Below are 113,471 nucleotides of genomic sequence, written 5' to 3'. Positions count from 1 at the left end.
GAAAAATAGGAAGGTAAGAGAGTGGAAGAGTTCAAGAAAAGTGTTTCAGGATAAGGGAGAACTGAATGTGGTGATAAAGCCAACAAAGTGGCCGTAGAAAAGACAGAAGATTCAGGAATAGATCAGGGGCACCTGGGTGGCTCAGTCAGGCGATTTTTTTTTTTTAGAAGAAATTTTTTTTTTTTTTTAAATTTATGATAGTCACACAGAGAGAGAGAGAGAGCGAGAGGCAGAGACATAGGCAGAGGGAGAAGCAGGCTCCATGCACCGGGAGCCCGACGTGGGATTCGATCCGGGGTCTCCAGGATCACGCCCTAGGCCAAAGGCAGGCGCCAAACCGCTGCGCCACCCAGGGATCCCTCAGTCAGGCAATTGACTCTTGTTTCAGCTCCCTGATGATCTTGAGGGTCATGGGATGAGCCCTGAGGCAGTCCGCCCCCCCTCAAAGGGGAGTCCGCTTGAGATTCTCTCCCTCTGCCCACTCCCCTCCTCCACTGGCTTGCTCTTTAAATAAATCCTAAAAAAAAAAAAAGAGAGAGAGACCAATAATTAGAATGGGCACCTGAAAGAAGGAACAGGACTTCTGTTGCTGATTTTTTACTTCAGCCTATAATAACACCCTTTCTTGTCTGCAGTCCTGTTCAATAAATTCCTTGGCTCCCCTCCCCTCATGGGAATTTGATATACCTGCCCTGTTACCACCTGTTTCCTTAATTTCTGAATCAGGACAACTTTAATAATTGTACACAGTTAAGGGCTTGCAGCATATATCCATCATAAACACCTTCAACTTTCATAACACTCTGAGATTAGATTACTTATATTCCTTTTTTTTAAGGTTTTATTTATTCATAAGAGACAGAGAGAGAGAGAGAGAGAGAGAGAGAGGCAGAGACACAGGCAGAGGGAGAAGCAGGCTCCATGCAGGGAGCCCAATGTGGGACTCCACCCCAGACCTCCAGGATCACAACCGGAGGGAAGGTAGGCACTAAACCGCTGAGCCACCCAGGGATCCCCAGATTACTTTTATTCCTATGTTGTAGGTGAGAAAACTGGTGCTCAGAAAGACTGACTTGCCTAGAGTCCTAGGATCATTTTGTAATAAAATGGGAGCCAAACCCAGGCCTTTTGACTCCTACTTCAGTATTATTTTAAGATAAAATATAGCCTTGATTAATACTCTTGGGCAGCTTGGGTGGTTCAGCGGTTTAGCGCTGCCTTCAGTCCAGGGCCTGATCCTGGAGACCCGGGGATGGAGTCCCACATCAGGCTCCCTGCATGGAGCCTGCTTCTCCCTCTGTGTCTCTGCCAATCTCTCTCTCTCTCCCTCATAAATAAATAAATAAAATCTTAAAAAAAAAATACTCTTAAATCCTACCTTCTTCTAACCTAAGGCAATAACTATTAATCTCACTTAACATTTTTTACTTTCCCAGCCTATCCCCTAAAATTTCCTTCTCCTTACTTCTGAAACACAGCTTTTCACAGGGTTTTCCTTAAGGGTTTTTTTTTTTTTTTAAGATTTTTTTATTTATTCATGAGAGAGAGGCAGAGATATAGGCTGAGGGAGAAGCAGGCTCCCGGTGGGGAGCCTGATGCAGGACTCAATCGCAGGACCCCAGGAACAGATCTGATCTGAAGGCAGATGCTCAACCACTGAGCGACCCAGATGCCCCTCCCCTAATGTATTGAAAATCTCCTTCTTTTGAATTCAATTGTGGTCCAGCTCCCAAAATCTTTCCTCAATTTGTTGCTTTTGTCTGTATACTTTGTACTTCTGCTTTACTGGTTTCAATGATCAGCTCAAGGCTGACAACTAACCTTCTAATTCCTGAGAGAGTGGGTAAGATTTGTCTAAACACACATGAGATGGAGTTCAAGGCAATTTCATCTGATTGAAAGGAAAGAGATCTAACATCTGGCCCTATATTTGTTAATATAAGTGCACTGGTGCATCTATTTCCTGACACATTTGCCATCATGCAGGCCTTCCCTGAGTGGCTATTCAAAGCTTTGTTCACTCATTTTTATTTAAGGGCCTATTAAATGTCTCCTGGGTACTAGAAACATTTCCAGGAGCTGTACAGCAATGAATAAAACAAGATCCCTGTTGATACAGTTCTTACATTTTGGGAGTTAAGACAAGTAAGCATGTGTAGGAGGGTGTGTGTGAGGAGTACTCTGCAAAATATTAGAATAGAGTGGTGTAAGAGTAACTGGGTAGTTAACTTTAGACTGGGTAGTCAGGTATCTGAGGAAGTGACTAATATTTAAGCTGAGAAGTAAATGTCAAACAGCCAGCTAGCCCAGGGGAAGATAGTTGTAGGGGAGGAAAATTTTTCTCCTACCCTATTAGATTCTTTTGTCTGGTCTATTTATTAAATTGACATGACAGATTAACAGGAGAAACATAAATTTACTTACCTAATTAAATATGGGAGTCCCACAGAGTCAGTGAGAGGCTCAGCTCAGTCAGGCAATTGAGGCTTATATACCATTCTAAGCTAAGAAGGGAAGGAAAACAATTCACAGGAAGATAAGAAGAGCAAATATTTGGTAAACAAATGTTTGCCATGCCATCCAAAGACAGAGAGAGACTGGGAGAACTTCTAACAAACAGGTCCCCAAAATTCTCCCCCATTTACCACCACACCTAGTCCTTAATCTCTGTAATTGTTTCTGGTGATAGCTCTCTTCTTAGCCTAGGCCCTCTATGTAAATTCTTTTAAGCAGTTGAGGGGGGAGGTAAAACAACAACTTATTCCTGACTCTTGGGCCTTAATTGTCTTTAGCTTAAAATAATCAGCATGCCAAAATTGGTGTGCTCTGGGGAAACTTGTTCTGAACCACTTGTCTGAAACTTTCCTGGAAGTTGCACATATTAAAAGCTAAGCTAAAAAAAAAAAAAAAAAAAAAAGCTGAGCTAGTGGCCATGGACTGAAGAATCAGGTGAGTAGCTGAGTGGTAAGACATCTGCAAAGGGAGAAAAAAAAAACAAAGAGTGAAGATGAACAAACAGAAAAGAACAAATCAAAGCACATTTCCCTACAACCCGTTCAACCAGTCTCTCAACCTTGGGACTACATCAGTCCAATAAAATGGCTGTGCTTCATTTATCTGATGGAAAGTGTTAATCTTCTCTCCCTTCTTAAAACATTTTTTTAAAAGATTTATTTATTTATGATAGACATAGAGACAGAGAGAGGCAGAGACACAGGAGGAGGGAGAAGCAGGACCATGCCGGGAGCCTGACGTGGGACTTGATCCCAGGATTCCAGGATCACACACTGGGCTGAAGGCAGGCACTAAACCTCTGAGCCACCCAGGAATCCCCTTCTCTTCCTTTTTTTTAACATAAACTCAAGATTTTATTATTTTCAGGGGTGCCTGGGGGTGTTCAGTCAAACATCTGACGTGTGAGTCCCCCATCCAGCTCTTCACTGAGTGCAGCTCTGCACTCAGTTCAGTTCTGTTCCTCTCCCTCTCACCCCCAACCCCTACACACATGCATACATGTATGTGAGTACTCTCTCTCAAATAAAGAATATCTTTTTTAAAAAAAAAATATGTCCTCATAATAAAACAAGATATGAAGCTTAGAACTGTATCCCATGGCCTTTGCTCTTCCTGTCAGGTCAAATGTTTGCTTATTAGCCAGCATTCTCTTAGATCTGAGGTTGGGCTCAACACATTCAAGCCTCAGTACAACCTTTTTTGTAGTTTTAATCTTTTTTTCTAGAAAATTGGCTTAGTCTGTCCACCACAGCGACTCTGCTTCTTGTCATGCTGCTGCTTTCCCTGAGCATATAGAGAATCTTTGTCCTTCTTGTACTGTGTTACTTTGTGGGGTTGGTGCTTGCCACACTTCTTACAGAAAGTCCAGTGGGTTTTAGGAATGTTTACCAAGTTTGTAAGAGCACTATTGACATGGAAAGAAAGGAATCAGGCAAGAAATAAAAGTATTAATATTTTAATAGATATAAGTCAGTCACTATTTGTCCTGTCTCATTTACACAGAAGCAGCATTTTTCTTTTTTTTTTTTTTTTTTTGAGATTTTATTTATTTATTCATAGAGACATAGAGAGGCAGAGAGAGAAGCAGGCCCCATGCAGGGAACCCGATGTGGGACTCAATCCCGGGTCTCCAGGATCACACCCCGGGCTGCAGGCAGCACTAAACCGCTGTGCCACCAGGGCTGCCCAGAAGCAGCATTTTTCACCAAAGACTACATAAGCTCCTCTTCGTCGAGAGTCCTTGTGTCCAGAGCACATCAATTTTGGAGTACCACAGAGGCTAAGCTATTAACTTCTGATTGGAGTATTTTCAAAGTTTGCATAGTATATTGAACTCTTGTTCTATTACCATAGGGAGATTTAAGATCACCTTTTTCAAGTCATAAATGACAAAACTTGGGAATAAGGTCTTCAACATTGAAAAGAACTCGGGAGTGCCAATACATGAGTGGGTTCCCTGTGACTTCTTGCTTAGTATGTTTATGTGGCATACCCTTATGAACAAAGGAGCCCAAGTTTGCAATTTGGTTGGCATTTAAGATGGAGTATCTGGTGACAAAGGATGACAATGGTCCTGAGCATTTAAGTAGGAACCCTTTATAAATTTTGTTCCCACGTAAGATAAAAAGGCCAGTGTGGTTCATAGACAAGGTCAGAGTGGAATATGTGATCTTCCAGATTTGGGACATCTTCTGCCCTTTACTGCTAGTACTGTTAGCATTCATACATCCTTACTTTCCATGTACTCCTGCCAGTTTGTAAGAGCAGAATAGGTTGCAAACTATCTGCTATAGGAGCCTGCAGTCTGGCTTTGGCAACTATAAAGCTTGGTGGTGTCACCTGGCCAAGAGTTCAGCTTTTTGATCCACCTATACATAGTTTGGAACATTGGCCAGTCTAGTCAGGGGAGCAGCTAAGATACCCTGAGTTGTACAAGGATGGTCTGTGAACCATCCAAAACATTTGTCAAACATCTGTGCTGTAGAAGATAGTGCCAGAGTCACTTTTAATCTCGACAGGTTTGAAGATACCATTTTTTATAGGTTTGAGAGAGAGAGGAGGAGTTCGAGCAGAGCAGAGGGAGGAGCAGAGAGGGAGAGAGAATGAGGGGGAACAAATCCCAAGCAGACCCTGCACTGAGCATAGTGCCTAATATGGAACTCAATCTCATGACCCAGAGATCATGACCTGAGGTGAAACCAAGAGTCAGACACTTAACCAACTGAGCCACTCAGGCACTCCAGTCCTTGAACTTCTATAGAGATTTTCCTGGGTCCAAATAACTCCCCAGAAGAGGCAAAGTGATGTTTTTCTAGTCATGGATACCTTACCCTGTCATACATCCATCTTCCATATTTAGTCCACCACATATTCACAGTGACAGGAATGAAAAATATTCAGGTTCTTTTGCACTATGTAGATGTTGGACATAATCAGCAAACTGTTTAGTTAACGTGGCCATGGTTTGGTAAACTGGCATAAGACTGTGTTTGGTCTGCCACCTACCTTTTTGGAAAAGTGAGTTTTATGAGACTATTGATCTTGGGGTCTTGAGTTCAAGTCCCACATTGGGTATAGAGCCTACTTAAATAATTGTTGGGGCACCTGGCTGGCTCAGTCAGTAAAGCATTTGACTCTTGATCTCAGGGTCATGAGTTTGAGCCCCACATTGAGGACAGAGATTACATTAATTCTTTTACAAAAATAAAATCATTTAAAAAATTGTTACAATGACATAAGATGATAAAAGGGTTGGCCAAAGGAGCCTATTCATAAGTAGTTGTCATCATGTAGAGAGATGCTATGTCTTATGAACTTATAAGAGGGCAGACACAGTATGACATAGAGGTGAATGAGGTAGCCTAATGTAAGCCTACTGGCTTTATCAGTCAGCTGTTGCACACAAACATGGGGGCATACATGATGCCACAAGGTCTAACTGGCATGAGAAATATGCAATAGGATGTATCTGGAAGGCAAAAGATTGTTCTAGGACACCTGCAGCAATCTTGTTATTTTCATGGCAGTATAGATAAAAAAGTTTGTCAATATTAGGTAAACCAAGAACTAGGGGTATCGACAATGTTAATTTTAAAGCTTTAAAGGATGGGATCCCTGGGTGGCACAGCGGTTTGGCGCCTGCCTTTGGCCCAGGGCGCGATCCTGGAGACCCGGGATCGAATCCCACATTGGGCTCCCGGTGCATGGAGCCTGCTTCTCCCTCTGCCTGTGTCTCTGCCTCTCTCTCTCTCTCTCTGTGACTATCCTAAGTAAATAAAAATAAAAAATAAAATAAAAAAATAAAGCTTTAAAGGAGATTAGTGCTTCTGAAGGCTAGGACATGGTCTCTAGAGTGGTATGTGGGAAGAAAAGCAAGGGCAGCAAAATTAGGCAGCAGTAATCAGCTGGCCCGAGAACTTTACATCGCTTTTTTCATTTTCGGAAAAAGGATGGACAAAATTGACTCAAAGCATTTTGGGGTGATTTTTTAAGTCTTATTTAAATAATCTCTACACCCAACATGGGGCTTAGACTCATGACCTGGAGCTCAAGAGGTAGATGCTCCTCTCACCAGCCAGGTGCCCCTTGGATTGAGCTTTTGAGTGCCCTGACATATCTCACGTCCTAAGTAGGTAACAGTTGTTTGTACCCATTGAAATTTAGTTCTGGAGGCTCTATGACCTCGTTCAGCTAGTGCCTTTAAGGAATGAGAGTTCTCTATAAGAGCTCCCTGCCTTATTTGATTACAAAGTATAAGGTCATCAACATACTGAACAAGAGTGGAACCTTGAGTGAAGGCTACAGAATCCAAGTCAGCTTTAAGGACTTGGAAAACCACAGAGGGAGATTCACAATATCCCTGAGGTATGGAAGTCCACATTAACTCTCTCCCTCTAAAAGTAAAAGCCAAGAGAAGTTGTGAGTCAGTATGCATTGGGATTGAAAGGAAATCTGAGGAGAGGCCAATTACTAGAAACCAGCCTGCAGGAATTGAGGTAAAGAATAGTAGCTGGATTATGGACTAGAGGGTTGTGAAGAATTATAAAAGTTTTTATGGCTCTTAAGTCTTCTACAAAATGATGTTTGCTTCCTAAGTCAAATTTACCTTCTTTCTTTACTGGCAAGATAGGAGTCTTATGGGGTGAGGAAGTAAAAACAAGTATACCCTGCTGCAAAATAGAGTCTATTATAGGTCCAGTTCCTCACTCTGCATCTCTGGGAAGAGGATGTTGGGCTAGTACTGATGGAAATGGTTTGTTTTCCAAGTAAGGTGCACAGGCTCTGTACTCAGTAAAAAGCAACTTCATTTGCATGTGTAGCCCAGAGATTAATTTGGACTGTACAGATGTATGTACGTACATATGTATGTATATATTTACTCAAACTCACAACCGCAAGATCGAGAGTCACATGCTCCACCAACTGAGCCAGCCAAACACCCCAACTGGGACATCTTTTAAACATTTATCCTCTTCAGAGGAACTTTAAATCGAGATTAAGTAGGAAATTCAGGGTTTGGTTTGAGGATAGGGGGGAAAAAACACCTTTCTTATTATATTTTATAGTGGCATTAAATTTATATAACAAACTTCCACCTAAAAGGTTTGCTGGTGAGGAGTTGAACACTAGAAGAGCATAATTGGGGGCACATGGTTGGCTCAGTCAGTTAAGCATCTGCCTTCAGCTCAGGTCATGATCTCAGGGTCCTGGGATCGAGTCCCAAGTTGGGCTCCCTTCTCAGCAGGGAATCTGCTTCTCTCTCTCTTTTACCTTCCCCCCTCCCCATTGCTCGTGCTCTCTCCCCACCCATCTCAAATAAATAATTAGAAAGAAAGAAAAGAGAGAAAGAGAGAGGGAGAGAGAAAGACAAAGAAAGAAAAAGAAAGGAAAAAAGAAAGAAAAAAAGAAAAAGGAAAGAAAGGGAAAGAAAGAAAGAAGAAAGAAAGGAAAGAAAAAGAAAGAGAAAGAAAGAAAGAAAGAAAGAAAGAAAGAAAGAAAGAAAAAGAAAGAAGGAAGAAAAGCAAACAGGCAAGCAAACAAGCAAGCAAGCAAACAAGCAAGCAAGTGTGATGGCTGTTAAGAGGGCCTATGGATATTGGGTTGAGCTGGGATATGGGCAATGAAATATGTTGCCCAGGGACTACTACAGCTTGAAAAGAATCAGAGGTGACAGGGCTCCCTGGGTGGCTCAGCGGTTTGGTGCCTGCCTTTGGCCCAGGGCATGATCCTGGAGTCCTGGGATCAAGTCCCATATGGGGCTCCTTGCATGGAGCCTGCATCTCCCTCTGCCTATGTTTCTGCCCCCCCACCCCACCTCTCTCTGTGACTCTCATGAATAAATAAATAAATAAAATCTTCTAAAAAATCTTTTTAAAAATAAACTGCTTAAAAAAAAAAAGAATCAGAGGTGGCAGAGATAAATTTTCTGAGCAGAGTGTGGAGAAAGTTACACCAGTGTCAATTAAATCCAATTCCCAATCCTCTATTTTAGGCTTAATGGCAGACTCTGGGGTGCCAGTCTCACTTGCCCCTGTCATTTGAGGGGGAACTGTCCCACAGGAGGAGGAAAAACCTTCTGGAGGTTGATAGAGTCTAGGGAGATTGTTTATGTTCCTTAAATTTTCCTTTCTCTTACATGCAGGAGAATTTTTCTTCCAAAATTTCTGATTTTTTCAGTATCTGCAACTGTCTCGAGGCAAATGGGGAGGGCTCTAAGTAGATTCTGAGTTACTCTCAACACCATGCTTTTGCTTTTATAAAGATTCAAATTGCAAAGTAAGAATTATTATTTTTAACTTGTTTCCTCTTGGTTTTTTTTTTTGTTGTTGTTGTTGTTTGTTTTTTTAAGTTAGCTCTAGGGCAGCCCAGGTGGCTCAGTGGTTTAACGCCGCCTTCAGGCCAGGGTGTGATCTTGGAGACCCGGGATGGAGTCCCACGTCGGGCTCCCTGCATGGAGCCTGCTTCTCCCTCTGCCTGTGTCTCTGCCTCTCTCTCTGTCTCTCATGAATAAATAAAATCTACAAAAAATTTAAAAATAAATAAAGTTAGCTCTATACCCAACGTGGGGCTTAAACTCACAACCCCAAGACCAAGAGTCACATGGTCTACCAACTGAGCCAGCCAGGCACCCCTCCTCTTGTAATCCAGTAAGCTATTTTCAAAGAATTGAGTAGCTGCCTGCCTGCCTGCCTTATGATGCTCAGATTTGCAGAACCACCATACTTTTTTTATGCTAGGGAGAAAATTTCCCACCAAAGCAAAATTAAAAGACTATGTCCTGGGTTTTCTGGGTTCAATGCAGTATGCTATTGGAAAGTCTGTATTATATTAGTAAATATATAAAAATATTATTTATATTACAAAACATTCAAGAAAGATCTTTGCTCTCCTTTCTGAGGGCAAAATTCAGTGTTAGACCAGTTTACTTTGGGGTGAGGGGGCAGTCTCCAATATTGCTCCTATCAAACCTTGAATATGAGCCTCCAGCTGAGCCATTTCCTAGTCATTTATAGGTGGGTCTGGGAGAAATTCTGGCCATCTGTTTCCTCTGTGTGTGGGGTTTTCCCTTGGCGACTCTGTAGCTTGTCTGATAATTACAGTACAATCATGGGCAGGAAGAACACCCCTTAGTAGCCAATATAGCCATATAACAGCCATATAACCTGTGAGTGGGGTTGTTAATGACCACTAATATTTCCAACTCTTCTCTAAATTTGTTGAGACCTTCTGAAAGTAGAGGTAAAAAGCCTTTAAAATTCAGAAGATCTGCTGCTGTCCAGGGGACATGAATTCTTTGCGGTAGGGGTCCAGGATACATCTACAAAGTACACTTCATTTGAATGCCTGAAGCTGGCAGAGACTGGTTACAGAGACCTGGAAAATAGGAGGAGCTATTAAGAACAGCAAAGAGAGCCCTACTACCCTTCTTGGGTGCTTATGCTAAGCTCACTTCCTGGCTTTTAGTATTTATGTGAGTAACCTATATACCCCTGGGCCTAGAGATCAGGCCAGAGCGCTCTTTGTAAACCTTGCAAATAAGGGGAAGGGAAAACAGGCAGTTGGCTATTTAAGGGACTTTCTGGAGAAACTGGAGAAGTTTTAGGATCTAAGAGAATTGGCTGAGGAAGTGGTGTAGGGCTTTAAGAGAAGGGGCTTGGACCCAGGGCCCAGAGATCCAGAAGATCTGAAGGACCAAGGACAGAAAATCAGATATAAAAGTGTGTAAGAGGAAGGAGAAGAGGGTAGCCTGGGTGGCTCAGTGGTTTAGCGCTGACTTTGGCCCAGGGCCTGATCCTGGAGACTGGCAATTGAGTCCCACATCAGGCTCCCTGCATGGAGCCTGCTTCTCCCTCTGCCTGTGTCTCTGCCTGTCTCTCTCTCTTTCTGTGTGTCTCTCATGAATAAATAAATAAAATCTTAAAAAAAAAAAAGAGGAAGGAGAAGGGAGGACTTACATAAGAGGTGGTTTATAATTTTTGTTCTGTTTGATTTCTGTTCTTTTCCTCTTATTAAGGGAATCCCTAAGGCTAGCCATTTACTTCTTTGTGTCTTCTTTTGGTCTTCTCATAGGCACCAGTGAAACAGTTGTTTAGGATAAGGGTTTTCTTTTTTTAAATATTTTATTTATTTATTTGACAGAGAGAAAGAGCACACATGCACACACTAGCAAGGGGAGCAGTAGAGGGAGAGGGAGAAACAGGCTCACCACCAAGCAGGGAGCCCAATGCAAGGTTCAATCCCAGGACTCTGGGATCGTGACCTGAGCCAAAGGCAGATGCTTAATCAACAGAGCCACCCAGGTGCCCCTGGATGACAGCTTTCTAAAAACTTTTCAAATGTAAAAGTTTTTGCAGTTTGAGAAATCTATCATCTGGCCATTGATGAGTAAGACTTTCAATAGTATGTTTATTCTAAAGCAACTCAATTCAATAAACCTTTTTGTGGAAAGACCCAGAGATAACTTTTGGGATCAAAATAAATCTTTACTATAAAACAACAGGCATCCCTGGAGTGGGTGCAGAAGATGCAGCCCCATGATCCAAAAAGTTCACTGCAAAGATAGTCTAGGAAAGGAAAGCCCCTCATCACAGGGTTATAGGCGTTAAGATGTAGTGAAAACAATCCCTAGGTGTCCCACAAGATGTGCCTCCAGTAATAGACCCACTAATGGAATGTGTTTTTTTTTTCGTTATTTTTTTTCCAGCACCAACAATAACAATGAAGATTGATTGAGATGACAAAAGCCCCCTATGATAAGCTCCCCTGAAGCTGGCACAGTCAGATGAAGAGAATGCTGCTTGTGACTTTGTGACTGGGAAATGCAGTCTATTCAACTGGCTATCAAAATGCACACTGGTACACATACCTTCCAGTTGTCTAAGACCAGATATAATATTCTCACTAGTCATAAAGCCAAGCTTTTAAGGCCTAGAACAAGACAAAAGGAAAACTTCCATCTGGTTTTTCTCATATGCACATTACCAGCTTTATTCTTGGTTTCTTTTTTTTTTTTATTTATTTATTTTTTTATTTATTTATGATAGTCACAGAGAGAGAGAGAGAGAGGCAGAGACATAGGCAGAGGGAGAAGCAGGCTCCATGCACCAGGAGCCCGACGTGGGATTCGATCCCGGGTCTCCAGGATCGCGCCCCGGGCCAAAGGCAGGCGCCAAACCGCTGCGCCACCCAGGGATCCCACATTACCAGCTTTAGCTAATCCTTGGGTCTCTTGGAGCCAAACTAGTACCTCAGCAGGATGTGCTGCTGGGTTGGGGTTTGTGTGGTGTTTTATTTTTTATTTATTTTATTTTTTATTTATTTATGATAGTCACACAGAGAGAGAGAGAGAGGCAGAGACACAGGCAGAGGGAGAGGCAGGCTCCATGCACCGGGAGCCCGACGTGGGATTCGATCCCGGGTCTCCAGGATCGCGCCCTGGGCCAAAGGCAGGAGCCAAACCGCTGTGCCACCCAGGGATCCCTGTGTGGTGTTTTACAGTGTACCTTGTTGCATGGGTATTTTCTTGAGGTTGGCAGGTGACCTTGGTGTCAATGCAACCCATTCAGTGACCGACTTATCCTAACACATGTGTCTTTGAGTTAAGTGGTAAGCTTCTAACAGCTCTTAAGTGCTCAATCCATGTGCACCAATTTTGTAGCTCTGGCTTCAAAGACGTCCCTTAGCAAGAATATTTACCTCATGTGCCCATTAGCCTACAACAGTTTGTCTACACGGATGCTGGTCTTGTGAGAACTGTGAACTCACTAGTCTATACGGCTGGCTTGAACAGCTGGCTTATAGGGCCTATGCCAGAAACAGATGGAGACAAAGAAAAACAGTGACTATTTCTGGGAGGAAAAGGATCAATAAAATCAAGAATAGTTATAGTAAATCTTTTTTTTTTTTTTAAGATTTATTTATTCATTCAGAGAGAGCGAAGAGAGAGGCAGAGATACAGGCAGAGGGAGAAGCAGGCTCCACGCAGGAAGCCTGATGTGGGACTCGATCCCGGGTCTCCAGGATCACGCCCCAGGCTGCAGGCAGCGCTAAACCGCTGCGCCACTGGGGCTGCCCGTGAATAGTCATAGTAAATCTTTACCAGAGTTGCTATACCCAGGAACTAGTTCCACAAATATCTCTTCCTACTAATCTAAATTTAGAAAAGGAAAAGGACACTTGCTTCCACCAGACCCCGCAGGCAAAGACCCGGGAGATTGATGTAAGAATTCTTACCTTCTGCCAGCTTTTTTTCAGAGGTCCCAGGATCTCTCACCCGTAGCAGCCTCAGAGTGAGCACTGTACGTAGCCAGTGAAGTTCTTCCCTTTGTGGCAGCCAACTGTAGAGGAAGAAAAATTTTTCCTCTACCACTCTAGGTTCTTTCATCTGGTCTATTAATCAAATTAACTTATGACAGATTAACAAAAGAAAAATTTAATTACTTTCATACATATAGGAGCCCCACAATGAAAAGGAGAGATTCCGTGATAGGCACTTGAGGCTTATATGCCATTTGAGCTACAAAGGAGGGGATGGGATCTGGAGCTTCAAAGAGAAGGAAGACAATTCACAAGTAGATGTGAAGAACAAACATTTGGTAAACAAATGTTCACCATGCCATGCACAGGGAAAGGGACACAGAGAGAACTTTGAACAAACAGGCCCTTCCCAGCCTCCCATATCTAGTCCATACTCTTTGTAACTATCTTTGGTGATTCTCTTCCTAGACTGGGCTCTCTATCTAAATTTTTAGTCAATTGAGGGGGGACCTAAAAAACTCTTCTTTTGGGCCTTAAATGTTCTTCAGCTCAAAATAATCAGCATGCAAAATTGGCATTCTGGGGAGACTTGTTTTGAACCCCTCATTGAAGTCTAAGCAGAAGCTATAGCTAGTGCAAAAAGACTAAAGCAAGAATAAGCTTGGGAATGTTTGAGTATTAGAAGGCGGCCAGTATGAATGAAGCAGAGTTGGCTTCAAGGTGGGATACAAAAGTCAGAGGTAGACTATCCAGATGAGGCACTAATATTTACTTCTAAGATGTTGTAAGTCATTATTTTTCCCTACCCACATAAAATGTCTTCCTCTCCTAGAAATCCCTTTCATATTAATGGTTTCACCCATCTACCCAATCATAGAAGTGGGAACGAGAAAAACTCAAATAAAAAAAACAAAACCACGTTCCTTCTTGCTATACTAGATGGCCCCACTTCCTGCCTACCTCCCAAAGTAAACAATAGCTACAGAAAGAACTCCCCTTTCAGGTTCTCAACACATTTACAAACCTACCTTCATCTAAACACCTTTTCCAATTTCCCTAATGTCATGCTTTGCATCCATTTCCCTAGTTTATTCAGGAATCTTAGATTACATATTATCCCATTCTCTCACTCTTTCTTAAACCTCTACTGAATATCTTCTATTAATATTTAAATAACTCAATCCCATCTTAAAAAAAGGAAAGGGGCAACCTCCTTTTTTCCTGCCAGCTATTTACTTTCTGCATTCTCTTCCTCTTTACAGGTAACTTCAGAATTATCTATACTAGCAATCTTATTTTCTTGCTTCCCACTGATTCTTCAACCATTTGTCTAGATGCTAAAGGCAAAATACACCAAACTAGAGAAATCAATAAGTTACACACTGCTAAATTTAATGGGCATGTCTCAGTCCTCATCTCAACCTCACCACCACCTGACACTATCATTCATTCCTTTATGGAAATATGCTTATCTCTTTTTTTCCTGACCCCAACACACTCCTGATATTCCTATTTCTGATATCTCTTAGTTCACTCTCTTCTACTCAACCTTTAATTGCTGAACCTTCTTTCTGAATGAACCAGAAATATGACTTGGGCTTCTGGCTACATGCATCATCTAACAGATACATTTGAAATGAAAGGTAAGTTCACTGAGGACTGGCCTAAAATAAAAACAATCTATCCATCCATACCTATCATCACTAGTGCCAAGCACTACTTTTTTGGGTACTACCAATTCAGTGGTAAACAATGACAATGTTTCTGACCTCAGAGTTTACACTGTAGTGGAGATAACAAACATATAAAACAACGTCAAGTAGTGATAAGTGGCAGACACTAGAGATACAAAACAGAGTAAGGTCATGAGAATGATACAGGATGGATATTTACAGGAAGGTCTGTAACTCTGAGGAGGTGACATGAAGCAGGGACCTGAATCAAAAGAGTATATAAGCCATACAAAGACCCAGGTTAAGAGCATTTCAGAGGGAACAGCAAGAGTAAAAGCCCTTAGGAGATAGGAGGCTGGCAGATTGAGAAATGGCAAGAGATCTACTGGGTCTGCAGTAGAGTTGAGGTTAAGTGGTAGTTGGAATTGTAGAGATAAGCAGGGAGAACAGTTCAGATAGGACCTTGTAGAGCAAACAGTTTGGACTTTTGTTATTAAGAATGCCACTAGAGGGTCTTGAGCAAGGAAATGGTAGGATTTGATTTACATTTTTTTTTTTTTTTTAATTTGAGAGACAACAAGAGAGAGAAAGGGAGAGCAAAGCCAGCATGAACATAGGGGAGGGCCAGAGGGAGATGGAGAAGCAGACTCCTCAGTGAGCGGGGAGCCCGAAGCAAAGCAAAATGCCATCCTAGGATCTGGGGGTTAAGGACCTCAGCTGAAGGCAGTGGCTTAACTGACTGAGCCACCTAGGCCCAACTGATTTGCATTTTTAAAAGAGTGTAAAACATTATTAAAACTTTGATGAGCACTGTTTACTTTTCAAGGGCTCATATGAGTGGCTTTAAAAATCAAATCAGAAGAAATATTACAACAAAATAAAGAGAAATTCCCTTTCTACACTAAAATTTAGTTAAAAAATCACTTAGTAGGGGCAGCCCCAGTGGCTCAGCGGTTTGGCTCGGCCTTCAGCCCGGGGCGTGATCCTGGAGACCTGGGATCGAATCCCACATCGGGCTCCCTGCATGGAGCCTGCTTCTCCCTCTGCCTGTGTCTCTGCCTCTCTCTCTCTCTCTCTCTCTCATGAATAAATAAATAAAATATTAGAAAAAAAATCACTTAGTATACTTTTAGGACAGAACAAACCCTATCATTCAAAACTTTCCAATTTGTTTTCTCACTTTCAAAGTCCAAACACAGGCACCCTACATATAATCTACAAGATTTTATTTTATTTTTTTTTAAATATATATATTTTTTAAATTTTTATTTATTTATGATAGTCACAGAGAGAGAGAGAGGCAGAGACACAGGCAGAGGGAGAAGCAGGCTCCATGCACCGGAAGCCCGACGTGGGATTCAATCCCGGGTCTCCAGGATCGCGCCCTGGGCCAAAGGCAGGCGCCAAACCGCTGCGCCACCCAGGGATCCCATAATCTACAAGATTTTAATTCAGTCAATACTTCCCTTTCAAAGTTTCTTAATAATTTAGATATTAAAATAAAAGCCTTGGGATTTATGTAATAATCAAAATACATCATTTACTTACAATATTGATTATCAATTTTGCCTAGACTGGGAAAAAACAGGCTTCACTTTCTGCTTTTATAATAACATTATGTATAGTATTCTACCTGAAGATGAAAAATGAGAACATATATACGCCATTGTTGTCAATTTTACATACTTTTTCAAATCTGTATTAGTTTACATATTTATTACAAAAATGATTTTCCAAATACAATGCAATAGTACAAAAGTCATTTTACTTTACATAAAATCGTGCAAGTACTGTTTATTTAAATGTTCAACAAATGCAACACGTTGTAATGCAATTATTTTGAAAGTCAAAACTTCTTTCTGGTACTTATTAGAAAATAAACCTTTCCCACAGAATGAAATGCAAATAGTAAAACCTTATTAACTGAAACAGAGGGAAGATAAATATGAATGGTTAGAATGTTTGGAAAGAAATGCAATTTTAGCCTATCAAAATATTAAGAGGCAGTGTTTAGCAGGGCTTAGCAAACATTCCTACTTTCATTCAAAATACCAAGTAGTTCACTTCTGCAATCACACTGTTTGTTTACTAACAATATTTTTAAACGGCCAGGCTTTCTACTCTCTCTGAAGTGTAGTTTCCCTAAAATCTTCTATTTTAATTTCTGTTTTTACATGTTGTGAAACAGCGAAGTTCTAATTAATGAAATTTTACTACATTTGGGATTTGGGCACTGCTTTGACAACATCAAAATAATGAATTCATTCAGTACAAAAATCACTTTTCCCCGGAGGTAAGACTTTTGTTTTCTGACACTATATATGTCAACTAGTCATGGCAAATGAAAAGCTGATTTCCCAATGCTGTTTTGTCACATATTTTTTTGCCTCTTTTACACCTATCTCTATCTTAATGTGCTCATGGAATACAAAATAGTTTTATCCAACCAAAAATAAGAAAAATCAAAAAACCATATGGCATTATGAATGTAAATTATTCCATGATTATATACTTTAGAATTTATATCCTCCAACAGTATAGTCTCTAAAACATTGACTGCTTTAGGTAAAAAATAGCATTAATTCCTAAGATACAATGAAAACTGTTATTTTTTTTCAATATTTATTTATTTGAGAGAGAGAGACAGACTTGAGCTGGGGCAGGTGAGGGAGGGGGTAAGCAGGCAGAGGGAAAGGGAGAAGATGCTATCTAACTTTCGTAAAGTCAAACAAATACACCCAGACCAGTAATATTATATGAAGATCATCACTGCAAAAGAAATCAGCAAAAACTATGATTATATTCTATGACTTTTAGAAAAAGTCATACTAGGATCTTCTAAGTAGCATTTAAATAATACAATCTGTACCTGGGCTGAAAGGACAATGAAGTGAGAAATTATCTATATATATTTATGTAAAAGAATAGACAAAGGAAACATTATACATATTAAATTTCACATAATCTTAAAGATTTTAGGAAAACTTTTTAATTGAAAATCAACTTTAACCAAAACGAAACAAAATTGTCATACACTGACCGTGTTGAATAACCCTATACTTCCTGTATAGGAGGTTCAAAGGAAGATACAGGATAATATTTCAGCTGCCAGTACTGAGTCTCAAGAGGCTGAAGGACCAAAATATCCCTTCGAAGAGAAATTTGTCCAAAAAAAAAAAGAAAAAATTTCCTTTTCCCTCCAAATGTGGTTAAATAAACCAGTTATCCCCAAAGTAATGAAGACTCATTTCAAGTAATTACTCTGCTTACAAGTTTTATTTACACAGTAGTTATTAATAGTGGTATTTAGTGAATTCCTTGTATTTACATTTTATATACACATTTATACTTGAAAGGTAAAGAAACTGTACAATAATAAAAATGAGAAAGAGAAATACTGGGAACAAATACACAAACGTAAGATTAAATTTAGGCAGGTAGTATAACTTCAATGAGATTACTGCCAGGGGTTACATTCCCTCTTATAAGGTCACCAATATCGAGGAAGTAGTTACCAGAGTTAAAATATCATTCTGAAACCTATTAAGACCCTGGGTACTCCCTCAATATTTATTACAATACTAGTTTCCACTAAGCTCCTAAGATAGGAGTTAACTTCTGAGGGTTCCACTAGTGGTCCCTAGGCTAGAATGACCCATGGGGTAAAAATATACGGACATCATCTGGTCCCATACTCCTGAAAAGGCAGTCACTGAACTAACAAGGTTCACAGGCTTGTTAGTTTGAAGACTATATACCACTAACAGAAATGGTATGCTCAAGTGTTGTTTTAAACTAAACTGCAAACATAAAAGCACACTGTAACATCTAATTATTAACCAAAGAGTATGTTATACAGATACCACTTATAATACTCAAGTGATTTATTTTAGGTTCAAGGATTAAACATCTAATAATAAATTTCATGTTGATTTACCAATAATTAATTTCTTTATCCACTATATTATCAAAGTTAGACTCATTAGAAAAAAGTTAATTTTATCTTTTTCTTTTACTCTTATTTCCATTGATTAGAAAATTATGCACAGTGTTTTACAAGTCATAGACTTGGCTACATATTAAGATTTCAAATTTAAAACTGGAATTAAATTTTGTTTCTATAGACAGTGAAGGAATTTTAACTAAAAAATTTAAAGTCTTGCCAAGTAGCATGCTATTTCAGCTCTCAGAATTCCTATGTTTTACTTTTACCAGTGGAAAAATCTCATTTATATTTATGGACTTACTTCCAAAATCAAGTCTTCAGTCCACTAAAGTGCAAAGAACTTTCCTTCTACCAGTTAGCTCTCTTAAATTACTAGAATAACTCCTTAGACTAGAAACAGAAAAGCTAGAATTCTTTGACAGGAATTCTTTAAGAAACAATTTCCCTTCAAAAACAGACATGATACTGTGGAAAAACACCTAAACAAATATGAAACAAGCTCCCACCAGTATTTCCAGTTCCCAGAAAACCCAAATTTGCCCTGACCTGTGAATGAAGGTAACAACTTCAGTGACTTAAATACTTTACAATCAAAGTTGCTTTCTCGTGGTCTCTAATATCTTCAAAAGGTCAGAACTGAAGATAATATTTGTATTAAGGTGTTTATTTCAAATAGTATTTTGGAAGTTAAAGTAATATTCAACAATTCTGCTCTGACTTCCAAAGTGCTTTTATGGTAATTGTTAAAAAAGAAAAGATGTAAAAATCTGAATAATCTCCAAAGCTGTTAAAAAAGTTTATTGCATTAAATTGTTCACTCCAAATTATGGAGTACTAACTAGCCATTTAAACTTTTCCTTTTATAAAATGGCTCTCCCTACAAAATACTTTTTTATTAATACTGTCAATCAGTTACTCATTTCATTTACTTCAGCCATGGAATTCAAAATCAGCAGTTTCTTTTAAGTCTCTCCATGTCTTGATTCTTTTAAGTTTCTCCAACATTTTCTTCCATGTTTTTTACATAGGAAACAAAAAACTTTTATCAAAACAACATTATTTATGTTTCAATTAGTCTGTTAATTCTGAAGATTAGCTTTTCAGAGCAGGACTATTATTCTTGTCTCCTTCTTTAATATCCTTCATTACAGATGCAAAGACCTGGAAATTATATAAAGGAAAGATTAATCCTCAAAATTAACTACTGCATAAAGAGATTTAAGTAACTATAGTTCATTAATATGAAAAACTAGTATATTTACCTCTGCCCCTGGAAGACTGCCATTCTCAAATCCTCTTGTTCATTTCAACCCAATTTTATGGTATATAATTAGATTCCAGTTTTCACTTGCCAAATATTCTGAAATTACTATTGGTAACAGAACATCTTCTGGACCCATATTCTTACATTTCTTTTTCATAAGCAATAAAACTGTGAGCTTATGATGCCTATTGTCTATCATTCAAGGAACAAGTGATTATGGTATCTTTTATGGTACTTAACTTAGATTGCCAATGTTTGCTTCCCTAACAGGACTAACCATCTAAAAAGCCAGTATCATACATTATATTCTTTCTATTGCAAATCCTTAGTATAAGGTAGGTGGTTTGTTTTTTAAGTATGTGCCACGCCCAGTGTAGAGCCCAACATAGGGCCTGAACTCATCACCCTGAGATCAAGACCTGAACTGAGACCAAGAGTCAGACTCCTAACGGACTGAGCTACCCAGGGGTCCTGGGTCCCTAGAGTAGGTGTTTGATACACTGTTGTCTATTTGAAATTTGAAGAAAGAAAGAAATGTGAAGAAAGAAATACCAAAGTTACATAAAAAGAAAAAAAAAGCCACAGATTTGGAAAGAGAAGCAATCTGCTTTAAATTCTTGCCTTTTCAAAGTGAAAAAATTATTTTTTAAAAAACTTTTTAAATTATGCACTAACATTTGAGAAATAAATAGCTCTTTTTTTAAAAAAAAAGATTTTATTTATTTATTCATAGGCACAGAGAGAGAGGGGCAGAGACACAGACAGAGGGAGAAGCAGGCTCCATGCAGGGAGCCCGACTTGGGACTCGATCCCGAGTCTCTAGGATCACACCCTAGGCTGCAGGCGGTGCCAAACTGCTGCGCCACCGGGGCTGCCCCGAGAAATAAACAGCTTTTATAAGAAGGCAACTAATTGTCTTAACACATCTTTTAGAATAAGTAGGAAAAAGTAACTCTACCTGAGTCCATTTTTTGGTGCTATTCTGCATCTGAATGGCTGCAATACAGCTGAACAGCTTTTCTGATGTGATATCTTCTGGTAATTTAGTTAGAAACTGTGCTATATGAATAAAGTCCATTTGTAGGAGAATATCTTCATATAATCGGAGGATTCCTAATCCAGTCCTAAATAAAAATTCCTCCCCATCTCTGCAAAATACATCCCAGACTCGACAGGCCAGGTCAAGTGGTAGTGATTTGCTATATAGTGTGAAGATCCTAAAATTAGGGAGAAAACAGTCATTGATACTTTTCATTCATTTATTCATTCACTCATTAATCATCTCTATATAAAAAGAACAGTGTTTAATTAGGGATTAGAAGGTAAATACGATACGATTCCTTCCTTCAAAGAACTTGAGTAGTGGGAAAGGAGTAAGTAATTTACAACCTCCCACAGAGACCTGGCCTAACACAAATTAGAGTGGCAAAACACCTAGTGGTTAGGGTTGTGGGCTCTGAAACCAGAATGTCTGAGTTTGGCATTAGGAGTGTTACCTTGAGGAAGATATATACCCTTGCTGTGCCTCAGTTTTCTCATTAGTAAACAAAGTATAATATTACCTCTCAGGATTGTTTTGAAAATTAAAGGAATAAATGCAAAGTATTCAGAACAGTGCCTGGCACATAAGAAATGTTCAATAAAAGTTACTTATGATTTTATGAGGAACCCAAATATCATCTTTTAGTAACCTAAATAAAAATTGTAACATCTGACTTTTCTCTTTTCTCCTACAATAAACATATACTGGGTTGTTGTTTTTTTTTTTTCCTTTACCAAACTTTACTTACTACCTCTTTTGGAGTATATATGGTTCCAACAGAATCACTAAAATGGTTTTGCCATCCTTTCTGACAATGTCTGATCATGTAATTCTCTATCAAGTGGTACTTTAAGGCAGCATTCTGGTTGGGGAAATAGGAGGAGCAGATGCTAGAGAACTTCTCTTGAAGCAGCCTTGGCAAAAGTTTTTTGGGTTTTTGTTTTTTTAGATTTTATTTGTAAGTAATCTCTACACCCAACATGGGGCTCAAACTTATAACCCAGAGATCAAGAGTTGCACACCCCACCAACTAAGCTAGCCACCCCCAAAATAAGACTTTTTTTTTCAAAGACTGTGTTTATCTGAGGCAGTGCTGATGAAACTTGAGGGAGGGAACTAAAGGCTCTTCCCACCCCTACTCTTTAGCACTGCCACTTACTTATTTCTCTTTTTTCTTGCATGACTGATTCTGGAATTTGTCCGCAGTAAGTTCAACAGAGGCAATTAAACAAAAATCCATGTCTATTTCTTAATTATAGACACATATTTAACTGCATAGCAAAAGCACACCCCTGGTAGTAGAGAGAATGGTAATTCATTGCTCAAAATGAGAGAGGGTACCAGCAGTGCCTAGGAAGTACACAGTACTATTAGTTACATCCTGCTCCCTGTTATCAACTGTGATACTTGTTGGTCCTCAAGACGGACAATTGAATACTTTCCCCCCTCTCTACAGATTTAGTATTTGATCTTGGTCCTCTGGGTCTCATAACATAAAATCTTTCTTCTCCCCATTATCTTGGGTCCTTCCCAAAGGAGCTCTGATGTTCCTAGTGGGAACTGAAAAGAATACACTGAAAAATAAGTTTTTAAAAAAGCTTAAATAAACCAAAAACAACTGAGAATATAGCATATTTGATCAAGGCCATTAATTATTTTTCTATATTAAAACTTAGTATCATTTATATGAAATCAACTGAATTTGATAATTGGGATTTTATGGCAATGTGGGGGCGGGGAGAGGGAAGGGGCCCCAGCCAGGAGCTTCTGAAGGGGGGGTGGGGGGAGTTCAGCTGGGGGGTGTCAGGTGTCCCTAGTTGAAAGGATGGTTGAATGGAGGCACTGGAGGCATGGCCATATGTAAGGTCTGAATGTTTCATATGTACTTTTTCTTTTTTTTAAGATTTTATTTAATCATGACAGACACAGAGAGAGAGGCAGAGACACAGGCAGAGGGAGAAGCAGGCTCCATGCAGGGAGCCCAATGCAACAGAGGACTCCATCCCAGATCTCCAGGATCACACCCTGGGCTGAAGGTGGCGCTAAACCGCTGAGCCACCCGGGCTGCCCCTTAACAACCTATCTTAAGATAATTGCTGCTCCCTTTGGCACAATTCACCACCCCACCATTCTGTATCAACTGGTAGCCTCATACAAGAGTCCTCGGCAAGCAAAACAAACAAAAAAAGAGTCCTCGGCAAGGAAGACGTATAACTGTAATGTTGGGAAAAAAAAGTGATCTCTTCTGTCAAAAAGCTGGATTAAAAAAAAAAAAAGGCTGGAGAAAGTCTTGAAAAAAACAAAGCCTTTAGTGAAAACAACAACAACCCACTATCATAACTATCGCAAGTTCTTGTATGTTAAAAATGATAAAGACATGGCTCTTTCTGATACCATAGCATGTAGATATTGAAGGAGATAATAATCCATGTAGAACACTCACTACAACCCAAGATACAGTATTATTCTGATTTTATACATAAGAAACTAAAATACAGACTGAGAGATTCTGATTTCAGCCCATAATCAAATGCCTCCCCACAAAAATGTGAGTTTCTCTATTTGTAAAGGAAGGAGTTTTTATCGTGTGCGTGAGATTTACGCTAGTTCCTAAAATACACAAAAAAGTTATACTTTGTTTTCTTTTAATTGTATTTTATTTATGTTATGACTTACCAGTCTATCAAGTATATGTCTGGTGTAAGACTGTAAGATTTAAAATGAAGAAATAATTTGGAGAGATTTTCTTCAAAAAATACTTCAAATGTTGCAAAATATTTCAACATCTAAAGACAGAAATACCAATAAAGTTATTGAGAAGTATACTTTAGAAATAGAGAAATTAAATCCTTAATAATAAATTAAGAGAATATCTTGCTTAGCACTGCTTTCTGAGTCTTTTCATCAATGATTGGTAGGGGTTTTCAATGGAAAACTTATTTTAGATCAGATTATTTTGGTCTTCTAATTACTGTTTTTTACCCTGAGCATTCAGACTATAAAAACTGAACGTCAAAGGAAAACACAATTCATTCCAAATGTTCGTACCATGTTGTGATCCACACGAAAAAAGGCCAACTGGCATGGCTTATTGAGGAGGTTTGCAAATGCAATGAAGGCATCTGCCTCTTCCAAATTGAGAATGAGAACTGCTGCTATGAAAGACATCCCTTGTACCTTCAAAGAGAAAAGAAATTAATCAAAATGTGCTTACAATAATAATTCTATACAGTTTATCTTATTGTATTCTTTTAAAAAAATTTTTAAAAGATTTTATTCATCCACTCATGAAAGATAGAGAGAGAGAGAGAGAGAGAGAGAGAGGTGTAGAGGTATTTTAAGAATACTCATTGTAGTCTTAAAAAATTATAAAGCGGGGCAGCCCCGGTGGCTCGGCAGTTTAGCACCGCCTTCAGCCCAGGGCGTGATCCTGGAAACCCGGGATCGAGTCCCATGTCAGGCTCCCTGCATGGAGCCTGCTTCTTTCTCCCTCTGCCTGTGTCTCTGCCTGTGTCTCTGCCTCTCTTTCTCTCTGTGTCTCTCATGAATACATAAAATCTTTAAAAAAAAATTATAAAGTAATGTTAAAGTAGAATTAATCAAGATTTCTTTTTAATGTCAATGAAAGTAAATATAGAGAACCTGCTAATAATTATGAAATCTCCCTAATCTTACATTTCTTGTTCATGTGTTATAATTTAAAAAGAATTAGGGAGGGCAGCCCAGGTGGCTCAGCGGTTTAGCGCCGCCTTCAGCCCAGGGTGTGATCCTGGAGACCCAAGATCGAGTCCCACGTCAGGCTCCCTGCATGGAGCCACTTCTCCCTCTGCCTGTGTCTCTACCTCTCTCTCTCTTTCTCTCTCTCTGTGACTATCATAAATAAAAAAATAAAATAATAAAATAATAAAATAAAATAAAAAATAAACTCATGACGATAAAATTTAAATGTCAACTTAAAATGTGAACGTTACAGGAACAGCTGGCTGGCTCTGGGTAGAGCCTATAACTCTTGATCTCAGGTTGTAAGTTCAAGCCCCATGTTGGGCGCAGAAATTACTTAAAAATAAATCTTTAAAAAATATGAACATTACATAATATTTTTACATTTTATGATGTAATAATACATGAGCAAGAGTTTAGACTCTTCATACAAGTTTCACTTTCTCCATTACAACTACTTGACCATCTTTTTTTTCTTTTTTTTTTTGACCATCTTTAATATAAAACCTGCCCCATACCCAAACTTGGCACTTCCCACTTCCCCCCTTTTTACTATGTTATATTTGTCCTGTAGCACTTACAACATTTTTTTTTTTTAAAAAAAGATTTTTTCATTCATTCAGAGAGAGCAAAGAGAGAGGCAGAGACACAGGCAGAGGGAGAAGCAGGCTCCATGCAGGAAGCCCAATGTGGGTCTCGATCCCGGGTCTCCAGGATCACACCCCAAGCTGCAGGTGGTGCTAAACCGCTGTGCCACCGGGGCTGCCCACTTATCACCTTTATTATAATATATGATTTGTTTGTGGTCTGTCTCCTCTTTCTACATTCTAAGTGTCAGAAGGGGAGGAATCTTTATTTTCTTCACTGAAGTACCTCAAGTGCCTAGAACAACACCTGACCTATAGCAATGAGCACACAATAAATATTTGAGTGAATGAATGAACTAATGTACAAATGAACATGGAACAAAATAAAGTTGCACCAGACAATCCTATTCTCTTAAATTCTTCTATTTTAAGACAAAGGTGAGAAGATGAGGTTTTATGACTTCCAATTAAACATGGCAAACTGAACACTTACATTCTTCTATGTTCCCTCCAAAATCCAACTAAAATGACAGTAAAGAAAAAGAAATACTAGGAGGACAAAGAGAATGGAAAATAATATAAACAGTAAATAAAAATGTTACTAGCATTCTAGAAATTGTAACTAAATGGAGAATGTTAAAACTAAAATACTTGCAGAGGAGGAAGCCAATAAGCCAATAAGCAGTACACCAATTCAGCCACAAATCTGGAAGGCTCAGAATGGTTATCAGGCCCTTCTGAAACTGGGGGTCTGGGGGAGAAGAAGGGGAGTTTAAGCTAAAACAAAGATTGAGGGATGCCTGGGTGGCTCAGTAGTTGAGCTGCCTTTGGAGTCCCAGGATCGAGTCCCACGTCCAGCTTCCTGTGGGGAGCGTGCTTCTCCCTCTGCCTGTGTCTCTGCTTCTCTCTCTCTCTCTGTCTCTCATGAATGAATATATAAAATCTTAAAAAACAATAAAATAAAAACTAAGATTGGTTGAAAATTTATAAAAGGAGAAAATCCCCTCCTCTATTCTATATGGACGGATGCCCATCTTTCCTTCAACCTGACATAATAGAAGAAGTTTATCTCTGGAGGCACAGTGAGAAGACAATAGGCACCACCCCAAGAGCAGTGGCAATTAATAAGAGTTTGCAGAGTGAATAATAAAATTCCCAGCAGCTCTTCCAGAAATCTGGCAGACCGTCTCACAAGCCTAGCCCTAACCCTGCGAAGATTCCTCTCTGGGTAAGTTGATGAACCCAAGAAAAACAAGACCTAGCGATTACATACATTTAGGAGCTAGTACAACATAAGATACTTTGATAACAGATAAGATGTTTATATTCAAAAACCAGATTGAAACAAATACTTACATAACCAACATCAGGTCTGTAACAGGTATATGCTCCTAAGATACTATGTAAGACATCATGATATGGGCCACCCTTAGGAGAGAAAAATGAAATGTCAAACTGTACAAATAACTGTCTCTAAGTTAATTCCCAAATAATTAAATTTTTAAATAAACTTTAGCATTTCCTAAATGAGTAGTTTTAGTAAATTGTATCACTGCCAGAAATATTCTAAATACACTCTAAGATGTTTCCTCTAAAGAATTAATAAAAAATATTTAATCCTGAACAATAAAAAGTCAAATAAATTCACTTGATGGATACAAGTTATATAGTCTATGTACCATTTTACAGTTTCTAAATTTGATACACTAAGATTATGATGAAAACAGACTGTTTCCTTTCACACAATATAATTTTAGCAAAAAGAAATCATCAAACTATACCAAATTAAGTTTGTTAAGAATTTTAATCTTAGTGGTAAATAATTTTTATCTCATTTTATCAATCTAGAGAAATTCCATGTGTGAAATATAAAGTATACACAAATGTAACCATTTCTCAAATTAGAAGCAACTCATGACAGCCTCTGCACAAAATCATTTTTATGAACCATTTTTTCCTATTTCCATAGTAATTCTGGAAAACTAAGATTTGGGAAAACGTTCTTTACATTTTAACAACTGACTAATAAGCAAAAATGTTCGAATTCAAATATCTTACAGAATAAAAAGTAAAAGAAATTCACCTTAATGAATGAAGTCATTATGGGCTATGCTAACTGTAATGCATTTAGTCAGTAGAACAAAACAACAGAAATTCCTTTAGAATTTTCCTAATAGTTTCACATTTTTATATAAAGGTCTCCAACTTTTTTTTTTTAAGGTCTCCAACTTTTATAGTTTAGCCTTCTAAAAAATAATAGCTATGCATTTTACAATTTGTTGCCTAGGATTAAAAAAAAATTTTAAAGTAGTTCTAACTTGTTAGAAATCCTCACCTTTTGAAAGATGTAAAGGGATGGAAATGTACGGGATATATCCAACTTAATTAATTCCAGACTGGCCTCCCGATCAGCAAGAGATACACCTGTATTTGCCAGGCAGATATAAGATGATTACTTGGCTATAACCATTTCAATCTTGTACATACAGATTGATCGATCACACAGCATAGATATGTTACTTAAGGAAAGTTAAAAGCTGAATAATCAAGAAATTTAAAGAAATGCCACACAGCTTTTCCTCGAACTTAGAGCCTCTTACATGAAGAAAATATTTATATATTTGTCAGAAAGGTTTATGAAAGATTTCTACCTCTAGTTTTTTTAGGCAAGATAAGAGCAGACTATCAGGGACACCTGGGTGGCTCAGCAGTTGGGCATCTGCCTTTGGCTCAGGGAGTGACCCCAGAGTTCCCAGTTGGAGTCCTGCATTGAGCTCCCTGCAGGGAGCCTGCTTCTCCCTCTGCCTATGTCTCTGCCTCTCTGTCTCTAATGAATAAATGAAAAAAATCTTAAAAAAGCAAAATTTAAAAAAGAGCAGACTATCGCTCCCACAATAACAACTGGGAAAAAACAAGTAAGTTTCCAATAGGACAAGTTTGGGTTTTTTTAAAGATTTTATTTATTCATGAAAGACACACAGAGAGAGAGAGAGAGAGAGGCAGAGACACAGGCAGAGGGAGAAGCAGGCTCCATGCAGGGAGCCCGATGTGGGACTCCATCCCAGGTCTCCAGGATCAGGCCCTGGGCTGAAGGTGGCGCTAAACTGCTGAGCCACCCGGGCTGCCCGCACAAGTTTTTTAAAAAGGTGTTAAGAATGCTGTGGACATAGAGATATCTAAAAGATTTAAATCCCAGGAAGAGAAGAATTTTTCCAAGGTGGCCATTTTTCTTCCTAGAGGTATCTGCCAAGTCTAGGCATGAGTTCAGGACTGAGCTTGCCATAGACAAAGGTACTGCGCTTGGGAAAAGAGAAACCAAAAGAGCTTTTCATGACCAAATAAGACTGCTGTGATAGAATCTGCAGGAGCCTGAATGTATAACTGGTTTATCCCTAGGGGCTTTTGCTGAGTGCTAGTGTAGGGCAGAAGGCAGGGCTGGAAAGGTAGAAGGAAATTACTCAAAATCACAAGGCCTTTGGGAGAGTATTTCAGGAGAGGAAGAAGCTGAGAATAAAAATAGAATAGTTCTTCCTACCAAGGTATTTGAAACCCACGATGAACTAAGTTCACCTAAAGCTGAAACCTTGGCCTGCAGGGGAAACCTCAACTTCAGTTTATATATATTCTTATACACAATGATTGATGTATAATAAAAAATTTTTAAGACATGCAAAGAAGCAGGAAAACATGACTGGCTTGTAATCAAGGGGAAAATGAGCCAACAGAAGCAGACCTAAAGATGACTCAGTACTGAAATTAACAAATAAGAATATTAACTGTTAAATGTTAAAGAAAATAGAGGAAAAGATGGGGGAAAATGTATTGGACGGAAAGATGAATAATTTCCACAGAGATATAGAGTCTACAAAAAGTACCAGGTAGACATTCTAGAATTACAAAATATCTGAAATTAAAGACACATTGGACAGATCTAATAGACTGGATATAGGAAAATAGAGGATTGGTGAAATTGATTACAGGTCAATAAAAATCATTTAAACCGAGTCACAGAAAGAAAAAAATACGTTTTTTAAGTGAAAGAGACTTGTAGGACACTGATAAATGGTCTAACACATATGTAATTGGAGTCCAAAAAAGAGGAGAATTGAGGCAGAATATTAAAAAAAAAATGGCCAAAAAAGTTAAATGACAACTGCAAATTATAAACACACAGGGAATAAGAAATCAATAATTTAGACAGAAGATGATTTCTAACTGGAACAATTCTTCATTTACATGCAATTAATTTCTACTAAAGTGCAACTTTTACCATGTAATCATGACAATGTCTCAAAAGTAAATGCTTATAATTTTAATTCTTATATTTCCAGTATTTCATAAAAATAAAAATGAATTCAAAAAGAATTATGAAACAGCTAAGGTCCTGTCAGTATAAAGCGTCTTACATCTGCACCTTCCTTGCACTTTTAGTTTCCCACAAATAGCTGACATAGCTAACAGGTCTCAAGATGACACTTACGTGAACCCTTTTCAAATCAAGTCTCTCTAACACTGTTTACTTGATTTTCCCCACCCTACTGTTCATCCTTCTAAAATAGAACAGTATTCAAAGAAGTTAGCAGAGTCGTTTACATACTAATAGAAAACCATTTCTCTATTCTAAACCACATTCATTTTTAGAGTTTTACTTACTGGCAAGAGAAGAGTGTTTGCTATCTATGAAGCAGAACAAATATAGAAAGAAAAGTGGCAAATAGCTCTCCATATTCAAGGCCAAGGGATGGCTGAATAAATCTACTTATTTTTTTTTAAGATTATTATTTATTCATGAGAGACACAGAGAGAGAGAGAGAGAGAGAGAGAGAAGCAGAGACACAGGCAGAGGGAGAAAGAAGCAGGCTCCATGCATGGAGCCTGACATGGGACTCAGTCCCGGGTCTCCAGGATCAAGCCCTGAACCAAAGGCAGCACTAAACCGCTGAGCCACCTGGGCTGCCCTCTACCTATATATTTTTATTCTTTTTAAGATTTTATTTATTTATTCATGAGAGACACACACACACAGAGAGAGAGAGAGAGAGAGAGAGAGAGAGAGAGAGAGAGAGAGAGAGGAAGAAACATAGGCAGAGGGAGAAGCAGGCTCCATGCAGGAAGTCTGATGTGAGACTCGATCCCGGGTCTCCAGGATCATGCCCTGGGCTGAAGGTGGCACTAAACCGCTGAGCCACCTCTACCTATGTTTAAGAAATAATGACAACAGGAAAAAAGTGTTCCTATCTTCTCTAAAATGATTAGGAAAGAAAACTGATGAGAATGAAGGGAAAGATGACGTCTATGAGTTAATTAAATGAACAAAAGCTAAGGCATGATAAGAATGATAAATAATGTATTAGGGAGTATATGAAAGTCAGTGAGTGAGGAGATAGGAGGTCATAGGTGAGGAGCGAAGACCATCTATTTTTAAGGTAAAAGTTGGCTTAAAAATACTTCACTCTATCAGTCTTACTGTTGTGAACAAATCCTGGGTTCCCAGGTCCAAAAATCTGGGTTTACCTCACAGCTTCATTGCTTACAAGTTAACTACTTTGAGTCTCCTCCTATACTTTTTGGGATAATATCACCTACTTAAAGGGCTATTAATGTTAAAGGAGATAATGTTGTAAAGCAATTACTACAGTTCCTGACCCATGGTAAAAAAACCACACTAGTATCTGACTGGATTTTCACCCAGAAATTTTTACTAAAAAGAAAAATCATACCTTCCATATCATTCTCTGAACTTGTTTCACTGAAGCTTTTCCACCGTTCTTTTGCTCTTGAGAGGAAGATTTCATAAAGTTCTAGGGAAACAAAATAAAAATTAGTAAGTAGTAGGAAAAATACATTCATATACTTTAACTTTTTTTACTTTTTTCCCCCTGGTCATGGAAAGGTTCATTTGTAAACTTGGGGCTACACATGTAACAAGGTAGTTTTGAGAATTAAGTGCTGTGAGAAATACATACATGGAACCGTGGGATCACTTGGAGAATTTCCCAACCCAGATGGGAAATAAAGGAAGGATTCTTAGAGGAAGTGATGAGCTGAGCTGTCCATAAAGAATAGATAGGAGTTTTATAAATGAACAAGGTGGAAGAAGGCATTCTAAGAATTCTCATCATGGGCAAAGTCACAGAGAAAAAAAGAGATCATGACTTATCTGGATGAATTACAAGAGATTTCAGTACTCTTATATTATAATGGGTGAGAGAGGAAGAGGAAATGAGGAGGTTGGATGACAGAGGCAAGCACTAGATCCTGACAGGACAAGACTCAAATGGTATGCTAAGGCGGGTAGAGTTCATCCATAGGTGCAGGGGTATAGCACAGTCTGATTTATGTGATTTGTGTCAGTTATGCCAGCAGTAGTGTCATGGGTAGGTTGAAGCTGAAGTTTTGCTGAAGGAAAGTTAACAGTTTTATTGTAATAGCCCAAGCAAAAGATGATGAGGCTTGAACTTGAGCAGTGATAGTGCAGTTGGAGGGAAGGAATGAACACAAAAGATATTCAGAAAGTAGAAAAACCACAACTTGTTGAGAGAGTGAGGGGAAGAAGGCAGACTCATTAGGACTCCCAGGTTTCTGGTTGGAGTAGCTGGGTAGATAATACTGCCAATGAGAGAATGAACACAGAAGAAGCAAATTTGTGACTTGTGGGATGTAGGAAGATGGTAAGTTCACTTTTGATTTGAAGGTGGCACATGTGGACTGGAGAAAGAGTTTGAGGGGCATCAGCATATAGGTGGTGATTAAAACCACTTTCATGTGTGTTCAAGATTATATAGGGCAAGAAAAAATGAGAAATATGGATTTCCAGAAAAGACAAATACTGAAAGGGTAGACCCAGGAAGAGGCACATCCAAAGGAGAATAAGAAATGCACAAAGAAATAAAAGAGAACCAGTTGTCTTAGAAACCAAAGGAAAGAGCATTTCACTAAGTATACACAGGATAGGGAGTTGCTGTGTGGGAGTTGCTGTGTGACACTGGACAAGTTACTTAACCTCTTCTAGCCTCAGTTTTTCATTCATAGAGTTGAGAAAGTACTAGTACTTAAATCCTGAGGTTTCAGATATTAAATGAGATAATATATGTAAAATCTTGGAAGCATTTGGATGTAAGCTACAAAGAAGGAAGTGATCAACTGTCCAGTATCTTATAGCAAAAGTACACACTGGAATTTGTAGCACAGAGATCATAGGTGACCCTGGGGGGAGCAACATCTGAAGGTGGAGGGGGCAGAAGCCCAACTGCAGATATCTGAAGAACCTACAGAATATACCTTCTAGCTAACAGATTGGATATATGGGGGTAAATGAATTCTGATTTAACTTTTACTCTTAAAAATAGAGAAAATAGAGAAAAATCTTATCACAGCTTCATATAGCAGGCATCAAAAGTGTGGCAAACTGAAGAACCTGATTTTACCAAAACTATTTACTACAATAACTGGAAAGATTCTGATAATTAACAAGATAATTTTCATAAAGCTCTTGATACCTTACAGACCCTCAATAAATGCTAGTATTTACTTTCCTTCTCTTTTCAAACCGGTTTCTCCATTATGATATTGCTATCTAAAGCTACCTAAACTTCAGATTTGGTCAGAGAGCCTGAATTCAAAAATCTCTACTCCTATCTTTCAAGTGCCCAATCAACTTTTGAAACTACCACTTTATGCATCCAAACGCAAGATCTCAATACAATTTCAAGAACAGAAGAAACTAAATTTTTTTCAATTCAGGTTTTAATTGTCTTTACTGCTAACCATTACTGAAATTCGAAATTATACAAAAACAGAACATTTCAATGACAGATGAACAGCAAAAAACATATACACCAACATTTATATATTGCCCATAATACCAAGATCATTTTTTTTACCAAGATCATTTTTGCTTCAGTTTGCCTTTTTTTTAAAGTTTGTTTAAAGGCAATAGGATGAATATGATTTTTTAAAAATTCAAATAGTATAAAACAGTATAGAATGAAAAATAAATTTCTTTCCCTCAGATGTAACTATGCTTACCAGAAATCTAAAGATGGAAATATGTATGCACAAGTATATTCAGACCTATCTTCCTCTTGAAAAAAGTGTGGCAACATATTACAACAGTGACCTGCATCTTGCTTTATTATATTGGAAACGATCCCTTATTAGGAGAATAAAATTGCTTTAGTTTTCTTTTTTTTAAACAACTGCACAGTATTCCAATGTATGACTGTACCATAATAATAAATATTCTCATATCGCTAAGAATCAAATCTTTATTTAAAAAAAAGCTGACTAGATATATTTCAGACTCTATTTGAGCTCTTCTCCCTTTTCACTTTTCATCACTCAAAGATTTAGGAAGAAGATTTTTTTTTAAAAGTCAAAATTTCTATTATTTGAGTCCATCAACAATTTGATAGAAGAGGTGGATATAATTTTTTAATTCAGATATACAATTTTTTTTGCAGTTATCAGATATCAAACTGAAGTTCACAATTTCTGATTTCAAACTGATTCCAAGCCACATCCAGTTTCACTCTTCTACTCAAATTTTAAAGCTCCGAGAAGAAGAATGGCCCACAGAATAAATCATCTTTGGGAGCCCCAAAATTGATCTAATAATAAGAATGTGGTAATGCACTTTAAAAAAATCAAAGGACATCTCTCCAGGGAAGATTTATGGTGCTTATTTACTATAAGAAGACCTGAAATCTCAGTTCAATTCCATGCTTGACTGACTCCACACATCTCATTTATGTTATTCTGAATCTACAAATGTAGAACCTGAAGCAGACTTAAAGGTATATCTTGGACTTGAATTACGAACTCTTTGAGATCAGTCTATGTTTCACTTTCTCATTTTCTGACGATGATGTTGTATATACTCTCAGCAAATTTTACTTTCACTCTAATTTTATATTCATTACCACAAATAACTGTTAGAGCAATCCTTTGAGATAGCTTAATAATCTTACCTCCATTTACAGATGAAGAAAATGAGTTCTCTTAGATGTTAAGTAATTTGCCCAAGGTCACAAACCTAATGTATAGTGGAATCAAGATTTGAACCACATTTGACTGACTTTAGAACCCTTACTCTTTTTCTCTATTCTACTTATTCTAATTCTACTATTCTATTCTTATTCTACAAACCCTTATTCTACTATTCTCTAAATGGTTATAAATTTCATGATTAAATAAGTAAAAAGTCAAACTGTTAAGAATCATTAAAAGTAAACAAAATCATCAAAAGCACATTTACTTTGGGGGGCTGGGGTAGCTCAGTCAGTTGAGTGTCCGACATTTTAATTTGGCTCAAGTCATGACCTCAATCAAGGTTGTGAGATCAAGCCCTGCATTGGGCCCCATGCTCAGTGCACATGGAGTCTGCTTCAGATTCTCTGTCTCTCTCTCTCTCCCCAAGTCACGTTCTCTCTAAAATAAATAAAATTTGGGGGGGTACCTGGGTGGCTCAGTCAGTTAAGCATCTGCCTTTTGCTCAGGTCATGATCCCAGGATTCTCAGATCGAGCCCCACATCAGGCTCCTGGCTTAATGAGGAGCCTGCTTCTCCCCCTGCTCATACTCTCTCTTCTCACTCTCTCTCTCTTTCTCTCAAATATATAAAATATTTTTTAAAAAATTAAATCTTAAAAAAATAAATTTACTTCAATTGAAATTTAGCTTCCTTCCTACCATTAATAAAAAATAATCACCTAATCCATTCCTGAATACACAACTATTTAGTAGAGAAAATATAAAATTACTTTCAAAATAAATAACTTGGGATCCCTGGGTGGCGCAGCGGTTTGGCGCCTGCCTTTGGCCCAGGGCGCAATCCTGGAGACCTGGGATCGAGTCCCACATCGGGCTCCCCAATGGGAGCCTGCTTCTTCCTCTATGTCTCTGCCTCTCTCTCTCTCTCTCTCTGTGTGTGTGACTATCATAAATAAATAAAAATTTAACAAAAAACAAAAACAAAATAAATAACTTGGTTATGTTACCAACTTCATAAATTTTGAGCTTGAAAAAGAACTTTTTGATTATAGTATCACAAAAGGTTAATACCAATTTAACCATTATATTAATGTAGAAGTTATCAGGACACTTAAAATCCTAACTCCAAAGTTCTTTTTTTTTTAATTTTTTAAAAAAATTTATTTATTTATGATAGTCACAGAGAGAGAGAGAGAGAGAGAGGCAGAGACGCAGGCAGAGGGAGAAGTAGGCTCCATGCACCGGGAGCCCAATGTGGGATTCGATCCCAGGTCTCCAGGATCGCGCCCTGGGCCAAAGGCAGTCGCAAACCGCTGCGCCACCCAGGGATCCCCTAACTCCAAAGTTCTGAACAAAACTGCAAAATTTCAAATAGCCATCAATACTTTATCACCTCATCTGTCTGCAAAACCTATTTTTAAGGCTTTAAACAATTACAATATGTCCAATAGTCTTTAAAGTCAAGGATTTTATCTGAGAGTTCTAACTATAATATATATATCTATCTATATCTATATCTATATATATTTCCTTTTGTTTCAAGCACAGAGGGCAAAACAAATCTCTGTTCTATTTGGAGGGAAGGGTTGAGTTAGGTAGACTCTAACCTTTTCTAAGCTAAATTAAAAACTTAATTCTTCCTTTATTTTTTAATTAATTTTTGTAAGGGATGCCTGGGTGGCTCAGCAGTTGAGCATCTGCCTTTGGCTCGGGGCATGATCCCAGAGTCCTGGGACTGAGTCCCACATCGGGCTCCCTGCATGGAGCCTGCTTCTCCCTCCACCTCTGTCTCTGCCTCTCTCTGTGTATCTCTCATGAATAAATAAATAAAATCTTAAAAAAAAAAGATTTTTGTTAAAGTAAACTCCTACTCCCAACACGGAGCTTGAACTTACAACCCCAAGAACAAGAGTCACATGCTCTAGTGACTGAGCCAGCCAGGTACCTCATTCAATTCTTCCTTTCAATTATATTAAAAAAAAAAAAAAGTCTAGTTTAAAGTAAAATGTTCATTATGATACTTGTGAAAATCAATGTTAAAAATCATTCATAGGGACACCTGGGTGATTCAGTTGGTTAAGTGTCTGACTCTTGATCTCAGCTCAGGTCATGATTTCAGAGTCCTGGGATTGAACCCTGCATCAGGCTCTCCACTCAGCAAGGAGTCTGCTTCTCTCTCTCTCCCTCTGCCCCTCTCCCTGGCTTATGCTCTCTCTCTTAAATAAATCTTTAAAAAAAAAAAATCATTCATAATCATGTTATTCAAAGTTGGCATAACTTTTAAGATTATTGTTATAATTCTGTCCAGTTAATATAAAGCTGATTTGGTACAATGGGCATCCTTGTAGAAAAGATTTTGTACCCAATCCTGTTAATTTTCTTACTTTTAGAGCAAGAATATATAGGTCAAAGGTTATTTTTTGAGGCCTTTGATAAAAATTTCTATATTATTATCAGTCATACCCTATGTGGGTTATTCTCATTTATTTTAATCACTTTTGAGAGGTAAAAAAAACAGTACCTGTTGTTCTTTTAATATATATGTCATTGATTTGGCTATCACTAAGAAAAGGATTAAATAAATTATAATACAGCCAAACTGTGGAATACAGTGCTATAGTATACATAAGGTACATTTGTATGTAGTGATATAGAAGGATGTTCAAGACAGAGTATAGTTTGAAAAAAAAAAGCCACAAAATAAGCTTATGGCACACATTCCTTTTTGGGGGGGGAGGGAGCCTTAAAAATTATCATACGTTGATGCACACTTTTTTAATGTGCATAGGGAAAAGATCTAGAAGAACATACATTAAACTGCTAACTTATAGCAGGATCAAAAGCAGGAGTTTGAGTAGAAGAGGGAGAAGAAACATTGCGTGTACCTTACTATTGCTTGTCTTTTAAAAAATTAGCATGTAATAACATTTTTTAAGTAACAGCAACAATCTATTATTCACATTACTATATACCAGAGTCCCTAAGTCTTTCTGTGGTGCCACTGTCTAGCACTGTCATTATCACTCAGACCTATTTATTAGCACCTTTTATTACTAACTACTTTACATATTCCTCTATTTGATATTATCCTAATTTTATATAACCTTTCTTTTTTTTTTTACTGCCTCTAAACCACTCTACATTTTACTTTTATCCTTTAAGGTTTTAAAAAGCATAAGAAAAAAAACAGTTCTTGAGAGTCCTCTTTTTGTTTTTTAAATTTGAAAATTGTCAAATAAAAAAAATTCAAAAGGACTGGTTTGGATAGAGATGCAGGAAAAGAAACTTCTAGCCTTCCACCAATATTTATGTTTTTTTGAATAGACTAGACTATTTTACTTTTCCTTGTATATACATCCACTGCTACCTAGAATCCCAGAAGTTATCTGCAGTGAAGATATTTAGATGTCAATAGTATTACTGATGGTTGTCAACTAAAGGAAAACCCATAAATCTCATTTATATAGTAACTTACTCATTAAATCATAAAGGTTTTAGAAGGAGTGGGAATGAAGCATGCTCTTAAAATGACATTATATATGATAATGTCTTTTTAAATGGCCAATCTAGTAATCTGCTTTGTAACTCTGGAGATGACTATTCACATGTGTGGGAGTAACTGAATATAGAATACAAACCAGGAGTGATATTTAGTTCATTTCCTACAGCTAGACTCCAAACTTTCCCACGAACACTAGGGGGCAATCCCTGCCACCACAATTCTCGAACTCTTCTTGTACTATGCCTAGAATTAAAGGGGGAGAAAAAAAGGAAAGAGTTACTTTTTATACCAAAAACACTAGTTGCATGATGGTTTACCTAGTCTATGGCCAAGTGACTGAATGATTTTTAAGAACACAGTTAAATATGTGGTGATCCCTGGGTGGCTCGGTGGTTTAGCGCCTGCCTTTGGCCCAGGGTGCGATCCTGGAGCCCCGGGATTGAGTCCCGCGTCAGGTTCCCGGCATGGAGCCTGCCTCTCCCTTTCCCTCTGCCTGTGTCTCTGCCTCTCTCTCTCTCTCTCTCTATGTCTATCATAAATAAATAAAATCTTTAAAAAAAAAAAAAAGAACACAGTTAAATATGTGATGCATTCTTTCCATGGGGTTCATGTTTGTAGGCAACAGAAACCTAAAGAATACATAGCACCCTATGGAAGACAATAGTAATTTAAAGGGAGCTGCTTTCAACAGCTGCCAATTATAGGGTACAATGAGAGAATCAGAAATATGGGACAATCACAAAAAAACAAGATAAAAGGAACATAAAAATTTGTCGTCAACTCAGTAACAAAAAGACAACCACAAGGTATTTACTATGGGTAAGGCCTTTGTCTTTGAGAGGCAGTGCAGTCTACTGAAAGTGTAGGCTTTAGAGTCATAGAGACCTGAGTTCAAATCTAATTTAACTATTCATTAATTGTATAACCTTGGGCAAATTACTTAACCTTTCTGACCCTGAGCTTCTCTAAAATTGGGAGAAGATCATAAGAATCAAATGTGATTAAAGAGTCTAATTTGTTATCTATCACATAGTACCAATATTAACAAATTCCTCATGCATACCCTACAGTAGGCACTGCAGAATACATCTCCAACCCTCCAGTCTAGAGAGAAGATAAGGCATATACAAAAATATGATCAGAAAATAAAAGACAAAGTAAAGCAAGTAGTACATTAGTCTCAAACTATTATGAGACATTATAGAAGGGAAAGGTCGTATATAGCAAATTTATGTTTATGAGAGAAGCATATTAAAAATCACTTTAATATTTAACATTTAACAAATGCATCTTACAATGAATGTATGTCTTTAATATTTTCTTTACAAAAACCTGCTATTACATCAATAGTGCATCTTGTGACAAAGGATATGTCAGAATTAAGAAAATATGGTAACAGGAAATTACCATTTCACAGATCAACTAGCATTCAGATGGATATCTTCAAAGGATAGATAAGATTCTGACAGGCATAGAGGGTGGTCAGTTAGGGAAGTATGTATTAGAGACTGAGGGATTTATAAAATTAAAGGCACAGAAATAATCATGAAATTTTTCAGACACTGATTCACAGTTTCATTTAGCCAAAGCATAAGATACATGTTGGAAGTAATAAAAAATAGAGTATTAGAAACATGAGATCTTTGGAGACAGACTGGAATTCAGGAAAAGTCTGCTTACTTACATTACTTCCCAATTGGGCAGTATTTCATTGATCCAAATTACCATTGCACTTGCGATATTTTCTTCCTGTTTAAATCGTTCTTTCATTATTTTTTTCCTTTTATAGGCTTCTTTAATTTCTGTTTTAAACAAGTAAAAATTAATTCAATACAAAAAAGTTAGGTCATATGCCCTTTTCTATCTAAGTCTAAAAAAGAGGTATTAAAAATGACATTAGGGGTAGCTCAGCTGGTTAAGCATCTGACTCTTGGTTTATGCTCAAGTCATGATCTCAGGGTCATGAAGTCAAGCCCTGCACTGGGCTCCATGCTCAGCAAGGAGAGATTCTTTCATTCCTTTTCCCTCTGCACCTCTCTTCCTGCTCATGCTCTCTAAATTTTTTTAATGATATTAAAAAGTAATTTTGCCAATGGTACTTTTACAATTTACCCTTTCTACTATGATGTCTCACTTTACTAATTAGATTGAAATTTAAAAAACCATTAACAAATACACAACACTCCTCTGAAAATCAGAAGTCACAAATCTGAAATAAGAGGTGCCTCAAAAAGAAAAGTGATAGGGGCACTTGGGCACTTGGCACTTGGCTCGGTGGTTGAGCATCTGCCTTTGGCTCAGGTTGTGATCCCAGGTCCTGGGACTGAGTCCCACATCAGGCTAACTCCCTCTGCCTATATCTCTTCCTTGCTCTCTGTGTTTCTCATGAATAAATAAAATCTTTTTTTAAAAAAGAGAGAAGTGATAGATATGTACATTAAAAATATAATTATATCATATTGTTAAATATAATACATAATATAATAATATATATTTAAAATATAATTTTAAGGATTTTATTTATTTATGAGAGACAGAGAGGCAGAGGCAGAGGGAGAAGCAGGTTCCATGCAGGGAACCCAATGTGGAACTCAATCCTGGTACTCTAGGATCACACCCTGAGCTGAAGGCAGACATGCTTAACCTCTGAGCCACTCAGGCATCCCATCTGTTTATATATGATTTAGAACCAATGGGGACTTCAATGGTCAGCTAGCCTAAATGTTTACTAACTGCGTTTCACAAATACCTCAGTAATCATTTTAAGGGGTAAGCAGGAGGTCAAGTAAGCAACTCCTCTTTCTTTAATTTGTTGTAAATATTAAAATCCATATAAGGTTTCTTTTTTTTAAGATCTATTTTATGAGAGAGAGAGAGAGACAGAGACAGAGAGAGAGAGAGAGCAAGCAGGTGTTGGGGCAGGGGGTGCGGGACGCAAGGGAGAGGGAGAGAATCTCGAGCAGACTTCCCATTGAGCATAGAGCCTGACCTGGGGATCGATCCCACAACCCATGAGATCATGACCTGAGCCAAAACCAAGAGCTGGAAGCTCAACCAACTGAGCCACTTTGGCAATCCTATGTAACGTTTTGTTGGAGAGAGTTCCACTGCTTTTATTTTTTTTTCCACTGCTTTTAAAATAAAAAAAGTGTTATAAAATAATAAAATAAACCAAAAAAGTATAGACAGAGTGGCTTGAAAGCCTAAATCTAGTCAACCTAACACCCCCCCCCCAAACTTCACAGTCTTGAGAAAACTAACATTAGGTTTATTTACATGCGGTGTCAAAGATTAGTCATTACCTTCCGATTTCCCAATTTAATGTTATTTCTATATCATGTTGTTAGCATCACATACTTATCAATAACTATCTTAAACATTAATCAACTAGTAAAGTCAAAGTTCAGAGTCAATTAAAATTTGTTGGGTATGTTAGGAATATTTCAAATTTGAGACAGTAAAATTAACTCAACCAATGTTTAAATGATACAGCTTTTAGAAAGATATAACTGGCCTTATAGGTTTCTTATAACAGTTAAAAATTAACTTTATTTCCAAAATAAAGCCACAAGATAGAAATGTATACATTAGTATTCTATTAACTTAAGTCAAAGAAAAAAAATCAGTTAAAAGGCATGTGTCTAAAAATATATATAGCTGTATAATATTTTCTAAAAATGTATCCTGAACTAACAGTGGTTAGTAAATAAATACTGCTAAATTATCCTTACATTATACTTTTTGGTTGGAGGAGAGAATAAAAAAATGTGTGAATTTTTATACCAGAATAGACATTTATGCGCCTGTCCAAATGACACTTCTGGGATTCTAGAGAGACTCCATTAAGTCACATTAGTAAACTCCAACTTCAAATCGTATTCTCACAGTCCTATAGGAAGTTACCTTAAAGTGTTAAAAGTATTAAATTATAATATTTAAAAGCTTAAAAACTGTACAAGTGAATTTCATGAAATAAATTCGTATCACTTTCACTCATAAGTTAAAATAATAGTAGTCCAAGGTTTATGACTGCAATTACAAGAACCTTCTTAGTCTACTGCCTTTCTCCTCATAATAGTCTTATAAAAGTACTTGCAGAAAAAAAAGTATGACATTTTATTTTTATTATTCTTATTTTTTTGACATTTTAAATAACAGATTTAGTTAGAAAAATGAGAAATCAGCATTTTATTTATTTATCTATCTATCTATCTATCTATTTATTTATTTATTTTTTATTTACTTTTTAAACAGCATCATTTTAAAGATGGACTTAATTTCTCATCATCCTGTTGAAATTTAACCAACGGGTTAGATTCCTTTTGACATTAGTAAATTAAATATACCAATCAGAGTTAAACTTTATACCTCGTTTTTTAGCCTCGGCCACCATCTCATCATATTCTTGTCGGTGACGTAAAGCTTCTTCCACAGATTTGGCAGGAAGATTTCTGGAAAAAAAATGTCTTAAGCCAATTTTTTAAAAACTAACTTTTAAATGTATAAATTTCTTCCTTTTAATAGCCAAATACAAAGAATTTCTATCCAAGTTTCTCGTTTCACACCTTAAGTAAAAGGTTGAAAAGAACTCTGCATTTCAGAAAATAATCAGAATCCAGGTTGCTAATATTTGTTAATATAAACGTTACTATATTTATATTCTGATGTAGTATACTTGTTTATATATTATTTAAATGTGTCAGATTCAGCCAATATTTCTAGGTGGTTTGTTAAACCCACTTACTAGGTTTCTTTAGTCAACTTTTTGAGGTATAATTTTCATACAATAAATGAACACATTTCAAGAATACAGTCTGACAAGTTTTAACAAATGTATATACTTGGTGCAACCAACATATTCATCAAGATATACAACAGTTCCTTCACTCTACAAAGTTTCCTTATGACTATGACCCCTTTGCACTCAATACTTACCCACCTCCTACCTTAGGCAATTAATTACATCTCTGATTTTCATCTCTATACATTAGTTGGTTGCCTTTTTTTTTTTTTTAAGATTTCTTTATTTTAGAGAGAAAGACAGAGTGAGTAGTGGGGCAAGGAGAGGAGCAGAGAGACCAAGAGAAATCCTGAAGCATACTCCCCCTTGAGTGTAGAGCCTGACATGGAGCTGGATCCTAAGACTCTGAAATCATGACCTGAGCCGAAGCCAAGAGCCAACACCTAAAAACTGAGCTATCCTGGCACTCACAGTTGGTTGCCTTTTAAAGAATTTCATATAGATTGTTTTGTGTCTAGCTTCTTTTGCTGAGCATACTTTTGAAATTCATCCACGTTATTCTGCATATTAGTAATGTATTTCTTTTAATTGGTGGGCAGTGCTCTATTTATCCATGTGGATGAATATCTAGATTATTTCCAGTTTAGGGCCACTACAAATAAAGCTATTAAAAATATTCACCCCCAAGTCTTCATGCAGGTATATGTTTACTCCAGGGTACATTTCTCTAGGGTAAATACCTATGAGTAGAATTCTTGGGTCATGTGGTAAGTGCAGGTATACTTTTATAGCAAATTGCTTCCCACTTTCACAGTGTTAAGATAACATTCTAACAATAAATTTGATAATCAGTTAATCACTTGCATATAATATATTTTGGCTTATAAAATTAATGGCTTTGGACAGCTAGGTGGCTCAGCAGTTGGGCATCTGTCTTTGGCTCAGGGCGTGATCCTGGGATCCAGGAACCAGTCTCACATCGGGCTACTTGCACAGAGCCTGCTTCTCCCTCTGCCTCTCTCTCTATCTCTCATGAATAAATAAATAAAATCTTTAAAAAATAAAATTAACAGCTTCACAGAACAGGTGATTTAGATATATGACTATGCAAAAGAAGGACATCTGAGTATTACCATGTATCCAAATATATCATTATAATGTCAAGTTTGAGGGGTCAGGTTTTTTAATTTAAAAAAATTTTAAGGGGATCCCTGGGTGGCTCAGCGGTTTAGCGCCTGCCTTTGGCCCAGGGCGCAATCCTGGAGTCCCGGGATTGAGTCCCACGTCAGGCTCCCTGCATGGAGCCTGCTTCTCCCTCTGACTGTGTCTCTGCCTCTCTCTCTGTCTCTCATGAATAAGTAAGTTAAATCTTAAAAAAAAAAGGGGGGGGGGAGTCACATGCTATATGCCTGAGACACCTAGGTGACCCTCAGTGTTTTAAATTATTTTCAACAGGCTAGGATGGGGAAAGATAAGTGACAAACTTTCAAATGATACATTTTACCTCTCAAGGTAGATTCTTCTTCTCAAGATAGATTCCTCATGTATGTTGTAACAAGGAGGAATGACTTAAGACTTCTTTAAACCATAATGTAATAAGAGGAAAAGGCTTACCCTCTGCTTGATTAATTAGAAAAATGAATATACTAAGCAATAATTCCTAGACAATAGACAATAGGCAGCACAAGACAGTGATCCTTATGAGAAAGGAAACAAACATGGTAATGCTACAAATACAAAAGCCTGAGCATAAAAAGACTGGGGCTTCCAAGTCTCAGTGCTGGAAGGAAGTACCCAGGGCTCATCAGTCTTCCTGAGTTGAGGAAACAAGGTTTGGAGTTGAGGAGGCTGAGACAGCTAGACTTTGCAGATCAGAGCACAGAGAAAGGGGATCTACAGAGGGGGACCCTCAAATTTCTGGCCCAGTACTATTCATGCATGTGTGTGATCAAATTACAGTAGCCAAGGAAAGAAATACCAGAAAAGGAAAAGGCAAAGCATTCTCAAAGATCACACTGGGCCATCCAGAGTGGAAAGACCTCTTAATAGATAGGGTATCCAGTGAATAGTTAGGATATTGCTTCAGTAAGTAAGGATACTAGTCCTAAACTAAAGGCTCTTCTAGCATCACTCTAACAACAATTAGATTAAAAGGGTCAAACCAATTCCAAAGAACTTCATATGAGACTAAAGCCAAACAACATTTAAAGGAACACAAAAAGCCCAGCATCCAATTATGTAAAGTCACAAAAGCTAGGGTCCAATAAAAATTGCTAAGGAAGCAAAGAAGCAGGAAAATACAATTTATACTGAGGAAAAAATCAGCAGAGATAATGCAGAAATATCAGATAACAACATTGTAACTCAAGGATGATAAACTGCTGTTGTAAATATACTCAAGAAAGTGGAAAACAGCAGGAACATGATATGAAATACTCAAGATCCAAATCGCATCTCTACAGATGAAAAGTATAATTTCTTAACTGAAAAAACACAAAAGATGGGCCTGACAGATTACAAACTGCAGAAAATAAATGAGATTTAAGATATAATAGAAATCTCTGCAAAATGAAAGACAAAGGAAAAAAAATCCCTTAACCCCCACCCCCAAAACAGCCTGAGTTGTGGGATATGAATCGTATTAAGCAACATAATATATGTTCAACTGACTCAGAAGAAAGGGGAGAGGAGGCAGACAAAAAAAAAAAATAGTTGAATAAAGCTACAATTTCTCCAAAGTTGATAAAAAATGATAAATGCAGACACATTGAAGTTCAATCAACCCTAAACAGAAGGAACACGAGGAAACACACCAAAGCCTATCATCAAATTCATAAAACTCAGAGATAAAAATCTTAAAAGTATTTCAAAGTAAAAGTATTCAGAGAGCAGATCAGCACTACAAAAAGTGTTAAAAGAACATTCAGTGGGCGCCTGGGTGGCTCAGTTGGTTAAGCCTCTGTCTTTGGCTCAGGTCATGATCCCAGGGTCCTGGGATTAATCCCCACATCAGTCTCTGCTCAGTGAAGAGCCTGTTTTTCCCTTTCCCTCTGCCTGCTGCTCCCCCTGCTTATTCTCTCTCTCTCTGAAAGAACGAAGAAAGAAATGTTCAGGAGGCACCTGGGTGGCTCATTTAGTTAAGCGTCTGCCTTCATCTCTGGGTCCTGGGATCAAGCCCCACATCAGACTTCCTGCTAGCAGGGAGTGTCTCTCTTCCTCTGCTCCTTCCTACCACACTTTTTTTTTTCTCTCTCTCTCTCAAATAAATAAAAATCTTAAGAAAAAAATTCAGTAGAAGGAAATAATAGCAGATAGAAATCTAGTTACACAAATTCTTAGAAGATAAAAAGTTTAAAGAAAAAATAACAAAAATGTATGGTAGATGTAATGATTAGTTTTGTGTGTCACTCTCTCTCCCACTCTTCCTGCCTGCCTTTGAGCTGGGACATGGGTTTTCTCCTGTGAACTTGGACTGGAAATTGCACTTTCAGCTTTCCTACTTCACAGCCTTGGGACTTGAACTGGATGGAACATCAGCTCTCCTGGGTCCCCAACTTGCTGACTGCAGATCTTTAGACTTCTCAGCTTCCAAATTCATGAAAGCCACTTCCTTCTAATAAATCTCTTACATATAGGATATATATAAAGAAGAACCTTAATACATGGGATTTCCATTTCTCTGAAGAACCCTAATACATGGGCTTTACAACCTGTAAAGCAGAAGCATATTGCTATAGCCTTATATATTTAAAATGTATATCACTTGAAGGTAGCCCATGAAGAGTCAAGATATAAACTACAGAGAAATTACTAATAAAATGTTAAAAATATAGGCAATTCACCAATAATAGATGAAATTAAAAAATACTTGAACAAAATATTTTATCCAAAAGAAGCCCAAAAAATACTTTTAAAAAAGAACCTTGATTGCCATCCTATAATAAAATACCAATTTCTCCACCTCCTTAGCATCTAGCTTTGGTTTTTAAAGATCTTATTTATTTATTCATGAGAGACACAGAGAGAGGCAGAGACACAGGCAGAGGGAGAAGCAGGCTCCATCCATGCAGGATGTCTGACGTGGGACTCGATCCCAGGTCTCCAGGATCACGCCCCGGGCTGAAGGTGGCGCTAAAACACTGAGCCACCGGGGCTGCCCAACAGAAAATTATTTGATTGATAGCTATACTTCATCTACCTTTAGAAATCTGTATTTTACCAGCAGAGAAAACAGCTTAATTCAAATTTCATTTCTAGTTTTTGAATTATAAATCTACTCTTAAGACTTCTCATCAGTTAATACTATTTTCTACCAAAAGGACCTGATCATTCGCTTCAGTTAGAATGCTGCCTGCTTCTCCTGGTGTGAATCTTAATGCTTTTTGCACTTTCATCCCTTCCTGTTTCTTTTCCACAAGTCTCAGCAAAAGAGTAGTCTAGACTTAAGAATACAATTTGGGGGATCTGGTCTTCTATTTATTAAGAAAGCAGAATTTATAGAACTAAATAGATCAATCTCTTCTCTGCACAGTCTCACGGTCTCTTCTCATGGTCTAGACCAGTACTAAAACTTTCTGCAATGATAGAAATGTTCTTTTGTGCTGTTCAGAATGCAGCAGCCATTAGCCGTTATGAAGCTACCAGGCACCTGAAGTGTGGCTAGTATGCCTGAGGGAATGAATTTTACATTTTATTTAATTTTAATTAATTAGACTTAAATTTAGATTGCCACATGTGACTAATTGTTACCATAATGGAGACTACAGGTCTAGACTCTAGAAAAAGGAGGAGCAATAACTTGCTATCTAAATCCTCTATGTAGGGGGATCCCTGGGTGGCGCAGCGGTTTGGCACCTGCCTTTGGCCCAGGGCGCGATCCTGGAGACCCGGGATCGAGTCCCACATCGGGCTCCTGGTGCATGGAGCCTGCTTCTCCCTCCGCCTGTGTCTCTGCCTCTCTCTCTCTCTCTCTCTCTCTCTCTCTCTCTATCATAAGTAAATAAAAAATAAAAATAAAAAATAAATAAATTATTTAAAAAAAATAAATCCTCTATGTAAGAAAATAGAACTAAACTGTGAATAAGCACAAAGACCACAGATTTTATGTAATACAGAACTATGTCTCCAAACCATGGTTATAAAGGCCTAATTAATGAGAGAATACAGTCCCTTTATATACATGTTACTGTTTCACTGACCATTCACACCTTGATTTTTCCAGATAGTTCCCCAAACTATGTTGACCTAGTCCTGAAAGATTTTGAGAAGAGGCTAGCAGATAGCTTTATTTATATCTGTGGTAAGCACGCCAGTCTTAGCATGAAATGATTTACAGAAAGGAGTTAAACACCATTCAGGAAATAGAACTTTTCAGATAGTCCTATGTCACGTTTTTTTTATTGTGTTTTCAGTTTTTTTTAAGTGAGGACTTATATAATCCAAACAAAAACAGTACATAAATAATCATTGGCTTATTAATTATTCTAAGTATTCTAAGTATTGGCATCCCCTTCTTCAAATCATCATAAATGCAAAAACCTTGGTACATCGTACATATCCAATAATTATGCTCCAAAGGTGAATGGTTCATATGGTAGGCATCCTACTAATAGTTGACATTCTGAGGAAGCTCAGAGCTTTCAGCAACCTAAGGGTTAAGTAATTATAGGCTAGACAGTGAATGAATAAAGCATAAAAACAAATACATATATTATTTTTGTGTTTTTTTCCCTCCCCCCCCCCCCAAAAAAAAAAACCCCACTGATTTTGCATTCATTTGCCTGGAGAAGTAAATTTTAAAAATAGGATTATTTAGTCTTAAAAATCAAAGCCTGGGATGCCTGGGTGGCCCAGTGGTTGAGCGTCTGCCTTTTTTGGCTCAGGGCATGATCCCAGAATCCCGGGATCAAGTCCCACATCAGGCTCTCTGCATGGAGCCTGCTTCTCCTCCCTCTGCCTATGTCTCTGCCTCTCTCTCTCTGTGTCTCTCGTGAATAAATAAATAAAATCTTAAAAAAAAAAAAAAGAAAAGAAAAGAAAACCAAAGGCTGAGTGAATATAATCACTCAGGAAATACTAAGCACCTCACTCAGTACTCTTAGTCACTCTATGAAAAAAGATAAAGATTATTCTTATCTCTTATAAAAATGTAAATTAATTATGTGGTCAAGAGAAGAAACCATCAATGAATATCTAAGGTAGTATATCATGCTAAAATACATGGTATGAACATTTGCTGCCTTTCAAGGGTATCACATAAAAACCTACACTTCACTTTGCCAGCCTTCACTTGTATCTTAAGGATTTCTCCATTTGGTTTGGTACTGTGTATGCAGTAATTCAGTAAGGAAGCCAGAGGAGGGATCCCTGGGTGGCTCAGCAGTTTAATGCCTGCCTTTAGCCCAGGGCTCGATCTTGGAGTCCCAGGATCGAGTCCCACATTGGGCTCCCTGCATGAAGCCTGCTTCTCCCTCTGCCTGTGTGTCTGCCTGTCTCTCATGAATAAATAAATAAAATCTTAAAAAAAAAAAAAAGGGAAGCCAGAGGAGAAAGAGGAGGTACCTCTATCCACTGGTGGTTTTAAAAAAAAGTCCTATAAGCATCACTGATTTAAAACATAGAAGAGGCTCACAACAACACAGTCACCTTGTATGGATGCCCTTACCTTCCTGTCCAAGGCTAGCTTTATTGCAAGGTGGATTAAGATAGCAAAACATAAACAGAATATTAACAACCAAAGGATAAAATTACAGAAATTCCTACATTTGAAATCTTCTGAAACTTCAGATGATTAAATGCTATAGTTGCTTCATATGTAAAGAAGTTCTGACTATAAAGATCTATGCAGTAAATGACTCTGGATGTTTCTGCAAAATTACAGAGACTAAAAAAGGAAAAGTAGCACCAATTCACAAACTTCCTTTGCAAAGGGAAATTCCTCCTTTCCTCCTACAATCACTGTGACCTATGAAAGAGGAAGTTTCCAAAATCAATTTCACACTGAGGAAAAACCTCTTCCCCTTTCTTCAACCGCACCCAGATGCCACCTCATAGATAAAGTAGTAGAATTAACAGAACTTGGCTGCATCCAGAAACAGAACTACAGATTATACAAGGCTCTGCTCCAGCTTCTTAGCCCATGAAGGGATGGATGTGAACTGGCCCAAATCTGCTAAGAGAGTATTCTGAAGGAGATAAAGTAGGAAGTGCCATTTATTATTTATTTATCTTAAAAGTTTGTTTATTTTAGAGAGAGAGCGAGCGTGAGCAGAAAGAGGGGCAGAGGGAGAGGTGAGAGAATTTCAAGCAGACTACTTGCTAAGTGTTGGACTCCAGTGTGGAGCTTGATCTCACGACCCTCAGATCATGACCTGAGCTGAAATCAAGAGTCAGATGCTCAACCAACTGAGCCACCCAGGCACCCCAGAGTGCCATTTAATAAACAAGTTGCACCATGCCTTCTCATCTGGTCTTACCCTTAATAAAGTGAAAGTTTTCATTCTCACTGGTTCTCTAGATCTACTATTCAACTGTTGAAGTAGAGGAGGGATGAGCAATCAGGTACTCCCATATTCTAACACCATGGAAAGCTTTCGTTTGTTAGCTTTAGTTACATAAATGTAAAGACCCCTCCAATTGTAGAAAGGTGAACACAAATTTTAAATTACGGCATCTCAGAACTGAGGGGAACAGTAGCTATCAAGTTGATCTCTATATTACAGATAAACAAAATTACAGAAACAGCATTGAAACTGTAACATTTATTATAATTACCATATTAATTTCAGATGGTAGCATGGAAAAGAAAGTCATTCTTTCAGTTGTTTATACATTTTCAGCACACTGAGATCTTCTTATAAATTCACTGTGTCTAGCGTACTATTTCAAGTTCCAATTTTGTGGAACTGCTTGTACAAGGTACAAGAAATTTTTTTTTTTTTGTTACAAGAAAAATTTAAGAGAAGCAGAGATCACTGAAGGTTGAAGTCAAAGACGTGACTGGATAGAAAAGATAAAGCCTAGTCATTAAAGGGTTAGGTAAGTGAGAAGTGGATATAAGAATTGCACCTAAGTGAGGGCAATAAAGGAGCAAAGGCATGAAGGCAGGACTTAAAGAAACAGGTTTCACTGCAGAATAAAATATGGCATAAAGAAAAATATGTCCCAAATACTGTTTAGGACAGAACGTTTTGCATAGAATTTTTATGAACTCCTGGGAAGAAATGAACAGTCCTGGTAAAGAGCTTAATCCATTTTGGATGAATTTCAACCAGTTTAAGAAAACTCTTCTGGGAATTTAGTTATCTACCTGTTCAAGCTGACTACCTGGGAGAGTCTGAAGGTCTTTTAACCAAGCATTCTTTTCTCACTCATCTCTCTCTAACCACTATGAACTGACCTGACAGTAAGACTGAAATAAAACTCTGACATGTTCTCATAACTAAATCTCTAAAAAGCTTTTATTTAACCAATGGAAAGGAGTTATGACTGTCCTGATCACAGTTCCTTAGTGTGAAGGAATGCAATAGGAATAAAAAAAAATAATAATATACTTATGTCCAAACTTTCTTCTCTCACAATGTCTAAAAAATATTCAATTCAACCTCTGCCTATTTGGCTCTAGAGTCTTTTATTATGTTCCTCTTGATAATGGGTGGGAAAAGCTGCAGACCAGGAAAATGACAAAACAGGTTAGGAATTTTTATACTGGAAGGAAGAAAAGTCTAAGAGAAGAAAAAGAATATATCCAGAGAGCCCAAGAAGGGGAAAAGAGGTAAGAATCAAAACATCTTGGGGATCCCTGGGTGGCTCAGTGGTTTGGCGCCTGCCTTTGGCCCAGGGCACGATCCTGGAGTCCCGGGATCGAGTCCTGCATTGGGCTCCCAGCATGGAGCCTGCTTCTCCCTCCTCCTGTGTCTCTGCCCCTCTCTCTCTCTCTCTCTCTCTCTCTCTCTCTCTCTCTCTCTCTCTCTCTCTATCATAAATAAATAGATAAATAAATAAATAAATAAATCTTAAAAAAAGAATCAAAACATCTTGCTTTAGGGAAGGTGTCTTTTGTTTGATAACAAATCAAAGACGGTATTTTGAAGAACAGCAGCTTTGTGGAAGGCTGAGATGTAAAGGGCAGAAAAAGCAAAAGGAAGAATTTAAAACGTTTTTCTGGATATTAAGAATATATTCTTGGGGTGCCTAGGCGGCTCAGTCAGTTAAACAGCTGCCTTTGGCTAAAGTCATAAACCCAAGGTCCTAGGATCAAATCCCTCGTGGGGCACCCTGCTCAGTGGGAAATCTGCTTCTCCCTCTCCCTCTGCACTTCCCTCCCCTGCTCATATTCTCCCTCTCAAATAAAATCTTAGGGGGAAAAATGTATTCTTTATAATAGTAAACCAAAGAGTTGATAGTCAGTAATTATTTATTTCCAGTTCCAATTTCAAAATTTGTCCAAACGGCAAGAACACACGTGTCTTACGTACATACTAAATGTTAAGAAAGGAAAAATAATTGCCTTATCTTGTTAAGATAAAGCAGGAGGGTTGAAATAAGAATAGATATGAAAAAGCCAAGATTTTCTGTTTCATACATTGGTGCAGAGATACTTCAAGAAAATATGTATAAAGTCTGGACATCAGTAATATATTCTTCACTATAAGTTTTAGGATACATGACTAAGATTTTTAAAATTTTATAAAATAAAGCCATTTCTATTTTTAATTTCTCAATATATTTAAATTGAAATTTATATTGAAGTTTAAAATATAAACAGTGTGCCTGATGACAACCAGAATACTTACGATGGTCGATCCTCAAGAATCAGGGCAGTGGTAGAAAGTGGCTCAAATTCAAAATTCTTACGTCTTGAAGACTGAGGTGGTGGTTTACAGGTCCTCCCTGTTCGTGCTTCATACTCCTAGAGTAGATAAAAAATATATATACTTTATGCAGAATCTTTTCCAACTTTGCTTGCATCATTAAATCTGTATCATTAAGGATACACTATAATAAAAGACACATACGGCTGATACATTAATTTGATAAAACTATCAGGCAGACCAAAAAAAGTCCCTTTTCCCTGAAGCAATCTAAATCATGAATTTATATTACATATAAAGTATCAAAGTATGTTAAGAGAGTGGGGAGATACAAATACACTAGGTTAATGAGGTAAGGTTTTAGGGAGAGGTTTCTGATTGCCTTCTATGGTATCAGCTATCCAAGTCCAGCTTTGAATAATCTACAAGCAGATAAACGTACTTTCCAACCCTTCAGACAAATCAATAATGGAAATGTTGACACAGGCATAATCCTACTGTGATGCCTTGAAGATCTCTCCCAAGATTAACACTGTAATCAAACGCTGGTTTTGAATTTTGACCTACTCTAAATCTAAATACTATACAACTACCTATTTAAAGGTAAACAATTCACCATCATTTCTTATCCAAAAATATGGCAAAAGATTGTGAAATGTACCACTAAAATCATGAAACTATTGTTACAGTATTTTTCTAATTCATCTGAACAGATAAACTTCTCAAAAGAAAGTGAATGTGACGTGGTATGTTCTTGGTAGATACCTTTAAATTTCTATAGATGAGCATTTTTTTCATAAATGTTCACAGACTTCTACTGAAATTATTTCCAGAATTTCAACAAAAATCAGTAACAAGCTTACAGGCTTAGAATTTCCAGAACCAAAAAAAAAAAAAAAAAAAAAAAAAAAAAGAATTTCCAGAACCCACATCTTTCCCTTTCTAAAAAAAAAAAAAAAAATAGTAATAATAAATAAATAAATCTAGATTTGGCCATTCCAGGTAATGAGTGTATTTTTTATGAAATTCTCAAAGGGGCACCTGGGTAACTCAGTTAAGGGTCTGTTGACCCTTGGTTTTGGCTCAGGTTGTGATCTCCAGATCCCAGAAAGCCCTTCATTGAGCTCCGTGTGGGGCTCTGCACTCAGTGAGTGTCTGCTTGGGTTTCTCTCCCTTGCCCTCTCTTTCCCTATCCCCATTCACATGAGCTCTCTTTCTCCCAAATAAATAAATAAAATCTTAAAAAGAAAAGAAATTCTTAAATATTATACAACAATTTCATGGGTAGATTTGTAAGTCTTTACTGGCAGCTAGAGAAGACATTAATTTAAATGAAGAAAATGAAATGCACTTAACATGATCAAGTGATCCACTTACTGGCTGCTTTCCTACCATGGCCTATAATTCTTTTTATATTATCTTTTTCCAAATCAAAGACTATTTCTCCCTACTGAATCAAACAGTTGTAAAATAATAAACTGATGGTTCTATCTCCCTTAGAAATTTGATGGTCTTGTTGAGGCTTAATCTTCCAATTTGCCATATTACTTTCTAAGACATTTATGCTGCCTTAAACATCTTTAATAAACTCCAGCCTACTTTATAGTTACTGCCAGTGCTTATAAAGGTTTGTATTACTGTTTTATAATTCTTTAGTTCTGCCTCTCCCCTTCCATCTAGTAAATCTATGCTGTTAATCTGAGAGCATCTTTGGATAACTGCACAGGATTTTAAATTTTTTTTAAATTTATTTATTTATTTATTTATGATAGTCACAGAGAGAGAGAGAGGCAGAGACACAGGCAGAGGGAGAAGCAGGCTCCATGCACCGGGAGTCCGATGTGGGATTCGATCCCGGGTCTCCAGGATCGCGCCCTGGGCCAAAGGCAGGCGCCAAACCGCTGCGCCACCCAGGGATCCCCTAAAGACTTCTTTCTCAAGTTATTTAGGATTTTGTATGTTCATTTATACTACCTCCCATCGCAAAGAACTACATAGCTTTTCAGAGTCAAAAGGTCACTCATTTCTTTTTCATAATTTTTTCTCCTAACATCTAGGATATATATATTTAATTAGGTTTCTTTTCTTTGTTACAAACTCAAATGTAACAAATCCCTTTTTCTGCTAGTATTTTTCTTATTAAAAATCAGATGCTAGACATAGATGAGGGTTTTTTTTAAATCATTTAAATGGCACTTTGTGGGATCCCTGGGTGGCTCAGCGGTTTAGTGCCTGCCTTTGGCCCAGGGCGCGATACTGGAGTCGCGGGATCGAGTCCCACGTCGGGCTCCCTGCATGGAGCCTGCTTCTCCCTCTGCCTGTGTCTCCACCTCTCTCTATGTGTCTATCATGAATAAATAAATAAATCTTTAAAATAAATAAATAAAATAAATAAATAAATAAATAAATAAATAAATGGCGCTTTGTTTTCCTACAATGTGACCTGGTCTCACTGACAGACAGAATTTAATGATTATTATTTAAAAAAACTTCCCAGGCAAAAAAAAAAAAAAAAAAAAGCTAATGCACACAGTAAAATAGCACTTCTAAATCAATATATTAACAATATTTACTGACACAATGTACCATGCACTGTTTTAAACATTTAACACATTTGATGCTTGAAAGAACCCTGTGAGGGAGGCACCTAACCACAGTAGAGGAAAATAAGGCACAAAAAGATGCAGTCACTTGCTTAAGGTCATAAATGGCAGACAGTATAATTCCAGAGCCTGGCCTTTTAACAATCTATACTTTACTATATTAACAGTCAAGTGGCTGTCTATGACAATTTTAAAAAATGAGATAAAATCATTAAGTGAGAGAATAATGGGGATCTGTAAAATGGGTAGATCAGACTGACAATACACTGATCCAACTAAACATCACAAGAAAAGACCACCAGATGATGTTTCCTCTTATGGTGCAGTATGAAGTACATACCACAATTCCTGAAATATTCTTGGCAAAAGAAAAAATCAAACTTCAATATGATTAAGCCTCTAGAATTGTGCTCTCCGATGTGGTAGTCAAAAGAAGTGATAAACAAGTATGTCACATATGCTTAAATATATGTAGAAAAACAACGGGAATATGAATGATTAAGAGGTTCTCCTCTTTAATTCCATGTGTCTTATCATATCATAAAAATCCCCCATATATTTCCTCAACAGAAGTTTAATAATGAGCTAAACACTGTGATCTGGTCCTTTATAACTTTACAATCTATAAAGCTATAAAGGAATTTTACAATATTAAAAAGCAACTGGAAATATCATAGTCCAAAGAAATCAGTAAATAATGCTAGCCATAGTACACTCACCATCTGAAAATACTCTAAAGTTCTGCTCCATTTTCTGCCAACAAAGCTGTTTTAACTGACCTATTTTATGAGTAGTTGGAATCTATCCACTAAATGTAAGAGAAGCAGCATTTAACATATGGAATGTATTTCTATGGGATGTTGTAATGAAGCCTATTTATTATTTTTGTAATTTATTCTTTCCTTTTCACTCAAAATATTCTGTCCTATAAACTATTTTTACTTTGATTGAGATAACTAGAATAGTAGGTGAAACCAATGCTAAGGGAGACAGGCAAACATCTATAGAATAATTTATTCTGCTACTGTAAAAAAATATGCATCAAACAGGCAATCATTCTAGTCTGATCAAAATATGGTAGGCAGTTGTTGTCATCTCCTTAAGTGTAAGGTAGAAAAAATGTCTTACAATTCCAAGGTAAAGAGATATTCTATACATATAAAAAGAAAATTTTTCCCAAAATTATCTCTCAGAAAAGACGTAGCCCATTTGCTAATAGCATCTTTCATACTAGGTACTTTCTATTAATTTTGAACAGCAAATTATTAGAAGACACATATCTTGAAATTATCTCAATCAGTGTGGAAGGTCACTTGTTGAGCGGAATTTTTTATTGTTTGCTTAACTGGAGCAGGAAAGGAAGAAATTAAACATAAAATATTTATTTCTGGAGTTATAACCATCTGATTGCAAGCTCTATCATTAAGAGTCTTTAAATATATAAAATTATATTGTATCAAAAAATAACATAGTAAGAGACTTTGCTATAGTGATAATTTTATACCTATAGAACGAAAGAAAAAATGTAATGCATTTGGAAATTTATGGCTTGAGACAAAATTTCTCATAGAAGATAGTACAAAGAATCAAAAAGCACTGTATCTTTGGGGTGCCTGGGTGGCTCAGTCAGTTAAGTGTCTGACTCTTGATTTCAGTTCAGATCCTGATTTCAGGACCAAGAGTTAAGCCCCATGTTAGGCACCACACTAGGCGTGCAGCCTACTTAAAAAAAGGGGGGGGGGGCACTGTATCTTCTACAGCTTGGACAAAAGTGAAAATAATGTGCTCTGGGGTTAGAGACCCCAAAACCAGTTACAGTGATCACAGTGATGCTAAACATTGATGTTGAAGATATAACACAGTTTTTTTTTCTTTTTTTTTTTTTAAATTTTTTTTTTAATTTATTTATTTATGATAGTCACAGAGAGAGAGAGAGAGAGAGGCAGAGACATAGGCAGAGGGAGAAGCAGGCTCCATGCACCGGGAGCCCGATATGGGATTCGATCCCGGGTCTCCAGGATCGCGCCCTGAGCCAAAGGCAGGCGCCAAAACCGCTGCACCACCCAGGGATCCCTTTTTTTCTTTTTTAATAACACAGTTTTGAACAGGAAAGTACTAGTTCTTAATACATTATTTTATATACTATATTGTAATCGTTTGAATATGTAATTCAAAACTTAAATAAGCATTTTATTTTCATCTACATTCCTAAAAATGACACGCACGCATATACACATAAACACACTGGCTAATTCTTTACAAAGATAGGGTAAATTCCCACACGTGTACTGGGTAATTCATAGCACCTTTCTTGCTGAAAACAGCCTTTGTGATGATCCCTGACAAAGGGGAAACAAGATAAGCCTAGCATCACTCCACTGTGCATGAAGGCTACCCTGGACATCAGTACAGAAAGGGGAAATTCAAACAAAAACTGACCGTTAGTTTACAGTGGCTGAGGAGGGCCAAAATTTGTGTGCCAGAGTAGTGAAAAAGAAAGCATTCCACTGAGAAAGAGCTCCAGGAATCTGCATCGGAGTCCTGCTGAGTCTCAGCTGAACACTAACTTTCAACGTGTAAGGCAAAACACAAGACTAGGCAAAAAAAGCACCTGGGATAAGAACAATTACTGGGGAGCAGTAAGCGAAAGAGTCCCCAGAGCTCACTTAGAGATGAGAAGTATTCACATTCTTACCAACCAAAATGTAAAGTTATCACTGAATACATAGAACATTCAGGAGAGACCTGAACGTTCAGAACCATCTGAAACTATGCAAGTCAGAAAGAATGGAAAAAGCTTTAAAATGCTGAAAGAAAAAATAAAACAATGAGGGGGAAAAAACCTTGTTGACTTAGAATCCCATACCAAGAGAAAATATATTTCAAAAGCAAAAGCATAATAGTAATAGGAGTGCCTAGCTGGCTCAGTTGGTAAAGCATGCAAATCTTGATCTTTGTGTCATGAGTTTAAGGCCCATATTGGGCATAGAGTTTACTCAAAGAAACAAAAACCCAAAAGCATAGTAACTTTTTTCAGACAAAAGCTGAAAGAATCTGTTGTCAGTAGACCTGAACTATATTTAAATGAAAATTTTCAGGCAGAAGGACTGTATCATATGAAAAAAGGGGCTTACACAAAGAAATGAAAAGCATGAAAATAGTAAATATGGAAAAATATAAAAAGACATTTTGGAAAAGACATAAAGGACAAAAATACAAAAGTCACTTAAACATTTTTCTTAAAAAGATTATTTATTTATTTATTTATTCATTCATTCATTCATGAGAGACACAGAGAGGCAGAGACTTAGGCAGAGGGAGAAGCAGGTTCCCTGGGGGGGGGGGGAGGGGGGCTGATGCAGGACTTGATCCCAGGATCCTGGGATCACAACCTGAGCCAAAGGCAGATGCTCAACTGCGGAACCAACAGGTGCCCCTCACTTAAAGGATATTTTTAAAAGATATAGAGCTACTGAAAGCAAAAATATTATCACCGTATGAAGGGATTTACAGCACAGAAATGAGAAGGCAAAGAATGGCAATATGCTGTTGTAAGGTTATTACATCATACGCAAAGTGACAAAACACTATTGAGGGTAGACTATGAGAAAGTATCATAAGCCCTACTGCAGCAGTTCTCAACAGTGTCCCAGAGATGCTTTTATTGGGCCTGCAAAGTCAAAACTATATTCATAATAGTTTGTCTTTGTCAGTGTATTAATATTAGCTCTCCTAGTGCTGAAGTAACATTAAAAAAACTTAACCTGTGGAATCTGACACTGACTCCAAGTAAATAGCGTCAGAAGTGAATTCAATTGTAGAACACCTCACTGCTGTCAAAAGAATTGGTCAGCATGCGGGGGCGGGGGGGAATCCTACCCAGTTGGTGCCAGAAATATTAAGGAGAGAGAGAAAATAGTAGTTTTTCTCGTAAGGAACATGCTGGAAAACACCTGAAAAGTGTACCACTCAAAAGTGTCAAGGTCATAAAAACAAGGAAAAATCAAGAAATTGTCAAAGTCCACAGAGACAAAGAAACATGGTAACAAAATACAATATGGTATTTTATTTTGGATTGGATCCTGAAACAGTAAAAGGATATAAGTAGAAAAACTGGTGAAATCCAAATGAAATCTGGAGTTATCAGCAATATACCAATATAAATTCCTTAGTTTTGACAAAGCCCAGAATAATGCTAGTAGAGTTACCATTAATGAAAAATGAATGAATATACAGGAACACTCTGTATTTTCTTCTCAACCTTTCTATAAATCTAAACTTATTCCAATATAATGTTTATTAAAACAAAAAATGATGAAGTGAAGTAACGATTTCAAGAAAAGCAACTAAATAATTATTGTCAATAATAAAAGTCAACCTTTCAAGGGAAATTGAAATTCAGCAAACTTATAAATGCCACCATATGTTTGACAGTTTTCAATAAATTTTTAGATGAAATCAGTGGTGATATTACTATAATTTTTAAATACCGTATAATAAAATATTACATTTAAATGATCTGCAATATGGTAAACCAGTATGTTCCAAATGATCAATGTATGATATTATGAAACCACATGGAGTAAAAACATCCAAAGTGCAGGAGAGAACAATGGATTTTAATATTGCAGAGTTATATATTTTCAGATTCCACAATATAACTTACCTTTAAGAGACTACCACTTGATAGTTTGAGTGTGACAAAGAAGAATATCCACAAATAACTGAAAAGGTTTTTAAAATGTTCTTCCCTTTACAAAAAGAAAACCACAGGACCAAAATGGAATCATTTAGACCACACAGAGGTTTGATAACTAACCTAACTGCAGTTTTAACCTGCCCAAGAAATGTAGTCTTAATCAGACAGGAATTTTCTGGTCATTACCAAATGGGGTAATCTGTCACATGGGCCCTCTCCATTCTTCCCACCCCCATTCCCCAAGGAAAATGAAGTAATAATCCTCATCATAAGACCCTTCAAGGGGTCATCCCTAAAGAAAGGCAACTTGGCCTGAAATAATCCTTTCTTTTCTTTTGCTAATAATGTCTTGTCCCACCTTTCTTCCTATAAAAAACTTCCATTTTGTAAAGCTCCTCAGAGCTCCTCGGAGCTATGCTGTGAAAGAGATGCTATGCGATTAATAAACTGCTTAATAAAGCCAATTAGACCTTCACAGTTACTCAACTGAATTTTGTTTTTAACACTATCTACATTATCTGTTTAAGGCCAGATTTTCTTCCCAGATATAAATCAAACAACATATAGCAAGAAATTGAAAGCAAGAATAGATATATAATCTAGCCTTTTATTAAGCCAGACTTCAAAGAGGGGGGAAAAAAGGTAAAACAATGCCACTCTTCCCACGTTTTTTTTTTTAACAGATTTTAAAAAATACAGTTAACATAAATGTTACTTATGTTAACATGTAATGATTTTACTATTATTATTTTTAAATGAATTAATAAATACTTAAACATTTTTCAGTTTTAATTTTGGGTATAGTAAAAACTGATAATCATCTTACGCAAAAATTCTTTGAGGTCTCTAATCACTACAAATCCAAAGGATCTGTGAAACTTAAACACTCGAGAACTGTTGGTCAAATCAATCACTAAAAAACTAAAAGGCGTATCTAATAAACTAATAATGGAAATAAAGTGGAGTACTGAAAATACTCACTTAATCCAAAAGAAGGCAGGAAAAGAGGAAAAAAGAAACAAAGGCCAGATGGGACAATTTGAAAAGAAATAGCAAGATGGTAAATTTAAAACAAGTCACATCAATTATGACATTAAATGACACTTATACATAAAAAGCTCAGCATATCAGACAGTATACAATTGATTCAAATACATGTTATATAAGAAACCCACTTTAAAGATGAGTAAAAAAGAATAGAAAAACAAGTATCATGCAACCACTAACTGAAAACAAGCTTCAGTGGCTAAATTAAAGTCAGACAAAAACTTCATAGGTTGATTCATCAAGAAGACAAAAAAAGCTACACGTGTAGCAAAAGGAAAAACAGCAAAGTAGATTGTGGTGATTTTATTATTCTTCTTTCAGTAATTCACAGAATAAACAGAAAATCAGCAAATTATACAGGACTTGAAAAACATTATCTAGTAAGACCTAATTGACATTTATATAACATACTGCCAAAATCTGCAGAATGCACAATCTTTTCAAGTGCAGAAGGAATATTCACTAAAACAAGCTCTGTCTGACACATAAAACAAGTCTCAAATTAAAAAAGACTGTAATCGCATAATGTAAATTATATGACCATAATAGAATTAAACTAGAAATCATTTACAGAAACTTATCTGGCAAATTCTGAAATATTAGAAAATTAAAACGATAAACTTCTAAATAATCATTAGTAAAAGAAATAAACAAAAAGAGAAAACATTTGAAATGAAAATACTGAAACTTGTGGAATACAGCTAAAGCATGGCTAGAGGGAAATTTATAGCTTAATAACATCTGTTGTTTCCTGATTTGTTAATTTTAGCCATTCTGACTGGTGTGAGGCAGTATCTCATTTTGGTTTTGATTTGTATTTCCCTGATGCAGAATGATGTTGAACATTTTTTCATGTGTCTGTTGGTCGTTTGTATGACTTCTTTGGAGAAATGTCTGTTCACGTATCTCTGCCCATTTCTTGATTGGATTATTTGTTCTTTGGGTATTGAGTTTGATAAGTTCTTCATAGATTTTGATTATTAACTGAAAGGAACTATTTTGAAATAACTAGAGCATCTGTTTTCCTTAAAAAGGTTCGTTCTCAGAAGAAACTATTTTATCAGAGCATAACCTGTTGGGGTTTTATCAAAGCCTAATTTACCTGGGGGGAAGGAAACACCCAACTTCAGCCCACTCTAGCCATCCTCTCCCACCTACGGGGAGATGGAGACTAAGACATACTGGTAAAGTTCACAATCCAAAGACACAAAATCATCAAAAGACTGAGGTTTAATCATAAGAGTATAGAACTTTCCCTCCCCAAGCCACCTTACTACTATATTACTAAGGGTCTATTTATCTATTTACTATAGTTCCTTTTACTCAGCACATTGTGTCCATCTTTCAATAAAAAGTTGTAAGGCATAATAAAAAGCGAAAAACAGTTTAAAGAAACTGAATGAGCATCAGAATCAGAGTCAGATATGGCAGGAATGTTAGAACTAGTAGACAAAGAATTTTTAAATACAATGATATGTAAAGGTATTAATGAAAAAAGTAAACATGCAAGAACAGATGGACAATATAAGAGAGAAATCTTAAGAATGAAAAAATGTGAAAGATAAAAAAATAAACCTACAACAGAAATGAAGAGTGCATTTTCTTAAAGATTTTATTTATCCATTCATGAAAGAAACAGAGAGGCAGAGACATAGGCAGAGGGAGAAGCAGGCTCCCCATAAGGAACCTGATGTGGGACTCGATCACAGGACCCTGGGATCATGACCTGAGCCAAAGGAAGATGCTCAACCACTGAGCCACTCAGGCATCCCTGAAGAATGCTTTTAATAGGCTCATTAGTAGATAGGACTATCTACCAGCTGAGAAAAGAATCTCTGAGCTTAAAGATATCTCAACAGAAACCTCTAAAACTGACATAGAGAACAGACTAGGAAAAAAAAAAAAGAGTATCCAAGGACTATGGGACAACTACAAAAGTATATATGTGTAATGGAATATTAAAAGGAGCAAATTTCCCCAAATTAATGTCTACCACCAAACTACAGATCATCAAACAGAATAAATGCCCCCCCCCAAAAAAAAAAACTATGCTTAGGCAGATCATATTTAAATTGCAAAAAAAAAAAAAAAAAAAAAACAAAGATAAAGAAAAAAATCTTGAAAGAAGCCACGGAAGGAAAAAATAATCTCTTTCCCTATAGAGAAGCCAAGATAAGAATTACATTCAACTTCTCAGAAACCATACAAGAAACAAGAAACATTTAAAGTAAAAAAAATAAAAAAAGAAACATTTAAAGTGTTGAAAGAAAAAAATGCAATGACCTGAAATTTTGTATTTTGTGAAATGATCCTTCAAAAGGAAATTATTATTATTATTATTTTAAAGATTTTATTTATTTATCCATGAGATACAGAGAGAGAGTCAGAGAGAGAAGCAGGCTCCTCCCAGGGAGCCCGATGTGGGACTAAATCCCAGGACAGGGATCATGCCCTGAGCCGAAGGCAGACGCTCAACTGCTGAGCCACCCAGGCATCCCTCAAAAGCAAATTAAATAAAGAAATAGAAAAATAAAGATTCAAAAAAATTGAAGGGATTTGCTACCTAGATCTGCCTTGCAAGAAATGTTAAAAGAAGCTCTTTAGAGAGGAGGAAAATCATATAGGTCAAAAACTTTTTTGAATACAAAGAAAGGAAGAGCATCAGGAAGAAACATATAAAGGTAAAATAAAGGTTTTTATTTTTATTATTCTTAACTGATCTAATAGATAACAGTTGGTTCAAAATAATGATATATTCAATTACAAATGCATTTATATATATGTATGTGTGTGTGTGTGTATACATACATCCATAATTATACGTGCTTACATACAAGTGAAATGAATGACAGCAAGGATACAGGGGATGGAAGGGGGGAATTTGTGTCTTTAAAGATTTTTATTTGAGAGAGAGAAAGAGAGATGCACAGTGGGAAGGGGCAGAGGAAGACAGAGAAGCAGACTCCTAGTTGAGCAGGAAGCCTGATGCAGGGCTCAATCCCAGGACTCAGGGATCATAACCCAAGCCAAAATCAGATGCTTAACTGACTAAGCCACCTAGACACCCTGGGAATTTTTTACTATAAGGTACTCACAGTTCCTGTGAAATAGTGTAAGTTATTTGAAAATGAACTTGGATTAGCTGTAAATGAAATCATATTGCAAACTCTAGGACAAACACTAATGAAATTTTTAAAGGAAGTATAACTGATATGCTAAGACTAGAAATTAGAATAAATTTTTTTATTAAAACAACAAAGGGCAGCAAAAGATTAGAAGACAAAAAGAGGTATGAAGAACAAGATACTAATCCAAACAACATCGACAATCATTTCAAATATGAATGGTCTAAATATACCAAATAAAGAAGTGGGATCGGGCAGCCTGGGTGGCTCAGCAGTTTAGCGTGGGGTTTAGCCCAAGGCATGATCCTGGGGACCCAGGATAGATTCCCACGTCAGGCTCCCTGCATGGAGCCTGCTTCTCCCTCTGCCTGTGTCTCTGCCTCTCTCTCTCTCTTTCTCTCTGTCTCTCATGAATAAATAAATAAAATCTTTAAAAAAATAAAGAAGTGGGATCAAAAAATAAGAGCTAACAATGTCTACAAGAAATCTACTTAAATATAAAGACATTTATAAATTAAATGTAAAGGGACAGAAAAAGACATACCATGCTAAGACATAAAGTAGAAATAGCTATATTAATTTCAGAAAGAGCAAACTTCAGAGAAAGAAAAGTTATCAGGGATATAAAAAAGAGGCATTATATAATGGTAAAGGGGTCAATATTCCAAGAAGACATAAAAATCCTTAATGTGTATGCACTGAACAATAGATATCAAAATTTTGAAGCAAAAAGTGAAAAAACTATAGGAGAAAACAGATGAATCCACTATTATATGTAGAGGCTCCAAACCCCACTATCAGAATTGAGAGACCCAGGAGACAGAAAAATCAAAGAAGACACAGCTTCCAGTCAGGCTAAGAAAAAAGAAGAGAGAAAGAGACAAAAACTACAAATATCAGAAATCAAAGATGGAACATCACTACAGATCTGATGGTCATTAAAGGAATATTATGAACAACCAGATGCCCATAAATTTGGTAACTCAGATGCAATGGATCAATTTCTTAAAGATACAATCTGCTAAAACTCATAAGAAATAGATAATCTGAAAAGTTTATTATCTGTTTAAAAAAACTGAATCAGCCTAGTAACTCTGGAAAGAAAAGAAAGAAGGAAAGGAAGGAGAAGAGAAAAGAAGGCAAGGAAAGAGAGAAGGGGGACTGAATCAGTAATTACCTTCCAAAACAGAAAGCACCTGGCTCAGATGGCTTCACTGGTGAATTCTACCAAACATATAAGGAAGAAATTATACCAATTTTCTAATCTCTTCCAGAAGACAGAAGGAGTATTACTTCCTAACTTAATCTATGAAGCCAGCATTATCCTAATATCAAAACATGCAAAAAGACACCATAAGAAAATTATAGACCAATAACTCACATGAATAGTGATGCAAATATCCTCCATGAAATATTAGCAAATTGAATCCAACAATGTCTAAAAAGGATTATACACAATAACCAAGGGGAATTTATCTACCCCAGGTATGCAAGGCTGACTGACTCAACATTTTAGAGTCAATTAATATAATCCATCATATCAATAGGCTAAAGAAAAACCACATGATCATATAAATACAGAAAAAGTATTTGACAAAATTCAACACATTCCTAACAAAAACTCAGTAAACTAGGAATTAAAGGATACTTTCTCAACCTGATAAATAATATCTACTAAAAATCTGTAGCTAGTAATAGCACTATACAGTGACAGATGGTAGCTATACTATGGTGAGCACAGCATAACATATGAAACTATCAATTAATTATGTTGTACACTTGAAACTAATGTAACATTGTGTGTCAACTATATTGCAATAAAAATAAATTTAAAAAATAAAATTTAAAAAGAAAAAGTTACCCCAAAGAAATGATCAGAGATATAATGGAACAACACACACACACACACACACACACACACACACACACACACTTTTTTAAATAATAGCAAAAAAAAAAAAAACCTGGACCTAGTATATCTAATGGTGAGAAACTCAAAGTTTTGATACTACAATCAAGAACACAAGTATATCCCCTCCCACCATTGCCTGTCAACATTATATAGAAGTCCTACTTCATGCAATAAAACAAGAAAAGGAAATAAAAAGTATACTGATAGAGAAGGAAAAAATAAAAACTCTCTTTGTTTGCAGATGCCATGATTATCATTGTAGAAAATCTGAACAAATCAACAAACTCCTAGAACTAACAAGAGATTAAAGCAAGGTTGCAGGATATAAGGAAAGCCAATTGCTTTCCTATTTGTCAGCAATAAACATATGGAATTTGAAATTTATTTTTATTTATTTATTTATTTATTTGGAATTTGAAATTTAAAATGCATTTATACATAAGCATCCAAAAGAATGATATAGGCATAAATCTAACAAAATATGTACATGATCTACAAGTGGAAATCTATAAAACTCTGTTGAAAGATATCAAAAAGAACAAAATAAATGGGGAGATACGACATGTTTTTAGTCAGGAAGAGTCAGTATTGACAAGAGGTCAGTTCTTCTCAAATTTATTAATTCAACATAATCTCAATCAAAATACTAGGAAGTTATTTTGTAGGTATTAACAAAGTGATTCTAAAGTTTATAGGTAGAGGCAAAAGACCCAGAATAACAAACTTAATATTGAAGGACACAAATAAAGGTAGAAGATTGATACTACCTGTCTTCAAGACTCACTATAAAACTGCAATAATCAAGATAGTGTGGTGCTGACAAAAGAAAAGACAAATGTTATCAATGGGACAGAACAGACAGCTTAGAAATAGACCCACATAAATACAGTCAACTAGTCTTTGACAAAAGAGCAAAGGCAACAGAATCAAACAAAGACAGTCTTGCCAACAAACGGTGAATAACTGGACATCCACATGCAAAAAAACGAATTTAGATACAGACTTTTATCATTCATAAAAATTAACTCAATAGGGAAGCCTGGGTGGCTCAGTGGTTGAGTGTCTGCCATTGGCTCAGGGCATGATCCCGGGGTCCTGGAATCAAGTCCCACATCAGGTTCCTTGCAGGGAGCCCGCTTCTCCCTCTGCGTCTCTCATGAATAAATAAATTAAAATCTTAAAAAAAAAAAAAAAACTCCATAGACGTTAAAAAAACAACAAAAAATACCCAACTATAAAACTCCTAGAAGACAGGAGAAAACCTAAATGACCTTGGTCATGATGATAATTTTCCTGTAACACCAAAAGCACAATCCATGAAAGAAACCAGTGAGAAACAGAACTTTATTAAAATGAAAAACTTCTGCTTTGTTAAAGATACTATAAGAAAATGAGAAGACAAGCCACAAACTGGCAGGAAATACTTGCAAAAGATGTATCTGATACAGAACTATTAGACAAAATATACAAAAAACTCTTAAAAGTCTACTGAGTTCTGTTCTTCTTATACATATATATATGAAAAATTTACCCATTTATAGAGAAAGTGTGAACAAGCAAGTGTGGGAGATGCAAAGGGAAAGGAAGAGAATCTCTAGTAGACTCCCTTCCTGCTTATTAGCACAGAGCCCAACATAGGGCTCAATCTGACGAATGAGATGACCTGAGCCAAAATCAAAAGTTGGGACACTTAATTGAGCCACCAAGATGCCTTGTCCTTACTGTTATAAAATGAACAATCCAGTTAAAAAATGGCAAAAGATCTGAAGAGATAACTTATTAAAGAAGATATATAGTAAACATAAGATGCTCCACCTCATATGTTAATAGGGAATTGCAAGTTAAAACAACAATAGGATACTACTACATGCCTATTAGAATGCCCAAAATCCAAAACACTGACAACACCAAATGCCGATGAGGATGAGGAGCAATAGAACTCTCATTCACTGCTGATGAGAATGAAAAATGGTACATCCACTTTGGAATACAGTTTAGCTATTTATTACAAAACTAAACATATCTTTACAATATGATCCAGCAATCAGAATCCTTGGCATTTACCCAAATGAAATGAAAACTTATATCCATAAAAAAAATTGCAGATGTTTATAGCAGCTTCAGCTTTATTCATTAATGAATAAAGTGAAATTATTCCAATATGATACTATAGTGTCATTATACACTTGTCAAACTCTTCAAATGTACACAACGCCAGGAGTATACCCTAATGTAAACTATGGACTTTGGATGATTATGATGTGTCAGTGTAGATTCACTGTTAACAAAGGTACAAAACAGTGGTATAGGAAGTCAACAGCATGGAAGTCTGTGCCTGTGTGGGACAGGAGGTATACAGAAATTCTCTGTACTTTTTCTCAATTTTGTTATGAATCCAAAAATACTCTAAAGAAGTTTATCAATTAGGGACACCTGGGTGGCTCAGTGGTTGAGCATCTGCCTTTGGCTCAGGGCATGATCCTGCATCTGGGGATCGAGCCCCACGTCGGGCTCCCTGCATGAAGCCTACTTCTCTCTCTGCCTGTGTGTGTCTGACTCCCTCTCTCTAATGAATAAATAAATAAATCTTTAAAATATATATATATGCAAATCAAATCCAGCAACATACAAAATGAATGATGACTTTGACTAATTGCGAGTTTATCCCAGGAATGAAGAGTTGATTTAATAATCAAAAAATGTTTTTTTTTAAATATTTTATTTATATATTCATGAGAGATACAGAGAGAGAGGTACAGACACAGGCAGAGGGAGAAGCAGGCTCCATTCCATGCAGGGAGCCTGACATGGGACTTGATCCCGGATCTCCAGGACCACACCCTGAGCTGAAGGTGGTGCCAAACCGCTGAGCCACCCGGGCTGCCCCCAAAAATGTTTTCAACTTAATAAGAAAAATGGCCAAAACAGACGGCATCTGAGCTCTGCTCATCTTAAAGGAAGAAAAAACTAGATAGCTAGTACCATCAGGTACCTGAGAGACATAAATTAAAATCTCTCAAGGATGATAGCCTTCAAGTTCTTTTCTATATATATGTTCCAAATATTATATCCAGTACCCAAGCAAAGGTAACTAGGCATGCAGAGATAAAGTAGCATCTAACAAAAACTAGCATAGGGGCATCTGGGAGGCTCAGTTGGTTAGGCCCCCAACTCTTGAATTTAAGCTCAGGTCAACTCTTGATTTTAGCTCAGGTCATAAGTTGGGAGCCTCATGTGGAACTTGGCACCCAGCAGGGAGTCTGCTTGAGATTCTCTCTCCTTTTCCCTCTGCCCCCCCCCATTCATACCTGCTTTCTCTCTCTTTCTCTTTCTCGCACACGCGCGCGTGAGTAAATTAATCTTAAAAAAAAAAACTAGCAGAAATAATTTTCAATATAAACAGACCTACAGGGATCCCTGGGTGGCGCAGCGGTTTAGCACCTGCCTTTGGCCCAGGGCGCGATCCTGGAGACCCAGGAACGAATCCCACATTGGGCTCCCGGTGCATGGAGCCTGCTTCTCCCTCTGCCTGTGTCTCTCTCTCTCTCTCTCTCTCTCTCTCTCTCTGTGACTATCATAAATTAAAAAATAAATAAATAAAAATTAAAATTAAAAAAAAAACAGACCTACAGAATTTGCAGACACTGGAGTTATCAGACACAGGCTATGAAACAACTATACTTACTATGTTTAAGGAGATAAAGGCCAAGCTTGAAATTTCAGCAGGGAACTGTAAACTGTAAAAAGTGATATAGCAGATTTGAAAAAGAGCCAACTAGAAACACAAGAATTGAAAAACACAAATCTGACATTAGGAACTCAATGAATGGGGCTGTATTTTTAACACATTCTCTAGGTAATCCACTGTATTTAGCAACCAGAATCATAGACTATTACAATAAATCTTAATATCCTTGTTTGCCAACCCACTCTTTTCTAATTTAGTTTATATAACACCTCCAGAATTACTTTTCTAATATATGAATTTGATGTCTCAGTACCTTATTTAAAAGTATTCTGGATAAAACCCAACTCTCTAATCTTGTGGCTAATAACCTTTCACCATCTATCCTATATCCCTGATATACTGGTCTACTAACTAAACAAATCTTGTTGATTCCTGCTTGCTTGTTCAATTTCCTCTTTCTGGAACGGCCTTCCCCATCTTGTCTACCTTATAAACTCCTACTAGTTAGCATACTTCAGAACACAACTCATGTCATCTCTGAGAATGAACTATTCTTTCATATGTACTCTTCATACTTTGTTGACAAAGTACTACAGCACTCAAAATCATTAAAATTATATATAAAGCTTTGCCTTGCCTCATAGTTATACTAGAATAATTCAAAGACTAGGACTCATATTTATTTATATCCCAAGAACTCGAGCCATACCTATTATATAGTACATGTCAATGTATGTTGAATTATGCATTTATTGAAACAAAAGCCAGACAATCTTAGAGAAGAATCTAGAATCTGTTCAAGAATTTTATCCTTCAATTTCTGCTAGAGAAAAGGCTTAGAGTTTGCTAACATGAAGTCACATGGTGAGCTGGTAGCAGAATGGTATTCTGCGACACTTTGATGCTGTGGGCTCTGTAGCTAAAGATACCTACCAGAAAGAAGGTGACTAGGACGGCAATGTGAGAAAAGATCAGACTATGGGTTCAAAGGGAGGGTGGCCAGAGTCTTTGAACAGCTTCTTAAAGAAGTAAAATACTGAACTGGGGAGAAGAGAGAATAAAATAGGAGCTTCTCTTCCAAAGATAACATGAAAACCAAAAAAGCCTGACATAAACCTACTTGACTTTGAATTTCTATAGACAGTGAGAACACCTCTCCTAAAGGAGTTAATGTTAAAGCTGCATCAATAAGTAAACCCTCATATTTCTATATGCTGTGAACAGTTTATAGATAGCCAGAGTAATATTTCAGAAATGGAAGTAACTCCCCATGTAGACAGACCTCCCTACCACCTAAAGACCATGTCTGCCCAAGATAAAGAGGCTCTCTTACACAACTTGATCCAAGAGCCAGGGAAACCATCAAGCTTGGAGCAGAGAGGATAAAGCCAATTATGATGCCTTTACTGACTCTAAATTTTATTCCAGAGTCTGTGAATCAGGAGAAATAAAATCAATCGCATAACTAAACCTTAAATGATACCTTGGGACAAAACATTTCATGACCCTTTGGCATACAGGAATGCCTTAGTAAACTTCATTTTGGTATAGTTATTAGAACAATTTTGTTTGTTTCATCTAATTTGATGCCTAATGTAATATTCAAGTCTAACATAAAGACAAAATAAAACTTTTAATATAACTTTGACACAAACTGAATTTACAGAATCAAATAACTAGTCAGTATTTTCAGACTATAACCCTTTTCCAAGTCTCTGTCTCTGAGATCAAAAAAACTTTCCTCCAAATCCTGCACAGTTCAATTTGTGAGAATTTTCTGCTTTTATTCTTTTAGTTTTCTTTAACTAAAGTAAGCTTTCTCTTAAGGCTTATACTTTTCTCCTCTCCAAGAAGTACAGGCTGAGCTATTATGAATGCCTTTCTCAGACCATACAAATTAACTTCTATGAAATCAGTTTATTCACACAGAGGAAAGACAATAATTTATCATTAACTATAAAACAAAGAACACACATGCAGCTGGAAAGGTAGTTACTGACTACCTTCTCAAGGTGACATTACCTAGGTAAACAAAGGTGAAAATGAAACACACAAGGGTGTAACAATTTTAAGGACTCTTCAAAAATAAATTCTGAACATAGTCTAGCCCCTCCACAATTTAACCACAAATAAGGAAGTAGGTACTTTTTGCACTACTCAAATTTTACACTGAAGGTACCTATATTTAAGCATAATTAAAGCCAACAAACTGTTTTCAAGTATTCTAATGCTGCATACACCAATCAAGTTATTAACCACAATATTAAACTCTAACACCTTCACAATGTTGTGTATTTAAGTATTGCTCACAAAGCACACATATTCTAGTCCTTTTCATAATGTTTTTGTTCCTGCAGTAAAACATTTCAAAGGCAATGGCTTAACTGAGGAAAGTGACCTACTCTTTTAGATTTTTAATACATTTTGAAGTGCTCAGATTAAGAAATCAGTTAGTATCTTAAAACTTTTTTCCCTTACCTGTCAAAAGCTTTGTGAAAGTGATTCAACCTCTCAACTGAAACTTCACTCAGAAAAAGACAGGAGTGATGAAAAACTGGAAACATCATCTAAGTACTATAACCTCATTCGCTTATTTCAAGATGCCAATATAAAAACAGTATCCAGCAAAAAAAAATCTGTCAGTTTGATAAATAGGGTATATTCAATCTAGATTGCAATCATGTTACAATTATACATAACATGGCTTATTTGTAATCATTCTTACTTGCAGTTTGGAGGTCATAAGACAATGTAGCTACACTCCAACTTTGGCCGATTAATTTAGAAAAACCAAAAACTTAGGTCAATTGAATACAATATAACTGAAATACTATTTATAATTAATAGATGCAATTCTTAATATGGCTCACCAACTGGTTCAAAAGGCCACAAGCAGGAATTTCACACCTGCAAGAGAACACATGTGATAATCCTCATAAAATAATATTATGAATATTCATATGATTTGGGAATTGATTCAAGTTAAAAGCCAAACATAAGTTTGACTTTGCTGTTACCCTAAAATGATTTTTATGTTGCTTTATCCTAACATGAAAGCACTATAATTGATCAGAACTTTAATAAAATTTACTATAATAAAAATTTTAAAAATAACCTACAAATATCTTTCACTTATGAACTTCATGTATCTCTGAAAGGCCAAGGGTACAAAACATGTAAATATAAATAAAGCAAAAAAATTATATAGAGTAATATCCTGTACTTAAAATTAATTATAAAAATATAGATAACACCACATATGTAAAAATATACACATACAATTATATGTGCTTCCACACAAAAAGTGAATTTTAAAAGGCCTAAAAATGTGAGGGGGAAGTGAAATGAAACATATCTTCCTATAATGTTTTATACTTTATAGAGAATGCAATCATGTGTTAATTGTGTAATTAATAATTTAGGAAAAAAGTTTATTAATAAAATCTTACTTTTCCATACAGTTACTTTATAATCTTATAGATCTTTCCACTAAAAAGAAAATTCTGGCCCAATAATATAATCATACTTAAGAATATATCAACTCCTTTCTGAATATCTGCTTTAAAAAATTATTATCCTATGAGATACTACTCCTCCTCTAATCTCTCAGTAAAACTTAACTATTATGCCAATCAAAAAGCAAGTAAGGAATCCTTAGAAAGCCCAGCAGAATGTACTTTTGTTTTGTACTTTTAGCACTGCCTCACTTTTTCAGGTACTTTTACACTGGAATTACTAAGCAACCTTCATTTTCTATAGCCTGAATAGCATAAAGCCCTGCCCTAAAACATGAAAGATGTGTTCTGAGGAGCCTGGGTGGCTCGGCCCATTAAGCATCTGCCTTCAGCTCAGGTCATGATCCCAGAGTTCTAGGATCAAATTCTGCGCTGGGCTCCCTGCCTAGTAGGGAATATGCTTCTCCCTCTCCCTCTGCTCCTCCCAGCACCCTCCCTCTCCCTGCTCCTGCTCTCTCTCTCTCAAATAAATAAATTAAATATTTTTTTAAAAAAAGAAAATAAAGACGTGCCCTAACATTCCTCACGTCTTTACTGGTAATAATTTCACTTTTTATTTCTGACTCTGAACATATAGCATTCATTCACAAGGAGTAAATGGTAAAGGATCTCAAATATATTTTTATATTCATTAATATTTTACAGATTAGAAGTCAGGGCTGTGGAAACAACAGAGACACAAAGTTATAAATTTGCTGTTACTAATAAAAGAAAATCATGCCCACTTTGAAAATGACAACTGCAGGAAAAAGGGGAGCGAAGTCACACAAATGAGGATGAGAGAACATACACAGAAATAGGGAAAGAAAAAGCAGACAGGGAGACGCAGAAATAGGTTCCATCCAAAGGGAGATACATATTTTGAGGGTGGAGAAGGATCAGAAGAAAAAAGACTTCACTATCTACCAGACCTCCCAGCAAACAAACAATCATGGAAAAGGCACCAAAATACACACTAGCACCTCCACATTGCTGGAACATTCAAAAACTAAAAGTAGCAGGTAGGAGATAACATCATTTGTAAAAGGCCAGACAAAGGACTACAGAGGAGAGCAACTGCATTTAAACTCCACTCTCTCTTCCCACATAAAAATAAGAGTTGTTTTTTCCCTGAGCACTCATCAAATTTTCACACAATATATATGAAAAAGAAAGAATGTGACGTCTTAACTTTCCAAAATGAAAACTAATTAAACGTATACAGCATATAAGTAAACAGAAAATTATCCAACCAGTAATTTAGAGACCTATGGCAGAATGTTAGTTTACATAAAGATATAAAAGTATGCACATGCATATTTAACATAAACTATCATAAAGTCAAGAATACAAACCTTCAATAGCAAGACCACTGTTTTGCCTCTAGAGGGCGAACTTGGTCTTCTGAAAAACTCTAGACAAGAGAAGTTACTTTCAGACTTTATAAAAAAGTTAAAATTTAAGATGTTGAGATAGCAAAAATTCCTAGTTTCTTGGTTAACAGTACCCTTAGTGTACCAATAATTTTTTCACAACTTCCCCTAAACCAACAGAAATGCCTAAATATTCTGTTTAATAAATAGTTATGTCCAACAATTTAATAAGGATTTCTGTCCTAACACTTAGTAGTCATTTGAAAAAATAATACATATAAATTGAAGGGAAAAAGGTTTTCATTCTTAAATAACCACAATTACTTATTAGGCATGTATGCTTGGGGTACACTCTAATTTTACAAATCTTGAAATGAGACTGGACACGATCACGCTCATTTCCTGTTGAACATTGATCTTTGCATAATAGTATCTGATTTTCATCACAGCAATCTCAGAAAACCAGATTCACAAAGATATGATGCCAGGAAAAAAAATATAATGCCATTTAATGTTGAAATTGTGTATAATCTGAAGATAATGGTCTGTGCTGTATCCCAACACACGTAGAATATCAATGAGTCTGCCACTGTTCCCCTCTGCATTAGCTGCAGCACATGGGGTTCACAGGCTGCAAAACACAACACTACAGTTCTAAGTCCCAGCACCTTTATAAACTAGTCAATATTTTAATTGTAAATAAAATTAACTACAACAAATGTTTTTAAAGATCTAAAAATTTTCTTGTATTACTTGGGAAACCAGTTTCTCTTTAAGCAATAAAAGAGGCACTATTAAATCCTTAATGGAAGATTGGAAGATATTTTATCCAATTTGAATGATGATTATTGTCTTAATGTGATTATTTTTATACATGATGGTTGTGTTGAATCTGAAAAACTCCGAATGGGAAGGAGAGAAACAGGAAATGCAGTACATACATATCTCCTGAGCAACAACTTCTCAGAACTTAAAAATGCCTGTAAATTGATCCAGTCTCACTGATATCCTAGTACTAATGGAGTCAAGTTTTAAGAGCCAAATATCTAAAATTCTTAAGAGCTTCAGAATATGGATATTAATATAGATATTAGAAGAACTGGCTCCAAAATTACTAGAAACAGATTCTATACCCACTCATCTCACAAAGTCCTTGGTTTAGGCAGACCACTAGAAAAGTGATCAAAAACAGAGTTCAACCTCAAAATTTACTGTTTTTGCTTTCTGTTTCATCAGTTGACAATTCTGCACCACTGGCAACCATATGCCACTAGAAATCAAAGTATGTGGTAAGAGTGCTTAGCTAAGAAGAATGAAACAAAAAAGCCAAAAAGCTCTGCAAGGAAAACTAGGGTGAAAAAAACCAATGTTCTATCACTTTAGAGAATTTTCACAACCATAAAAGATAACTGAAAATATGTGCATTAAAAAAAATTACATTACTACAAATATCTAATAATCCCCCAATTTTTTATGTAGAAAAAGTATGAATGAAAGTAGAATATGATTAAGTTATCAAAAAATATTTGAAACACTAAGAGAAACCACATGGCTATATTAGTACTTACCTGTTGAATGATTTTGGAAGTTTTCTGAAGATTCTCTCTGGGAGGGACTTTACCAAATAATTTCCAACCAGGAGCACTATGGACAACTGATTTGAGTTCCTTTGTCCTTTTTGGAAAAAGGTTTCTGAAACACAAAAAAGTTACATGAATTGTGTTTCTGATAACCAGAGGACTACTTAATAATTTTTTTTAAAGATTTATTTATTTATTTATGATAGACATAGAGAGAGAGAGGGGCAGAGACACAGGAGGAGGGAGAAGCAGGCTCCATGCCGGGAGCCCAATGTGGGACTTGATCCTGGGACTCCAGGATCGCGCCCTGGGCCAAAGGCAGGCGCTAAACCGCTGAGTCACCCAGGGATCCCCTACTTAATAATTTTTAAAGTATGTTTGTACTCAAGATAAATACAAAATACTTTTAAATTCTTTTTTTAAGATTGTTTTTTATTAAGTAATCTCTACATGCAACATAGGTCTGTAACTCGCAACCTCAAGATCAAGAATTGCATGCTCCACCAAGTGAGCCAGGTACCCCTAAATAAAATTATTTCTATTACTTATACAACTGACTATTAGACTGACGAGACTCAGGGTGCCAGGGAGGCTCAGTGGGTTATGTGGCTGCCTTCAGCTCAGGTCATGATCCCAGCGTCCTGGGGATGGAGCCCCACATCAGGCTCCCTGCTCAGTAGGGAGCCTGCTTCTCCTTCTCCTTCCCCTTCCTTCTTCTTGTGCTCTCTCTCAAATAAGTAAATAAAATATTACCAAAAAATGTGGGATAATCCATAATAGATTAAAAAGACACTCTCATTTCCTTGGGTGTGCAATGGAATTGAACTGATGTAATTTCTACTTAGGAGGCCCTAGAAGTTTCATCTCAGGGATTATATAAATAGTAACTCAATTTTCTACTTAATAAGATCTCTAGATTGGAGGTTTTTAATAATGATTACACTAAGGACTGATATTTTTATAACATAAAATTTCAACCCTCAAAGGATGGTCTATTAATTTAAATAATATTTGATATCATGTGCGTAATAACAATTTCTATGAGCATTTCTCCTTCAAAATGAACATAAAACTGTTAAATTTTCTTAATAGAGGGCAATGAAGAGACACTATAGGATAAAGAGCTTTCCTGAGATTTCTAGCTGCTGCAAGGTGGGTCAGTGGCACGGGTGTGAGGACATCCAGTAGAAATTTAATCAGTCAAGTGCCCGGGACATGCAGTCCTTAGGCAAACTTGCAGCATAAGCAAACTCGGCCTGGAGATGGCTTTTCTGCAGCCCTCTTGATATGGAAACTATCACCCCAAAAGCTTCTTGCTGGCAGTGATATACTTGTTCCCTTGGTAAGCCCCACACAGCTCACTTGTACTCCCTGGGCAGCTCTTACCAAGCCATGCTATGCTGCCCCTACCAGGCTCTCTGTGGCCTGCCTATACTCCAAAGGTCTGCCATCCAGCCATGCTAAACACAGGAGTCACCATGGTTTATGCAAAAAAATTTGAATATGACATCAAAGTCATGATAAAATATTTTAAAAATTTTTAAGATTTTGTTATTTGAGAGGGAATGTGCATGCTGCATGCACATAAGCAGGAGGAGGGGCAAAGGGAGAAGCAGACTTCATGCTCAGCAAGGAGCTTGATGTGGGGCTGGATTCTAGGACCCCAGGTTCATGGCCTGAGCCAAAGGCAGATGCTTAACCATCTGAGCCACCCAGGCACCACTAAAATAAAAAATTGGTAAACTGGCCTTAATCAAATTTAAAACAAATTTAAATCAAATTTGCAGTTCAAAAGCATCACTGATGCAAAATGGAGAACAGGAAGATCTAGAGCTCAGTTCCTCCCCCAAAGTAAAAACTGAGCTGTAAAGAGCAATTGTAATGAACCATTTTAGAACTCTAGAACCTTATCAAACTCTTGTAACAAACAGGGAAGTACATGAAGGAAGAGGATGTTGATCCTTCCTAAGTCTACAACACGTGTAAACCACAACCTTCCCTCAGTTCCTCAACCCTTCCCTCCCACAGCATTGGGGATTAGGAGCCCATGTTTCTGAAGTTGATGCATCAGGAGGGACAGTCGGGATCACATCCTTCTAAAATTTGGAGTTATGGATTTTATTGGTCTGGCAGTGCCTTGAGGGACCAGCACAGACACCTATATCAGTTCAGTCATCTTGCAGCAGTGGTTTCTACTGGTGGTGTCTACTGGAACATTAAAAAAGATAAAATTCTTTTTTGTCCCTCTTTCTGAGCCAGATATTTAAGGAAAAAATCTTTCTCAGGCTACCAACTGATTGCAGAAATAAGAACAGAAATTTGAGGGGCACCTGGGTGGCTCAGCAACTGAGTGTCTGCCTTCGGCTCAGTGCATGATCCCAGGGTCCGGGATCAAGTCCCGCATCAGGTTCCTTGTGGGGAACCTGCTTCTCCCTCTGCCTATGTCTCTGCGCTTCTCTGTGTCTCTCATAAATAAATAAATAAAATCTTAAAAAAAAAAAAAACAAACAGAAACTTGTGATCCCACACAAAAAGAAGTATACACTTTGCAAAATAGTTTGGAAATATCACAAAACCACAAATGGATGACTCTAGCATTCAACAAGCAAAAATCAGCAATCACTGAAGTGTAACAGATTTAAAGAATACCCATTATAGTAATAAGAATGTCCAAGTCTCAATAAAAAATTACACTGCACCCAAAGAAAGAGCAAAGTATGAATCATTCACAAGAAAAATAGGATTGGACAAAAACATCCTTGAGGAAGCCCAGAGAGTGGAATTACTACTCAAAGATGTTAAATTAACTGTCTCAAAAAACTAAAGGAAATTACAAAGAAATGGTGAGTGGGGAATGTATGAACAAAGTAAGAATATCAATAAGGAAAAAATATTATAAAAAGGAACCAAGCAAATTCTAGAGTTGAATACTAGCATAATTAAAATGAAAAAAAATTCACTAGTGCAGTTCAACATCAGATTACAGCAAGCAGAAGAAAAAAATCAGCAAATGGGAAGATAAGACCAATGAAATTATTCAGTCCTGAAAGAAAGAAAGAAAGAAAGAAAGAAAGAAAGAAAGAAAGAAAGAAAGAATAAAAATGAGCAGAGCCTAAGTAACCTGTAGGACATTCTTAAGTATACCAACACATGTACCATAAGAGTCCTAGAAGGAGAAAATAAAAACAGAGGAGCAGAAAAAAATATTTTAAGAAATATGGCTAAAAACTTCTCAAATATGATGAAAGGCATGAATACATATATATATCCAAGAAGCTCAGCAAACTTCAAGTAGATAAACTTTGAGACACATTATAGTCATATTGCTAAAACCCAAGGACAAAGAGAAAATTTTGAAAATGGCAAGAGAAGCAAATACGGCAAACAAGAGATCTTCAATAGGATTAACTGATTTCTCATCAGAAACCATGGGGACCAGAACTAGTGGGATAACATATTTAAAGTTCTAAAAGAAAAAAAATTAGCAACTAAAAATTGTATACGTGGCAAATCTCTTTCTCGAGAATGAAAGACAAATGAAGATATTTCCAGATAAACAAAAGTTGAAGGATTTCATTACCAATAGACCGGAACTGTAAGAAATGCTAAAGGGAGTTTTTCAGGCTTGAAACAAAAAGTAGCCAGAGAGAAACTCAAAGCCATGAGAAGAAATAAAGAACACCAGTAAAATTAATTAGATAGGTAAATGTCAAAGCCAGTATTATTGTATTTTTGGTTTGTAAAACTATTTTTTTCCCTATATGGCTTGAAAGGCAAATGTATAAAGCAATATTTATAAATTTATGTTAATGGACACACAATGTATAAACATGTAATCTCTGACAATAAGAATATAAAGAAGGGACAAAGATGTTTAGTAGTGTGATCTATATACTAATGAAACTAATTTGGTATTATTCAAAATAGGTTGCTGTATGTTTAAGATGTTACCTGTAATCCCTAAAGTTACTACTAATGGCTTTAAAATATACAGAAAAAGAAGGGAATCAAAATGGCCCTATAAAAATTATATTAAATACCAAAAAAGTGGTAATGGAGGAATTAATGAACAAAAACCATAAAAGACATATTGAAAACTAATAGCTAAATGGCAGGAATAAATCCTTCCTCACCAACAATTAGTTTAAATATAAGTCAATTAAACTCTCCACATGAGAGATATTGGCAGATTGAATGAAACACTGTCTATATGCTGTCTTCAAGAGACTTTTTTTTTAATTGAAATAGTCAATTAGTCAACAGACAACAATAGTCAAATAGACAACAAGAGACTCATTTTATATTTATTTCTAGAGGGGGGAAGAGAGTAGAGGATTTGGGGTAAAGGGAGAGAGAGAGAGGGAGAATCTTAAGCAGGCTCCATGCTCAGCATGAAGTCTAATGCAGGGTTCGATCTAACTACCCTGAGATCATGATCTACGCTGAAATCAGGAGTTGGATGTTTAACCAACTGAGCCACCCAGGCACCCCAAGCGACTCACTTTAGATAAAAAGATACAAAGAAGATGAAAATAAAAGAATGGAAAATTATATTGAAAGCACGTACTAACCAAAGAAGACCTGGAGTGATTACATTATTGTCAGGCAAAATAGTTATTAATACAAAACAGGTTACAAGACACAAAAAAGATTATATGTTGAAAAAAGTTAATCCAATAAGATATAATAACTATTATAAACATATATGCACCTAACAACAGAGCCCTAAAATATGTGAAACAAAATTAACAATATTGAAAAGAGAAATAGACAGTTCTACAATAATAACTGGAGACATCAGTGGCCTAGTCTCAATAATACATACAACAACCAGGCAGATCAAAAAGGAAAAGACTAAAACATTATAAACCAATTAGACCTAACAGGCATACAAGTACACCCCATCTAACAGTAAAAATATACATTCTCAAGGGCACATAGGACATCTTCCAGGATGAATTGTATGTTAACCCACAAAACAAGTCTTAATAACCTTAAAGAGACTGAAATCATGCAGTTTCTTTTTCAATCACAGTAAAATCAGAGTAGAAATCAGTAACACAAACTGGAAAATTCACCAATATGTGGAAATTAAAACAGTCTTAAATGATCAGGAGGTCAAAGAGAAAAATCACAAGGTTACTTAGAAAACACCTCGGGGGAAGAAAGAAAACACCCTGAGATGAATTTAAACAAACACAACATACCAAAACTTATGGGATACAGCTAAGGGGGAAATTTATAGTTGTAAACACATACATTAAAAAAGAACCATCTTGGGATGCCTGGGTGGCTCAGTCAGTTAGGCATCTGCCTTCGGCTCAGGTCATGATCCAGAGTCCTGGGATCAGGCCCCGGATTGGCTCCCAACTCAGTGGGGCGTCTGCTTCTCCCTCTGCTCCTTCTCCCCACTTGCATGTTCTTTCTAGCTCTGCTCTCAAATAAATAAATAAAATCTTAAATAATAAAGAAAAAGAACCATCTCTTACTAATTACTTAACTGCATAGATGAAGAAATCAGAAGACCAAACTAAACCCAAAGCTGGCATAAGGAAAGAATAAAGTTTAGAAAAAAAATTTTAAAGCTGTTTTTTTTTTTTAAAGATTTTATTTATTTATTCGAGAGAGACAGGCAAAGACACAGGCAGAGGGAGAAGCAGGCTCCACGCAGGGAACCCGACGTGGGACTAGATCCCGGGTCTCCAGGATCATGCCCTGGGCCAAAGGAAGCACTAAACCGTTGAGCCACCCGGGCTGCCCAAAAGCTGTTTTTTTTTTTAAAGATAAATAAAACTGATAAACCCTTAGCTAGATGACTAGGAAAACAGAGGTAAGATTCAAATCACTAAAAGCAGAAATAAAAATGGGACGTCACTACAATATGAACTGTTCATAAGTCTAGCATTGAGGAAAAGCAAATCATAAGCCACAATTAGGTACCAACCACACCCATTAAGGATGGCTATTATTTGTAAAACAACAAAAAAATAAGTTTGCAAGGATGTGGAAAAGCTGGGACGGTGGGCATGTAAAATGGTCCAAATGCTGGTAGGAATGTTAAGTGGTGCAGCCATTTTGGAAAACAATTTGGCAGTTTCTTTCATAAGTAAAACATAAATTACCATACAACCCAACAATTCCACTCCTAGATGCCTACCCAAGAGAAATGAAAACATAGGTCCATATGACGGCTTACACAGAAATGTTAACAGTAGTATTCATAATAGCAAAAATGTGAAGACAGGTTAAATATCCAGCAACTATTGAATATACAAACAAAATGTATATACTCATATAATGAAATCCTAATCAGCAGTAAAAAGGCATGAGACAACTGATACATGCTACAACATGGATAAACTCAAAATATGCTCCATGAAAGAAGTCAGATGTATGAGACCATGTGTACAAGCCTATTTATATGAACTATGCAAAAAAAGCCTATTCTATAGAGACAAAGTTAGATTAGTGGTTGCATGAGGGATGAAAATGGGTACAAAGGATCTCTGGTGTGGCAGAAATGCTCTGCAACTAGATTTCAATAATGGCTGTATAGCTATATAAATTTAATATCATTGAACTGTACTCTTATAATGGATGAATTTTATGGAATGTAAACTATACCTCAAGATAGGTGTTAATTAAAAGACTATTTAAACTAACAATCAGATACAGAGGGTAAACATTGCCAAAAGTTGGTCTTTTGTCAAGTTTAGTGAAATAGACAAAATTTCCCCTAGGAGTTATGGAAAAAGAATAGAAATAAATAAATTAGGAGTAAAGAGAAGCCCATAAAATCAGATGCAGCAAAATTTGTAAAGGGAAGAGAATCTATAAACAACTCTAGGCCAATTAATTTAGAACATTTCTCAAAATGGACAGACCCATGTAAAAATATAATTTATTGGGCAGCCTGGGTGGCTCAGCAGTTTAGCGCTTGCCTTTGGCCCAGAACATGATCCTGGAGACCCGGGATCGAGTCCCACGTCAGGCTCCCTGCATGGAGCCTGCTTCTCTCTGCCTGTGTCTCTGCCTCTCTCTCTCTCTCTCTCTCTCTCTCTCTCTCTCTCTCTCTCTCTGTGTGTGTGTGTGTGTGTGTGTGTGTCTCATGAATAAATAAGTAAAATCTTAAATATATATATATATATAAAATTTATCAAAACAGACTTAGAACAGAAAATATCAATCATCCCAAAATCATTTTAAAAACTGAAGTAAAAGTTAAAATTTCTCTCCCCCAAAATCAGGCATGTAAGTTTTTTATGAGAGTTCTACCAAATTTTTCAAGATACAGATTGCACAATATTGTATAAACATTTTATAGAATGAGAGTAATCTTTAATCATATCTTTAAGGCCAATATGAACTAACAAAAGCAGACATGAACAGCTTAACAGAGTAAGATTATAGACCAATCTAACTCATGAACATAGAAGAAATATCCTAAAAAAATTAGCAAACGAAATATAATCTGTAAAGATAGATAAAAATATCATGAGTAGGTTAGATTTGTCTCAGGAATGCAAAGGCAGTCAAACTTGGTAAGATCTTAAACGTTATTCAAAACATTAACAGGGGCAGCCCCAGTGGCGCAGCGGTTTAGCGCCGCCTGCAGCCCAGGGCATGATCCTGGAGACCTTGGATCAAGTCCCACGTCAGGCTCTCAGCATGGAGCCTGCTTCTCCCTCCGCTTGTGTCTCTGCCTCTCATTCTCTCTCTGTGTTTCTATGAATAAATAAATAAAATCTTAAAAAAAAAACATTAACAGAAAAAAGGAAAATAACTATGATAACCTCAATGCTGAAAAAAGATGATAAAGTCAATGTGAACATTCCCATTGATGGAAACTATAAAAGATGACTAGAAGAGAACTGCCTTAAGAAAGGAAATGGACCACCTTTTCCATTTCTTTTTTTAAAGATTTTATTTATTTATTTGAGAGAGAGTGCGAGAGCACCCACGTGCATGCTGGGGGAGGGGCAGAAGGAGAGGAAGAAGCAGGCTCCCCCTGAGCAGGGTACCCAACATAGAGCTAGATCCCAGGACCCCGGAATAATGACCTGAGCTGAAGGCGGACACTTAATCGACTGAGCCATTGTGGTGCCCCTCAACAAGGTTTTTGGAGAACTTGAAAAAACTCTAAAATTTATATTGAAGAATGGACCAAAAACAGCCAAAACACTTTGAGGAAAGGAAAAAAAGATATATTTAAGAACATTCAAGAAACTTAAAAGAGATGAGCAGCCTGGGTGGCTCAGGTTTAGCGCCGCCTTCAGCCCAGGGTATGGTCCTGGAGACCTGGGATCGAGTCCCGCATCAGGCTCCCTGCATGGAGTCTGCTTCTCCCTCTGCCCCTGTCTGTGCCTCTCTCTCTCTCTCTCTCTGTGTGTGTCTCTCATGAATAAATAAATAAAATGGAAGGAAGGAAGGAAGGAAGGAAGGAAGGAAGGAAGGAAGGAAGGAAGGAAGGAGAAAGAAAAAGAAAGAAAGAAAGAAAAAGAAAGAAAGAAAGAAAGAAAGAAAGAAAGAAAGAAAGAAAGAAAGAAAGACTAATTTAAAAGAGCAAAAATCTTTAATAGTCCAAAAATCCACTGGCAGAAAAAGAATGGAAAACTTAAATTGTGGCATGTTATTAAATGCAACATTTTTCCTCAATGAACATGAACCAAAGCTATATCCATCAACATGGAAGAATCTTAAAAACAATGCTGAGTTTTTTAAAACAAAAAATCAAAATGCAGAAGAGTACACACAGTATACCATTTTTATGAAGCTCAAAATACTACAGTAAGAAAAATGTTATGGCAAAAACTATTGCTTAAATCACCAAATGAATTCAGGTCAGTTGTTACTTCTCAGGGGTGAAAAGGGTAGTAAGACAAAACCAAAAAGAAAAGGGTAGTAAGACACAGGTATATCTTCAAAAGTATTGATAACATTCTATTTCTGAGACTAGGCAAAGGGTTCACCAATGTACACCGTGCCTCATAATTCACATATCTGTTACATGTTTTCTTTTGTATGTGTCAAAAAAATACTAGTTTTTGCTGTTATTAACCTAGCTAATCCCAATTGTAACTCCCTAATAACGGGAGAGCATTATCTAAAATAGTTAAAAGACTGCATATTCTGAATCCACCATTGGGAAGCTATAAAGTCAGCCTTTTCCTACACAGTGCTAGGTATCCACTTTTGCCACAAGCTTAGGTATATTTATTTGGGCCAAAGTTGATAAGCATTTCAGATTTTAAGTACTCTTCTTAGGGTCAATTCACATCTCTATATAAATTTGTCTCAATCAGCATACTGATGTATGTAATTACTGGGTCAGAAGACCTCATGCTAAAAATTAGCTCTTGGGGGTAAAAAGTGTACAATGAACAAGTTTTGTTGGTGTGTTTTTTACAACTACCACCAACTCTAATGACTGACCATAATTAGATCTTTCACTACAATTTTAATTGTTTCAAATCTAGGGACGCCTGGGTGACTCAGTGGTTGGTTGAGCGTCTGCCTTTGGCCCAGGGCATGATCCTGCAGTCCCAGGATGGAGTCCAGAATTGGGGCTCCCTGCAGGGAGCCTGCTTCTCCCTCTGCCTATGTCTCTGCCTCTCTCTCTCTCTCTCTCCCCCCCCTCTCTCTTTCTCTGTCTCTCATGAATAAATAAATTAAAAAGTCTTTTTTAAAAAATTGTTTCAAATCTAAAAGCCTATAAATCGTTTGTCTCCTCATAATATATAAAGAAGATAGTTTTATGAAGGGAAAAAATAGCATTTCATTCTCTGTACTAAAAACGTAGAATTATGTATATAATTACAGCAGGCTAACATAAAATAGAAGGGGTTATGCATTCTTTTTAAATGCAGTGAAACATAACTTCAAATAATATGACCTGGCTGAGAGTAAGACAAAGCAGCAGAATGAGGAAACCACAAGCATAAGATGCAGTTATACCAAGAGAGAGCAATAATCACAGATCAGAAAATTCCCCATGCATAAAGCTTTACAGAGAGCACCCCTTGGAGGGTGCTCATGTCTCTATATTTTTATCTACAGTGAAGGTACTGTAATCACTACCAAACCTCTAGTTTTCTCATATGAAAAACTAGAGGTTATCCATATTAATACTGCGTATCAGACCTGTATAAGTTACAAAATTCTTCATAAATCACAGCCAAGATGCCAAATATACATGAGTCTTCTAGTAAAGTCCATTAGAAATTATCCTGCATCACAAAAAGCCTGTTAAGATGTGTGTTTATGTTTGAAATTAATTTATAAGGATATTTTCAACTCCAAAACTAAAATCAAGGAATACTAACTTCTTAAACCAAACAATAGTAGGCTTTTCTATGGATGTAGTTTCTGAAGAATTTTGAAATGACTGGAAAGGATGAAAAGGAAAAAAGCAAGGTAAATGCATAACCTCCACAACAGAGTTTCAATATGGTTTCAATATGTTTTATATTATAATATTACAATGATAATAAGTTCATCATGAAGTTTAAATTTTCATTAAATTATACAAACAAACCAAAGCCAAATACCTTAAGTTTACATATCTGATAAACTTTGGTTACTAGAAGAAACTTCTGTAAAAGAAATAGGAGCCAACAGGTATCCAATTGCTAAGAAAGGCCACCAGATAATATTCCACATTAATTTCTTATGCCACTAAGAAACTTTGGATTAGGTTTTCAGGTTACCCCCGCCTCAAAAACTGGATATAATGTAACTAAAAGGCATACATCTGCAAAGCAATTTTAAGATATTATTACAAATATATGAGATTAATATAGATCAAATGGGTTCTCGCAGTGTAGGAAAAGAATATCACTCTAAAGTCTTAAGGGAAAACATAACGAAAAGGTTTATTAATAGTTCAAAAATATGTCATATTGCTGTCATTCTTCTTAGACCTCATCCCTCATTGTCCAATCCACTATCAGGGAACTAGTGAAGTTGAGGTCTTAATGCAAATAAATGTATGGGACTAGGTTCCTCCGTATCACCTTTTGAAAACACACACACACACACACTCTTCCATTTTTTTCTATCCCCCAAGATATTCAAATTTCTTAAACATAAGTCAACATTAATGGTTTTTAGCAGGCAGCACAGGTGGCTCAGCGGTTTAGCACCACCTTCTGCCCAGGGTGTGATCCTGGAGACCCAGGATCCAGTGCCAAGTCAGGCTCCCTGCATGGAGCCTGCTTCCCCCTCTGCCTGTTCTCTGCCCCCCCCCTCTCTCTCTTCTCTGTCTCTCATGGATAAATTAAAATCTTTTTTTTTTATTTTTTTTTTAATTTTATTTATGATAGTCACAGAGAGAGAGAGAGAGGCAGAGACACAGGCAGAGGGAGAAGCAGGCTCCATGCACCGGAAGCCCGACGTGGGACTCGATCCCGGGTCTCCAGGATCGCGCCCTGGGCCAAAGGCAGGCGCCAAACCGCTGCGCCACCCAGGGATCCCAATAAATTAAAATCTTAAAAAAAAAAAGTTCTTAGCAAAACAAACCAAATATGTTCAAGTACCCGCACACACAAAAAAGGACAGTTCTTCCTCTCTGGATTCCAGAGGTAGAGCTTGAGTGTATGAATGAGATTTATATGGCAGTGTTGGGAGGAAAAGATCACTTTTACTCTGTATTCGTCATGTTTCAAGGGGAGAGATGGAGAGGAGGGACACTCCTGGCTTCTTTCTGCTCCTTCATTTATCTCCTCCACCTGAGGGGTTAAATTTTGGTGACAGACATTGCTGCCTAACAGTAGAGAAGATACAGTTTAGTCTGCTTTCCTAATAATATGAGGTTGTTTCCTCTGTACCCCTCTGCCTCCAACCCCCTAAGGAAAGGTCTGCTGTGCTAGTGACTAGCTGGATATATGTAATCAGGTGAAGTATTTAGGAGGCAAACTGCAGCCAAAGGCATGTCTTTCAGTACAGGTTTCATCAACACAAAGCTGACGTTTTAAGGTCCCATTTATCAGTGTCCAATGTTTTTTTTTCTTACTGATTTCAAACTCAGATTTGGTTTGGTTCTCCCCAAACTCTGTAAGTCAAGATTTTAGAAATTGAAAGGATCTTTCTGCTTCAGATACACTGGAGATATTAAAAACTATGTGTTTTCTAGTTTAGGTGTTTTGGTTTTGTTTTGTTTTTTTTTTCCCCATCCTGTGACATCTTATCTAGAGAACAGGAAATGGTAATGGTAATCGATCTTTTCTCCATTAAATTCATTCTCTTACCCCCAATCAACACTATTGTTACACTACTGTCACACACACACAAGTATCTACACATGTAGACACACAAACACACCATCTCCCATTCTCCCCTCAAATCTATGTCCACTCTTTTTAGCAAAATGAAAATGAGAAAATCTGTTGTACCAGTTAAGAAACAGTATAGGTGAGAAGTAGCGGTTCAATGTTTCCATATTACTGAAAACATAAAAATGAAGAAAACACCAAGAAAAAAACTGATGTGGGGATTAGAAGAGAAAGAGAAAAAAATTAAAAAGACCTACCCTTTTTCTCAGTGGCTTTTATAATAAAGGTTGGTGAATGATTCTTGCTTATTAATATTAATATTTGCTTCACATATCTATGTGTTTTTTTTCCAAGGTTTCATTTCTTTTACCACACAAAAAGAGTTACATATGATAAAACAATCAGACCACTTGCCTACTACACTGTATTAAAGGATAAAGCTAGCCAAAAAGGAGCAAAACTTACACGGTGATTTCTAAAGTAGCAGAATCTCCAGGGTTTGTCTTTAAGAATTGGCAAACCCATGTAAACATGACAAAACCATGTAAGTTCTGAGAAAAAAAATCATGTAAATTCTATAGTTTCTCAGACTATGGAATTTGACACTTACATAAAAACTAGGACTGCCTAAATCGTCAATCTTCTTACTAACCAACAATGTCAGCTCCAGGAAAAAACATCAGTTTTTGCCTAACATTTACACCTATATGACTATTTAAATTCTAATCATCACTCAAATGGGTTTAGAATGCTTTTCTGAGCAGTTAAGAATTCAACTTTAATCAAGAGTAAAAAAAATCAGGGGATCCCTGGGTGGCTCAGCAGTTTAGCACCTGCCTTTGGCCCAGGGCACGATCCTGGAGTCCCGGGATCGAGTCCCACGTCAGGCTCCTGGCATGGAACCTGCTTCTCCCTCCTCCTCTGTGTCTCTGCCTCTCTCTCTCTCTATCACGAATAAATAAATAAATCTTAAAAAAAAAAAAAAAAAGAAACTAGAAAGAGGGTGGCTCACGGTTGGGCCTCTGCCATTGGCTCAGGACGTGATCCTGGGGTCCAGGCTCTTTGCGGGGAGCCTGCTTCTCCCTCTGCCTTGCGCTCTCTCTGTGTCTCTCATGAATAGATAAATATGAAACGCCGGGACACCTGTACCCCGATGTTTCTAGCAGCAATGTCCACAATAGCCAAACTGTGGAAGGAGCCTCGGTGTCCATCGAAAGATGAATGGATTAAGAAGCTGTGGTTTATGTATACAATGGAATATTACTCAGCCATTAGAAACGACAAATACCCACCATTTGCTTCGACGTGGATGGAACTGGAGGGTATTATGCTGAGTGAAGTAAGTCAATCGGAGAAGGACAAACAGTGTATGTTCTCATTCATTTGGGGAATATGAATAATAGTGAAAGGGAATATAAGGGAAGGGAGAAGAAATGTGTGGGAAATATCAGAAAGGGAGACAGAACATAAAGACTTCTAACTCTGGGAAATGAACTAGGGGTGGTGGAGGGGGAGGAGGGCGGGGGGTGGGGGTGAATGGGTGACGGGCACTGAGGGGGGGCACTTGACGGGATGAGCACTGGGTGTTATTCTGTATGTTGGTAAATTGAACACCAATAAAAATTAATTTATTAAAAAAATGAATAGATAAATAAAATATTAAAAAAAAAGAGTAAAAAAAATTAGTTAACAAAACTAAACTAGAAATCATGACCTGATCTTCAAACTCTGTCTCAGTAGAAACTGGACTGCTGAAAACACATCAACTTCCTGGACTTTGTACTTAAGTTTCCCCAAAGCAAAATACAAGGCCAAAAAGAAAACATTATCCAGTGATCATGGAATGCCACAGTTGACGACATAATTGATTCAAAAAGTAAAAGTACTGTCTCTTTAAAATGCAGTACTTTGGCTATCCTTGAATATCTTGGATTAAAGATCTGGCATGAAGATTACTTACATTCTTTCCAAACCTCAATCATTTTTCTTGAAAAAGACTTTCAGCTGACTATATACAAAAAAAGTACTTTTTCTGCCAGATAACTGAGGCTTTAATTCCAAGAATTTTCTTTTTCAGGCTGTTTCTGGATCTTCTCTTTGTTGTTATTACAAATTGTAAAAATCAAAAAAATACAAAATTTCTATTTAATATATACTTTTTTTTAAGATTTTATTTATTTATGAGAGACACACACACACACACACAGAGAGAGACAGAGAGAGAGAGAGGCAGAGACACAGGCAGAGGGAGAAGCAGGCTCCATGCAGGGAGCCTGATGTGGGACTCGATCCTGGGACTCCAGGATCATACCCTGGGCCGAAAGGGGCAGGCGCTAAACTGCTGAGCCACCCAGGGATCCCCTTAATATATACTTCTAAACTGGGATCCCTGGGTGGCGCAGCAGTTTGGCACCTGCCTTTGGCCCAGGGCGCGATCCTGGAGACCCGGGATCGAATCGAATCCCACATCGGGCTCCCAGTGCATGGAGCCTGCTTCTCCCTCTGCCTGTGTCTCTGCCTCTCTCTCTCTGTGACTATCATAAATAAATTTAAAAAAATTTTTAAAAAATATATATATATACTTCTAAACTAACCTACATATTCTCAGAGATTGGAGCTATCAAAAAAGGAGTAGAATTTATTCTTTGTCAAAGAAAACCCACACAGAACGTAAAGCTGAAAGTGAAGGTTATAATTTTTTTTTTTTTAAGTATTTTAGAGCCGCTAGGGACGACAGAGAGTAACTAGGTCAAAGGTTCTTCATCATAAATCAATGAATCTACATGAATGAGCTAGAGAATGTCCACAAGCCTCCTCAAACCGTATGCACAATTTAAAGTAAACAATATAAAATAAAAAAATAAACAATATAAATTTTACGTAAATCTTTCTTAGGCAGTTGTCTGTAACTTCCATTGAATTTTCCGAGTATTGAATGTGCCACCCCCACCACCCAAAAAAGCCTATAAAATCACTTGTCAAAGTCACATCACTGGAGACCTGAGCCAGGTCTCTTGAACAGTTCCTTTTCTTTCTAACCACACTTGTTCGCATCCTTCACAGAATTAACATGTAAAAACTTCATAACTATTCCTATTCTCTTTCATTCTACATATTGCCAAAATCTTTTTTGATATTCATTTAAAGTTCAAAAATATAAATTATTTTCTTCTTCCTACGTTCATGTCAGCAAGTCACCTTATGGTATATCTTATTTCTTGTTTTTATTTTTTTTTTTATTTATTTATGATAGTCACACAGGGAGAGAGAGAGAGAGGCAGAGACATAGGCAGAGGGAGAAGCAGGCTCCATGCACTGGGAGCCCTACGTGGGACTCGATCCTGGGTCTCCAGGATCGCGCCCCGGGCCAAAGGCAGGCGCTAAACCGCTGCGCCAACCAGGGTTCCCTTATTTCTTGTTTTAAACAAACATTTATTTTTTTAAGTAATCTCTACACCCAACATGAGACACAAACTCATAACCTCAAGATCAAGAGTCACATGCTTGGGATGCCTGGGTGGCTCAATGGTTTAGTGCCTGCTTTTGGCCCAGGATGTGTTCCTGGAGTCCCAGGATCAAGTCCCAAGTCTGCTTCTCCCTCTGCTCATGTCTCTGCCTCTCTCTCTCTCTGCGTCTCTCATGAATAAATAAATAAAATCTTAAAAAAAAAAAAAGAGTCACATGCTTTACTGATTGAGCCAGCCATAGTAAGTTTCAGGCAATGTCTTACTAATAGAGATCTTTTTATACTTTTGTTGCACGGAGAAAATAAAATGGAATACAATTAAGAGGAAAAGAATTTTAAAAATATTTTTGCTTTTGTGCTACATAGTAATTAAACCGTGTCCCGAATGCTTTATAAAGAAAATCTCCATCATACACCTGATGTAGTATCTAAGACATTCAGAGGGAAGACAGAAACCACCAGAAGAAAAGAGGAAGAGTATAGGAAAGGACTTTTAGAACAAGAACATGAGTGGTAACAAGGAAAATTTGAGCTGAAATATATGTGACTTTAGCACACCTGTGACCCACTCCCACTTTTTTGTGCATCTGCCCCAATCCTTACTGAAGCAGTAGCCCCATGTGGCTGCATTTGTATCTTATGGCCTTGTCCTTTGGAACAAATTAATTCATAGGCTGAGACAATCAGAGTCCCAAGATTTTTAAATAAGAGACTTAGAGACTGAGTCAGTTGAAGGCTGGCAGATGCTTAAACTGATAAATCAGGTAGAGGTGGGACACAGCGTTATAGGCCTTTTGCAGGTGGAAATCATGCACTGAAGAACTAGCAGAGAGAGAGATGAGAAAAACCATCTCTTGAAAAGTGGAGAAGCCACTGTTGCAGACACTCTGTAGCCCAGGTATATTTTATTTTCTATTTTCAAAATATCCACAAGATGCCTATTATATGCCTACAATAAACCTTGCTTCATTTAAGGTAGCTTAGATGGGCTTCTGTTCCTTAAAATTACAAACACTAACCCTAACATATCAGCCAAACTCTATACTCTTTTCTACATATTCTTTACTTTCCTGCCTCTATGCTCTATATATCTTATATACACATTTTATTTCCCCTATTAAAGTATAAACTAAGTTGCTTGCACATACTTAGAACTGTAATATAGTCAGTCTAAAGATTTTGAGAGAGAGAATGCATGCACACCTAAGAGTAGGAGGAGGGGGCAGAAGGAGAGGGAGACAGAAATGGCAAGCAGTCTCCATGCTGAGCATGAAGCTCACAACCCTGAAATCATGACCTGAGCCAAAATCCAGAGTCAGAGGTTTAACTGAGCCATCCAGGTGCCCCAAATATAGCCAAGCTAAAAAGTTCTACTTTTGTGCATAAGTACTTTCTTTACTACCAAGAAAGTATAAAGACAAGCCATAGGAGAAAGTATTTCCAAATTATAGATCTAATAAAGGGCTGGTATTCAGAATATATAAAGAACTCATATAACCCAACAAAAATACAAACAGCCCAATCAAAAATGAGAAGGTCTGAATAAACATTTCTCTGAAAAAGATACACAAATATCCAACAAGCACATCAAAAAGATGCTTAACACCATTAGTCATTAGGGAAACTCAAATTAAGACCACAGTGAGGGACGCCTGGATGGCTTAGTGGTTGAGCATCTGCCTTCGGCTCAGGGTACGATCCTGGGATCCAGGATTGTGTCCCACGTCAGGCTTCTTGCATGGAGCTTGCTTTTCCTTCTGCCTATGTCTCTGCCTGTCTCTGAATAAATAATAAAATCTTAAAAAAAAAAAAAGACCACATGAGATACTACTCTATACCCACTAAGATGGCTTTAACTAGGGGGTAGGGGACAGGAAAATTATAGGTGTTGAAGAGGATGTAGAAAAAGTGGAATCCTTGTACATTGCTGTGGGAATATAAAATGGTACAGATACTGTGGAAAACAACCGGTGGTTCCTTAATTAAGTTAAACATCATCATATGACCCAACAACTCCACTCCTAGGCATAACACCCAAAATAACTTGAGAAGTATTTTTAAAAAAAATTGTACACAAAATGTACATAGCAGCAGTATTCACAAGAACCAAAAGATCAAAACAACCCAAATAAATGTCTGTCAATGGATAAATAGATAAACAAAATGTGGTATATCCACACAATGGAATACTACTCAGTTATGAAAGGTAGAACTGGGTGGCCCGGTGGCTCAGCAGTTTAGTGCTGCCTTCAGCCCAGGGCGTGATCCTGGGGACCCGGGATCGAGTCCTGCATTGGGTTCCTTGCATGGAGCCTGCTTCTCCCTCTGCCTGGGTCTCTGTCTCTCTCTCTCATGAATAAATAAATAAAATCTTTAAAAAAAAAAAAAAAGTAGAATTGTAGCGTGTACTACAACATGGATGAACCTTGAAAACATTATGCTAAGTGAAAGAAGACACAAAAGGCCGTGTAGTGTATGAGTTCATTTACGCAAAATATCCAGAATATGAAAACCTACTAAGACAGTACACAGATTAGTGATTGCCAGGGGCTTGCGGGGAGAAGGGAGTACAGTGACTACTAATGGGAATGGAGGTCCCTTTTGGAGTAATGAATGTCTTGGACCTAGACAGTGGTGAGGACTATACAACACCATGAATGCCTTAAATGTCACTCATAGTAAATTTTATATGTATTTTACCATAATAAAAAATGTTAAGAGATCTAAAACTAAACTTCCAATTATCAGTTTTTAAAACCTGACCATCAGTTTAAGACTAAATCCACATCTCCCAGTATTAATAAATATGCCAAGCCAAAAACCATATCTAAACTATACAACTTTGTAAAGTAAGAACTATTTCAAGGAAATTTACTTTTCTCTCTTTTTTCTGGCAGTGTTTGGAATTAAATACATTACACAGAAAATTAATTCCATTGGTTAATAAGGCTTTTTAAACAAGATACAAAAATGCGTACTTATATTTAAAAATGTTTATTCTACATGAGCTATTTTTAAGTTTTATCAATCTAAAATAAAGGCTAATATTTAAAATTATTAAAAAACTTGGGCAGCCCCGGTGGTGCAGCGGTTTGGCGCTGCCTACAGCCCAGGGCGTGATCCTAGAGACCCTGGATCAAGTCCCATGTCAGGCTCTCTGTATGATGCCTGCTTCTCCCTCTGCCTGTGTCTCTGCCTCTATGAATAAATAAATAAAATCTTTAAAAAAAAAAAAACTTTAGTGATGGTAAACAAGTGTTATTTAGTATGGATTTGTAAGAATGAATAAAATGACAAAAGATGAATGTGTTTGCTATTAATAAAGGATCAAAAATATAAGGTAGAGTGCAAGAAAAAACCAGATACATCAACTTCTACTGAAATTAAGAATAATTTGTTTTGCTAATCAAAAAAGGTAAAGAAGAGGCTGAGTTGGTTAAGCATCCAACTCTTGATTTCCCCTTGGGTCATAATCTTAGAGTCATGAGAAAGACCCACATAGGTCTCTGGGCTGGGCATGGAACCAAGTTTAAGTCTCCCTCTGCCCTTACCCCACTCTCACGGCTCTCTTTCTCTCTCTAAAAAAAAAAAAAAAAGGAAAAGAAAAGCTAAAGGATATGATTTATGTCACAAGTGGAAAAGGTATAAAGGATATTTCAAAATTTGCAACATCATTAAGGCAACATTTACCATACAGAGTTCAATATTTCTATTACATTAACACTGCCAGCTATAGATGCTGTATAATGGATTTCCCCAAAATCTATGTAATAGTTCTTTAGGGGTGCCTGGGTGGTGTAGTTGCTAAAGCTCAGGTCATGTTCTCAGGGTGGTGAGATCCAGACCTGTGTAGGGCTGAGCAAGAAGTCGGCTTGGGATTCTCTTTCCTCTCCCTCTGCCCCTCCCACTTGTGTGTGTACAAGCTTGCACTCTCGCTCTCTCTCATAATAAATAAATCTTAAAAAAAAAAAAGTCCTTTAAATATGGACTGTTTTGCAAACACAGTGATAACTAACAAAACAGTTTTAGGCTCCATCAAAATTAAGCTGATAGAGCCAGATCTACCCAAGAGGCCAAATCTAAGGGTGGCAGACCCGAAATCTTTAATCCTTTAAAAGAATATGAAGGTGAAGTCACTTATGTCAGTTTGTACAAACCACAACTATTTACATATTATATCTAACTATTTGCCTGGGGATAAATCTATTATTCCTAGGATATTATTTAAAGTACTTTATTACAGTTAATGTACAACTAAACTTGCTTAGTTGGCTTCTAAATGTATTTCAGCTTTGACTCCCGTCCAACATTCAGTTCCTCAAGTCCTATCTTACATTGGCCCAACTGATTTCTCTCCTATAGAAACATCTCCCCCAAAACAAGCACCAAAATACTCTGAGAAACAATACTATTATTACTATTAAAGTAACAAGCAAGGACGCCTGGGTGGCCCAGTGGTTAAGCATCTGCCTTTGGCTCAGGGTGTAATCCCAGAATCCCAGGATCAAGTCCCATGTTGGGCTCCCTGCATGGAGCCTGCTTCTCCCTCTGTCTGTGTCTCTGCCTCTCCCTGTTTCTCATGAATAAATAAAATCTTAAAACAAAAAACAAAAAAACCCAGCCTAACAGCTATTCTGGCTCTTTTCCCCCTCATCAAATTCCTTATAAAACATGGTAGACATAACTTCTCGCACAACTCTCCATTTTCATGTTATCCCTCTTCTCTCAAAACAAAACTCAAAGTTTTCTTCCATTAAAGCTTCACAAAAAGGCATCTGGTATAAGCATATGTCACTCAATTTGTTAGTGATTCCTTCTGACAAAGACTGAATTTAATGTTATTTATATCAACTACCAGATATCACATTTTAATAAAGAGACTGACAAGCACCCATATACTACCACAGTGTATCCAAACCCTGGTTTCACAAGTCACAAATCATCTGCCACAAGAGTCATTGTTCTAAAACACAACTCTGCAGGGTGCTTGGGTGGCTCAGTCAGTCAGGTATCTAACTCTTGATCTAAGTTCAAGTCTCAATCTCAGGGTCCCGAATTCAAGCCCCATGTTGGGCTTCATGCTGGGTGTGGAGCCTACTAAAAACTTTAAAAAAAAAAAAGCTATTCTGAGCATGCTGCCCTTGTTTTAAGAATCCATCAGGGGCATCTAGGTGGCTCAGTCAGTTGAGTGTTGGCCTTCAGCTCAGGTCAAGATCCCAGAGTTCTGAGATAGGGCCCACCGTGGGGCTCCCTGCTCAACAGGGAATCTGCTTCTCCCTCCCATTCCCCTCCCTGCCCCGCCCCCCACGACTTGTGCTTGCTTTCTCTCTCAAAATCTTAAAAAAAAAAAAAAAAAAGCCCATCAAAGGTCCCCTCGTGAAATCAATTCACTTTGCTTATTTCTGTCATCAAATACCCTCACAGTTCAGCTCCAACATTTTGCCTCAGATTTTGACACTCTACCCCACCTGCCCTAAGGGCAGTCATACTGAGTATCTGCAGTCCCAAAAGCGCTGTGCTATTTCATGCATAAATTCTGCACAAGTTATTGTGTGCCTGTACGGTCCTCAGTCAGCCTCATTCCAATCCCAACTGTTCTCATTAGTAAAAGACCAAACATTCATGTTTCATCTACCGTGAAGAGTTCCCTAACTTCCTACCCGCAAAGTTAATCACTCCTTCAGTGCTACTGATGCATCCTGTATCTTCTTTTATAACGCTAATCAGGTAATACTGTAGAAGTACTGATTTATGTGACTCCCCCATCTTAAGTTTAATATTGTTTAATTTCCATAGTGCCTCATAAACATAATTGAGCTCAAAAGCTTTTGTTGAGGGCAGCCTGGGTGGCTTAGCAGTTTAGGGCTACCTTTGGCCAAGGGTGTGATCCTGGAGTCCCGGGATGGAGTCCCAGCCTGCTTCTCCCTCTGCCTGTGTCTCTGCCACCCGCCCCCGCCACCCCCCAACCCCCCCCCACCGTGTCTCTGGTGAATAAATAAATAAAATCTTAAAAAAACAAAAACAAAAAACTAATTTGTTCTTTGTGGCTCTAAGGGGCAAATTAGGACCAGAAACATTACAAAGAGATACACTGTCTTCACATAAAGAACCTTCTAACAATACCCTCAATAGGCTGTCTTGAGGAAATGACCTCCTTGTTAGTAAAAGAATTCAAGCAGAGGCTAAACAATATCCATCAGGTGCCTAAACTCTGTAAGAATTAAGAGGCAAAAACACACTTAGCTCTAGGGTGGTGGTGGTGGTGGTGGTGGTGGTGGTGGTGGTGGTGGTGGTGGTTGGTTTGTTTTGTTGACCTTTTGCTCAGGCCTGACCTTGAAGTACTTCTAGGACTGACGGTATGCAGGATAGTTAAGATTTATCTTCCTTTAAAGAAAAAAAAAAAAAGATCTTATTCATGAGAGAGACAGAGAAGCAGAGACATAGGCAGAGAGAAAAGCAGTCCCCATGCAGGGAACCCATTGTGGGATTCGATCCCAGAATTCCAGGATCATGCCCTGAGCCAAAAGCAGACTCTCAACCACTGAGCCACTCAGGAGTCCCAGAACTTATCTTCCAGTAGCATAGCTGAAATCCCTCTAGTGACCAAGGTAAGTGTCTCTTCTTTCTACATGGTGTTATGTTTCCTTTAAACAGACAACCAAATCAAAAGATTATATTTTAGTGGCCTCCTAGAGCAAAACAATCTTATCTCATTAAATATATGGCTAGTTATTATTTTATTTAGAAAAATGTAACAGTGGTTATCTTTTCTTTTTTTAAGATTTATTTATTTATTTATCCATGAGAGACACACAGAGAGAAGCAGAAACACAGGCAGAGGGAGAAGCAGGATCCATGCAGGGAGCCCGATGTGGGACTTGATCCCAGTACCCCAGGATCAGCCCTGGGCCAAAGGGAGACACCCAACTGCTAAACCACCCAGGTGTCCCAATAGTGGTTAGCATCTAAAATTGTTCCTTCCTGCAGTTTAATTCTGTTACTTGTACTTCCAATTTTGAAAATTGATTGCTGTCCTAAGTATTCTTCACAGTATTAATGCATTTCTAGGAGAATATTACAAAGATGGCCACAGTTTCCGGGTTATATGTTCAATTATTGTGCTGGTTACCTTATATAATAATTATCTATCAAAAATTTTATTAGTCTTTGATAACAAATTTTGGTTCTCAACACCCAATTCTGAATCACAACAAATCCTCTGTTTTCCAAACACCCAGGATTTTAATCTCTTCAATCCTAGGGAGTACCAATAAATTAAAAAGTCAATCCAACAGGGGTGAGGTGAAGAGTGTCAAGGGCAATGTAAGGGGGGGGAAGAGCGTTACATTTTATCACTTACGTTTTACAAACATCTACTTCGTCACTCTTCAGAAACACAGAAACTACTTAGTTGAGACCTTTTACTTATTTAAAACTTCAGGGGATCCCTGGGTGGCGCAGCGGTTTGGCGCCTGCCTTTGGCCCAGGGCGCGATCCTGGAGACCCGGGATCGAATCCCACGTCGGGCTCCCGGTGCATGGAGCCTGCTTCTCCCTCTGCCTTTGTCTCTGCCTCTCTCTCTCTGTATGACTATCGTAAATAAAAAAAATAAAAAAAAAAATTAAAAAAAAAAAAAAAACTTCAATAACTTCAGAACTTTAAAACTGGGACGCCCGGGTGGCTCAGCGGTTGAGCTCCTCCCTTCAGCCCAGGGCGTGACCCTGGAGTCCCGGGATCGAGTCCCGTATCGGGCTCCTTGCCTGGAGCCTGCTTCTCCCTCTGCCTGTGTCTCTGCCTGTGTCTCTGCCTCTCCCTCTCTCTCTCTCTCTCTCTCTCTCTCTGTGTGTGTCTCATGAATAAATACAGAAAATCTTTAAAAAGAAAAAAAAACTTTAAAACTTCATGGGACGCCTGGGTGACTCAGCAGTTGAGTGTCTACCTCCGGCTCAGGGCATGATCCTGGACCCAGGATCAAGTCCTGCATCGGGCTTCTTGCAGGGAGCTGGCTTCTCCCTTTGCCTAGGTCTCTCTTTCTCATGAATAAATAAATAAATAAAATCTTTTTAAAAAATAAATAAATAAAAAATAAAACTACACAATATATCTTCCTGCTAATGAGCAATTAATTTTCTCCTTACGGGTGAGAGGGATTTTCATTCTGTTTGCAAGATGAACCATGATACCTGTAAATAATTTTCCTTTTAACACTGAAACTCAAGGAAGAACACATTGAATAAAATAGTACTTTTTAATATCTGAATCTATCATACTAGCTCCTAAACTTTTAAAGCCTAAATTAAACCTACATATACATATAGATTTTATATTATATATATTACATCAAATATACATAATATATACTCATGTACATATATAAAAGATGTATCAACCTTATTTATTTATTTATTTATTTTATTTATTTATTTATGAGGAAGGCACAGTACATATCTTTAAGGAAAGAAGTTGCCAGAAACCTCTACAAAGGCATTGAGGTAAGCAGGGTAGAAAAATAAATATGGGGATAATCTGTAGTAATACACTAAAGCCTAGCAGCCAAAGTATGAGGTAACTTCCAACTAACATGTATTTTCCTCAGCAATTTTTCTCTGTAGAAATCTCTTCAAGCTCATTCTTGTAACAGCTTTTCCTGTCTCTAACTGTAACTTCACACTCTCCAATTTTATCTTTTTCCTTACCACCTTAACTGGAATAATATGGAAACAAAAGATTTATCCTTAGTAGTTTTATTTTATATTTCCTGTCCTGCTTTTCAAAAGCAAACAATATATGAGCATTTTCTAAGGACAAGGAAATGGACCCTCCCCTCAAGCTTCTAGAGAAGAATGGAGCCCTGCTGACACAGTGATTTTAGCCCATTGAGACTTGTTAGGCTTCTAACTAACCTACAGAACTAGCATACATGAAATTTCTATTTTTTAAACCAAAAAAAGGATGAGCACTTTCTGTTTTACTTACAAAAAAATTAAATTTTAGTCTCTGAATACCTTTTTCTTGGGGGCAATAAAATTATTTCCCCTATTTGACTAGAAGATGACTATAAACAGTCTAGATGAAAACCAGATTTGGAAACTGTAAACAATGCCCAATGTATGATGGGTAGTTATACATTACAGTATTTGGGAAAATATGAGAAAATAGCACATAATTTGATTTCAAAACTATCATGTTCTGTTCCAAACTCCTAATGTTTTAATCTCTGTGGGGTTAGAAACAGGCAGATGGAAATATTTTCTAGCCAATAATGTATCCCAAAATAAAATTCAAATTAAAAAGAAAGTGAAAAGCCAAATTCAAAGGTAAATTTAAACACATTACTAAGTTCACTCTCAAAGTAGCTCTAAACTAGGAGTATAACTTGTAACTTGGTTTCCTAAGGTAAACTTCTCTTAATTGCAGGAAAGAGCCTGCTGAAAACCCAGACAGTCACATGGGGTTTCCCTCTCTTTCTTCTTTTGGCCACAGAAATAAGAAGTCCAAGAAGGGCTGAAGCAGCAAATCTAGAGGGGAATAAGCCATGTGCAATCTGCAGGATTTTTTCTTAAAGGCATGGAAAAGAGTTACAACTAGCGGCAGAAGGAAGGAAAATTAACACCTTTTTTGATAAGCTATAAATAAGGAGAGGTAAAGTTATGACTCTACATTGAAGAGATCTGAGTAAGGTTTTCAAAGTTAAAGCTTTTCACAGACCAGGCAAACATGGCTATCTGCACAACATAAAATGAAAGTAAAAGACCCTTCCCATTAATAAAAAGGAAGCTAAGATTTAATCAGGCAGAGATAACCTTTCAACCTGTTGAAGGCTAGCAAAATACTTCTACATTTATATTTACCCCTGTTCTCTACTGTATCTGTACTTACACTCACCAATTACAGAGGACCTACATGTGACCCAATTTTAAATCAATAAGGTAATGAGTTATAAATGCATGTTGCACCTTCTTTCAGTTGTTATCTGAGGAGATCTACCTATCAATTATTTCAGTAATCATAGCCTGGGAATCACCTGCATCATAATCACTAGGAAGTCCTTGTAAAATACTTGGTTTACTGCTGGGCCCCATCCAAGATCTAGTGAATCGAAAGGGTAAGTGGGGGGAGCTCAAGAAATCTGCATTCTTAACAACCTCCTTCCTCTAGGTAATTTTAAACACTAAAGTTTAAGAATTACTGTAGTAGGGTCCAAGCAACTATCAATCAGAACTACCTGGGGACAACTCAGCATAGATAGCAGAGTTCCTAGGAAGAAGTAAGCTGTCTTCAAAAGGACTGACATTCCCCTTTCCAATATACTTGGAGAGATGGGTAACAGATGTGTCACCTCAAAATCTCCAAATGTTTCCACTCTTCCCAAAGCTTTCCTACCACAACATACTAAATATGAAATATATGAGTGAGCCAAGCTAAACATTTCATGAACTATAAAACTTGCTTTTGCCTGTCTATAAGTTCCTTAAAACAATAAAAGATACAAATATTTTAATCGTTCTCAACATTCCCTGCTTTCAATTCCTTCTCAGATTTGCTTTTTAGTCAAAGCTTTAAGACTTCTGGAAATTTTAGATCACAGCATCACACTCCATTTGAATCAAAGTCCATACAATCCCAAATACCAATTATATTTAAAAATCTAGTACACAAATTATATAATGTTACTTCAGGTAGTATATAAAAAAATCCATTCATCTCTTCCTTTCTTTAAACCAATGGATTTCAATGATGAAGTTGGGGAAGGGGCTGCAGCTGTCTTGCTGAAGTCCAAGTAACAACATCTGAACCTTCATTATATGCCACATAAGAAATACAATGCACTTAGAACATTATCTCATGGACAGTCTCATCACCAATTATCCTTACTTTATGAATGAGTTGCTAAGATCCAGAGGGGCCACGTAACTAGTGCAGAATTATACAGCTAGGTAAGCTACTTCAAACCAAGCAGTCTAACTCTAGAACCAGTATTTTTAATACTACACTATCCTGTAGTTTGAATATGCCATCTGCCTAAAAGCAAGTCCCCTGAATCTGACAAAGGAGGGGTTGTGGATTCTGGAGAATCTCATTTCTTTAAACATGCTTTTAGGTAATTTTGAAGTATAACAAAAAAGCTTGGACTTATTGTGTTAGGGTATTATTCGCCAAAGTAGAGCACTGGGAACCTCTGAGATATAAATCATGGTCCAGAAGTTAAGGTCTCAAGTTCCGGTACATTAACGAGAATTTACTTATCCTATTTTCCCTCCTATTCCAAAGATATTATAAGAAAAAAAATCTAGAATTTTCTAATTAGAGCCGCTGCTCTATACTATATACATGTAAGAAACAAAACTGATTAACTGATGTTTAGCATGATTATTCTGGGTCAGAGTTAGGCCTTTACTAAAAGAAATGTGCAAGGTAGAGTTTTTTGTTTTTTGTTTTTTTTTTCCCATTGAGGCATTTTATTTTCACATATGTATTACTTCCCTAGAAAAAGAATCCCAAGATTTTCCCTCCTCTGTGTTTTCATCCTGTTTCCTCATGGTCCATGATATGAACTGAGGTTGTCACTACAATGAAACCAAACTGGGGGTATGGGAGCTGATTATTCTGCCATTTTTCTAGATCTTTAAGTTTTACATCAAATCTGGGTCTGATTATTCCACACTTGTTTAGCCTACCCATGAGGTTCACAACAATTTTCCCAGCTCTGTGATCAATGATCTCAAATTCACCAATGTAACCATGTTGCACCCTCACAGAGACTGGATGATGACTTTGGAGAATGGCATATAAGAATGTGGGGTTTGCCTTTCTTTTTCAGCACTGTTAATGCTCTTAAGAAAATCTATCACGGGATCCCTGGGTGGCGCAGCGGTTTGGCGTCTGCCTTTGGCCCAGGGCGCGATCCTGGAGACCCGGGATCGAATCCCACGTCGGGCTCCCGGTGCATGGAGCCTGCTTCTCCCTCTGCCTATGTCTCTGCTTCTCTCTCTCTCTCTCTCTCTCTCTGTGACTATCATAAAGAAATAAAAATTAAAAAAAAAAAGAGCATCTGTCAGGACATTCATGCGCACCATTATGGAGGCATGGAAAAATAGTGGAAAGAGCTGCAAAGCAGAATTTAGAGTCAGAGATATTTCTATCTCTGGCAACATTCTCATTTTATAGATGAAACAAACATCCTGTTTTTTTTATGTTTTTTGTTTTTTTAAGATTTTACTTATTTATTCATGAGAGACACATAGAGGCAGAGACATAGAGGATGAAGCAGGCTCCATACTGGAAGCCCGATGTGGGACTCGATCCCGGGATTCTGGGATCATGCCCTCATGCCCTGAGCCAAAGGCAGAGGCTCAACCGTTATGCCATCCAGACGTCCCCAAAAACCCTGTTTTTTTTTTTACACCCTGTTTTTTAACTCAGTTCACATTTGTAATATAAGCTGGCAAAATTTTGAGGTCTACAATAGTACTGCAAAAAAAATGTTTAATATAATCACAATATATTAAAGCTGAAAGTGACTCTAAATCTCCTAATTTCACAGATGAGACTGAAGTCTATAAATTTAGTTATTTGCCCAAGGTCATACAATTATTCAATGGCAGAAGCAGCTACCCAGGACAAAAGCCAAAAATCTTATCTCTCAAGCCAACGGTATTTTTACTACACCAAAAGCTATGTAAACTTCTCATGATTCATAGAAATCAGTATATTAGCTTCAAGCCCTAGGAATCAGATCGTTAGTCTGATTCTTTTATTCATTCACTATCTGACTATGGGCAAGTAATTGTAAAATAAAAATGAATCCCACCCTTTGTAGGTCACACAGGAGTATTTCCTGAATTAGAAATTATCATTATAATTTTTTTTAAGATTTTATTTATTTATTCATGAGAGACAGAGAGAGAGAGAGAGAGAGAGAGAGAGAGAGAGACAGGCAGAGGGAGAAGCAGGCTCCACACAGGAAGCATGACGCAGGACTTGATCCTGGGTCTCCAGGATCACATCCTGTGCTGAAGGCGGCCCTAAACCGCTGAGCCAACCTGGCTGCCCAGAAATTATCATTATAATTTTTATTAAAATTGACATAACGTTATCAATATAATCTTGAAAAAGTATTAAATTATGTAGAATTAAGATATTCTTCCTAAGTTTTTCTAGAGGCAGATAGTTAGGTAGTGGTTGTCAAATACTGCCCCAAATAGTATGAAAAGCTTTGAAAATCAATGCCCTCGGTCCACCTAAAGAACTCATTACCATGTTTAACTCATTTCCAATATTAAATTAATACCACCTTACTCGATGATATCTAGCAAATAAGAGATTTCTCTGATTAACAGCACTGTTAATTTTCCATAGGATATTAAATGACGAATAAAGTGATCCCTGAAATCCCTTCTACTTTAAATATTTCTTATTGTACAGTAAAACACAACTGCCCCCTAAATAAAAATCTTTTAGTCAGTATCTCAATGCTGAATAATATGTGAGGTTTAATTAACAGCAATGTACAAATGCTAGTTTCTTAGTTGTGATAAATGTACCACAGTAATCTGATATCAACAACAGAGGAACTGGGTAAGGAGTATACCCAATCGTACTGGGTAGGAGTATGACTCTCTACTATCTTTGCAACATTTCTATAAATGTAAAACAATTAAAAAAAAATAAATGTGAAACAATTCTAAAATTAAAAGTATTTAAAAAAAAAAGTAAAGCTCTATGCCCATTTTTAATAGTTCAGAGTATTTTTACCAAACAAGTACTCCAATACTTGTTATTGGGATATAGTGTTAAATATGTTAACTTAATTTAGCGCTTTAATGCTAAAGTGCTTCAGCAGCACAGATACTAATTTAACACTTCAAAATAATATTTGAGCACTTAAAATTATCTTAGTTTCAGGGTCTCTCGGTGGCTCAGTTAAGCGACGGACTTTTTTTTTTTTTAAGATTTTATTTATTTATTCATGAGAGACAGAGAGAGAGAGAGAGGCAGAGACACAGGCAGAGGGAGAAGCAGGCTTCCTGCAGGGAGCTGGGTGGGACTTGATCCCTGGACTCCAGGATCACGCCCTGGGCGGAAGGCAGGCGCTCAATCGCTAAGCCACCCGGGGATCCCCAAGCGACAGACTCTTAATTTCCTCTCAGGTCATGGTCTCAGGTTGTGAGATGAGCCATATGTCAACTCTGGTGGGCCTGGAGCCTGTTTAAGATTATCTCTCCTCCACCCCCACTGTACCTTACCCCCTCCCCAAATTATCTTAAAGTTATCTTGGTCTCAGAAAAATTGGGGTTTCTCAGTATTTTCTACCTGATTTATATTTATATAATCACATTTCTAACCATCCACCCTAAAACCACGAATTTCTAAAGTCCTTGAGCCAGAACTGAGTTTCCAGTGCTTTAGCGTTTTGTGTTTTAAGAAAACACTGGATGGTGGAAGCAGGGAGGTATCGGACACAGGGAACAAATACAAAAGGCTTTTGAGCCATTAGCTCCTCAATCTAATATAATGGGTGAACTTCACAATACTCTAAAATCTTAAAAAGTATCTTGTTTTTATTCTAGAGCAATGAATTACATTTTCTTTTCAGCGTCTCTAAAAATTTCAAACATTTTAATTATAATATACAAGTAATGTCCAAAGAAGTTTCATTAGTGACATAGAAAAAACATATTTTCATGTTTTTTATAATCTCTTGTAGTAATAGAAATTTAATATTTAAGTCAAGATATTCCTTCATTCTCCTTATAAATAATTACACCACACCTGTATTAAAGAAATCCTTGATCTGGAGAGCTATAAAAAGCTTTTTAAAACTTACCAAAAGTTTGATATTTTGCTTCTTCTTCACTAAAATGCTGAAAAAAGGAATTTTTGAGAAATAGGTTCTTATTTTAGTTAGCTGGAAGGAATATATACACTGTGCAACAAATAGGGAAGCCCTATATGACAGAGGTTTATGATGGTTCAGTTAGGTGAATCACGATCTTGCCAACTAAAGTAAATTCTAGGTGGAAAAAGAAATGTTGATTTTGCTGTTTCTGACAAACTTAAATAAAGAGAAATTGTACGGGGTGCCTGGGTGGTTCAGTTGGTTAAGTATCTGAGTCTTGGTCTCACTCAGGTCTTAATCTCAGGGTGGTGAGTTCAAGCCTTGAATTGGGCTCCAGGCTGGGCATGAAGCCTACTTTAAAAAGGGCAGGGGGGAGGGGAAAGAAAAACTGTAATCGTAGGAATTTAAAATTCTCTATCATATTTAACAAAAAAATATACATTCTAAACATTTTTTATATTGGGGAGAATGGAGATGTCTAGATATGAAAAGAAATCACTAGGGGTACCTGGCTGGCTCAGTCAGTAGAGGTGGAGCATGGGACTCTTGATCTCAAGGTCATAAGTTCAAGCCCCATATTGGGTGTGGAGCCTATTTAATAAAAGTAAAAATTAAAAAAAAAAAAAAAGAAATCACTAAAAGAGCCTTCAGTCTTCCTCATTCATCCTAACTGTAATAAAGAGTTCCATGAAAATAATTTTTTACCACAACATGTATTAAGTTTCAGACGTCAGTAACTATAGAAAAAGCAAGGTTGATCTGTATGTTTCATAATCTATAACGTCAATTCTCTTTTCAAAAGGAAGGGGAAAAAAAAAAAGGAAGGAAAAAGGGCGCTTGGATGCCTGTCTGTTCAGTGTCTGCCTTTCGTTCAGGTCATGATGGCGGAATCCCATGATGGAACCCCACCCTACATCAGGCTCCCTGCTCAGCAGAGAGTCTGCTTCTCTATCTGTTCCTCACCCCCCTCTCTCCTTCTCAAATAAGACCTTAAAAAAATTTTTTTTTAATAAATAAAAGGAAAAATCTTCAATACTTCCTTCTCAACATTAGTTATGCCCTTTAAGGCCACCAGATTCTCATGATTCACATGAAGACTTTGTTAAAAAAAAAAATTATCAGTACTACCTGGAGACACAGATACCTGTGTGTTTCTAAATAACAGTAACTATGCCAGTACTATCTGAACAAAATTCAAAAGTGTTAAATGGCTCAAAAAAATACATCTACAAAGGGTGTACCTACCTAAAAAACAAACCAATCTAGTCTGAAAAAAAAAAAAAACTAAGACATGAATTTGCTTGAAGGACCCATAAAAATAATTTAAAATTATTTTTGAAATAGTAATAAGCAGATCCTTGAAAAATGAAGGCTAGCCCAGAAACACAAGAGATTTTTTTTTAAGTTTTCATCTTCTTACTGCTAAGTTGGTGATAGTAGGGGTAGTGTACCCACCTAGCATTTTTATTTTATTTAAGACTTATTTATTTGAGAGAGAGCGTGCATATATATGAGCAATAAAAGGGCAGAGGGGGAGGGAGAAGATCTCAAGCAACTCCCCACTGAGTGTGGAGCCAGACACAGGACTGGATCCCACCACCCTGATATCATAACCTAAGCAGAAACCAAGAGTCAAAGCTCAAATGACTGAGCTACCTCAGGTGCTCCCCACCTAGCATTTTTCTTTTTTATTAAAGATTTTATTTATTCATGAAAGATAGAGAGACACAGGCAGAGGGAAAAGCAGGCTCCGTGCAGGGAGGCCAACGTGGAATTCGATCCCGGGTCTCCAGGATCAGGCCCTGGGCTGAAGGTGGCGCTAAACTGCTGAGCCACCTGGGCTGCCCTCCCCACCTAGCATTTTTAAACATTTATGAACAGGAAAAGATCAAGGATCCGAGGGAATATTACTTCTGGAGCTCCCATCATCAAGTCACCATTCACAGAGAGATGCACATTTGAAGCTGAGGGCAAGCCCCCGACGGGGACTGAATTAGAACTTGCCTCATCTGGAAGAGAAGGAAAATAGGAGATGGAGAGCAGTCCCATCCTGGACCAAATTCCTTTAGCTCCTATAGAATTTCTACTCTACTCAATGAAGCTTCCACCAATGATGTGACTTAATTGAAGGTAACTTTGTAGTAACAGGTAAATCACTATAAAATGTTCCCCTCTCTTTACTTTGGTTAAAACAAACATGAAACTATTCCTTTTTTTTTTTTAAAGATGTCTTTATTCATGAGAGACAGAGAGAGAGAGAGAGAGAGAGACATAGGTAGAGGGAGAGAAGCAGGCTCCCCATAGGGAGCCCAATGCAGGACTCAGTCCAGGATCATGCCCTGAGTCAAAGGCAGACACTCAACCGCTGAGCCACCCAGGCATCTCTGAAACTATTCCTTAAAAGTACTTGTTACAGGGGATCCCTGGGTGGCGCAGCGGTTTAGTGCCTGCCTTTGGCCCAGGGCGCGATCCTGGAGACCCGGGATCGAGTCCCACATCAGGCTTTCTGTATGATGCCTGCTTCTCCCTCTGCCTGTGTCTCTGCCTCTCTCTGTCTCTATGAATAAATAAACAAAATCTTAAAAAAAAGTACTTGTTACAGATTTTTGCCAGGTTAAGAGAAAGAAAGGAAGGAGAAAGAAGGTAAAGATGGAGGATAATCAGGTGAGAGAGTGAAAAGCCACAGGTGAATATAAATTGTGACTGAATGTAAACCTGGTCTGAAAAGAGGAATCCTGGTTTCTAGTTCCAGTTCTGCCATTAGCCACCTAAACTTATGTAGACAATGAGTTTCTTCATAAAAAAATGAAGTGGCGGTAGGTAGGGGCTGCACTCAAGAACAAGAATACATCCTAGAACAAGATATCCCCAAGAGGATCCCTCATCTGAAGCTTCAGAGTTAAGAATGACAGTTGTACCCATGAATGGAGGGATAAAACCTCTTAAGTTGCCAAGGCAAAGGAAATTTCTGATCATTCTGCCTGGGAATAGAAGATTTCTTCAAAATTACTTGGGGCTCAGTCGGTTAAGCTTCCAACTTTTGATCTTAGCTCTGGTCTTGATCTCAAGGTCATGAGTTCAAGCCCTGAGCTGGGCTCTAGATGGAGCCTATGAACAAAAAACCAAAATTACACTACCTAGAGAATAGTAAAGAGGAAGAGTCCATAAAAGTTGCCAATTCAACACAAACTGAGCAAGGTTCTCAATACCAGTGCTAAGTTACTGTAGACTCAGAGATGAAGATCATGGTCTCTACCTTTAAAGTATTCGGAATCCAGTTAAGGTTTTAGTTAAGTGCTAAAAGAAAGATTGTGCCTCTGTGTCCCTTCCCAAGAATGTTATACAAAGAAGCAACTGACAGAGTAGATTGACATTCAGATCTCAATTAAGAAAAATGAGGCTTAGAGAAATTAACTTCCTGGTACCTATTTTCTGACTTCAAATCCAGTGCTCTGATACACATGATTAATGTGGCTGTATGAATGTAGTAATCTAGCCATATTAACTGAAATCCTATTAGTCTAGTCTATTAGACTAAAGAAAAAAATAATTATATCAAAATTTCTCCCTATTAATTTGCCTTGTAACTGTTCATAATTTGCAATCCATGTATGTGCATTTGTCTTCAGACTTAATACCTACTAACCTGTACTCCACTGTCCAAATCATCTCTATTCACAAGGGTGGCACACAGCAGGCATTCTGGGTACAGTGGTTGAATTAGTGATTTCCAAAGCTGCTTCCAGGTCTAAAATTGCCTGATGCCTGACATCAAAACATGACCAATAAACACCCAAAGCTCACAAATGTATAAACTTTGCTCATCTTGCATGCTTTTAAAATATTGCCACTATAAGCTTCAACTACATTTTTTGTGTATTTTTGCAACTATAGACACAAATGCAAATCTCACTACTATATATTTTGTCCTACTAGTAACACAAAATCAGGATTTCCTAATCTTGCTGTAAACGACTTTGTAAGTTTTTGTAAATTCACAGAAGCAGGAAAAACAAAGGATAAGACAGAAAAATAAATATTAGTCATAATGAGAAAATTGTGCCTGTGTCTACAAATATGCACAAGGATTGCATAATTCTCTAAAACTAGAGCTGCATAACTTGTTTCTTTCATTTCTATCAAGATCCCTAAGAAGGAAACAAAAACACAGAAGATCTGTGAAAGGGAGAGTTTATAAGTTGGGAATACTTTCCTATTTGACTAGAGATTAAAAGGGGGAAAAAAAGCGTATCAAGATATGACTCCAGGAAAATTGGCATTTCGTTAACGTGCAATAGGATGAGTATTTTGCTCCTATCAAAACCCTATTCCGAAATCTGCAACATCCAGCACCATAACTTAATTTCAAGAACAGCAGGTCGAAACTCAAATACAATGGCGTCAGAAATTAAAAAGAAATTGCTGAGGAAAGTGTAGGCCTCTCTGGCAGTAGAGAAGACGGATTTTCTAGATAAAGCGCCACAGCAATTTGGCTTTAAGGGCTTGGCTCACACTCTAAATTCCAAACTGACTGCATTTTAATAAAGGCCACTGAAACAGTTAAGCGCTATGAAACACAATCACTTCCAATTTCCAGAATTCCCAAGCCACTTGAATGGGTTTAGACTGCACGCAAATAGCCATCTCTGCAAAACGACTTCCTTTCTCTTTCAGCGCCACACCCGTACACATACACCGCCGCGCCCACCCCCGCTCCCCCAACCCTAATCCTCACAGGACAGTAAAAAATAAACGGAGAACCGGGCAGGCGGTCTACTTTTCCGGAGGAGGCAAAACTGCAGCTGTGGCAGGACCGGAATACGCGGAAACCAGGTGTGACTGGCAGGTATAGCCTCCGGCCCGCAAGGGGAACGGAGAGATTCGCTCCCCACAGAGTCGGCAACTTCTCCCACAGGCAACACTATGCAGACTCAGTTCCTCCACCCCCACCCCCACCCCCGGTGACAAATCAAAGCCGAGTCCTGACGGCGGCGGGAGCCCGCCCGCAGGCCGCCCTCAAGCCGCTCTCTCTCCGCCGGACCCCGGCCTCGACCTCCGCCCCGGCCCCGAGCCCGCCCCGAGCCCGCCCCGAGCCCGCCCCGAGCCCCGGCGCAGCCTGCGCTGTACCTGGCGAAGAAGTCGGCCAAGCCGCCGCTCCGTCGAGCCCGGGCCGAGGTCCCCGCGGCGCCCTGCTCCGCGGCGGGCGCGGGCGCGGGCACCGGCGGGCTGGCGGGGGGCAGGTGGTCGCGGCTCACCTCGAACGTGTTCCGAGAGTTCACGTGAACGTCCGAGACGCCGGGGCGAGGCTCAGCGCCGGCGCGCCCGCTAGCCCTCTCGGCGGCGGCGGACCGGCCCTCCTCGCAGCCCCCGGCGCGGGCTCCCCGCCGCTCCGAGTCCCCGCTGCTCCCGCCGTCGCCGCCCGCGCTGCCCTCCGAGCCGCCGCCCGCGCCCTGGGGCTTGTCGGCGTCCGCCGCCGCCAGGCAGCAGCTCCGCAGCGGGTCCTCCAGCGGCGCGGCCCAGTCGGACGGGCTGCCCGAGCCGTGCGCGCCCTCGTCGCCAGGCCCCTCCGGGCGGAGGCGGCGGTGGCTCGGGTCCCGGCCGCCAGCGCGGACTAGCCCGCGAGCCTCCTCCAGGTCCCGCGAGTCCTGGCCCGCCAGAAAGCCCGAGTCCCCGTTGGTCATGCCTCTGTGCCGCGGCGCGCGGACGTCCGCCAGCGCCGCGCCTCGGCGCTTGGAGCCCGAGTCCCGCGGGCAGGCGTCAGGGCGCGGGGCCGCCGGCGGCGGCGGGGCGCGGGGCTGGCCGGCGGGGAGTGGACAGGAGCACAGCGCCGACTCCAGCTGTCCCCCGCCGGCCGCCGCGAGATAGCGCCGGAGGAGCTGCTGAGGCGGCGTCTCCTCCTCCTCTTCCTCCTCTGCCGGCGGCTCCACAGCGCCGACGCCTCCGCCACAGCCGCCCGTGGCCCGGATCATCTTTCCGTCCTGGCCCACGGGCTCCAGCGCCGGCAGCGGGAGCAACTTAGGGTTTCTTCCCGAGCAGGCTCCGGCATCCTCCGGACCCACCATCTAGGGCCGGGCGAGCGACACCCGAGGAGGCGACGCCTAGAGTCCCCGGCACAGCCTTGGCCCCGCAGTAACCCTGGGGGCTGGGGCCGCGGCGACGGCCGCCGCAACGTTCCCAGACCCGCCCCTCCCACCCGGGGCTTCGGGCAGTTGCGGGAGGGCGGGCACGCGCAGGAGCTCGCGCACGCGCAAACGCTGGCCGGGTCCAACCCCGACCTGGAGATTCCGCGAACCATAGAGACGGGAGCTAGAGGGGCCGGCTCCCTAACCCTCCCGCGGCCAATCTGGGGTCCGCCGTCTGGACGATGGAGTCTGGTTGGCTCGCTCCGAGCGTGACCGTGCTTACAGAGGCGCCGGCTTGCCTCCCTTAGCAAAAAGTCGCTCGACGTACTTAATTTATGGGAGTAGAATACGGGATAGTAGATGTAAGCCCTTCCACCTCCAGTTGGTCACCAGTCGACTTTACGCTTTTTCATGCATCTTCTCCACCGCCATTGCCGCAATTTGGGGCTTCATCGTTTCATCCCAACACCCTCCCTTCCCCACGTCTTCCTCCACGATACTACCAAAGGAATCTTTTTTTATCTAGCACCATGTTTCATCACATCGCGCTTCCTAGAGATTTCTGTTATCACTTGAGGGGAAGAGTGGAGTCCTAGAGAGGCTGTGTGATAATGGATTAAAATGGGGTGGTAGCCATTGAGTGGAAATGAAAGGCTTTTAAAGTAGAAATCATAAGACGTGATAACTGGTCAGCTGTGAGAAGCGATTGAAGAGGGAGGAACTGGCAATTACTACAAAACTCTTGAGACCGAAACTAATGTGGTTTGAAGAAACAGATTTGGATCTGGGCGGAGTGGGGGGTGGGGGGACACTGATTAATAGGAGAAATATATCTGGTAAAGAAAAAGACTGGGAATATTCAGATATAGTTAGGGCTCTAAAACTTGGATTAGGGCTTAGATTTGGAGATACGGGTTGAACAGTCATCTGCATATTGCAACAAGGTGAGTCATTAGTGACTTTGGGAGGAAAGAAAAAAGAAGGAGGTGGGGCAGAGGCTCAAAGGTGTCATTATTTCAAGATGGGTAAAGAAGTTGTGTTGCAAAGGATTAAAGAGGAATTAGAAACAAAAATAAAATAAAGAGGAATTAGGGGTAGATAACATGAAGGGGAAAATATTGGCCACTCATTCTACAAGTATGTCAATGAAAGAAGACAAAAATAGGATGGGGTAGTAATGAGAGAAAGCAGCATTGCCAAACCTTT

At 37.8% G+C, this 113,471-nt stretch overlaps 1 protein-coding gene across 5 annotated transcripts; it reads right to left on the bottom strand.

The window, feature by feature from the left end:
* Positions 1-19,169: 19,169 nt before the first annotated feature.
* On the bottom strand, positions 19,170-112,313 carry TBC1D12 (TBC1 domain family member 12). 5 transcript variants are annotated; one of them, XM_055300245.1, is made up of 14 exons: positions 111,271-111,389; positions 75,558-75,681; positions 71,993-72,029; positions 52,031-52,146; positions 41,864-41,946; positions 39,180-39,297; positions 37,632-37,738; positions 30,724-30,804; positions 27,339-27,427; positions 26,360-26,431; positions 23,745-23,873; positions 23,373-23,482; positions 20,613-20,871; positions 19,170-19,551 (listed from the first exon to the last, which is right to left on the bottom strand). In XM_055300245.1, exons 5-14 carry the CDS (start codon positions 41,886-41,888, stop codon positions 19,483-19,485), a joined length of 1,059 nt encoding a protein of 352 aa, XP_055156220.1. In that variant the 5' UTR covers positions 41,889-41,946; positions 52,031-52,146; positions 71,993-72,029; positions 75,558-75,681; positions 111,271-111,389; the 3' UTR covers positions 19,170-19,482. The 5 variants fall into 5 exon arrangements, with proteins under 5 accessions (XP_055156220.1, XP_055156221.1, XP_055156219.1 ...); XM_055300246.1 differs by lacking the exon at positions 111,271-111,389 and adding an exon at positions 109,790-109,796; XM_055300244.1 differs by lacking the exon at positions 71,993-72,029 and having other exon boundaries at positions 111,271-112,313.
* Positions 112,314-113,471: the final 1,158 nt, after the last annotated feature.

The sequence above is a fragment of the Nyctereutes procyonoides genome, unplaced genomic scaffold (assembly GCF_905146905.1).
Source record: "Nyctereutes procyonoides isolate TBG_1078 unplaced genomic scaffold, NYPRO_anot_genome, whole genome shotgun sequence".
NCBI classification, from domain to species: Eukaryota; Metazoa; Chordata; class Mammalia; order Carnivora; family Canidae; genus Nyctereutes; species Nyctereutes procyonoides.
This window is presented reverse-complemented; position numbering and strand designations above follow the sequence as displayed.

Bases quoted from the DNA above. Each gene is read 5' to 3' on its own strand.
- TBC1D12 (XM_055300244.1), bottom strand. From the start codon at position 112,205: ATGGTGGGTCCGGAGGATGCCGGAGCCTGCTCGGGAAGAAACCCTAAG. The intron at 37,739-39,179 runs GTAAGTAAGCAG...CTTTAATTCTAG, and splicing joins CTGCCCAATTGGGAAGTAAT to GCATAGTACAAGAAGAGTTC. The intron at 27,428-30,723 runs GTATGATTTTTC...TGGCAAATACAG, and splicing joins TTCAGAGAATGATATGGAAG to GTGTATCTCTTGCTGATCGG.